General features: G+C 41.3%; 1 protein-coding gene across 1 annotated transcript; it reads right to left on the reverse strand.

Annotated features, from left to right (window-relative positions):
* Window positions 1-15,831: 15,831 nt before the first annotated feature.
* SLC1A3 (solute carrier family 1 member 3) lies at window positions 15,832-92,433 on the reverse strand. The gene is made up of 10 exons (XM_044232602.1): window positions 92,309-92,433; window positions 90,437-90,708; window positions 71,032-71,169; window positions 34,222-34,426; window positions 31,434-31,476; window positions 27,871-28,163; window positions 24,535-24,768; window positions 23,743-23,937; window positions 20,265-20,399; window positions 15,832-18,042 (listed from the first exon to the last, which is right to left on the reverse strand). The coding sequence occupies exons 2-10, from the start codon at window positions 90,615-90,617 to the stop codon at window positions 17,838-17,840; spliced, it is 1,629 nt and encodes a 542-aa protein (XP_044088537.1). The 5' UTR covers window positions 90,618-90,708; window positions 92,309-92,433; the 3' UTR covers window positions 15,832-17,837.
* Between the last annotated feature and the right edge of the window lie 51,746 nt (window positions 92,434-144,179).

Here is a 144,179-nt window from a genome sequence, read left to right on the forward strand (position 1 = left end):
GTAGACACCACCTGTTGTATATGGAGGGGGCAGCTTCATTGAAATAGCTCTCATGTCTATAGGAGAAAATGGGGGAGACATCTAAGTGGCCTGTTATTGAATTGCCCTAAAATCTCTTCAAAGGCATTGAGACACTAAATGGAAAAAAAATTCTTTTTTCCTCCTCTTCATTTCTGTCAAATTTAATTTTTTTGTTTTCTTTTCCTGGAACTCAAGTGGCTGTCAAGCATGTATTGCTGGGAGCCAAATTTGCCATTTTATCTCCGTCAGTTGAAGAACTTTGATTTTTCTTTCTAGGGGTAATGCATTTCCACTTAGAGGACAGCTAAGTGAAAATGCACTCCTGAAACAAGATTTGTTCTGCGGGCTTCTTTCAATTTGTCAAAAGGACAAAAAACTCACCAGCCTCACTCTGTAATAATGCCCTGAAATTACGTAGCATCATCTTCCACCTACTTTTCTTATCTCTATTATCTCAGATGTGTGGCAGGGAAGAAGAAAACTACCACTTTTCAAATTTAATGTTCTGCATATCCATGTTTTGCCAAAGCTAATGGTTTTAAACAAGGTATCTTATCACTGATTAAAATGATCGGTGCCTAAGAATGTAAAAGAAACAATAGTGGAGTTTCACGAGTCTTTTTCGTAACAGAATCCCATACTTAACTCTTTCATGTGCTGACACCAATTTCTTAGACACAAGTCCCGAGTTAAAGACATGATGATCCCTCAAAATATAAAGATGAAAGGCATATTCATTAATGAAATTTTTTGAGGTTCCTCTGTGTTCTATCCAGTTAAAGAGGCATTTTCCCCCAAATCCTCAATTACAGAGAAGACAACTGAGACCACGAATCAGTTAAGGATTTTTGCTTTTTCAGTCCAATTGGGTATGAGCAATGTTGAATATTCAACCTAACTTGTAAGTTTCCTAAATCCCAGCACCATCTTCAAAGCATGGAAGGCATTCCCCTTGAGGCTAGCAATTTGCTCCCAACACAGACCTGATGTCTAGTGCTTATATATTTGATGTTAACAAGGGTAATGTAAAAGCAGAAAGAGATTTTTATTGTCATTACAAGGTGGATCAAGTAGAAAAAGGATAGGTTGACCTCATTCTTGTCCTGTGACCAACATTTTCTTTTCTCTGGGTTCTTCCTCCTTGCCTCACCCTTTATCCTTACCATGGGCAGACTCATGACAGTGCTATTGCTGGGTAGCTCCGGTACACTTCCCCCAAGAGGGTCTCCTGGAGGTCCTACCATGTTCCAGGCCCTTTTCAGAGCTGATATCCAATCCTCATGTCAACCCTGAGAGCAGGTGGTGTTTCCATTTCACACACAAGGAAGCTGAAGCTTAGTGAGGTGCAATAAGTTGTCTATGATCTAGTGGATAAAAGGTGACAAAGGCCAGCTCAGAAGTCCTGTCCTTTGATCTTAAAACATTATGCCATCCTGCTTGACTATAGAGAATAAAGGTTTGTTTCATGGATATGGAGCCTGGGCTTTATGGAGCTTCCAAGTAACATTCTGTTAGAGAAGAAGAGCCTTAAGCTGGAAAACCTCTCATGGGAGGAAACCTGGTCTTGGCGTCTATGGCAGGCTGAGTCATGGTCACCCAAGGAAGTCCACGTCCAATCCCAGGACCCTACGAACATGTCACCTGATGTGGTAAGAGGAAATTTGTTAATGATCTTGAGATGACGAAATCATGCTGGATTGTCTGGGTAGACCCAGTATAATCACAGGTGTCCTTCCAAGAGGAAGGCAAGATTAGAGTGAGCAGCAGGTGATATGTCAATGGAAGTAAGAGATTGGAGAGATGCCAGGAAGGAGCACCAGCCAGGGAATGCAGATGGCATCTAGAAACTGAAAAAGGCAAGAACATAAATTGCAGAAGGAATGCAGTCCAGTTAACACCTTGATTTTAGACTTCTCATCTCTAGAACTGTAAGAGAATAAATTTGAATTGTTTTAAGCCATTAAGTTTATGGTAAATTTTTGCAGCAGCAAAAAGAAAGTAATACAGTTTATTAACAAAGAGAAAACAACTACCCAAGGACTGGGTCGTCCGATGGCTGTCCCCATGCATTGGGGCCAATGATTCCTCCCAACCCATCCTTTTTTTCTACATAACACCCTGGTGAGGGGGACCTCTTATATCAAAAGTATCCTGAAGTTCTCAATTTTTTAAAAAAGTCATTGAATTGTTTTTGTGTTGTACATGTTTATTATATATATATATATATATATATATGTAAAATTTGTATACAAATACAGACATACCGAATCAACTGCACTGCTGAAAGACCCAGAAGGCAGTACAAAATTAATGGTCTGGTTTCTGTGATTTCATGAAGGAAAATAGGATCTTCTACAAGATCATGTATCTTACAAGACAGAACACAGTGCCAGGCTGGGAGGAGATTACGATGACAGGTAACTGACAAGCAAGGGTGTTAGAGATGGGATATCAAAATTCCAAAAACATTGGGAATGCTGATTCAGGGAAATTATATTCCATCTAGAGTAAAACCACCTTTCAGCTACACTTTCTTGACCAAGGAAAGGTTCTTCTCAAGGGACATTTAGAAATGTGGGAGGGCATTTTTGATTGCCACAGCAACGGGGATGGGAGGGGGGTGGATGGGGAGGGGTGGTGGAGAAGGTCGAGGGGTGGGGGGAAAACCAATAGTTAGTGTCAGGAATCCAGGATGCCCGAAGTCCATAGGTCTCAGGGCAGTTTCTGCGGAATTGTCTCACCGAGAATGACTGTAACCCATCGAGGGAGACGCACTGGAAGAGCAAGAGGATAGTTCTCAGACGGGGGCTAACACGGGCCATTTGGAATCCATCAAGGGGAAGATGATGCCAATGAATTGGGGACTTGTTTAGTCTCAGTTCTGCTGTCACTCTGCCTTCAGACACTGGACTGGACACACCCTGACAGTCACCTGGGCTTTCTGTATTTCTCTCTCCTGTGGCTGCGCTACTCCGCAGTCAGGAAGGCTGGACCAGACTCCCATTACCCACTTGGCCATGATCACTTAACCCCATCATGACCACCTGGTGAGGGAGTATCTTCCGCAGGCGGAGACTGCTCTGCCCGGGAGCTCACAAGCAGTTTGGGAGGCTGGAAAACATGAAGCCCTAAAGGAGAAGTGTGGTTGAGACCGAAGGCTCTAGAATCGCATCATACTGGAATAACCAACTTCACCTTTGGTTAGTTTTGCGACCTCACGCGAGTTATTTGACCTAGTTTTCTCATCTGTAGAATGGGGGGTAATGATAATAATTATCTTTCAGAGTTTTAATAAGGATTAGACGAGACCATCTATATGAAGAACTCAGCGCGTAGTAAGCACTCACTAATTAGCTATTATTATAAGGGCGCCAAAGAGCCAAATTTGGCTGAAAGGTTAAGAGTATGATGCTGGACCCACACTGTTGAATTAAAAATTTTAGTTCCAGGGGGTGCCTGGGTGGCTGCTGGGTAGTCTGACTTTTGGTTTCTGCTCAGATCATGACCTCAGGGTCCTGAGATAGGGCCCTATTGGGCTCAGCAGGGAGTCTGCTCTGGGCTTCTTTCTTCCTCTCCCTCTGCTCCTCCCCCCTTTCAAACAAGCAAGCAAGCAAACAAACAAACAAACAAACATGTTAGTCCCACAGCTTCTGGCCTTGGGAAACCTACTTAAATTCACCACACCTAATTTTCCTCATCAGTAAAATGGGGAGATAATGGTTTCTCTTTCAGAGGGCTGACAGAACTTGATTTAACCACATAAATCTTAGAACAATGCCTGGCACAAGGCAAGCTCTCCATAAAACTTTGCTATTCTTTTAATGGAGTACGGAGGAAGCAGCAAGCAATGATAGAAAGGAAATAGGAATCTGGATTTTATAGGACAATTGGTGGAGTGCCTTATATAAAATGATGAAAGGGTCAAGGGAACCCATTTTTTTTTTTTGCATGTTTAATAAGTGCTGGAACTTACTACCAAAGGAGTTGTTTTGAGCATTGAATAAAATAAGACACCCCTATGTCCACTGTGGGGAGTTGTTTTCTTATCCCAATTTTGCAGATGGGGTTGAGACTTTTACCCAGGATCTTGTGATGGGTGAGGGACCGTTGGTTATGTTTGCCTCTAAGTTCCTGTTGTTTCTTCCTCCCTGCTGTGTCCAGCTACAAGAAGGGAAGTGATGCGGGTGTGTGTGTGGGGGAGTGGGGGAGATGTGGAATATGAGGAATTATTTCTGCTACAGTTAGGATTCTTACCTGGTTCCCAGGTTAACACTTTTCAGTTCAAGATACTGCGGTGCTGGCCCCTGGATGACCACCAGATGTCAGTGCTAACAACGACTTTCGTCCCTTCATTGTGTGTCTGGAGCTATTGCCAGACTGGACTTAATTTATCATTTGGGCAAGAAGCACCATCAGATATGACTCTCCAGGAGAAATTTAACCTGATTGTGGAATCCATCCTCAAATACATCCACATGTTGAGAGACTTTAGAGGGCTAGGTCAGAGGAACGTGTATTAACAGAGCCCAGAACTGAATTTGGAAACTGGGTAGTGGTAGAGCGCTTGGATCTTTAACATAAAAGTCCACATCGTCACTTCCTAAGGAAACATTTCCATATGGAAAATAAAAGTTCCTGAAGGGTGATCAGTTGTGGAAACCAAAAGGCACTTAAAACCTTGAGTTCATGAAGTAAAAAGGTATTGATTGGTTATTGATCAGTAAAGTCTTAGAAATGTACCTTTAAACTTTTAAATCATGAACTATAATTTATGCAGGATGCAAGCCTGTATCTGCACATGACTCAAATAAAACTTTCCTGAAACAACACAACGTGTAAGGCACTGATATTTTCTCTTCTATCCTTCCATTAAAAAAATGCTTGGAACACTGAAAATAGTAAAAAAAATAAAATAAAATAAAAAAGCTAGCTGGTATCCACCAAACTGATGGCCTACAGTTTGAAAAACAGTGACCTAGGAGATTATCCCCCAGTATGTTTCAGATGAAGCCCCGGTTTGCAATGCTTTACCAGAGTTAATTTCTAGGGTTAGAATACTCTAAGGGAGAAAGTCACTGCTTTGGATATGGACCTGGACTCCAGCTGCAACTTTGCTTTAAGTTACATATTTGCTGGGGCACCTGGGTGGCTCAGTCGGTTAAGCACCTGTCTCTTGATTTTAGCTCAGGTCATGATCTCAGGGTTGTGAGCTGAAGTCCCGTGATGGGCTCTGCACTGGGTGTGGAGCCTGCTTAAGATTCTTTCTCTCCCTCTCCTTCTGCCCCTCCCCTCCACCCTTCTCTTTAAACAAACAACAAAAAAAGTTGTTTATTTTCTGAAAGCTCACCTTTCTCCTATATAAAATGGTTGTAATAATGCTGTCTCACAGGACTGTTTGTGAGGTGCCTAGTACATAAGAGATTTTCAAGATATGCCTTCCCCTTCTATTCTTGAAGGGTTTTATATTCCACATGGGTAGAGAACTTTATGGTTAAACTAAATGAGGGCATTCTGCAGTGGAAGGGGGATTCATGCTAAGAACAGTGATTTACAGATAGAGTAACCCTGAGTTCAGGCATCATTGCATTCAGAGTCAGAGTGAGGGAAACCTCTTGGAGGTTCTAGGAGAGGAAGACGTGTCCACTTTACAGGGATACGTTCTTTGGAATTCCTCTGTCTGAGCCTCTCCTCGTACTGATTACACGGATATTATGACTCGTTTAATGATTTTCCTCGCTAGGAACTGTGCTTGACTGGTAAACAATAGTTGCCCCAAATATTCCTGAATTACTGCACGGTTACGGATGAGCATGGGACTAAGGGTCAGACATCCCATCAGGAGAACTCTAGCCACGATCCCCTGGACATACTGAGGGAGGAGCTGGCAAGACGGGATTTTTGATATTGTTGATGAGTATCAACAGATACTCATCACCAGGGTACTGTGATTTGTTTTTTAATGGAGTTACTTAGATAGATTTTTTTTTTTTTAAAAGTCTGTGAGAGCCTCATAGCTACGTTACCTGAGGAAGGGACCCAGAACCCCTGGCTTAAGAATCCATACTACCACTGGCATTGTTTTCTCGTGATGTATTTCTAGCTCTCCTCCCCCATGAGATCATAAATTCCTTGACTCTGTTTTATGATAATGCCTATTGTTTGGTGAGTAGCTGCTGTATGTCTGCATGATCCCCTAGCTTGCAGCCTGCACGGCAAGGTAGATGCTGGTATTTCTCCATTTTACAGATGACAGGAATGACGCCCAGAGAGGGGGCCAAACTTTCCCAAGGTCACACAGTGAGGAAATAACAGAGCCAGGATTCCAACTCTGTACGAGGGAGGTGTGGTCCATCTCCACGGCGCCCAGGGCACCTCCCTTCTTCACCACCTGGATATGCTTGTACTCAATACAAACGTATGTGCGGTCGGTTAGTCCACAGACCCAGGACTTTGTGGTCTGATTGTCTGCAGACAAGCGGGAGCCTGAATTGCCAAGTCCAGGTTGGAAGAGAACGTTCCAGGATCCCGAGCCTGGCCTGTGGGGGGCATTGCTTCCGAGCACAGAGAAAGACAGTGATTGCATGCAATCAAGGGGGAGCAGAAGATTAAAGAGAAGGAAAGCAGGGATGTGGACAAATCGTCTGAGCCTCAAGAACAGAGCCCCAGACTCCTGCGGATTCCTGCCTGGATGGGAATGAGCAGAGAACGATGCTTCTGGCTCCGATAATGGGCTTCTGTGACAACCCAATCCTGTTTGGCCCAACTGGATTCCAGCTAGAGAGCGTTTTCTCAGACTCGTTAAATTTTGGAGCTGGAAACGACTTCGGAGGTCATTTGCTGCCATCCTGTGGCAGGATCCTTCTCTCTCTCTCTCTCTCTCTCTCCAGATAAAGCCAGCCTACACACACTGCGTGAAACAAATGTAGTAGTAACATCAGTATAACAGTAGCCAAAGGTGATGGTGAAGCTCCTTTACCATCGCTAAAGCACGGATGCAAACTAATCAGAAGGGACACAGCAGCGGAAAGCGGTCGGTCTGTCCTGCTGCGCTGATTTTCAGCCCCAGAAATTGCTACAGTGTATCGAGCACATGTATGTGCTGGGCGTCAGCTAAGTATTATTACCTAATTAAATCCCCATAAAACTCTCCGATGTGGCAGGTACTTCACCAGAGGAGGAGACCTTAGGTTTAGAGAAGTGAAATTACTGTCCCAAGGATACACAGTACATAAGTGGAGGAGCGTGGTTTGAACTGGTGGTTGCTGGAAGCGCTCCCAGGTGGCTCCCTGTCTCCTAAGCGCGTAGCAGCGACGAGGCGACAAGGTTGGAGCAAGGCAATGTCTGCTTGGAGTCCGAGAGTTTGAGACAGGTGGGTAGGGGAGTCTTTTCTGTTCTGCCAGGAGTGACTCCTTGATGTCATCCAGCAAAGGCCTCTGAGGGGTCGTATGGTCATCCCAGTCTCGGATTTCCCTGAGGCAGGAAACACCTAATAAATGGTGACCTTGTTCCTATGTCAGGGTTTTCCTTGATTTGGGGGGTGGGGGGGTGAGAGGAGTTAATTTGAAAAACATTTCCCTCATTTTTACTTCAAGTCTTCTTTCCACTTCAAGAGGGCTCTTGCCTGGGGGAAATGTCTGACTCCACAGGGGCTAGAAGCCGTGAGGTGGGTTCTGGATGGTGTCTGCGTTCTAGAACTCCTGAGTCTTTTTCCAAGCACCGTACCCTAGTCTTTCCCCCGCGGGGCTTCATGGGGCCTCTAAAATGCAGTGAAGAGGTCCAGGATGACCCTGAAGTGTGACCTGGGGCAAGTCACAACCTCATGAGAGAGACAAATGGGGGAAAAAGAGGGGAAAATGGGAAAAAAACCTAGGCCAGGCATAAAGGCCCAAAGTAGTTGTAACTTCATGAATGAATAAATCTGAGAGAGAGAAATAAGGATTTCTTAAGTACAAGTTAAAAAAAAACCTAGTCTTTCAAGAGACACAGGAAAAAATCAATCAAATGATAAAGAACCCCAGTGAGGATTTCCCTGCCCTTGGGCTTAATTTTTGTAATAATAATAATAATAATAATAATTACTATCTAATATTTTGATGGGAAAAATTGATGTGATTTTTCTCACTTGATTTTCTAAATAGATTTCTATATAGATGAGGACTCAGCCAAGGGTCCTCATCTGTCTCAAGAAATTAGGGAAATTACTACAGTAAGAAATAGATAGTATTTGGGTTGTGATTTTCAAAATAGAGTCTTATTTCAAAGCAATAGAGTTGACAACAGGCATTGTGAAGAGAGATTTTCTAAGTTCCCTCATCTCCTTCCTTAGCTTATTGAGATCCAGGCCAGTGAAAAAGACCATAGGGTTTTCCTTTGTGAGGCTCATGCAGGAAGAGAAGTGGGTGGCAAAAACCCCTCTTCCATCCATAGAGGTGCTGGAAAAGAAGGGAGACCCAAGAGCAGGTGTCCTATAAGCTGAGAAGCACATGGTGGGAGAAAGCTCTGACCCCTCTCCTTCCCTGCTTTGGGTGGCTCTGCCCCAAAAGAGAATAGAGTTTGCATGGCTGAGAACCCTCTCATTTTCTGTGTGGTGTGGATATCAGGTTGAGAGCCAGCAGGTCTGACAGGGACCCTGCCTTCATGGGAATTGGTTCTGGAGTTGGGTGAAGAGTGTGGAGAGGAGGGAAGGGAATGGGAAATCCAGAGGACTGTCCGAAAGATGCCAAGCATTTAACTAGAAGGTAGCCGAGTTACCTAAAGGAGACTATTTACATGGGCAAGCGCTAGGATTGTTAATCCTGAAGGGCAAAGAGATACATTACAAATAAAATAAAGGATCTCTGGCCTCTCAAACCCCCAGTGGCATCCCATCACACCTAGAATAAAACCCACAGTCCTCACAGAGGGCTGCAAGACCCTGCCGGGGGCTCTCCGTCAACCCCTCTCTGACCCTCCCTTTTGTCCTGTCCTCCTGGCCTCCAGGTCGTTCCTTCCACACAGTTTGCTCTACACACTGAGGTCATCGGAGGACCCTGGGCTTGATCTCTCACTCCATTCAGGTCTTTGCTAAAAGAAAGCCTCCTCGGGAAGCCTTCCCTGGGCACCCCATTTAAATAGTGATCTGAGAGCTCTCTGGGCTCTTTCCAGATCTTTTGTTCTTTATAACAGTGATTGCAACTTCACCCATTGTCTTAGTTGGCCTGGGCTGCCAGAACAAGATGCCACGGACGGAGTGACTTAAAGGATAGACATCTTTTTTTTTATCACGGTTCTGGAGGTCGGACGTGCGATCTCAGGGTGCCCACGTGCTCGGGGCCTGGTGAGGGCTCTCTTCCTGGCTTGCAGATGGCAGCCTTACCCTGGGGCTCCATGGGGCCTTTCCTCGGTGTGTGTGCACGGAGAGAGGACCACTGATCCTGTCAAATTAAGGACCTACTCTCATCACCTCATTTAACCTTAATTACCTCCTAAAAGCCCCCTCTTCAAATACAGTCACATTGTAAGTTAGGGTTTCCACATATGACTTTTGGAGAGTACACGGTCTAATCCGTTACAGTGCGTGTTTATTGGAATTTATTTGTACATCCTTGGGTCTGAATTACCCCTCACTATGTTGGCTCCCTATAAATGTTAAATAAAGGAGAGAACTTCATTTTCTCTGGATAATCTAGTGTAGTGCAAACAAATTTATGACCCCATTATAATACTATCCCAAACCATTTATTGAGCATGTATATATGTCAGTGACTTTATTTATTTATTAAAGATTTTATTTATTTATTTGAGAGAGAGAAAGAGAGAGCACAAGCAGGGGGAGGGGCAGGTAGGGGGAGAGAGAGAAGCAGACTCCCTGCAGAGCAGGGAGCCCCAGGCATGGCTCAATCCCAGGACTCTGGGATCATGACCTGAGACTAAGACAGTCCCTTAACTGGCTGAGCCACCTAGGCACCCCAATATCAGTGATTTAACCTTTGTTTCTTACCTAATCTTCAATAATCCTTGAAAATAGGAATGATTATTGAACAAAATGAAGCATGGAGAGGTTAAACGAGTTGGCCAAGGTCACATGGCTCATAAGCAAAGCCAGGATTAAGACAGTCTGTCAATGTCAAAGTCCGTTTCTTTTTGGACTCTAGACGAGTCGTTCTCAACCTCTGGTGTACATCAGAGCCACCCCGATGGCTTGTTAAGGCAGGCGGCGGGACTCCAGCCTCCGAGTTTCTGATTAGGTAGATCTAGGGTGGAAATCTGAGAATTTGCATTTCTAGTAAGCTCTAGTAACTTCTGGTCTGGGGACCACACTTGGAGGATGACTCTGGAGACACAGAATGCTTCAAGTTTTTGTTTCAGACTTCTGAACTATTTACTCTTTCTATGGCCTTTGCTTGAATCAATCAGGGATGAGTTTCAGGTCCATGCCGTTTCCACACAGTCTGGTCAGGAGTAGCCACGAGGAGCTCAGAGAAAGACCTTTGCCACAGGGTGGCAGCAGCATCCCAGGTACCATGTTTGTCCCTGCCCGGCCGGGGACTGCTCATTAGCAAGCCATCCGCTGGGTTCCCACAGAGTGAGGGCCTGCCTGCCTCTCCATTTCCCCTTGGCAGGGAGGCGGAGGATGGAAGGAGGCCTGGCAGAAGGGGAGGTCACTGGCACACAGAGGGGCACTTTTGTTCTCTGGGAGACTCAGGAGGAAGCTGGGTGGTCTCCTCAGAGTGTTGAATTGTGCCCTTCACAAAACCACCATGCAGTGTGGTGCTGCTGGGAGAGCGGGGCCGAACAAAAGCCCATGGAGGAGACTGGCAGGCCTGCGGGTCCGCCCCGGCGCAGAGGCCCAGACCCCTCTGTGAGGAGGCCTGCGGGTTCCTCCTGGTGCCAGTTTCCAGGGGTGACGGTCCTCCCCACAGCTCCCCTCCCAGACGATGTAGGTCTAGGGCCTCCTGGCCTCTTGGCCTCCCGGGGGAGTTCCATCCTGCTCACAGTGGGTCCAGATGGAGCTGGGAAACACTCTCCCCTTCTCCTGCGCCACCCCCCCCCAACCCTCTTCCTCCTTCACTGAGCCAGTTTTGTCCTAACATCTTAAGAATCTAAGTGCCCGAAACCACGCTGGCGGTGTTCTATTATTATCTGTTTAATTCTCATTACATCGTCATGAAGAAGGTATCATTATATTCATTGACAACGAGGAAGCTGAAGTTTAATCTATAATTTGTCAAGCTTAACTGACCACAGAACCCCATTATGACACTTATATTATGCCAATATACAGAAACTTGAGAGCGACATTACTTTGAAGATTGTGGGTTTCATCTAACTCCCCACATGTACAGCCAAGGGCACAAGTCAAGATCAAGGTCCCACAGTTGGTTGAAAGCAAGTGAGAAATTAAAATTCCTTTCTCTTGTCTAATTCTGCTCTTCTCTCCACCTGCCCGGTGAACCTGTTCTAGAACCACCATTACCACGAAGTTAACAGATGATGTTCCCGGAGGAACGGAGATGACCTAGGGCCCCTGGTGAAAATGCTGGAGGGTTCAGCTGTAGCAAGTGTGGATTCAGCCCAGCGCTGTGTACAAGCCTGCAGGGAACCGCAGCTCTGAAGCGGAAGGCCTTCAGGTTTTAGGGCGCATGAAGCTATTTTTAGTCTAGTTGTGTTAGTTTTCTAACTTGCATGTGGACTTTCTCGAGTTTGTTTTCTACTTCTTTGGCTAATAGCTCACCATCAACTTAAATGACACAATGCTTCCCAGAGGTCCGACAGTGCCAAGGCAGTGGAATTTGGTGACACTTTTCAGACTGGCGTTGTTGACAGAGCCTGTGAGTGCTAAGTTCTCCCCAGGGCAGACCCATCATCAGTTCCTTTCATGGCTAAGTTGATCCCTGGATGGTCTTTATTTTCTCCTGCCATGTCTGCAGGCTCCTGGCTGGCTGCCTTCAGGCCTTTTATGATCCCCTGAACGTACAGAGTTGAAAAAGAAATTCACAAATTGTCATCAGACCCCATCTTCCTGGAGACTCAGTGCTATCTTTAACATGTGCCTATGCGATGACTGGGAAAGAGTTTATGGTTTTTAGGGGCATGTTTTGTCCTTCTGCAGGATCCATGGAGTACTGCTTTTCATAAGCCTCAGCCTGTGGTTTAAAGAAGGGGCTTTCGTGGGAATGATGCCTATCCTTGGAAGCTGGAGTGCCCTGAAGAAGCTTTGAAAAATGCCTCATTCCCAAATTTACAAGGACTAGAAAGCGATGGTCTTTGAATAGCTCAGTGTGAAAAAAATATGGGCACTCTCCTAAAAGGAGCACCCCAAATGAAAAAAATGTGTTCACCATTGGAAAAAAATTTTCAGCCCTGTAATGGATTACAGAAAATATTCTATGTTGGGGCAAGAGGAAGGAGTAAGAAAAAGGAAAAAAAAATAATAAAGGAATGAGAAGAAAAGAAAAACAGATGTGAATCTTAAAATATTTTAAGCATAGATATCTGAAATGGTATTTAATATATTTAAGATGGTTCTGTGAAGTCTTTTTTTTTTTTTTTTTTTTTTTTTTTAAGAGAGATTGTGGAGTGGGAGATGCAGGGGGAGAGGAAGAGAATCCCAGGCAGATTCCCTGCTGATCGGGGAGCCCAATAAGGGGCTCCATCTATGACCCTGAGTTCATGACCTGAGCTGAAATCAAGAATAGGACATTCAACTGACTGAGCCACCCAGGCGTCCCAAGACTGGTCTGTGAATTCTTAAAGGTGATTGATCAGGCTTTTTTAAGGGAGCCACAAGATTTACAAACACATAATAAGTGATAATGTCTCCAGAGCAAATAAACAATGGGAAATAAATGTCTCAGATCCAGACTGCCTTTTAAAGCAGTATTTTTGTTTGTAGAGAGAACTTTAAAGTTAAGACGATCATTTTTACTAAAATCACACAAACTTTCTCTACAGCATCACTTCTTGGAGGCAAACATAAATTGTCTTGAATTCTTCATTTCGCTTGTATGTAGGGTTGTTAGATTAACAAAAATACTGGTTGCCCCATGCAATATTTCAGGATGAACTTACACTAAAACATCATTATTTAATACTGACACTGAAACACTGTTACTTATCCGAAATTCAAATCTAACTGGATGTCTTGAATTTTATCTGACCACCCTACTTGTATGTGCAGATTCGGTAAAATGTGACTTTCCAGACTGAAGGATGAGACAAGAGTTTTGCGGTTGTGTTGAGGGAAATCCGGTGGAAAATGTTACCATCCCGCTTCCGAGGCTCTTGTATGTGCCTGGGAAAAATAAGTGTTGAAGATGAGAATTTAGAATGGGATAGCAAAAAAAGCGCTGGGAGGGGAGAGCGGCAGGTCACAAGGAGACAAAGGGAGAGAGAGTAACACCCAGAAAGGAAGGGGTTCCTGGGAGAGACTACTGGAGAAGCAGGATGACTAGAGAGAAAAGGGAAATGGGTGCACTGAAAAAAAAATTAACAGCTTGATGGCTTTGTCCTGTTTATCCTCCTTCTGCTCTGCAGACCTTGGAATTCCTTCTGTGTTTATCAAGCGAATTCTTTTCAAGAGGACGTTTAGGCCTTGCCCCCCAACCCCCGCCGCCCCGCAAAGAGCTCCGGGCTCCCCCTGCTGGCTGTCATGGGTATCGCCCCAACCAGCCCCAGCTTCCTTTCTTCGAGATTCCTCATCTCCCACTTTCCCTCTTAGAAGCTGCCCATCAGCTTCCTTCGCTCTTGCTGCCTTGCTCTTTTTCCATCGGCTTATTCATTCGGAGCCTGCTTTCGGCGTGGCACCTCCCAACTGTTCTGTCCCCCGGGAACAGGCCACACAGAGCAGGTCATTGTTGCCCCAGTTCGGGGACCACCCGGGTGAGAGCAGAGGCTGCGCGCCGCCGCGGAGGCCGGATGATTGACAGCAGCCTCGGTCAAGTGCCCAGCGGCAGCCGGAAAAGAGGGCCCCCTGCCCCCGCCCCGGCCCCTCCCCCACAGGATGCTCTTCCCTGGGCTCGCATGCAGAGGGAACGGAGCCCTTCCTCTAAGCTCCCTTCAGACCCGCGCAATTAACAGCGCTAAAATCTCTGTTTTCCGCATGGTGTGTATGAATAAAGACAACGAGAAAGGGTTTTATCTGGAGAGTGAAACTATTTAACTTGGGAAAGGGAATCCTGCTGGGGGTGAGACAGTGGTGCTGAAGGGATAAATACGAGAAAGGCAACAACACACAGACTCCCAACTTCTCCAAGTGTAGGATTTAAAAATTTCGTTAGAAATGTATTTACTCATCAGAAACATTTTTAAAAAGTTAGCCTGAAAAACGTTCAGTTGTTCCTTCCCCATCATCTTCTGCACCCCACCCACACGCACCTCAAAACAGGTCGTACATTCACACCTTGACAGAGCTGCTCTCTCCCTGAACCCTAAGGGCATCTCCACAGACCTCCCACAGGCAGATGACCAGCTTCCCAGGCTTGCACTGTGGAGGGGTTAGGCGTGGGGGGGGGCAAAATCCAGCTTCGGCCACAGAAGTGAGAAAAAGGCTGTTGACTGCTGGAAGAAGCACTTTCCGGCAGCGGGCTGATCTTTTGTGGCACTTTCCTGAATGCTTTTATGTCCAGAATGTTCTACAGGTTACAGATATGGGTCCCCTCAAGGTGGCCAGAGCTGGTTCGGTTCCCTCAGGCTGTGAGCAGTCTCCTTCCACTTCTGCAATCAACTATTTGAAGCTCACAGATGCCTTGAAAAAAGTTAGGATGTGCAGGTCAAACCGTGATTTGTAAATTTTTTGGTCGAATGATCCTTCAGACTACCCTGACATTTGTATTAACTTGCCTCTTCCTGGTTGTTTTCCCTTTGCATGTTTCTCTGGATAATATTTTTGGAGTCTGAAAAGTAAATGAGTCTAAAGATCAGTTTGGTGAGCATTAACTTCATTATGATATATGATATGAAATCTTTCTATCCAAGACTATCGCATATCTCTCCATTCACTGAGGTTTCTCACAGTCTTGGCAATAAATTTTTATATTATTTTCAGTTAAAAATAAAATGATTCAGAGAAATAGATGGAAATCAAAATGTCTACCCCGGAAAAAAGCAAATACACAAAACCTTCCCTACAATTTCAAGGGCTACGCAAACTCAACTAAAGTCTTTGCATGGATGACCTAAGGGTTTACAGACGCTACTTAAGAGTCTCTCCTCTGTTACCTATAGGAAGAGAGGGTCACAACTTCAGACACAACTTCAACGTGGGCATTCCATATTATGGTCTGCCAATTCTTTATTAAAAAGCTTGAGGGGAAAAAGTGGTAGTCCAAAAGTTGTTCTTTATGAACAGAAGGGTTTCACTAGGACAGGGACTGCTTCTGGTACATCCCTTGAGATCTCACTCCGCTCTTTTCACAAATGGCAGCATTAACCACATAGATACATCTACCTAATTTGAAGGCCAGACAGGAAATTACTTTTTTGGAAGAGCCAATGGTGGCATTACACTTTTCCAATCCCCACATGGAATGATTTAATTTATCTGAGAAATTTATGTGGACAAGTAAGTGCAGGCCTATACAGCAAAGTGCTTCCTTTACCAACTCTCCTTTCTGGCTCTGGTTCTAGGAGTTGGGCAGGGAGGGCCCTTGTCCTGTCTTATTTTCTTACGACTGGCTCCCTCAGCTGGTGCTTCCATGATGTTACCTAGTATCATCTAGAAAAACTGCATGGTAGCCTTTCCCAGCACTGTCCTGAGCTCACTACAATACTTCTGTGGAAGGAACATGGATTTTTCTTCAGGCAGAAGAATAACAACAACATACAAAATTATAATGTAAAACTAATTTTTTTCTTTATTGAAAATACATCTACAAAGTAATGCTTCTCAGTCCCCACTGGGTACACCCAGATGCGGAGCCTGTGATGGGCTGGCGAGAGGAACATCCTAGAGGACTTGCTTTCCGCAAGAAATGGTTAGTATAAAAAAAGATCACACTGTGTAACAGAATTAATTTGACATGATTAATGTTTTCCTCTACCGGTGTCACGAGATGACAACCACGGATATTAATTTTTGTAGTGTAGTTCCCAAAAAGAGCCTCGGCATTAAACGTTTACTCGACCACCGCCTAATGTTAACTTTTGTACACAGAGAACGCTCACGAGCTATACAAAAAAATCTCTCTAATTGGATGTCGGAGGGTGTCTAGGTTTTCAGTCTGTTAGCATGATTAAGTCCACTCTCTACCATTTTCGGTCAGAAACTCAAACACAGCTGGTATTGTCTGATAGCTCCTACTCCATGTCTTTGAACTCCTTAAGGGGCTAAAAAATCAATCTCCTCTAAACCTGGGAGCTGCCTCACCTGCAGCTGATGCCCGTTCTGTTTTTTTCTTAGAACGCATCGGCAGTGTCTTCATACTGATTCATCTTCTACCATTCCTCTCGGGGACACAAACAAAATAAAACCAAACCTCACTCCAGCTGAAGGTTTTGAATGATTTGATAAGTGGAATTCCAGCACAAAGAGATATCTTGTTTCTCTCATTCTAAGAACTTTTGATTATAGTCAAAAACCTTTTCAAATCAGAGACCACCCAGCGAGCTCACGGACCCTCTATTAGAGAGAGAGCTCATTCATTTGACTTCTTTAAAAAATATATGAGAAGTGACCTTCTCTGTTGATAGGCAGATTACCTTTGGGGTGATTTTGAACTGAAGAGAAAAAGTATTTCAGGTTGAAAAAAAAATGAACCTCTCTGTTTTAAATTCTTCCTTAAAGATGATCTAAAATCTCGGTGCTTTAAAATCCTCTCTATAATGTCAACCATGCTCCATTCTTTCTTACCTGGCTCTTTAGTGTTCTGTAGTAAGACCATGGGCAGCCTTGCTAGTTGCTAGTCTTACATTTTACTTTCTAAAAGTCTACAGTCAGTTGAGGAGTGGTAGGAGACGTCCCTCCCAGAGCAGTCCCTTCCGTTTGGGGAGAGTAGGAACGAAGGGACTTCTTCCCCTGTTGGGAAGAACTGAGCAGGGTTTCACGGATTAGTCCACTCCTGGAATGGCCTCCAGCCTGGTGACTTGCATAGCTGACCTTTTGGACACAGGACCTGGTAAACCGTACAGCCAACCCTCCCCTACTTAGAAAGGTTCGTTTCCAGTAAGTGTCCTTCCTGAAAGTCCCATGTTCCATGGAATGATACTTGCTACAGGATGTTCCAAGGGGGAATAGAGGGTAGGCTCTTCCATGACATCATAGGATGTTTGGGCTAAAAGAGACCATAAAGGCATCCAGGGAACTCACTCATTTTACAGATGAGAACACTGAGGCCTGGAGAAGAGATGTAACTTGCCCATGGCCACATGGAAATTTCACTTTATGTGACTCCTTACAGCTGTGCTAGCTGTGTATTCATACTGCCCTGATAGTAATAAAATCAGGACACAAATCAGAAGAGAAAGGGGGGAAAAAAAACCCCTTTCTATTCTTCTATTGATAACTGATTGTAGTTTATCAAGTTGTTTTGATACTAAAACTTAATTGTATTCTGAAGGGTTTTTAACTTTTGAAAGTTGATTTAAAAGCATGTTTTAGTCCACTATTTGTTTGACTCTTTAGCTTATAAAAAATCACATTTACAGTTTTGTGTGCCACATAAACTTTTAAGACCTGATCTGACTCGCAAGATCCTCCCTTGTTTTCCAGTCCTATCAGAGTATGCAGGAAAAGGGAGGTAAGGGGCTTCCTGGAGAGAATGAGTTGTAACAGATGGAAACATTTTACAATGGTTTGCAAACACCTGCTGCTCAAGAAAACATTTTTTTTGTGTGTTAGTCTACATCTTGGTTTCACTGTCAGTGGGTTTCTCAGTCTCGCTTTCCTGGGCAATCAGCTGATATGGTTTCTTCATTTCATTCTCCTCGATCACGGAATTACCCATTTCCATGTCTCGGTTCTTCAGTTCGTGTCGCGACAAGTGCTCCACAATGCCGGCTCCAAGGGAGTCTCCCAGCACGTTGGTGGTGGTGCGGAGGCGGTCCCTGGGGTAGAAAAAACGGGGCTCCTGTGAACATCACATGACTTCAGCTCATATTTTGAACTGGCTGCTAAATCTTTAGAGGCATCTTTTAAAATTCTGCTTGGTGTAATCCACCAACCGCGACCTTACATAACAGACACAGAATGTTTAAACAGTAGTTACTGAGTTATAAGGGCACATAGGTGACCAATGTTCATTTTACTTTTTTTTAAATTTATTTTTTCAGTGTTCCAAGATTGATTGTTTATGCACCACAGCCAGTGCTCCATGCAATACATGCCCCCTCCATAATACCCACCACCATGTCCTCCCAACCACCCACCCCCTTCCCCTCCAAAACCCTCAGTTTTTTTCTCAGAGTCCACAGTCTCTCATGCTTTGTCTCCCCCTCCACTTTACCCCAATTCATTTTTCCTTTCCTTCTCCCGATGTCCTCCATGTTATTCCTTACGCTCCACCAGTAAGTGAAACCATATGATCTCTGCTTGACTTATTTCACTCTGCATAATCTCCTCCAGTCCCGTCCATGTTGATACAAAAGTTGGGTATTCATCCTTTCTGATGGAGGCGTAATACTCCATTGTATATATGGACTACATCTTCCTTATCCATTCGATGACCAATGTTCAGTTACTATGTATAAATGTAATGTTAGAGTACCAACAGTACTCTAGGGCAAGAACCCTCCCTTACTCATTCTATTTAAAATTTCTCTTTGCCTCTCTTTCCTACAATTTACCTTCCTTTTTACCAGTCATTCTCAGAGTGTGATCCAGAGATCCCCAGGGCCCCGGAGGTCAAAACTATTTTCATAATAATGCCAAGATGGTTTTGGCCCTTTTCATTCTGATGAATACCTAGGTGGGGTTTTGCAAAGACCACAACACAGCACAAGAGATACCCCAACAAATTCAATGCAGAAGTAGTCTGCCAACTGTCTTGTATTAAGCCAGACACTAAGAAGATTTCCAAAAATGTAAAATGGTATCACTCTTTTCCCTCAATTTCTGGTTTGTAATGCTTTTTTTTCCTCCCTCAAAAATGTTATTCATGTCACGATGTAATGAATTGGTTATTGTAAACTTTAAATGAATTTAACATTTAAAGCATTTCTGTTTTCCTAATACGATAAATATTGATAGCTATAACCCACATAGATAAAAGCTTTTTGGGTCCTCGGTAATTTTTAAGTGTAAAGGGGTCCTGAGGATAAAAGCTTTGAGAACCACAGCTTTATCCTCTAACAGTCCTCATGGCAGTTAAGTGCCAACCGTGGGCTCAACCGTGGGCTGAAAGCCAGGCCTCGCGACCCGTAATCCTCAGGCATCATGGGGAGGTGGATGGCATTATCCTCTCCATGTTTCAGAAGAGGAAACTAGGATGGCTGAGAACCAGACCAGTGTTGCACAGGGGTGGGACGCAAACACAGATCCAAGTGACTGTGGCACTCATGCTCTCAACTGATTACCCTCCTCCTGCTTATCGTGCCCTGAACACACCCATTAGCTCTTCATAATCCTTCCCGTGAAGGCAACTTACAGTTGACCCCAGCACCTACTGTATCCTTCCAGGCGTTCATTTTGGGCAGACTGTGATAAAAATTTTTTGCAAGTGAAAGGGAATTTATGAGAGAAAAGATGTCAGCTAGAAGGGCACGGGGGACATGGAAGAGGGAGAGGCCCCCTGAGATTAGGGTCTGAGGGGATGGAGGGTACCTTCCTTGGGACCTTCCGCAGAGCCAAAGGTCTATTCTACTTAATGACTCTAGTGCTTTTCCCACTGCATGACCGCCCCCTGCCGGCTGGCTTCCGACGGGAACATCTGCGCTGCATCTCGCCATTGCAATGGGAAGCACAAGGAGGAGGGACCGAGCCTGCGTGTGAGGCCTGTCCCTGGGCTCTGGCCACCGCCGGGATGTGTTGTGCAATTCAGAAAATGCCTTTGCAGACAGCCAGTTTCCCAATCGCTGACTGGCTTTATGGAGTGAGAACTGTAGTTGCCACATGGGGTCCGGGGGGGCTGATAAGGGTGTGAGTGCGCTTGGCGTCTGGGACTGGTCTCTAGATAAGGGCAGGGCCCAGGGGGTGGCGACAAGTTACTCACAGGCCATGCTGCCCCTCTTGGTGGAGCCCTCCTGGCAGGTGGGCCAAGCTGCCTGGTACCCCAGAATAACGGAGGGGGTCCCTGTGACAGCCAGCCTGAAGGCAGGCCGAGCATACTCACAGGAACCAGTCCACGGCGATGATGAGCGTGATGTCATCGGTGGGCAGACCCACAGACGTCAGCACGATGACCATGGTGACCAGGCCCGCCTGAGGAATCCCAGCTGCCCCGATGCTGGCGGCTGTGGCTGTGATGCTGTTAAAAGAAGTTCCCAAACATAAGACATTTGTACGTGTCCCCCCGAACAGAGAGAATGCCCCGCAAACCACGCGCGGTGGCGGTGGCAGCGTCCGAGCTGCTGGGTTAGCAGAAAATATACTTTAGAAAAATTTAAAGGAGACGGTAAAAAAAGATCCACTGAGCTAACAATAATATTAACTAATATTTATCAAGGGCTTATTAGTGCTATCTGATATGCTAAGCATGGCTTACCTCATCTGATCCTCCCCACAACATTTAGGAAGTTGGTCTTAGTATTATACCCATTTTTAAAGGAAGACATTGGTGCTGAGAGACTTTTTCACATATAAAATATGAAAATATTTTATAAGGTCTAAAATACTGTATAGTTACAATCACGATTTGTTTTCTATAATTCCTCTATGCAACTAGAGGACTGTAAAGATACTGAACATGTATGACTAATGTGGTCAGAAAAAAAATCCAATTTATTGGGGTGCCTGGGTTGTTAAGTGGCTATCTATGGTTCAGGTCATGGTCTCAGGGTCTTGGCATCAAGCCCCGCATTGGACTCCTTGCTCGTGGGGAAGCCTGTGTCTCCCTCTCCCACACCCCCTGCTTGTGTTCCCTCTCTCACTGTCTCTTTCTCTCTCTGTCAAATAGATAAATAAAAAAACCATAAAAAATCAAATTTATTAATTCCAAAGCAAAATGATTTATGAATAAAGTTCTGTACCACTATAAATATTTTTTCAATTTATTTATTTTTAGAAAAACAGTATTCATTATTTTTTCACCACACCCAGTGCTGCATGCAATCCGTGCCCTCTATAATACCCACCACCTGGTACCCCAACCTCCTACTCCCCCAAATATTTTTTATGGAGGTAGTATAGACCTGATTTTAAGGCATACAACCTTGTCTAGAACTCCATTAAGGAACTATTTGAGATGGCTGATGTGAGAACATTTTATAAAGAGTAAAATATTACTTAGATATAAGGTGGAATTAATAAAAGCGAGTCTGTAGAAAAGACTGTTCTGGTTCTCTTATATCTTATATGGTTCCTCTTCTATGGTACTAGAATGTTTGGCTGGTCTATGATTGCCCAGAATAAAGACTGCATTTCCCAGCCTCCCTTGGAGCTCAGACTAAGTTTCTAGCCACTGAGATATGGGTGAAAGTGATCAAGTGTCTTGTGGGCTGTGCCCTCCTCTGTTGCCCACTGGCTAAGATTTGAAGGTGGTGATGAGCCATCTGGACCTTTTGGATGAAGGTAATACCACAGGGATGATGGAATCAAAGCCTGCGTCCCTTACACTGTGTAAGACACCTACTAGTCTTGAGAGTTTTGCGGAGTACAGCTCCTCCACAAGAGAAAGTCACTCTTATTATTACTATAATATTTTACTCTGTCACATACAACTGAGCCTTTTTTGGAACTCAGGACTTTTTCAACCAGTATGCCAAGATATGCCCAAGAATGGGTTATGGGGAGCTGAGATATTGCTCTCCCAGCCCCAGTGTAGCTAGACTGTGCTCAGGGGTCCCAGAAGCCTCGGGCCAGTCACATCTGGCTGTGACCAGTCTCTTTCTATCTTTCTTTTTTTTTTTTTTAATATCCTAACATATCCTACAGCTATTATTTTTCAATAGCTCAAATATATATATACAGAGTCTAACATAATTAACTTCTAGATGGACATATTATGTACACAAACAAGTTGGGGGAATTGGCAGATTAAAACTAGACTAAAGTGACATGAACACCAAACGCAAGCCATAAATCTGAATTTTACCTTGGTCTAAGGGAATAAGTTATAAAAGACATTTTTGGGGCAACTAGGGAAATCTGGATATAGGTTGGATATTCTGGAAGTATTTTAAAGAATCTTACTATTGTGGTTTTGTAAAAAATGATTCTTATTCTCAGGAGATGCATGCTGGACTATGTATATGTAAAATGTAATGAAAACAGAGTAAGAAAGAAGCAAAATGGTAAAATGCTAACAATTGTTGGATCTAGGTAGATGTTTGTTGTAATATTATTTTAACTTTCCTGTTTGTAAGATAATTTTTATAATACACACACACACACAGAGACATACATACATGAGATATGAACAAAAATCTGACTTATTTTGATATCCAAAATAAATTGCTAATAATTAAAAACACACACACACAGAAGAAAAGAGTCTGATCTGGTTTGTGAGGCTTAAAGTCTCCCTTACACTTACTTACTGGTCTGTTGTGTATAACTGACTTTCAGTAAGCAAAAAATGGGATTATAATCACATATACACATGTATATTCACGGGCTATCCTCAGAAGACTATAAAAGAAATTAGCAAGCAACAGTGGCTGCCTCATGAGAAGGAAACTAAAAAATTATGGGAGGGTATAGAAAGTAAAATTACCTTTCACTAGATACCTCAAATATAGTAGTTAAAAAAATAATCTATAGAAACAAAATTCTCAACCTGTTGTCAATGGGGTCTCTCATCTATTTTATACTGTCTAAAAATTAACCCAAGAGAAAATGTTAAACCAGTTTCTCAGTGTAATTTTTCAGTACTGGCAATAACAGCTAACATATTTTAATGCCTTTTAAAACTGAAGTATAATCTGACATTTTTAAGAAGGAATTACCCATACTATGTATTCTGTAGATTTTAAAGGAAAGTGCTAGCTGTTTTATTGATACGTTGATATTGATATTGAAATTGATTTTTTTTTTTTAGATTTTATTTTATTTATTTGAGAGAGAGACAGTGAGAGAGAGAATGAGCGAGGAGAAGGTCAGAGAGCGAAGCAGACTCCCCATGGAGCTGGGAGCCTGATGTGGGACTCGATCCCGGGACTCCAGGATCACGCCCTGAGCCGGAGGCAGTCGTCCAACCAACTGCGCCACCCAGGCGTCCCTGTATTGAAATTGATATTGATATATTGATAAATAAATTAATCCAGCGACATGCAGTATGTATGGCATGGTTCCATTAATTACTAAAAAGTGTTTGTGTCTAGGTGTAAGAAAAGGTCTTTATACCCCAAACATTAACAGAAGTGACTTGTAGAAAGATGGGGGTGGATGATGGTGGCAGGGAAGTTACATTTTTTTAACTTCTACATTTCTATATTATTAGAATTTCATTATTAATAAATGTGTACATCTGTAATTTTTTAAAAAAATGAATAAAATATCTAAATATAAAAAATAAATCTATTGCCACAAACCCCCAAGCTTTTGTTTATGTTTGATCCCCTTTCCAACCAGGTTCTTCATCCAATCCTTGATCACCACCTCAGCATTTAAAGTCATTCTTAAGAACATGTTGTATAGAACCTTCCTCATACCTGATTGTAATGATCTGTCCAAAGTTCAGCTCAAAGTTGTTAACTTGAGCAATGAAAATGGCAGCCAAAGCCTCATAGAGTGCGGTCCCATCCATGTTAATGGTGGCCCCCACTGGGAGCACGAATCTGGTGACACGTTTGTCCACGCCATTGTTCTCTTCTAAGCACTTAAAGGTGATGGGTAGGGTAGCAGAACTGAGTATGGAAAAAAAAAAAAAAAAAAAAAAGGCGTGTCAGCTGACCCTCCAGATCTGTTAGACCATGACTATGTGTTTGATATTTTGGACCTAGTTCCTTCCTCTCCTAAGTCCTAATTTAAAGGGAACTTAAGTCAGCACTTGTATAAATAGGGGAACAGGGCTAGAAGAGCATGGGTTGCCTCCTTGGGTTATTTGGCAGCTCTCTTGCTCCTGGGTTCTTCTGGGAAGAAGTGTGATTATTCCCCTCTCCCCACACCTGTGCTGAGTGACTCTGCCATCTTTTCCTCGGGCACAGGCCAACTGGAAGAGAGAGATGACAGTGGGCAGGAAAGGAATAGCTGATTTCCATCTGTCTCCCCAAAGGGTATACCGACCATCATTCCCTGCATCCCAACTAGGTCTGATGAGCACCTGCATGAAAATGCCAAATCGAATGTCTGGAAGTTTAAAACCCAGAACCGCTGCTCAGCTCTCCCCGCACCCCCCACCCCGCCCCCACCAGCCCCTCACTACCACTACCAGGATTCTGGATCAAAGTTAAGTCTGAGACGCTTTTTCGGACGGAAGTGAGCCACACAATGGACATCCATACCTGGAGGAGGTTCCGAGAGCTGTGATGAGGGCTTGCAGCAACCCTCCGATAAAAACCCAAGGGTTTTTCCGCGTTACCAAGAAGTAGAGGAGGGGCAAGACGATGACGGCGTGAATGAGCAGGCCGACGATGACGGTCACCGTGTACATGGCAAGCTGCCCCCCAATCACTCCCATGTCTTCCATCTCAACAATTTTCCCTGCAATCAGGAAGAGGATGCCCAGAGGGGCGTACCTATGTAGAAGCAACACACGCACGGTTGGAAGTCTGATTTCCAACGAGCTATTCCACAGAAACTACCAAGGGGCAAGAAAATATGACAGAGCTGATTGCCCAGACTTTTGTGCCCAGGATACTATTAGAACTTGCAGAAACTGTGAAGTTCTTTTTTTTTTTTTCTTTTAAAAATATAAATGGTGGGGCGCCTGGGTGGCTCAGTGGGTTCAAGCCTCTGCCTTCTGCTCAGGTCATGATCCCAGGGTCCTGGGATCAAGTCCCACATCACGCTCTCTGCTCAGCAGGGAGCCTGCTTCCTCCTCTCTCTCTGCCTACCTCTCTGCCTACTTGTGATCTCTGTCTGCAAATAAGTAAATAAAATCTTTAAAATATATATATATGTATATATATAAAATATATATTTATGTATATATATATACACATACATACATACATACATACACACACAAATGGTACATAAAAAGGCTTTCCTCTCACTCAGAATTTCTCTAGGTCACAATTTTTTTTCTCCTGAGGCTATGAAAAAGGGCCAGTACAGAGGTTTTTAAACTCACCCCTTTTTCTAGATCACTCCCCTTTCACCCCACCTGGATCACTTCTGTGGTCCTCGGATGCCACCCAACTCCTCCTGCCTTTTGTTCTCTTTCTAAGTACTCTGAAGAGCCAGAATCCACTGAACCAATATCCAGACTTTTGGGAGCATTTCCCACAGCAGAACCTGATTTCCAAGTTAAAGCAAGATGTGAACAATGCCATTTCAGTGTTTTAGATTTGCAGTCATCTCTCTTCATCAAAGTCTGTTCTTATTATTTTCCTCCCGCATTATACACCACTTACAATATTACTTAGTATTGGTCTTCAAATTAACTTTTTTTTAAAGATTTTTTTAAAAAAATTATTTATTTGTCAGAGAGAGAGAGAGCACAAGCAGGCAGAGTGCCAGGCAAAGGCAGAGGGAGAAGCAGGCTTCCCACTGAGCAAGAAGCCCGACGCGGGACCCCATCCCAGGACTCTGGGATCATGACCTGAGCCAAATGCAGCCGCTTAACCGACTGAGCCACCCAGGTGTCCCTTCAAATCAACTCTTAAATAAATTTATTCTAAGAATAAATTTTATGGTGCCTGGGTGGCTCAGTCGGTTAAGCATCTGCCTTTGGCTCAGGTCACCATTCCTGAGTCCTGGGATCAGATGGAGCCCGCATCTCAGCGGGGAGTCTGCCTCTCCCCATGCTCCTTCTCCATCACTCTCCCTCACTCATTTAAGAAATGAAAAAAAAAAAAAAGAATACATCTTATGTTTTATTGCAAACGGAAGAATAGTACCATTTGCCACAGATGAACGGCAATTGTATAATAAATTCAAAGCTACTAAAATTAATAATGCGCATGAACGTACTACCATGATCAGGTTATAGGTGTTCTAATTAAGTAATTATCACCCATAGGCTGCCACTGGCATTTGAGATCTTCCCCCCACACATTTTAAGAAAGAACAAGTGAGACACAAAATAACTTGTACGTCTAACAACCTTTGTCACATAAATGTCCCTCTGGCCCTCTTTCAGCTCCTTTGTCTGATGTGCGTGGTAAGACGCAACCAAACTCACGGTTACCAAACACAGAGGGGCCAATCACCCCTAAGGAGAAGAGTCTGCTGAGAACTGTGGAGGTCTTATTTCAAGTTGAAAATACAATGCTTCTTTTTAAAACTCCTTTCAAAACCCAGGCCAGGAAATTATAAGAGTACCTGTTTTCAGAAAAGTAATAACTCAATGTTGAATGTGCGGGTGAATGTACAGCTTGAAAAGCTACATGTGAGGTTCATTCAGCAGCCTTGAATGGGTTTCTTTCATAAAAGAGGTGAAAGGTGGAGGCATTTTAATAATATGAAGATAAATGTCCACTTTCAGCTCTGCCAGGATTTGAAAGGAGGGGCTCCACGATTTCAACCAAGGGCTCCTGTGGAGATCACATTCTGATCAGCCTTCATGCCCAAGTTCATATCCACCTCGTACAAGCTCCTGAGAAATGGATTTCTCTGGGCTTTCATGGCCATAAAGACAAAGGGTATTTTTAATCATGTTGGTGAGTGTTTTTCTTAGAAATGGATGCCTTCCTCCTTCCAGTGCCAAGAAGGAGTCTGGATTAGAAGTAAAGGATAAAGGGAAAGCAACCCCCACATGAGGCCTAAACCAAAGTGCTCTCTCCCACCTGGAAAGAATTTACTTTCCAAGGTCAATGTTCCTCCGCGGATTTAGTTGTTTCCTTTGTGTTCTACTCTCAACTTTTCTTGAAGATGTTTTGTTATGAACAGTGGACTGGCATTCTATAACCCTCCCCATGAGTCCCTTGGGCAGGCAGCTGGATTGCCATGACTTTACATTTCTTTCTTAGGGATAAAAACGGAGGAGAGGAGATCTCACTTTTTCTGATGGTCAAGGGTGTTCTATGTTTGCTTTGCCCTCTACTGTGAATGCTCTTCTCTTGGCACTTTGTGTGGCTACTTTCTCCTAGTTATTCAGATCTCAGCGAAAGTCACCTCCTCAGAGGCTAAAATCCAGGATAAATTTTGTGATTCCTCCCCAGACACTTTTTTTCACATCGCATAAAATAAAATCTGGTGTTTTATTTATTTTTTTTCACAGCATTTGTTACTAAAGCATTTGGTTGATTTGTTTATTTTTCTATATCCCTTAAAAGAATAGAAGTTCCGGGACATCCTTGTCTGTTTTCTTCATTTCTATGTCCAGAGTGTGTGGCATTGTATGCTTGGTATATAGTAGACACTCAATAAATATATATTGAAATATATAACTGAATACCAAATAGATAAAAAATGAAGGAATGAGGAATGGGATCCCACCAGCCAGAAAAGCAGTAGACACCTTTCAAAAACAAGGAAGCAAACTTATTAAGAGAGGTTTGCAGATGGGCTCCAAGGCAACTACAGGCCCCCAAAATTGTTGATTTTCATGTGCTTACCCAAGTGAGATTGTTGCCATTGGCCATCCCACCTGGTGGCACCTTCCTTGGTATGGAACCCATGCTGATGGCAATAAACATCTGTATATGGCATATACAGTAAGTGGAAATACGTACCACATTATCACCGCTACCAATCTCATGATGGCTTCATTAAGAGAATCAAAGAACTCTTTCAGGGCTTGACCCTGCTCTTTCATGTTGCCAATCACAAATCCAAAGCACATGGAGAAGACAACTAGTCCCAGAGCATTGACCCCATTCACAGACCCTGGGACTGGGACCAACTCCTCTGTGATCCTTGTAAGAGTCTCCATGGCCTCTGACACATTGTTTATCACGGCGCCAACGAGCGTTTCATTGGACTGAACAGGCACTTTAAAGCTTCTCTTCTCATAGCTGGTTTTAAACTTAAAAAAGAAAAGGCACAACAGGGATTAGAGGTGGTTTTTGTTTTCTTCTTTTTACTTGCCTGTTGTCCCAATTTTCTCTAATGACATACATTAACCTCGCATTCAGAGAATACTGTTACAGAAGGTAACTAGCTAGCATTTGTCTAATCTGTGACAAACCTCTACTACTTCTCCAGCACAGATACACACACACTCAAACACAAGACAAATCATAACAGGAAAGATATATCTGGCTGAAGAGTCTGAAATATACATGTGCTTTTGCTTTCTTCTGAAACCCTACCAAAATCGCTAAAAGTGGGCTTTTAAAAAACTGTAAATCTAAATATTCATATAGTCCCTTTACTATCTGTCATGCTATGGGATCATAGACAAATCAACCAGACATCATTTTGGTCTTTTTGACATCTGTGAAACAGAAATAACCACAGTGGTTGTACCTCACGGGGTTGTTGTGATCAAATTAAGCAGAATATATGAGAATGCATTGTAAATTTTAAAACCAGCTAATGTTGGCTAATGGTGCTCAGTAACAAAGCCCTTTGGGGATTAGACTTAGTGAGGTAGATTTCAGCTAATATTAAAAATCTAAAAATCCCCTATGCACCCCTATGTTTATAGCAGCATTATACAAGAGCCAAATTATGGAAGCAACCCAAGTGTCCATCAATAGATGAATGGTTAAAGAAGATGTAGATATATATATATACATACATACACACACATATATATGAATATATATATATATACATATCAACAAAGAAGATAAATATATACACAATGGGATAGTATTCAGCCATAAAAAGAATGAAATCTTGCCATTTGCAATGACATGGAAGGATCTAGAGAGTATAACGCTAAGCAAAATGAGTTGGTCAGAGGCAGACAGATACCTTGTGATTTCACTCATATGTGGAATTTAAGAAACAAAACAAAGGAAAAAAAAAGAGAGAGACAAACCAAGAAACAGATTCTTAACTATAGATAACAAATAGATGGTTATCAGAGGAGGGGGTTGGGGGGATAGGAGATGGGGACAATAGGTGATGGGAATTAGAGTACACTTATCATGATGAGCGCTGAATAATGTATAGAACTGTCAAATCAATATATGGTATACCCCAAACTAATATAATACTGTATGTTAACTATACTAGAATTAAAAAAGCCTTAGTGAAATTAAAAAAAATTAAAAAATCCTCAAACAATGATCTTCAAGGCATTTCTGATAATATCAATTCTTAAAAATAGATACTTGATTAATAGTTGAGTAGGACAACCCAGTTCTCAAGTTTATAAAGGAATTTCTCTTCTTATTCAAATTAGTCTTTTCCCAACAGCTTCTACATAGATGTCCCAGACAGAAGACTCAGAGTATTTGACTACGACCACATAAAAAAATTAAGCCCACCCATCTGTGGTTTTAATGAGAGTAGAATGCCTGGCCTTTATGTTGATGGTAGTAAAGGATCAGAGAGTAATTATGAATGGGTGTTGCCTGGATCTACATTCTAGGGGAAGAACGCTTAGTTGTACATGAAGTGTTGGGCCATTTTGCTACCAAGAGTGAAGGGGAGACTTTTGTGTCTAGTGGGAAACCACTACTCTCAAACAAGGGCATAACCAGCTGTTAATACTATGGACACATCTCTGACCAATCATTGATACTGCTGGTAATCCTAAGTAACAAGGAAACTGGCCCATTTAAGTCTCCTGTTCCAATCAATGTTCAAATCTCTACTTCACTGGGATGCTTCTGCATTTTATGGATTGTCTAGGATAGATTTCCAATCCTGATTAGCCTTTCAGATGGCTCCGACTCTTTCCCCTTAGACACAGTTTGTAGCCTACAGAAATTGCAACCTCATTTGCATTCTGGTCTAAGACAAATAGATTGGGAAGATACATTTGCTTCCCTTTGAAATCCTGGAAATGCAATCCAAAACCAAATATAATAAATCTGCTCGAGTCAGCACTTTTCCCAGTGCTACTAGAAATCAGCATTTTTGATGTTGCCCAGTACCAGCTGACTAACTAGAATAGTCAGCCCCATGGTGCTGGGGTGGGCTGGTTAGATTGAAAAGGGGTTATTATTTATGATTATTGCAGGTTTTGAATAAAGTTTGATTTTGACTTCTTAGACTTTCTTTTAAAAGAAAGGATTGTTTGAATTTTGCAGTGTGTGCATGCATTACCCATTAAAAATAGTCAGTAAGAATTTTAAAAAAAAGGAAGGGGAACCAAAGAATGGCTTGAATGTGTACAAGTTAGTCCTCCATTGGGTTGGAGTTTTATTTTGTTTGCTTTAGAGATCCTAAGCAGAAGGGTTAGGGAATTACAACTAGGGTGAAGTGACACCATCTGGAGAAATGTTCAGGAACTATTATTCAACCCAGAATGTCTAATTGTATTCCTTTTAATATTTTGGGTAACAAATTTTTTATTCAGGCGAAGTTAGAATAAACTTCACCCCCAAACAGTAAAATGTATTTGTATCCATAACACAGAGAGCCAAGCATTTTGTGTATCCGGGCTAAAAGGAGCTGGACTTCACAGAATGTAGGAGCAGAAAGAGGATAGAATTTGGAGTCAATGCAATGGATCTGAATTCTGGATCTACCATTTATAACTTGTGAGATCTTGTGACTATTAAATAATCCTTCTGAATTATCATAGATGAGTTGTCTCATCACTGAAAATGAAGACAATGATAGCCATCCCATTGTATTGGTGAGGACCAAATACAACACAGCAGGCATTTAAGACATGATGATGCCATTTCTGATATGACTCCTCCCACAGAATCCATAAGGCCCTTAGTAGACTTTCAAAAGCCAACCCACTGATTTTTTTAATTAAACCAGAAACTTGAATAATCTCCCTAATCTTTAAAGCTGAGTTGTAAATATGTCTTATACTGTTTGTTTGCTTGGTGGGCTTTTGTGTGTGGAATGTTGGGGGGTGGTGGGCAGAGAGAAGAAGGGAGTGTCCTGATTGGCCTTCTTAATAATTAACAGAGACTCAATGAGGTACTTGTATGCAAGACTTAGAGTATCTGGCAACTACTAAGCCTTCAAAACAAAGTAAGACCTCCCCATCCCCTGCAAATTCCTCAGAAAACCCTAGTGCTTTCCAGCTGGTTGGCAAAAAAGTGTTTCTTATTGCAGAGAAGTGGAAAAAGTAAAATAAAATAAACAAGAGGGTCCCGCTCTGTGTGGTATGCCAAGAGGAATTTCAAAAGTGAATTAGTGGCTATAGAGTGTTTACCTGTTTAAAGCAGGCTTCCACCAGATTTGGAGGGAACATATTCCTGCAAAGAAAATAATGGTCATTTGAAAAATTTCTCAAATAATAAGTTTGCTTCTTAAATATTTTTTCATTGTGTCTAAGTTAAAGACTGTATTAAACCAAGCAGCAAATGGATAAGAAGAAAGGTTTTGGTGAATTTTATGACTTGATGTGGGACATATGGTCATCCCTGTGTGGGGCCCACGTAGTTCATATTTTTCAGGGAAGTCTCAAATTCAACTCATCTGTCCTTTCATCAGACAATGGGATTTTTAAAATTTGGTCATTATATCATCAAATATTGCTCCTGGGAAGAACCAAAGTGAGCATGGAAACACCTTTGGTTACAAACACTCTGGTTAACTGAGTTCTTATTTAATAATACCCATTTTGATACTATGCCATGTGTCCATGGACCAACTGTTCTGAATCAAATGTCATGGTCAGACTGGAATTTTATCTTCCACAAAGTCCACCCAAAGGCCAGCTGGGGGATGGGCTCTTGATTCTGAATTGCTGGAACTTTTGAGGCTCTTTGGTGACCAATGGGGAGATGGCTCACAAAATTTAAACTTGTGGTCCATGTGGCAAGGTTTGGCACTTTCTCAGAACAGGTCTGGGTTCATGGTGGAGTTCAAGGGGCCACCATCTAGCTGGGGAGTCCCTAACCAGCTGGGTGAACTTGGCCAAGGCACTACACCCATGTAGTTCTCTGCTGATTCATCTGTTGAAGAGGATATTGGAATAAACTATCATTAGGGCCCCAAGGTTTAAGACTGTGGGACAAGGAGGTAGAGGAGGTATTTGGCGTGGGGATAGGGACATTTGCAACCTTGGAGGCCGGAGAAGTCAGAGTGGGAAAAGTTGGTATCTAAACAGAAACCATTTCTTCCTGTTGTTTCCAGAGGAGGGAGAGTGGGGTAGACTGGTACTTTTATTTAAAGAATTTTAGTTGGAGAACTTGGGACTCTTAAAAGAGGAAGACCGTTCTGCATTACCCCTAGGTGATATTCGCACTCGAAAATTGTTCGAGTCCCTTTCTGCCTCTTTTTCTGCCTGCATTTGGCCATGAGAGCCGTTCCTTATTTCCCGTGTATGTAAGGAGTACAATGGTGGGTGTGTGGGGGAGGGTCTGGGCCTGGTGAAGCCTTTACTGGGCCAAAAAAATGTAGACTGGAAAAGAGGAATATGGAAATGAACATAGTGCTGGGTTTCTTGTGGAAATCTGCAAGTGTTTATTGATTGTGTACCCCACTCGAAAGCTTCATTTGCACCAGTTACTTGTGACTTTTTTAAACAGGTATTCCATGGAAAAAAATGAAAAATGCTTATTTTTAAAGTCAATGAAATTCTATTTAGCATGGAAATATAAACTGGAATCTTTAATAATCTGGTACTCCTAGTAGTAGAAGATGTATTGTGTGATAGAGAAGATATGATTTACATTGAAACATTTTCAGTATTAAAATTGATAGAGTTCGTTAAAAAAAAAAAAAAGAAAGAGAGAGACTATGGGAGAAGGAGACATGGCCCAGGAAGTTGCAGAGCCTGACATTCCAGCAGTTGTAGGTTATCAAAGTCATGTTTTAAGGTCATCAGCTCTTGTCCCTTTCTTCTTACCGCCTAGACCATCCTGTTTCCTTCTCCTTCCTATCTATGTTCAGTGGGTCTATCTATATAAATCTTGATAGAAATGTGAGTTCAGGAGATTTCAGGAAAAATGCTTGAGCCAAGTGACTGGTGGGGATGGGCTACTCATACACCTACCGCTGGGGCAAGGAGAGGCAGAAACACACAGTACTCTGATGAATCAACCAGACTTGGAACGACAAGCTCCCAATTCTTCAAACAAGGAGTAGAAATCCTATAGAAAGAGAATATAATACAATACTCCTAACCTAACCTACCCAATGGTAAATGTCATGGAAAAAATGGTGAAAAGCCTTAAAGCTTCCTATTGCTGGTGGTGCCTCACCATGCCTTGTAGGTTCCCTTAACCCTGCCTGTACTTTTCCAAAGCCCTTTCACTGACCCTTTTGAAGATGCAATATGCTTCCTGCCAGGATCTGACTGACACAAAGGCTGGTGTGTAGAGAGAGCAATGAGGAAGGTGCCAGGATCAAACTCGGGTTTATTTCATAGTTCTGTGTGAGATGACTCTACCATCAAATCTGTTTCAAGTACTAGATAAGACTCATTGCAATCAGTGTGTAGTTTGTACACAAAACAATGTTAAAGAAGCCATCTTTTAATCTTTCATTGCTGGTCTGCCAAACCCTTTCTTCGGGAATAGTATAAAAGGAAGATGTTAGAACAGGTATAACCAGATGATCCTGAAAGGCCTTTCTGGACAGAAATTGTTGTGCCTAATGGATGATAATACCGGTGACAAGTTCCACATTAGAAGAGTCCAATCAACAGGCTACAGTTGAATAAAAATTAGCCTTAAACAGCAAGACAATAAGGTAAGACTTACTCATATTCCAAGGTAAGCTGCACAGCTGAGAAGAGAAGTGAGTGATCAGATCCTGAATCCTAAAAGCAATGGACTCAAAATCTTTATCCCCTCTTTGCTCTTCTCATCTCTTTCCCATTAGATCAGAAACAAAAGCTGTAACTTCTGTTAGAAAGAAATGAAGATGTGACCTTCACTTCAAGCCAGCAAGGCTGGTTCAGTTAGACACCTGACCTGCAGTTTGACTAGCTCCCCCAAAAGAGGGGTTGGGCAGTCAGAATATACCCAAAGGGTGGGCTTGCAAGGACGTACCTGATCAAGTCCAGGAAGGCGTCTGCAGCTGTCACTTGAACAATTTTGCCTTCTCTGTGCATGTTTTCCTTTGTGCCCTTCCCAGGATGGATGATGATGACAATGACTATGCCAATTACCACGGCAATGATGGTTGTAGTCATGTAATAGACTACCGCTCGCATTCCCATCTTCCCTGACGCCTTACTATCTAGGGCCGCCATTCCTGGTGAAGGCAAACAGAAGGAGATTTTCAGGAAGTCAGTCCAAAGAATTTTCCAGAGGAAGGTAGGGGACAGTCATTCCTTCAACACCCCCCTTACCCTAATTCCAACCCGGCAATGGGATTTTATACAAGTTATGAGAACTTGGCATCAAATTCCATCAGGGCATCATAAGAGGTGAAAGAAAAAAGCCAAAGAATGGCCAGTCATCAGCTGTGGCAGCAAACACCTGATCACCCATTTCCTGCCTCAAGAGTTGATTTCATGTGGCTCTCTAATGATTTAAAAGGGCAATCAAATTCTTTCCTAGGTTATTACTGGTTGGGGAAGCTATGAGTATAAATAGTGAGTAGTGTGTGTGTATGAAGAGCTACTCAAAAAAAATTTCTGGCAGGATAACCTGAGCCTATCTCAAGTCACTGTGGTGGCTCACACCGGTAAACTAGCATTAACAATTTTGAAAAGACTTATTATTTTATATACACACTTGGGAGTCTTTTTCCCATGTTTTTATGCAAAATAGAAGCCATTATTCTGATCACCTAACAACTTATCATCAATTTGCATTTAAATTAGACATTGGGTTATAAAGCCAAAGTTCTCAAATAGTTTCTCTGGGGTTTCATTTCATCTCATCTCATTAAAGTTAAAAAAAAAAATTCTCTGTTTGGTGGGGTTCTTCTCATGTTTCTACCTTCTCCCCTGGGCATGGAGTACCTTATCTCATGTTAAACATCTTCGCCCCCTCGTTTTCAGGACATCTTCAAAGTCTACCTCAGGCGAGGTGTTATCCTAGGTAAAAAAGGAGGTGTGACTTTCAAGATTTCCCTTCCTGCTCTAGCAAACGGAACATATCTTAATGTCTCTTGGGATAGTAAAAAACTGGACATGACACAAACCCCTCAAAGGATCAGATGATAATAATATGGGCTGTTCTGTTTCATTAGCTATTTCTTCACTTTTCTTCTTTCTTTCCCCTCCTAATCTCATGAAAACACTAAAATCCAATTATAGTATAATCCAATCATAACATGGTTTTCTTTACTAATTAAAATTTTATTTTCTTTACTACTTAAAAATTGCCTTTTTATAAATGTATTAAAAGGTTATACTGTACTCCAATGACCAGTATCAGATTCTACCAGTGATTTAATTTTTAGGTAGTAATTTTGTTCATACCAACATATTTAGAGTAAGGTAAAGTATTGAAAAAAACAGTATCCATGATTGGGCTGGGTTTGCCCCCAAAATGTGATATAATGGTAATTCCCATGAGAATTGACACCAGGGCTTTCAATTTATAATTTCATTTGTATTTGAATAACATCATTCATAATTTTCAAAATAAGCACTTACTTAGTACCTGTTATGTTACTTTTAACAACAACCCATAATGCAGATTAAAAAATACTTAAATGACTAAGGTCTTAGTCAACACCAAGTAAAATGGAGTGGGAACTTGAACTTTGTTCTTATGACGCTAATTTTCATATACTTTCTGCCACTGAGGAGACCAACTGGAGCTCTCACAAACAAGGCGGCCAACTTTGGCTTTAATGCATGAACTTAGCTTCTCCTACTCTTGCCCTGGGTTTCAAGAAACCCAGGGCTAACTATCCAATACTGGGATGGTGCCATTTATTTGCCAACCTTAAAAATGGGCTGATCTGTTTTCAGTCAAATGTCCCATCCCCTCATTTTCATCCTCAAGTCTGAATCACATCTCGAATATCTTGGCTTTCTGTGCTTGCAGTAATTTCTCTCAGAAGGGGCTCACTCTCTTTCCCATTATTGCCTGAGCTTGTCACCACTGAAGCCTGAAATTCTTCAGCAGCAAATGGTGTGGGCACAATAGGCCGGATATCTCTGCTAGGGGGTACCAGGCAGCAGTATTTTCTTTCTCCAAGATGCTTTCTTTCCCTCTTGCCTTCTATTCTGTGGTGCTGTTCCGTTCTCACGCCAACTCTTCTCTGACGTTCCTGCCCACTACTCCCGACCTATAGCTATTCAGAGAGAGCCCTAAGTGGTCAAGGCAGAGTACTGGAAACCAAAGTGGCAAACAAAGGAGGAGGCTTAAATCTCCATCCCTCCCACCACGGGGCTAGGGATGGGGGGAGATCTCCTAGGGTCCACAGCTACAAGGCTATAAACTTGAAGGAAAAAGGATTCTTATTTATAGGATTTTTTAAATTTAAAAAATGAAAACCAATATGAAAGTATTTTCTCCATACTTTTAAAATTCTGAAATAGCTGAAGACAACCACCAAGGCATGTTTTTAGCAGTGAGCCTAGAAGGAGAACTGATCGTCAAAGGAGAGGCTCACCAACCTCTATATGTTGACCCTTTTCCTTTGCAAGAGAATAAAGCAACAGCTGCTATTATTTCAGCCAAGGAAGGAGGAGTGTGTGGGGGTAGAGCAGAGGATCTTCATGAACCAGTTCCCCATGTAGGTCCTCTTGTGAGAGGGGGCCCGGTGTCCCACACAGGTTGCTTGCCTACCTCCGCTCCTGGTTCTCCATCCCCTCCTACCACCTGCCAACTCTGACCACTCCCCTTTTCTCTGACACAGGCTCTTAAAACTAAAGGGACCACCATGAACAAGGTCACACACTATTGTGAGGGCAAGGCAGGATGGATGAAGACAATCTGCCAGACACAGGGCCTGAAAGAGAACGGTCCTGATACTGGTAATACCAGGAAAAGATTAGGATGAGCTCTAGAAGACAAAATGTCACATGAGCAGTGTCTCTCTTCCTCTCCCTTACTCAAACCCAGTGATCATCTCTGTTCCTTAGTCTCATGAAATTTGAGACATAGCTCTATACCAGAGACTACACACAAACATCAGAGTGTCTGGGGGCAAGGGTAAAGTACTAAATCACTTTGTGGAAAAGGGAACTTAGGGCAGAAAGTGCCCTAAATGTTTGGGAAGGGAAAATTTTAATTGAGCCTTGTCACTTCAAAATACGTGGAAGAAAAGGACACCGGGGCAAGGGAGACAGGAGGTCACTTGGGTGTGTAGGTACTAATGGGAGTGTGTTACAACAACTATGTGTTTGTCTAAACATACATTTGAGAAACACATTCCAGAGCAAGTAGTAAAGATAATAATCTCGGCTGGTCTCTTTTTCATCATTTGAAATGGGTTTAGCTAAACCAGATTCATTCAAGACATCTTGACATCTTTATTATGAAAACAATCTGCCATCAGAATTAAGACTCTCTTGAAACCCAAGGAATACTATATTGCACAGTTGCCACAAGTACCATGACTAGTTTTCCAATTATAATGACGTGCTTGTTGTGCTTACATATTTTACATATTTTGAGTTAACTTTTGTGCCAGTTCCCTAATTCACTCACAAAATCCCACCCCCAACCAATGTCATATATTCATCTAATTTCATCACAACTGTAGGTTGTTGGTGTCACTGATATAATTTCAAAGGTGAACATACAGAAGATCACAGAAGTTAAGTAATTTGTCCAGTGTTGCACAGCTAGCAAATGGCAGTGGCAGAGTTTGAACCTGCACTCTCAAGGAATCACTCTTTCCCCTATACCTCGCTTTTAATGGATAAGCTGGAGGAAAATTCCATGGCGGTAGCTAACTGGAAAAACTCTAGCACATTATTCAACATTCCCTACCTTGAGAGGAAGTGTATTACGCTGGTCACCAGAAGGACTAGCTAGAGAACTCATCGATTAGTACAAATTTCTCATCATTTCTAGAAAAACAGCCAAGAGCATGTTCTAATGGAGCATGGAGGATCATTGATGCTTGTTGGCTGTGAGTATATGAATCATATTCTCTTTTCTAAAAACCAACCCTTCAAGAAGAACCAGTCATCAAGAAAGCAATCCATCCGTCATTTCTGCAAACCTATGAGTTAAGCATCTAAGAGGGATTAAACAGACATTTTTCGAATGTAAAAGATTAAGACTTAGTTTCAGAAACCTGGGTATTTTAGGCAGCAGTCACTTTGAAGAGAGAGGAAGGAAGAAAAGAGAGTTTCTTAATGCAAATAGGTAAATACACATTTACTTCTTTATTTATAGAAACAGTCTTTTGGTCATCAGTTTGGCATTAACAAATACGGACCACATTCATGTTTATTGCAGGGATGGAGTAGGGAGGGAGGGTCTCGTAAATATGTATGTGGAACTCTGTAAGTCTGTATTGTCAATTAGATTTCTTTTGGTATAATATTTGATATAAGAATTTGGTAAATCATTGGATAAATGAAATATGCATTCAGCCAAGTATAAAAGGATAACATATAAATAATGTCAAGTTCTCAAGTTTCTACTATTTGCATGGATTTTACTCTCCCCTCTGCTAAAAATCTATGTCTTATCCATTCATGTGGCTTACTCTACTTCCCCCAACAATTCCTGTCTCTGATTTTGAAAATCAAAATTTAAGGAAGAAGCCTTCTCTGATGAATTGTCTTTCTACTCATTCTTGTGGCATTTCATTGTTCTTCCAGGGACTAGATCAGGCCCAGAAAGAAGAGAAAAGGGGGGATGGCAACTCCTGATTCAAGAATATTGTCTGTTTCAGGTTTTGTTTTATTTTAGAGGCACTCCTTCTCCTCAACAGGCTACTCAGATACTCATGTAATGAAAGCCACCTGTTCTCCATCCTAGAATTTCAAGATGGCCCAACTGACAACAAGGAAGTCAAGGATGGGCTCCAGCATGCGCCATATTCATTTGATTATAAGGTGATTTTCTTTTTTTTTTTTTTGTTAAGGAAAGTTAACTTCTAAAAATATAGCATACTTCCTATTTAGCATACTTCCTATTTACAGCATAAGCCATATTCATTTGACTATAAGGTGATTTTTTTTTTTTTTTTTTGTTAAGGAAAGTTAACTTCTAAAAATATAGCATACTTCCTATTTACAGTATTTAGGATACTCTTGTATCCTAAAACAACTGCCCACTGCCGGAGCATGGGCACATGGGACCCCTCAGGGAGGAGAGTGAGCAAGAGGGTCAAAAAGCTCAGAGGAGAGGGAAGGAGGGGAGAGGCAGAGGGAAAGAGCATAAAATATCGTTTTAAATCTGTCTTAACTATATTATGCTCTTCTTCACTAAAACAGTTTCTTCTGGCCCCTTTAGAGACTCCATTATAAAAAAGTCAAATTCTAAGATTCTCTGGGTTCTGGAACAGAAGAATCTTTAAGAGGTCAGAAATGATAGCTATGGATTGTATCACAGTTCTGAGTCACAATTAATGCGCAAGATATAGCCTCAGAGCTTAATCCAAAAGACAATATTTCAAACTAAGGCCAACCTCAGGCATTTTTTCTTTCTTTCAGTCTTTTTTTTTTTCTTAAGTTAGAGTTCATTAATGAAGAGCTTAGGCTCTGAGATAAGAATACCTGGATTCCGCTTCTGGCTCTGGGACCTTCTGACCTCTGTCAGCTCTGTCAGCCTCTGTCTCCTCATCTGCAGTATGGGAACACTGACCGCTCTCTCACTGGCTTTTCACGGGCATTAAAGGGACTACTTTCAGTGAGAAAGCACTTAACATAGTGCTTGGCACATAGTAAGGATTCAACAAATGTTAGCTGTTACTATTAAGTAAGCAGAAAAATAACAAACAAGCTATTTACTAAGTAGTATTTGCCTTCTCTAAGCCTCCTTTTCGTCTACACAAGAAGCTAATAATATTTATACTGCAAGCTTAGGGGAAACTTACATTTGTCTAGACAAAGCAGATTCTTGATAAATGCTAGTTACGATCATTCTGTCTCTCTCTCTAAGAATTTTAGTGCCCAAAGAATCGAACCATTAGTTTTATTCACTGATGCAGCCTCAGTGGCTAGAACTGCGCCGGCGCAGGAAGGCCCCCCCATCAACGTATGTTGAATAGTCATTCTTATCACCGTTGTTGTTATGCCGGGGAGAGGACACACACACACACACACACTTTTTTTTTTTTTTTTAAACATTTAGATTAGGTTACTGTGAATTACTATCTTGGAGAATGAGAGACAGCTCTGGTGGGTCAGAGTGACTCGGCATCACCTGGAGCTTCATTTCCAGAGCTGGGGGTGGGGGGAGGGGAGAGGAGTAGACACTGGGGAGGGGGGTGGGGGGAGGAGGTGTCACTCACAGCAAGGTGTCCCCGGGATGGTTAGGAAGGCAGAGGCTGGCACACCTTTACCCCTCACCACCAGGAGCACCCTCCGTCTTTCCCTTCCTTCTGTCTCTCCCACTTCTGTTATTATTTTCCCTCATTTACTACCATGACGCACTCTCGAAGATGAACCCATAGAAGTAACTGCTGAAGTCCTCTCTGTCCCTACATTAACAGAACACTGAGTGAAGAAGTGAAAAAATAAACACACAGAAGGCAATGGAAGAGACGGATGGGGTCTAACACGTGCTTACGATGCAAGTCATGAAATCTGTCCAGTGAGTTACGATTAGTATTGTTTTCCATTAATGGAAGAGTGCAGAATAGAAAATACCAAAGGGTATCTATCTCCTATGGGTAAAGGTAAGTATTAGTTTGTGAAACTTTTTTCAGTTGTGTTTATGTATTGTGTGTGGCTGGGTCACAGTGTAAAATACCTTTGTGTCCCCTGCCTTTTTATTTTTTTTTTCTTTTTTCCTTTTTTTGGAGGGGACACCCAGCTATTAATACATTTATATTTTATTTGTAGGTTCTAGTAAAAAAAGAAAGTAGTTTGCAAACACCAGTAGATACCCACATTCAGTTAACAGTAGAGGCTTTAAAAAGGATGCATGAGCTGTGGTCTCTCCTTCTTGTTATTCTTGCTTCCTACAACTTGGGCTGCCCACAGCACCCAAGAATTTATTTCACCTGGCTAGTGGAGACCAAGGAAATAAGCGTGCTGATGTCTAATATCTGGTCAGTTGAGCTGCACAGAAATTCTGTAGACATTGTAACAAGGGGAAAAGTCTGAGAATAGATTAATCTTATGCAATTTTGAGCAAAGAGGCATTTACTTTAATCGGTAATTCTTAGTGAAGAAGAGTTAAACCATCTCCATAAGCTTAGAACAATTTTGTGGAATTCACGGTCAATTAAATCACAAGGACCTTCACAGGGGTTTTCCCCCTGGCCAAAATTTCCTTCCCATATAGCTGTGTATAATGTCACAAAACTTGATATTTCGTTCGCCTATAATATCACTTAGTTTTATGAGGTTATACTGCGTGAGAATGACAAGGAAGCTTCTCTGCAAATTTATTGCTTGTGATAGCATATAATTTGTCAGGCAAATTGATTTTTTAATTTGACCCTTAAAACTGTCAACAAAAGTCTTTCTTCGAGTTCCCACTGTTCACTAGTAAAATGAAGTGTGGAAAGGCAAAAGGGAAACACTCTGTTTTGAAAGATTGTTAAATAGAAAAAAATCCCAGGGGAGATGACAATATTATTAGTGGCATAAAAATTCAAATAAATCACCCTTTATCCACAGCAGACAATCCCTTTTCTCTCGCTATTATTGTCCTCTGAAAAATGAGTTACTGCTTTCATACCAGAAAGCAGTGACGGGAAACTGAGGTCCAACTTTAACTGCTGCTACCTTCAATTTCAAAGAGCACCAGTGGCTTCCTTGACCTTTGGCATGGAGGATGATTCTCCTGGGTTACCAGCTTGATGAAGTTCTCTGAGTGGTCAAGTTTGCTTTTCTCTACACTAGTCTTACCCATTGAACAGACTCTCATTACAGCCTAGCAGAGCCCTGCCAGGGAACCCACCATGGGGACTCCCTCTCTCTCTCAGCAAGGTCTCAAGAAAACCTCGGAAGGGCCAGCTCTGAGATCCACTTCTCACAGGCACACAGCTGCCGGCACAAGACCCACTGAGAGGTGATTTAGATACCCATTCACCCTTCACATTAGCCCATCCTTCGCTCACGGTATTGGAATGTGCTGCACAATATGCTTTTCTGAAGAGCAACCAGGGAGTAATTCATCTTCTTTATGTGTGCTAAGCAGAGCAAGAGGGAGAGGCGAGCTGGACCCATGATGAGCTGGGGAGTAGTGATTAGTAACAGCTGACAGCCTCAGACCAAGACCCTTTCTTTGGTTACCTCATTGGAACAGCCGAGCACAAAGGAATGACTGTCCTCTGGCCAAGATTTAGAAACCCAGGACTGCAGAAAATAGCGGCTAAAAGAAAAAGCATGGGTTGGGCCATAGAGACAAGGGGCTGATCAGACCAACTCTTGATTAACCTGTGAAGCCTGGCTTTGAGAAGAGGCCTCCGTCATGTGCAAAGATGTGGCAACAACCGGCCATCAACCGGCCATCAACCAGCCCCCACCAGGACCACTGATGTGACTGGGGAAAGTAGGTGACTTCACTTACAGCAGAAAGAGTGTGTGGAGAGCAGCAAATTGCTTTCGTTTAATGAGAGGAAGTTCTTTGAGGGCCAGAGCTCCAGCCCCCCTCTCTCCCTTTCCCCAAAGATCATGATTTACAACCAACCACTGTTTGAGCGGTTTGTGGTTTCCAAAGCAGCCCTCTTTACTTTGGGTTGAATTACTTGCTGTGGAAAAGGCCTGTACGTTCTGGGTCCCACACGACTTTCTTAGGAAGATGATGGTCAAGACAGCACGTTTCCTGGCTGGCAGAATGCTGAGCGGGACTGAATTCCACAACAGGGCCAGACTTGTCCAAAGTTAATCAAAAGGCATCTCAAGCTGACTGCAGAACATGTCAGACTCAAGGGGTTCCCTTTCTTCCCAAGGAAGGCCTGTCCCTCACAGGAGAAAAGGAACTGAAAGCCTCAGAGAAACTGAAATCAACACATGGACATTAAAAACCAATTCGACCCGGCCCTGATTCCCAGAAGAACGGTTGAGACAGGAGTGTGTCTGCATGCCCTAAAATGAGGCTGGGAAGCAGCAGAGATTCCTGGGGCCAAAGGAGCCATGCCCGCCGTTCCAACCCAACATCCACCCCATTCTTTGCCATCAAAAGATTCTGGAACCATAAGCCAATCTGAGAACCTGGAAAGGGACCGAGGTTAAATCTGTGGCTTGAAACTGAAATTAACATATTTTAAAAAGATATATTTCATAAAAAAAAGAGAAATGATTGAGGAAAAATGCATTCCCTTCGGCTATTCTCTAAATTAAATCCAGGACATAGGATCTCAGATACAATACACTAAAAGAATTTTTTAAAAAATTTGACTCCACGTTCTGGCCAGTTAAGAGAGCGTGCCAATGAAGTCTCTGGGGACAGAGCTGGGGTTGAGAGAATGACAGAAGGAGGGAGAGGAGGGAAAGACAAGGGAGGGAGACTACCCAGCACAGAAGCATGGAATGGAGAAAAAGTTCAGTGGGTGCTTTTATCTCAGTCAGCATATTTCTTGGGCTGTGGCCAACACACCCCTTTTTAGTTCTGATTAATTTTCTCAGCATTTAAAACTTCATCAGTTGTTCTTATCTAATCTATAAAGGAATAGTCGCACCCAGGGAGTGGGAGATTATGGTCCCAGCTACCTGACCCAAACAATAAAGCAGTATCACTCCGCCGAGTGAAAAAGACTGTGGCAAATTCTAGACTTGGTTGGCTTTCCTTACCCCTGCCTGAAGTGTAGTAAGAGAACATTCTCTCCTTGAAACAGGAAAAGCTGCATTTTTGCCCCCTGCGCCAAGGGCGACAATGGAACGGAGTTATTCCCAACACAGTCCATCAGGAGTGGTGCAGGACTGTTCCAGTTTTCCCCTCCCCCCGCCCAGCCTAGGGAGCTGCTTCTGCCTACTCTACCTCAGTTTTGTTAACACCTATGTATGGAGTTTCTATGCACTTCTCAGTTTCATATTTTGATGCTTTTTTCAAAGTGTATTTAGAAATTCCTGTAAATTCTCCAAAGAAAACAATGGGAAGCCCCTTTTATCCAACTCCACTTCTCCTGAATAGACTTCAGAGATCCAGGAAGGTGGCAGAGACAGGAAGTGGAAATGGTGTTCGGCTGAATCGAGACTGATGTTGCTTGGATTGAATTGTGAAAAAAAATTCTTAATAAAAATTCTTTAACTTGAAAAATGGGGATAGGGTGGATAACAATGCAATCACCAGGACATGGAAAAAACACTCCTGGATGGGTCTTGAGTAAAATCTGGTAACATTAGATGGCAAAAACACAAGACAAAAAATCCCCGAAAGACAAAGAGAGAGAAAAAGAGAGAGAGGGGAGTGAACTGTGGACATTGTTGTTAAAAAGATATGAGATAAAAGATTTATAAATGAGGAAATGAAAGTGGGGTGCAAAATTGAATTCAAATGCATGATCTTAAAAAAAAAAAAAAAGATTTGTTTGATAGAGAGAGAGCACAAGCAGGGGGACCGAGAAAGGGAGAAGCAGGCTCCTCACTGAGCCGGGAGCACAACGCAGGGCTTGATTCCAGGACTTCGGGATCATGACCTGAGCCAAAGGTAGATGTTCAACCGACTGAGCCACCCAGGCGCCCCTCAATTGAATGATTTCAAATGAATGGTTCGAACAGCCACCACAGCCCCAGTGCAAATCACGGGAAGAGGGAGTAAGGTAGCAAAGGTATATTAAGGGTAGCTAGCTTCTTTTAAAAGTGGCTATAGTCCAGCTTCTACAATTAAAATGGTTTCACTGATTCATGCATTCACTCAGCTTTTATGAAGGAACTTCTCAACGGTCCCGCCAAAGACATGATTGATGGAGCCGCCCTCATGTATTTAGTATAATAAGTAAGATTTCAAAATATGCTTTTTTGAAACAGCCCTGAACAAATACAATGCATGAAATTATCCAGCAGAGTGATTTGGAATGGAATTGGAGGAAAACGGGGAAATCTGTGGGTCCATACTGGAAGGAAATAGTTGTAATACTCTAGGGTTTGCTTGGTTTGAGTCCTGGCTCTCTCACTTACTAGCTTGTGACAAGTCAAGATACATCGCCGCTCAGTGTCTCAGTAAATGAAGGATAATAAAGGTTTAATTCATGGGGTTGTTCTGAGGATTAAATGTGAGGCCTTAGTATAATATTTGGTACAGATAAGTTAGCCCCTATATGATGATATGTTTGTTTTTGTTTTATAAAAATATTTTTAACTCTGAAGGGGTCCTTGGAACACATTTATAAAATGTGAGAACTCAGTTCCTAAACTCAGACTCCACCCTGCTAGGCACAGGCCAAGGGCTTTATCTCATTAAATCCTCCCAGACAACCTGCGAGGTTGGGATAACAATGGTCAATCCCCATTGACAGATTAGGAAACAGGGAGGTTAAATCACTTGCTCAGGATCACACGAAGCATTGATGATGAGTGGCAGCCATCAAAGCACTGGGCAGCCTGTGCTAGAATTAGTCTGACATCTTACTGAACTGGGGGGAGGGGTTCTAACATTCAGACTTTATTCAGAAGTTGATATACTACTGGAGATCTTAAACCAAAGAAAGAATGAACACTCAACCATGGATAATTACACACTTCAAAAGCCTTGGGTAATTCCTAGAACTCCCATGTCTCTTGGTGAAGCTGCAGCATTTCTCCCCACCCCCACCCCCACTTCCTTTAGAGTATCTGTTATTAAACTTTCTCTGAGCCTAACCACAGTGGCGCCCACCATCTCCTTGGCCAGCTCTTCATTGTTGGGTAGCTTTGAATTTTAAAACAGAAAGAAGCTCAGAAAGAAGCAAAATCTGGTTCCTTATAACCTTTTCCTCCCGAGATAAAATTTTCCTTCTGGAAGAACACAAAGTGAGTCTGGTTCACATTGACCAGAGGGACCTTGGATTTCTTTTCTCCAGACTGAAGACTCAACATTTCTCCAATGGATCCTCATGTATCATGACTTCCAGATGTTCACCAACCTGTAATCCCTCCCACTGTCTACCAGTCAGTGCCCTCATGCTCTGGTACAAACCTTGTTTGCCCAGCTTTTTTGCCTGCTAAGACTTATCCCATTCTTCTAGGCAACTTAATATACTCAGGATTCCCTAGCTGAGCCTTGAGTTTTCCTGTCTCTACATCTTTGCTTTTAAGGCTTCCTCTGCCCTCAGCCTTCTTTCCTGTGGAAATCTTACCCTTGGTCCAGCCCCTGAATTCCCACAGCCCTTTTTTTGTGCTTCCTGACTTCTTACTCTGCTTTGTTTTATAGTCATGTGTGTACCTGTCTCGCTCTCCTTTACTTTTTCAACTCCTTGAGGCTATAGATTGGCAACGTCTCTTCATATCTTTATTTCCCACATCAGTTAGCATGTTGCCTGCCCCAAACAGGAGCCCAATAAATGTGTCTTGGATTGGTTTTGACACCCTCTTAGCAGCTACTTTGCTTTGTCAAAGTCACTCTTGAATGTGCTCAGAAAGAACAAATAACTCCCAATGTAATGTGACCAGTGCAGAGTACGTGAACTATTAATAATTATAACTGACTAGATTCATTCTTTTTTAGCCACCACATCCCACTGCTGGTTCATATTAAGCTTTCAGTCACATGAACTGGTGCCAAGCTCAGTCTTTCCCCATCCTGTAATTGCACAAATGCCTTCTGAATCTAAAAGCAGAAATATACATTTATTCCCTGCTCAGCTTCATTTGGTTGGTTTCCATCCAGCACTGCAGCCAATTGAAGTGATTTTGAATCGCAATCTTAGGCATATGTGGTAGAAGCCATTCTTTCGGGGCTTATGTCATCTGAAAACCCAGTGTAGGTGCCTCGCAGGTCTTCAAATTTTTGATAAAAAAATGAACAGGACAGAGCTTTTAAAAAAGTGTAACACAAGAGCCTCACTAGGTGTCTTTCTGGCTTGATATGGGGCCTTAATCACTCTAGGTATAATCATTCAGCTAATTTAAAATCAACCCTGCTATTTTATTAGGTCTTATTTTATTGTCAAATCTATCACAGAAGACTCAAAACTTTTGAGAATGACCAAAACCAATAGTAACAGGAATTTGACAGCTAAATGTTATAGGAAGGGAGTATTTTCACAATATAAAGATTCCTTGTAGTACCTGAGACAAGCTGTTTTGTGGGAATACAGTAAGCCTCGCTTTGTAACTTTAGGAAACAACTCTCTTTTCCTAAAAGAATCAGTGGTATCAATCTAGAAAGGTATACACCGATAAGTATCTTTTTCTACTAAGTGGGAATGTAGTAGCATTTGAGTAAAGATATAAACACATCAAGAATTAATATAAACGTAAGTCATTCATATGAGAAAGAAATAACAATAATTATTTTAAGCTTCAGGAAAGTTTATTGGATAGTTCACTGGAAAGAAATTCTGAATGTGCTCTACTGGTCATCAGAAAGTTCCTTACTGGATGTATGCTTTTAATTCCTCTTTGTTTTTACTCCTTCCATGATAACACACCAGCTTGTGATTTTCCAGGTTATAGTCCTTCAGTTATAAATATACACGAAGACCCATATAGATGATTATATGCCCAGTGGCTATCAGAGTATGGATTGAACAGATATTGGTTGAATGAATGATGACTGACATAGCCTGCAAATTCAGCAGGTCAGACTAAGCAAATGTTGTCAGCCCACAGATCAATGAGTTATTTACATAACATCTACTCCAACACAAGCTCATGGCTGCAACCAGTGATGGGATGCAGATGGCCAAACAGTGGTTCCTACTCCCACGGAGATCTCTTGTGGAGCAGGCAAGTCATAGCTTCACCAAATAAATGTTCAATCACACATGATGGAAGAAGTTAAGTGCACAGGAATGGGAAAATTGTGGAAAATATTTGGTTCACATGGAGAGAAGTCATTACCACAAGCAGTAACATTAAGGCAACAACAGACGCACTTCAGCATTATAAATTGACCCAGTACGATCTAGAAGCCACATTACATCCGGGGCTGCGTGGCACTACAGGGAGGGAGCCTGGATAACAAATGGATGTGAGTTTGAACACATCCATGAGTTTCAGCTCCTTGCCAGCAAGGTAACCTTGGGGACATTTCCTTATCCGTATAATGGAGATGGTAATACCACGATTTTGCAGAAGGGATAACAAGTATGTGTGTTCAATGGCTGGCATGTCTTTTATACTCAATAACTGCTAGCTATTATTATGGCGGGCAAAATAAAAAAAAGTCACTGACCTATCAAAGAATAAATCTGCAATCCAGATGATCAGTTTATCACTTCAAGGTGAGAGTAAACATGATTTGAATGACGATGCCGATGGCCTCATAGATTTGCTGCTTCAGATGTAAACCACAAATTATTTAGCTAATTACTGACTAGTTACCACGTGCCAGGCTCTGTCCTAGGCTAAGTAAACCATGAAGCATTGCCTCTAATTTGCACACATCTTAGTGCTCTGGAAACTTGATTGTAGAGAACACAACCCCACAGGGAGTCTGCGAACCACCTTGGAAACCAAGTCTGTTATCAAAAAGCCAAAATTAAATGGCCGAAACCAGGGCTAAGTCATGGCTGAGAACCTCCAGGTTTGGAGAGTGAGGCCAAGAAACCAAGATTTGTCCATGTGATTTACAAAATGACACCACGGGCTAATGGAGAGGCTAAAGCGGAACGAAAGCTTCACCAGACCTCCTCTTAATGCAACATAGCTTAAAAGCTTCGCTATAGCACCCTGACATGAAACTAAGTTTCTAACAAGTCACATTTTCCCCATCTTGGAAGGTTGGGAACTTCTTGCCAGGTGGGTTTTTCATTCTAACGTAGAAAATGCACTGACTTCAGTTGCTTACTCAGATTCATGCACAAGCAGTCTCCTCGTTCAGAAACGCGCAGAAGCCTCAGTGGGCATGAGGTAGGAAGCAGCAAGCCCGCTGAAAGGAGGTGAGGCTACATACGTGCTAAGTGGCTACCACTCGGTGACAAAGGCGAGGCGGGGTCGTTGAGGATGCCTCGGATGGCCCGGGCCAACACCGAGGAAACGATCCTTTCTGGACAGCCGCTAGCTACATGCACAAGCAAGGAAGGGCCTTGACCTTGACCCTCACCGGCAAGGAAGCCGAAGGGGCCTCCCGAGCCGACGTTCACGGCGCTGAAGCGGAATCCGAGCAGCGGTATTCGCTAACGTCGGCCGCGCGCCTACCGTCCCCGCGAAGCACGCTCACAGCCACCGCCTCGGCTGAGCTCTGCTCGCGGTCCCCCGAGGGGCACGGACAGCCAGTACTTCGATTACTATCGCCACTACTATTTCCGCTCCGTAAATGAGCCCCGAAGGCCAGAGCGGCGCCCCCTGCAGCAGCTTCGTCGGTCCCAGCACCGCGCGTAGAAACTAGTCCGGTCGCCCCGAAGCTTGTGCCGCTAAGAACCAAACGGGCATCGGCACAAATAGAGCCCGACGGAGCCTCCTCTTCTTCAGAGGCTCTGCACTCCTCAGTGGGCTCCTCTTCAACTTTTCAGGGTAAACACTGCAACCTCGCGGAGGGGATCCAGGCTCTGGTGGCCGCGTGGGACGGCTCGGTGGCTTCCTTCCTCGGCACCTACCACGGCCCACGGAGGGAGCTCGGTCCTGAGCGAATGATCAGCCTCAACCGCACAAGAGCCGCTGTGCACGACGCAGACCCCAGACGCCATCAGGACCCGCGAGGGAATGAAGCGTGAGAACAGACTGCAGATGCCGTCAGGACTACTTTGTGTTTGCGCTCAACGAGGCTTGACCTTGACCGCGGGAATGAAGGACACAGGGCAGGGGCAGTCTGTGCCTGTTCCCACCCACCCCGCCCAAGGTATATGGGAGCCCGCCGCACAGGTGCATGCTTCCTGGATACTCCAATGAGTAGAAACGTAAAGTATTTCAAGAAGGGAGATAAACTCTGCAAAGACGCGAGGCACACAGGATAAACCGCCCCTGGGGGAATCAGTCCCCAAGATACAGACACGTGCCCTCTTCCACCACTGGGGTTTTGAAGCCTGAGGACATTTCCACTGGCTCCTCCGACCCACTGTGGTTTTCCCGTATGCACAGTTTTCTGCATGCTCCCTAGCGGTCCCTGCAGGGGCATCCGAACCCCCTCAGAAGTGGAAGCTGACCTTGAAGCAGGCTGGTAAGAAAATAAGAACATTTTCCTTTCCTTTGGCTTGCCTGAGATAAATTTATTGAACGCTTATTGTATGCCAGGCCCGGAACTACAAATGGAAATACAACCTCGTGCTTGTTCTCAGGGCTCACAGGGCAGGCGGGGGTTGGGGGGGCGAGGGTATGGGTGGGGGGAGAAGGTGGAGCCTTCGACAGGGGAGGAGGGTGCTGAAAGAAGGGATGGGTGTGTGGCAGAAGAAGAGAGGGGCCCTGGGGAAGGGGATTTGAGGAGTGGTAAGAACCCATCAGCCAGACTTCTGGCAACACTTAACTTTGCTGTCAGGGAGAACTTGAAAAGCACATTTAGAGAGAAGGAGCAACTTAGTGCCAAATCAGATCTGCCCGCGCACGTTTACCAGATTGGACTCTGAGAGCCAAGGATTTAGTAGTGATGCTGTCAGAACCAATAAACGGGTTAGGAGAACTGGTGAGGGGTAAACGTGGAGTCAGAGGTTAGGTATTTATGTGAACACTGGAACACATCGAAGGCCTCCAGGCTGTTGAAATTCTAATTATGAGACATGAAATAACCCGAATTTTGGAAAACTAGTACCCCTCGCAATGCTGCCAAACACCTAGCATCTGTTCAAATCTATTAGGAACCATTTCCTTAGGGAGGGAACGTGAAAGAATTGTAAGCAGCTGCCAAGACATGTTGCCTGCTGGGGTTGCCACGTTCATGCCTTAAATTTATGTGTGACCTTATTCATTAATACCACTGACCACGGACATAGCGCAAAACGGACAACGCATTTGCCCCAAAGCACATGTGAGGTCAATGCTTCCAAGTGGTCATAAAACAATTTAAGAAGTACCTCTTAAAAAATGCACTAAAAAGCAAACTAGCACACCAGTCTGACTCATCATTTGGCTTAGGAAGCTGACCCTATGCTCTGCGGCAGACCCGTTGCAATTTTCAGGACCCTCACCCTGTCCATTTTGAAGCCTGCAATTTACAGTAGCTGCGTCAGTTTCTCTAATTCAGTTTTTAGCAGGTTTAAGTATTTTGTTGGCAGGTTCCTAAAATTGTTTTTGGTGACATTTTCTTCTATCGTGCGTTTCCTCATGGACCCACTATGGGAGGTGAATAATCAAGCCATGTGACACAGCAGTGTTAGTAACACTCAGCTATATTGGGTTACTTTCCTTTTACTGATCATTTTAGGCGCAGTTCTGCTCCCTGGGTAACTCTGGGAATTCTCCAGAGGCGTGCAGCAGCCGTGAATCTAGCTCTTTGTGTTTGTAACTGTACACCTGTTATTGAGGCCGAGGACGAAAAGAAAACACCAAACACACATTGTTCTATTTTTAAGCCGTTGTACTCAGTTCCAGGGGTGGGAAAGGTGCCCTTTCTCCTCTTGAAAGTTACCAAGAGCCAGTATTCTGTTGTAGTGAAACTTAATTTCCCAACTTTGAAGACAGATGATCTTAAGTACCGAGGGAGAGAATATGTGTGTGTGTGTGTGTGTGTGTGTGTATGTGTGTGTAAGCATGTGGGTGCATACCAGTAGGAGCTGGTGGTGCCAAAATACATCTTTCCTCACCTCCGGAAATGCCTATCAGGGAAGCGAGCGAGCTGGCAACCAGAAAGCTCTCATGTTATGCTCACTGTTTTAACCAGGACACACGCTCGTGTCCTGGGGCAGAAATGCTTGCATGTCATGCCTTTAGCAGGATTCTGCTAAATGAGAACTGAAAGATTGAATCAGTGAATCTTTCCAGGAATAGCATGGCGAAGCACTGTGCCTGTTTCAAAAGCAAACAAGCAAGAAAAAAGCCAACCGCATAAATTGGCAGTAGGGTGCAATATTTCTCTGTCAAGAGCCCAAATGTTGGCTCTTCTGTTCCGACACTGCTCAAGGAAGCCGTGTAGTAAGTTTCAGGAACAGCGATGTCACCTTGGAATTCTGACCTTTCGTCCCTCCTGTGTGCACATCTCCAAAAAATGTTATGTAGTGTATAACCCTGTTTTACATGAAAATAGAGGCTTCCCTGAGACCTTCTAAAATAACTGAAAACACTCTGGGATCTCACAAAATGATTGTTGCTGTCACGTGGGGTTGGAGTACCAAACAAAATGATGCCTTGCTTTCATCAAACTGACAGCTGGGCGGAGGAAGTGGGGAATGACAATGCGGCCACCTGGTTGACACTGCAAGAGTAGGAAAGGGTTCCTGGAGGAAGTGACATTCCAGGAAGGACCTGAGGGTAAGGGGTGGGGGAAATGTGAAGAGGCTGGAGAAGAGTCAAGGCAGGTGCAGGCCTTGCAAAATGGGATGGAAATGGTAAGCAGGAGTCATACAAGACATGCTCACAAGTCTGACCTTTATCCCCAAAGCAATGCAAGGTATAAACGCAGAGTTGACTTTTAGTTAGACTCTATAGTCTTCATGTGAAAAAAGGAGACAGGGGAACTAAGCAGGGAAATTGTTAGAAATTAGGATCAAGACTGTTTGACCAGATTGGGGTCGGAGGTATTGGTCAGAAGTCAGAGTTAAGGAAGTAGAATCAACAGGACGGGGTTGGGGAGGAGCCAGAGGAGGAGACTCAGCTTCTGGTCTCTACATTTCGTTTTGATAAAACAACAACACCCCTTTTTAATAGTCTTGCTACTCTTTCTAAATTGAAAATTGCTTAAGTCCCCCTCCATATTTATATTCTTTCACCAGGGATACATTTATTCTATATGAGCTCACTATCTTCGTAATAATGAACCAGCTCTTCAAAATCTTAGTAACTGGGATGCTTGGGTGGCTCAGTCAGTTGAACATCTGACTCTTGATTTCCGCTTAGGTCATGACTTTGGGGTTGTGGGATCAAGCCCTGAGTTCCATGCCATGTGGGGCACGGAATCTGCTTGGGAGTCTCTCTCTCCCTCTCCCTTTGCCCCCCACCCCCATGCTCACTCTCTCTTTCTCTCTCACACAAAAAACAAAAAACCAAAAAACTAGTAACTTGGAAGGGACCAGTGGGCCCTTTTATAGCCAGAAGGAGAGCTTAGAATTATGAAATCTTTCCTGGGCCTTTAAGCTTATTTTGCATACAGTTCTAGTTATGCTTATATCTGGTGACTCATTCTGTAGCTAACTTGATACTCTTCCAGCCAATTGAGTTTTTTTTTTTTTAAAAGATTTTATTTATTTATTTGACAGAGAGAGATCACAAGTAGGCAGAGAGGCAGGCAGAAAGAGAGGAGGAAGCAGGCTCCCTGCTGAGCAGAGAGCCCGATGCGGGACTCGATCCCAGGACCCTGAGATCATGACCTGAGCCGAAGGCAGCGGCTTAACCCACTGAGCCACCAAGCGCCCCAGCCAATTGAGTTTTATCAGCTCCTAAAAGCTGTAGTTACTAAGGCCCTTCAAGGCCTTTTTCTCCTACAGACTTTGAGTGCTGGTATCTGTGAATCTCTGGACCTGAAACCATGGTCAGAGGGAAGGCGAAAGATGTCACACAACACTAGAGAGATATCAGCAAAATTCACATTGTGGAAAGCTAATTTTATATGATAAGCAATCTAGTCTCTTCAACAAACAAACTGCCAAAGAAAAGGTTGGGGGGTGGAGAGAGAGAGAGAGAGAGAGAGAACCTATAGATTAAGAGATTAAAAAATACAAAACAAATCCCACCTAAGATGTAGCTTGGTTCAAATGAACAAACTACAAAAAGAGGGAGAAAAGAAGTGGGGATATTTGAAAACCAACTCGATGCTATTATTAAGAGATTACTGTTAATTTTTAATTAACATACTGTTAATTTTTAAACAAACAATAATGGGCATTATGGCTATGTTTAGGGAAAAGAATTCTGTTTTTAGACATAAATGACTTCAACAGAAACCAGACTTGCTCTCACACCACAGAAAGTCCTGATCCTGTATCAAGAAGAGAAGGCTTTCACTCTCAGCCCAGAGCTCGAGGTCAAGGTAGAAAAAGCGAACAAGTTCACCTCACATTTAATCATATTTCCCCACCTGCCTCTACCCTAAGAGTTGCGTTGCCCCAGACAAAAACAGAAAGGTACACTGATACTCCCAGCCTCGAATTCATGTTTGCCCAGCAGTGTATTCCTGAAAAGAAACTGAAAGCGAAATCAATGATTCTAAATATTTGAGTTAAATTTTAAATGCACTAAAGCAATCCATGGTGAAGCATTTTCCAATTCATTAGTTCTGGAAAATGCCCAGTTATTCTTAATTGGGAAGGCACATCTTTCTCAAGGGTTGGGATTGGGGAGATATGAGTATCAGAGTATCAGAAAAATCTTTATGGTCCTTTTAAACTACACAAGTTTACATGGCTCCTTCCACTCTCTCCATACCAAAAACGGCCAAAAACCAAAAAACACCCCCCCCCAAACCAAACACAGAGATTATATTAGCTACTATTAGTTACTAAAAAGAGTGTTTTTTAATCCCTCAAGTATGTTGGGACTGGAAAAGTTTTGAGAACTTTTGATCTGACACATTCCTTTAGGCTATCTTCTCCAGATGAACTATACCTTCAACTATACTGCTGATCTTTCAACAGTCAGAAAGTGTTTTAGAACAGATCTGTTGGAATGAAGTTCCTGAAAGAGATAGGAGTATATCTTTCTTTTTAACAAATAACAAGCTACATTAAGGCCAGAGCCTTGCTCTTTATGACACTTTTCAATCTTGATCTTATGAACCAAGAGAAGAGATAGGATTTTTTTTTCTTTGCATATCCCTCAAATAGGAATTTAAGCCAGTTGTCCATTTTTCCATGATAGAGATAAAATACAGAGTATCCTTTACCCACGAGTGAATCGGATAAACTCATTCAGTCAGGATTGACTTGGTGACTTTTATAATTAAACATACATAAAGACTATAATAACTGAACTGTACAATTAGGGCTGTTCATTATACATGGCATAAAAGTGTATACTTATGGTGTTTCTTTCGAATGGTTTTTTGTTTTCATATTTTTTCTTCTACTGAAATCTTAGTAACCTTTGAACCACAGGTCATTTATGCAATTGGAGTCATGAGAGATCAAATCCTGCACTTCTGACATTGAGTCTTTCGAAGATGTATGGGATTGAAAGGAGCAAGAGAGAGAATCACCATCTGTAAAGACCAGTAACATTCTGGGCCTGCTCATGCTTCACGAAGTTCTCTTCAAGCCCCTCTCCTGATGAGGCTGCCATTCTTGAGTGTGGATTTCAACTATCTGTACGTGTAGGAAGCTGGTCTCCGTAGCTCCGTGTCACAAGAAGGACAAAGGGTTTAGCCTACAAGAACACCGTGATTGTGAACAAAGCCCATAGAAACCATGAATACCTTACAAGGGTAACCAAAGGTTGTAAAAGCCAATCTCTCAGACTGCCCTGGGTGGGGGGGAGGGGAGGGAGAGACAGTATGAAATATGGTTCAGAGTACATTTGGAGAGTGTTCAAAGATCTGATTAATTATGGGGACACAAATGGTAGATTCTGTAGGCTCAAATTAATTTAAGAGCTGTGTTCTAAATTATATTAGAAAACATCTTATTGACATAAACCTCAAATCCCTTGAAAAGTTTCTAAGTTAAATTTTTGAAACTTAAATTTGTTGCTCAGAGTGTCATAGTCTTACATGTAGATAAAAAAAAACATGCAGATCTCTTAAATTTTCATCTCAACATGGAGACAGTGCAAAAATTTTTAAGAGCTTAATAATGGGAAGGTATTTAGAAGAATAAAGTACTATTTCTTGCACATCTGTGTTTAGTCCTTGAAATAAAAAGGATAAATACAAACCAAATGGTAAGTCAGAAGTTGATTAATGCCTAATTAAAAGAAAATTCTAGGGGTGCCTGGGTGGCTCAGTGGGTTAAAGCCTCTGCCTTTGGCTCAGGTCACGATCCCAGGGTCCTGGGATGGAGCAGCCTTGCATCAGGCTCTCTGCTTTGCAGGGAACCTGCTTCCCTTCCTCTCTCTCTGCCTGCCTCTCTGCCTGCTTGTGATTTCTGTCTGTCAAATGGATAAATAAAATCTTAAAAAAAAAAAAAAAGAAAATTCTAAGTGATCACACAGAAATGGAGAATAGTTTACATTAATCCTAATTCTATAATGCTATAGAAAATAATAGTGATTCAGATAACAGTACTCTAAACACTCTCTACAAACCCATAGTTCTCAGAGCCCAGTTTAGCCTCCTCCATGTAGGGGTTGGGATAAATTAAAAACAAGAAAGAAAAAAAGCCATGAAATTACTGATAAATTGTGATAAAAAAGAAATTCCTCTCTTTTAAAACACAGTAGTGGTTGTCACTGCTGCCTTTTCTCAAAAATGAAAAATGATTTCATTTGTAAAAATAAAATGAAATGGATTATTGGAGTCTGGATATTTGTTAAGAAAATAGCCTCTCAGTCAAAATTTGACACCATCTGCCTCTTCTCATGCTGACAAAAATCTCCTTCCATGAAAGAATCATTGATTTAATCTTAACTTTTATATGTACTCTTTTGTGCTAAGTAGACCAATGAGTAGATTGGCAGGAATAATGTACCAAGGTAAAATTGATTAAATTTGCTCTAATATATTTGATCTCTGTTCCTCTCTCTCACTCTTTTCTGTGCGAAGTTGGGAGTTGTGAATGCCAAAGAAAATGTTTACTTAACAAAGATACATTTGAATTTGAGTGTATTGTGATTGAATGTCGAAAATGAAAACATTTATTTGGAAGGATCGAGTATGCTTTGCTCCAGAGAAATTCATGGCAGCTAATTTTGCCTTTTGTACATTAAAAATAATTACATTATTTCATTCAAGTCCTCTTAATAAGTTGTATCATGACTGGCATGTGGCTGAAAATAGAAATTGGTTAACAGTGAGTGTTTGTTGAGTACTCACAGGACTCCTAAAATATTTTAAGAGGAAAATGATCAAATTAGATTCTACTTGAAACGACCAAGGAAGAGCTACCCATTTCCAACAGGGTAACTGAAGACAACGAATGCGAATTAAAGCTTAGCCATGCAGAATCGTGAAGCTTTCTTTGCATCTCCTTTGTGAGTCTGATGTAGGCACAGTCTAATCTATGACAACTATCACAAACATGTATTCTATAACGTGGTGTCATGTGGGATGTATATTTCATTAGAATAGATACACTTTGGGCTTTGGACAGAGATGATTTCAATGAGAAACATCCCATGGGATCAATTCTATCCCTAACACTTATATCCCAATAGCACAATAAACATGGGGTCTCTGCTTCCCCCTTAGACACTATTTGTACTGCACTGAGGAAGGAATTATTTGGACCTGCAAGGTTTCAAGGAGTCTTTCTTTTCTTCCTCGAAAATTCCTCTTAGAGCATTATTTGTGAATAATATAATTTTTGATTTCTCGTAATAAGAAATAAGGAAATAAGAAGTTTTCAAAGACTTAGGAACCATGCAGTGGTATTTTCTCCTTAAACAGATATGATGCCACAAATATGATGCCACAAATAGTTTTCCTTCTAACATCCAACTCCCCTGTCCCAGTAGGGAGGTTAAATGGTCTTTGTCAATGTGGGCAAACTGCTACACAGCCTGACTTGGGGGGCACCTCCTGAGAAGCCTGGGTGCCAAGCTTAATCAGAGCACGCGGTCTGCCTTCAGGCAGCTTGCGTTTGGACAGGACACTCTGGCCCTGAGCCACCAACAGCAAATCACTGGGCTGGAGAATAGAGTCGACACATACCAGAGTGTGGTTCTGTCCGACCACGGGGACAGACATTACTGAACAATGTCTAACATTTGTTTGTTTGTTTATTTATTGAGGATTTTAATCTTATGCCCCTTTTGTGGATTTCAACACAGAAAGGATAATCTGAAACAGCAAAATAAACAGAGGAAACCAACTGCTAGTGAAAAAAAAAATCCAGTCCTTGTTACCAAGGATAGTTCATGTAATACTCTGTGTTCTTCATAATTCCTGAGTTCCTTGGTCAGAACAAAATCTATCCTGTGTCTGGCAGCATCCCTAAGGCTGCCTTCTTTGATAGTAACTTCGAAAGGCCTACCAGCTTTAGTTTTCCCTTAATAATAAAGATTTTTTTTTTTAAAGACATGTTCAGTGGCTTCAATTCAGCTTATACCAAAGAGTCTTTGGAGGTTTTCTTTAATGAACACAAAGGAATGACTTATAATTAGTCTGTATGTTACATCTACATATACTGCTGGTGGGGATATAAAATAGCGCAACTACTTTGGGAAATAGTCTGGTAGCTCTTCAAAAGATTAAGCCAAGTTACCATATGATTCAGCAATTCTGCTTCAAGGCATATACCCTTGAAAGAAATAAAAACACATGCCCATAAATGTTCATGCAAAATTATTCATTATAGCAAAAAAAAAAAAAAGAAAAGTGAACAACCCAAATGTCCACCAACTGATAAGTGTACACATACCACATGGTACGTCCACACAATGAAATATCATGTGGCCATAAAACGGTATGAAATACTAAGACGTGTGACAGCATGGATGAACCCTGAAAACATGCCAAGTGAGAGAAGCCCGTCACAAAGGACCATATCCTGTAAAATTACAGGCATATGAAATGTCTTGAATAGACAGATCTATAGAGAAAGAAAATATATTGGTGTTTCCTGGGGCTGGGGAAATGGGGTAATTAGGGAGTGTGTGCATTGCGGTGATGGATGCCCAACTCTGAATGTACTAAAAGCCATTGAATTATGCACGTAATTTGGGTAGATTGCATGCATGTGAATTATATCTCAATTAAGTGCCTTCTTAAAGGGTGGCTCAGTTGGTAGAGCCTGCAACTCTTGATCTTGGAGTCATGAGTTCAAGCCCCACATTGGGTATAAAATTTACTTAAAAACAAAAACAAAAACAAACCAGTAAATCCAAACAAACCATATTTATGGGGCACCTGGCTGGCTCAGTCAGTAAAGCACGCAACTGTTCATCTTGGGACTATGAGTTTGAGCCTCATGCTGGGAGTACAAACTACTTAAAAGTAAAATCTTAAAAAAAAAATGTTATCTTGAACTAGGGAAACCTAAATCTATCAATACCAGTGAATAATTTTAGAGGCTTCATAGAAATAAAAGAACTTCCCTCTCTATGGTAAAAGGGCTCCTATCATTTTATCTATCTATCCATCCATTCATCCATCCATGAATTGCTACACCCAATGTGGGGCTCAAACTCATGACCCCAAGATCAAGAGTCTTACACTCCTCCAACTGAGCCAGCCAGGCGCCCTGGCTTCTATAATTCTCAGCCATAAGGGGAGATTAGCAGAGGATGGCAAAGTGCTGCAGCAAGAGTTTCTAGCAGTTTAAAGTCTGATACATGCTGTTCTGTAACACTCCTTCACATAAGGGAAGCATGCTTATGTGATGTATGCAGCACTTTTCAAGCACTTGACCTCACTTGGTAGTTGTTAAGTTACTGTTCAGATGTTTATTTAATAGGAAGTTATATAGAGACTTTCAAGCTATGTTCCCATTGAACATCTGTGCTCTGTTAAGCTAAACCCAAATGTTTTCTACTAAAAGCAAGTGACACTGAGTGCTCAATTCAGAGGGAAAAGCAATGAATAAAGTCAATGGATTGAATTCTCTCAATTTAAAAATTTTCCACGGCAAACTTTTCTTTTCCTTCCTTTCTTCCTCTCTCCCTCCCTTCCTTCCTTTTCTTTTCATTTCTTTCTTTTTTTTTTTAAAGAGAGTCATCCAGGGTTGGGTAGGGTCAGAGGGACAGGGAGAGAGAATCTTAGGCAGGCTCCATGCCCAGCATGGAGTCCCATGGGTTCTATCTCATGACCCTGAAATCATCACCCAAGACAAAATCAAGAGTTGGACGCGTAACTAAGGAACCCAGGTGCCCCCACCATAAATTTTTCTTAAGGCTTTCTTGACTTCTACTGATCTGAATGGTAGCAGATAAAAGGGTTTGAAAACTATGTAATACTATACCTAAATGGTATTAGAGAACTTAAAATTGCCAATCATGCTTAGGTTAACAGCTTATACATGGAAATATGTTTATAGTTTTGCCTTTATACTGCATGAGAGCCATATTGTCTTATAGCAAATGTGCTCCTATATCATACAGAATTTAATATATAAACATTTTTTAATGGACCCATAGAAGTGTTAAGAATTTTCATTTTGTTATTTCTAAATATGATTAAAAACTACTACACTGCTTGGCTCTAAAACTGTGTTTGGGATCCTTGTCACAAAGGGATGCTTGCAGACATGTCATTAAGCCTACGTCCCAAGATAAGACTCCCAAACTCAATTCTAAAATTAAAGAAGACATGACAAGACTCCAGTAGAGAAGCACTAATGTTTCCATTTTTTCTTAAATACTTAGTGTATAGGTTAGGTGTCCTGATATTAAGGAATTTTTTTTCTTCTGTGTATCCCTATATTATAATTTGGGAAACGTTTGTGACGTACTTTTTGGTAGACAGCCTTAAAATAATGAAACTTCACCTCTTAGCACAAACACCCTTGAGAACATTGCATTTCTATTACAGCTTAACTAGAAATAATCTAGTACAGAAACAAATTCTAGAAAAGTTGTACATTGAAAGAGTTATCAAATGTACAAAAAAGAGTACATTAAAAGAGACTCTTTGTACAAAAAAGAGTCAGATGAGGCACTGACAGACTTTGAGTTAGAAGGACCTTGGGAAAACAGAACAAACATACAAAGCTCTGTGTGCACATTCACACACTCATATTATGCTGTAATGAAAACTGTGCCCCAAAATTTCATAACGAAAACATCTACGAGATCATCCCCTACTAAAGACATTCATGCTCTGTTTGCAGAAGAGTTTTGGTAGTTAATGTAAAGCACTGGTAGAAAGATTGTACCCAAATGGAAAGAAAGTAAAATGCTTGCTTGGCAAAATCTTCTTCACTGACAGCTCTTAGGGTATGCGTGTATGTGTTGGCAGGTGGCAATGGTCATTAAAGAAACATAAAATATGTTAAAATCATCTTAAAATATTATACCCATCTTATGTGTCCTCTGCTTTTAGAAGTGTAATGAAATACCTGGGATTTGCTTCAAAATAATCCAGTAGTGGGACCGAGTGTAGGTCAGGGAGGCGGCCCAGGGATACTACAGATGAAATATGTGTGTATACGTACAGATATTTTTGCTGGAAAGTACTGATAAGTTCTGGTAATGTGGATGTTGTTTTAGCAGGCTGGATCTAGGAGACTTATAGTCATCTTGATCTTATGGAATACTTTCTAAAACATTAGCCAACAGTTCCTTCCGACTTGTCGTTTGTCTCCAGAATCATAGAACTCAGACACCGGCCACCTTTCCTCCAACACCCTGTGAAAGGAAACCCCCTCAGTAATTCAGGGGAATTTTCTTTCCTCTGAAGAAAACTCGGGTAGAAACCCAAGCAATTGTTGAAAATAAATAAATACACAGATGGCAAAACATCTTTCCCCACAGGAGGAAGTTCAGGAAGCGGACATTTGAAAACAGTGTTACACTGGTATTGTAGAAATTGATGGGTTCCTAAAGCAAGTGATCGTGGGTCATGCACTGGCTTGCAGCCTGGGGATCTGACATAATGAGGCAAAGATCGTCTTCATGAGGACACTAAAAAGAAGTTTAAAACCTAAAAACCTAGATTCTACCCAGATTCAAAACTGGCTGGATTATTCCAGCAGATCAATCCTCCAGCAGAAAGTAATACCACCCCAAAACTTTCTTTCTGCTTTTCATGAGATGCTCTCTAAACACGGAACAGAGGGATGATGGGGGTACTTAGCATTCCCGCATTCATACAATCCATGACACTGTCACAGAAAGCCTTGTCTGGCTATAGAAACTCTCTATCTCTGTGTATATGCACGTATATGTCTTTCTGTTGGTATTCACTCTGGCATCTTTTTTCTTGGCTTTCTGGGACACAGACAAGTCTTCTATTTGTTTGTTTGTTTGTTTGTTTTAAAATTTTATTTCTTTATTGACGGGGGGGGGGAGCAGAGGGAGAGGGATAAGCAGACTCCATGCCCAGTGCAGAGCCCCACACAGGGCTTGACTTCCCAACCCTGAAATCATGACCTGAGCCAAAATCAAGAGTCTGACGCTTAACCAGCAGAGTCACTAAGGCATCCCCAGACAATTCTGATTCAAATCAGAATCAACAGACTGGGTGTCTCTGTGTTTGGGAGTACTTTCATGTTTTGCTCTATGTATTTCTATATTGTTTTGCTCATGCAAATGATAAACATTCATTTTACATAAATGATTTTTAACTAAAATCATGTGGGGAAAATAATGCTGTCTTTGGGAGCATGCATTAGTAGGGGCAAGGGAAAAGCCAGAGAATGCTTCCTGGAAGAGGGAGTATCTGAACATATAAGGACCTGACCTAAGTGATCATAGCCCCAAAGAATGATTCTAGAAAAACTGTGAAGTGGTGGTTCTTAACCCTGGTGCACCATAAAATCACCTGGAGAGCTATAGAGACACATCAACTCCCATGTCCTATTTCAGATCAATTAACTGAAGAATTTGGGGGGTTGGGGGTTGGGGGAGGGGAGGCGATGTCTGGGCACCATATGGTGTAATTATCCTGAATGGGACAGTACAGACTCTCAGAACATGGCCTCCAGAAGTGAGTGGTGCATAAGGTTGTAGAAGCTCACTGTAGAAGCAGCCCCTGCCCCCAGGCCCCACCCACCCCTTCCAGTCCTTGAGCATAATCTCCAGTCAGAATTCATCAGGTAACTTATTCTCCCGGAAGCCATGATGGCACCAACAGAACAAAACCATCTATTCCCAGCACCCTCCACAGACCTACAGTTCCATAGTGCTTTGAAGGAAATTATCAAATTGGTAATATGAGGGGGAAACATTTAATTTTCTTAAAAAGTGATTTAATTTTACAGGAAGCTTTTAAAATTTCTTTTTAATTTTTTTGAGGAAGCTTTCAAGAAATTTCCTACAAAGCAGAACTTATGGAAAGCACAGGCTAATTTGAAGCTTCTGCAATTTACAGATAAGAGTTCCCGACTCATGCCCAAGCCTTCTGGAAAGTTGCATCTGACAGAGAGTCTTGAGCCTGTGGCCTCTGATCTTTCAACTCAAGAACTGTTCCATTTTAACTACAAACATGTTTCCAGAAACATTCAGTTCTGAGGGGTTAGGTGACCACAGGCTGAACTCCTTTGGGCCAGTGGTTTATTGCTGCTGCTACAACAGCTTGTCCAAACCCAGCCAGTGTGAGCAGAGGGTTGGGTCCAGGAAGGTGTCCTACCCCATCATGTGACATCTGGAGCCCTGGGTTCAGTTTTGGGAATGGGGTACAAGGGGTGGCAATTAGGGTCGTGAAGGGCCCAGAAGACCGGGGACACTTAGCTTATGTTTAGGTGTCCTTTGGATCATTGGAAAAACTGTCATTCTCCACTGCTCCATATGGCACAAATAGGAACACTGGGAGGAACTTATAGGAGACAGACTTCTCAACAGTTCCGACCGTCTGAGAGTGGAATATTCAGGGGGCAGATGACAGCTGCCTTCCAGGGGTGTGTGTGGGGGGTTCCCGCTGTGGGTGCCAGGCTGCACCCTATCACCTCTGTGTGACTTCCAGCTAGGAGAGCCTCAAGTCTCCTCCTGGCTCCCCATCCTGAAAGCGACAGCTTCTATGGTTGAAACCCTGTCAGGAGGCTCTTCTCTCAGAATTCACATCCAAAAGGCCACATTTCCAAGGCGGGGGAGGGGAGGTGATTTTTGCTGGGAAACTCAGGGCCCATCCCTGGCTCTTACTGCATTGAATGGGGAGAGTCAGGTGTGAGGAAAATGAGGAGGAACACCACAGCACATGCTCCATCTCCTGCTGACAGAGCTGTTTCCTGCTAGGGAGTAGGAATTTCCTGAACGCTGGAGAATCCGGAAGAGGATGGTCACATTGCTCCTTGTGCCCTTTGTTTCCCACTGGGCTCACCCTACCTGGGTCACCACTACCCTGTCATAGTGCAGTCCCAGGCCTATCTCCCAACCAGACTTGGAACTCCTTGAGGTGGGGCCTTGTCTTCCTCACTGTGGTATCCTCAGGTCCTAGAAAAGTAGCTGGTATGTGAAAAGTCTCTACAAATGTTTACCGAATGAAGTTGTCTGTAATAGAAAGGTAGACTTTTTCTGCGATAGCTAGACTTACATGATTCTGTCTACATATCAACAAAACCCCAAATCCACTAAAAATTTTTAAAATAAAATTTAAAAAATAATTATCCAAATTCCTTTCAACATGATGCAAAAAAGGAAAAAAAAAAAAAAAAAAAGCCAGGTGATCTCTACCCCACAGATAGTCTTCCCATTTTATACCAGCCCCTCCTTCTCTAGAAGGACATTCCTTGCCTCCCTTCTCATGTTTTTGAGCAGCTCTAGAGAGAAAATAAGGCAGGGCTTGTTTCCAGGCCACCACGAAGATCAGACGCATGTTGAGACAGAGACTCAGTTTGTCTCGAGTTTTGGTTTGCGGGGAAGGCTCTGCTCACAGTGTGTGGAACCCGGGGTCCTATGGATTCTGGGGTGACACACACTGGGCCTGAGTTTCTCAGGAAAAACTGTGGAGTTGTATAACCAATGAAAATATTTAGAATTTTGCAGCTGGGATAAGTCAATCACATCTCACGCTGGAGGGCAGAAACCAATCCCCTCCAGTGGTGAGGAAGGAATTCTCTCTGGCTCCCATGTTATTACTTGATTAACTTCACGGTTTCTTAAATTTACCTTTAATAGGAAAGTGATCGCAGGGAGGATCACACACAGGAGACATGCCGTGATTCTGAATGGAAACTGTGTCCTCTTGCTCTAGAACTTGCATTTACACAAAGCGGACCACCAGGACGGCTCTTACTGATGTTACTGTGACGGCCAAAATCTCCCGCTAACTGAGCACATGCTATGTGCCAGTCATAAATCCTCACACCATAGGATGTACCCATGACAAAGGTGCTGTTATCCCTCCATTTTACAGAGAATGAAAGGGAGGCCCAAAGCATCTCCTCCCCACCTAAGACAGACACTTTCGTTCCTTCTATAAAATGTATGCGTGGGGAGAAGTGGAGACATCTACAGTCTCTTTTCTCATAAGTAAACACCCGGAGTATTTCAAATAGGCCTTAGCTATACCCCAGGGCCATGACAATCAATAGTTTAAAATATTACATTTTTCTTACGTGATTTTGGCTTTCATTTTTGAAGCCCTTCACAAACCCTTCCCATGTCCAAGTAATAGATTAGGAATTGTCTAGCTCATTTTTTGCCCCCTCATGTTCAAAGAAATGATAAACCTTTAGATTATTCTTATTGTAACTGCTATTCTTCCAAAGCCAGAGGGATATACTTTGAGGTACAACACTTACTATTCTTTTATTTTAAAGGCAAAAGGGCCCTTGTCAGTGATGGCAGCTTGTTGGCCTTAACGATGGTTAAGTTGGTTCTATGTTTCACCAAACTACATTGGTCAATAGGTTGGGGAGGACGCTGCCTAAGGAATAAGTGACACGCCACAGAGCCTGTCACACGAAGGAGGAAGTACAGGCAGGCAGGTAATGTTCTGTTTTTCTGAACTTAAAAATACTTGTTTGATTTTGGATATAAATAGAGTTATTAGTTTTCCAAGGACAAAAGGGCTCCAAAGTTCTTTTGCCCTTGGGAATGTTTAGGCAGAAGCTGGACAATGACTTGGAGGAGATACTACATGCTGGTTGGATCGCATAGTGTTTCCAAAGTGGAGTAAATACAGTGGTATTCATTTATTCTGGTGGGACAGAAACCCCTCTTTAATGAACAGTAAATCACATAGTAAGAAAGTCATTCTTTTCAATTCTCTTTCAGTTCCTGTGTTATAGGAGCGACTAGTCTTATTGTGGTACTAAATGCATTTAACACCTCATCAACACCAGGCCCTCTCCCCACCAGGCACCTTTTTAAACAATTAGCGCACAGGTGTCAGGTTCTCAAAACCTTTGGCAGGCAATAGTAGCAATCCAGAATTTTATTACATTGTAATTTATTATCTCCCTCACAAGACAAGTAACAGGGAATTTCTGTAATGATTTAAAGCACTGGAAGAAAAGTATGTTGATTTCAAGAACATTTTAAGGAAATGAGAATAGGGGCATTAGCCATATAATTTGGGATGGAGATGCCATGACTCAGAAGGTCAGATCTGGGATCATGTTCCTAAAATCAAATGTCTTTCTTGTTGCCCTGGTTGCCCTCCCTTGTACCCCACTCCCAGAATTGAACCCGGTACTCCAGATGTCACATGATGGGGTAGGGACACCGACCTGGACCCAATACTCTGCTCACACTGGCTGGGTCTGGGCCAACTGTTGTATCAACTGCAACAAACCAGTAGCTCAGAGGAGTTCAGCCTGTGGTCACCTAACAGAGGTCCCCTAACAGAGAGCCAGCCTTACTCCCTCACGGCTGGAATTCAGATTTGCTTAAAATATCATGTGATTTCTGGGCAGCTCTCCCCGTCTAACCAACACACTTCCTCTTGGGGATTGTATCTTTGTGTTCATGTCTCTCTTGTGCCTAGCTTAGTGTCTGACATTGCAAGAGCTCAGAAAATAGCTGTTAATGAATGAATGAATGAATGTTGAAAGATAACCTCTGTCCATTTTATAACCTCAAGTACAGAGTGCCCTGCCATGGGCCACAGACACTGGTCCCACTCTACTGCTGTTGGCCTTCCCCCACCGTCCCCTTTTACTTTCATTATACCCAACTTTACAGAGATCATTGGCCACGTGATGCTCCCCACTTCCTGAAGGCCAGAGACACAGGCTGAGGTAAGTAATTGAGGAGGAATGCACATTTAGATGAGGAAAGAAGACAGTACTAGGTTTTCTAAAAAGATGAAGGGGGAGGTGGTAGTTATGTCTACACGGCACAAACTGAAATGGAGTTTAATTATTATCTAGTAAATTCAATCAGGCTAAGCCAGCCAAACCAACTCATATTTCTGGCATGAAATACCTAGTTTGGCTGCCTGTGCTGACCAAATCAATAGAAATCGGCGCCAAACCTCTATTTTATTGAGTGGTGTGTTGGCACCGACTTACTCTTCTTGTTTAAAAACACAGGTACTTGAGTACAAATCCAGCCATCGGCTTGCTCCCAGCTTCTCTGGCAGCTCTGGAATGTTAATACACACTGGGGATATTTGGAAAGACTGGAATTTCAAATTTGGGAAGAGGAGAACATGGCTTATTGGAGCTTTAGAGCTCCAATTCACAAATGTGGATGTTTCAAGTATGAAAATCTAACTTAGATTTCTGAGTTTAAATAGGACTTTAATATGATGAAATGTGCAGAATCTTTCAAAACAAAATGCCTAATCCAACAAATGCAATAAGGGCTTTGTGCATTTCAACTTCCGTCTGCAGAAACTCTGGGACTTTTGACTTGAAAGCATTGAGTCTGTCAAATATTTTCCTCCTGGGAAATATTTCTAGGGGAGCATGAGCCCTGAGTTCTGATTCTGGTGTTCCTGCCAAGTGTGGGAAAGATCAGCACAGCTCTGACACAACATGGTTATACCCAGAAGATGGAGAGGAGGCATTTTCTAATCACTATTTGCTTAGGTGGCAATAAATGTGGTGTTTAGTAATATGTTGAGTGGAGCTTTGCATGGAACCGTCAACAGTTGAAGAGGGCCATAAGGGAAACCCAGTGATCTATGGGTGCATCCAGTTAGCAGGCACCCATTACAATGAATAGCACTGACATTCAAGCCCGAGTGCCTATACTGGTAGCACAAGAGTTGGTTTGGGCCAACTCTTTGTTAATGAGCTTTGTTTGGCTTGCAGTGTTTTGTTCTGTTAATTGTATCAAGGTTGGAAAATCTGGAGATTCTTAACAATTTTTAGGCTTCTGGACTCTCTTGAAAAGTCAGCAGATTTGGGCCGCGTTGACACGTGGCAAAAATGTTGTCTCTTGTCTATACTATTCTGTGGCTGGATCCCTTTCCACTTATCATCATGCTTGTGCTTGTTACTTCTCCTGTCAAAGCAAACTATTTCTCTGTATCCATGCCTCTATCACAGTAAGAACACAAAAAGTAGCCTTAAAGGGCAGCTTCATAGTTAATCATCCCCTGCTTGGCCATGGGAAGCATTTGAGTTTGCTTTTCCATTCTAAAATAACAGTTCTGACTTGGTTCCCTCCCTAGGCAACACATTCTCCGACACTTTCTCCACATTCTCTAGCATCTCCTAGCATACATGGGAGTCCTCCAGGGGTGCATGCAATTTTCAGAAGTTCCCCCTCCTCGTTCCCATTGGGTCATATCCCTCAACCTCTTTTTGGTTTGGAATCACTGTATTTAAAACCCTGAAGGAAAGTCTTATTGAATCAATTGTTCATTGTAATTGATCACAAGTATTCAAAATACTATGTAGCTTGGAAATTACTGCTTTGAGGTTAACATGTTAAAAAGATCTTTGGCAAACTAAATTATGTCCCTTGTCTTAACACAGTCCCAGAAAAGGGCTGAGAATCTTTTCATGGTCCCAAGTGGCAGCTTCCCCAACTTGCAATTAGGTCACATTTTAAAAGTTGATTTAATATTGGTTGCTTGCAGTTTATAATTTCTTTCAGTATTATAAATGTTGTTAGTTTTTCCACGGTTTCCCCAGAAATTTCTTTTTCACCATGCAAAGGGATTGCATCATAGTGGGGTTTTTTCCTGACAAATTATTCAATGAAAGCTTGTATTCCTTCAATACAGTTGGTATACTAAGTATTAGGAAATATCAGGAAAATCCACTTTGAGGTAACTGTCAAGTAAGATTGCTACTAAGGGGAAGTAGTATTTTCTCTAATTGTACCAAACGAGGGCTTTCCTCTTAGAGTGACACAGTGGGTTTTTAGCACAATTACCAGAAAGCAGAAACCTCTGAACCCTGGTCCCACCCTTGAAGAGACAGTAGAAAGGAATTCAGAACCCCTCAAGCTTGTGTCCAGGAAGATCACAGTGACTCAAGTCAGATGCCAGCCAGGAGGGATGGGGAAGAGGGACAGCCTGATCCACTAAATAAAATGGTGCATGTGAGTACATTCTGTCCTCAGTGCTGTTGCAAGAACTTGCTTCCCAGAAAAATGTCACTATGTGGATAATAAAATGAGAATGTGAGCTCACATTAACATCAATCTAGCCTCTGTGATAAAAGCTGGGGCTGCTGTGGTTATCCCTGGTCAGCAATGGGCCAGGGCACTTTGGTAACAGCACCCCCCCATCATCTTGCCTCCATGATTGTTTTATGGGCACTTCCTCCATGGGAGACTCGTGGACAGGCAATCACTTGTTTAAAGACCTGAACAAGTGGAAGCCAGTAGAGATCCATGAGGCATTGAGGGAAAGGTTGACATAGCTTCTGTCCAAGGAAGGCCAGCCCTCCCAGGCATGTAGTAGTCAGAATCTTGCCCCATGACTTTTTAGTTGTGCTATGAAGTTCTTACTACACAGAGATCTTAAAAAGAGATTATAAATATCCTTGAGAACTCCCTGGGAGGGGAAGGGAAAAGATGCTCAGAGCCAGCTCATATAGAGGGGGAGTAACATGGCCAAGGGTGACAGTGAGCCAAGGGTGGAAAATAGACCAGGGTCAGTAGTACCTGAGTTTTGGGCTTTAGCTACAAACCCAGAAACCATCCTGCTGGGACAGTGTCTATAGACATTCTTTCTTCATGTCAGAGATGTGCTGTGGGGAAAGAGAAGAGTGGGCAGGAAGGAATGTATAGTAACTTTTTTTTGCAACTTCTTGGCTCTGTTGGCATTCACCAGTCACAAGACACAAATGACTCAAGCATTTCCCATGCAGGAGTCAATTGCTAACTTACTGCCACAGAAAATAGCTCTTACCCCACAGATCTTCCATTCGTTGAAAATCCAAGTGTCAATGGACAAAATATCTAGATGGGGAAATCTCCCTCCCCCTCCCTGTTCTCCCACCAGCGTAAAAGGTAACAGGGGTGGGGGACAACCAGAGAAGGAAATGATATCATGCGGGTTCACCAGGAAAAGATAAAAGTGTTGGTGGCAGCAGAGTTGGTGAGTGTGGTGTGGGCATTACCTCTTGATGAGGCTTCCAAGAAGGCTCCCGCTCAAGTCCTGGTGGCTCTGAGAACAAGCATTCTTGCATCAATAGCTAATAGGCTGTCCAACCAGATGTTATCTGGGTGGGATAAGAGGGTGAGAAAACAGACCTGTTGTACGCTGTTGTCAACTAGATCGCTGTGGTCAGAGAAGGCTGGCTGTGTCGTGTTTAGCAGGGTGCCTCTTTGGTAGAGAGGCAGACCAGATTACGTGGTTGTTTAAATCTGTTTCCTCTTGTGATTGGTAAAATACGAGAGCTATAATCATTCATGCATTACTAAGGCCTCTTTTCCATCATTCTGAAGGGACTTTTTTTTTTTTCTAGAACAGAGCATGCATCCAGCAGAAACCTAAAGCGCTTGCTTTTCTAAGCGATCTTTTGCAATAAGCACACTTAAAAAAGAACCACACTGCACATGGTACCTGTGACAAGACTAGAGATGATAAGCGGTAACACCAGCATCTGTAACATTCGCATCAGAAGTTCCCCAGGAAAAGAGAAGTACTTGACTTCCCGGTAGCTCATTTTGTAGGGTCGGAGGGTAAATCCAAGGATGGTACCTGAAGTAGGGGGAAAACGGAGAAAAATTGAGTTTTTTTAAAAACTGAAGTTTAGTCATATTCCTAGGGAGATGAGGAACGATCTGGGGAAATGAGGGACGATTTGGCTGGTGGTCACTCCTGTCTGACGGGAGTACATGTATTTAAGCAGCAAATATTTGTGCTGCTTTAAGCAAGGGGTATGCCTGTCTCTTGGGTTGTAGTCTAGAAGGGTCTGGCTGAAACCAGGGCTGTCAGCAGGACTTGGAGAAAAAATGTTACTGGCTTCAGCAAATGAAAAATTTCTTTGTCTAACTTGAATGCAGCGGAATCCACTTTGACATGGCTCAGGACAGAGTTACAAAGATAGGGGCATAACTAGGAGACAAATCATGTATCCACAAACTAAGCAATATAGAAAAAAAAAACCCTCATAATGAATTTCCTTTGTAACAACAGATGTTAGGACTGCTAGTATAATCACTTATAAAGGGTGGTGTAATTTAATTTTTTTTCCAAGTAAAGAAAGTCCTCTTGTTCACATTGTTAATCCATTTTCATCATCTCCCTGTCTGCGCACCATGCTTTCTGTCTACATGGTCTTGGTATTACCTTGGCAACTGTATTGTACAGACTCGTTAGTTGCTGGCAAAAGAAGACTCCAGAATGAGCAGAGCATTTTTTCCAAAAAATTGCCCTGAAAACTTTAGGGGGAGTAAGAGAAGGAGAATGCAACTTTCCCCTTAATTTTCCTTCTGCTCCTGGAACTTTAAAATATATTTAAAAAATAACTTTATCTGTAAATTAAATGATGCACCATAGCTTTTGAACTGTTTGGAAATCAACAAATACATTGAGGAAATTTACTCTCTTCCCCACCTTTCCCTAATTTACTTTCCTTGCCCAAGAAAAATGTATTTATTCCAATATTGTAAATATTTTAAAAACTTCTGTCCGGCCATTACTAAAACATGTGAGTTATAGAGAAATACTGATTTATCTAGAAGTTAGAGTCTGGGGAAGGGGGAGAGAATACTGAGCAGACATGTTTTTCCAAGGGAAGCAAGCAGTTCTTTAAAGGAAACTGAATCACCCTAACTTCTTATGAAATGGGCTTTTTTTTTAAGGAAATGCACAAAGTTCATTTCAGTTGTCACAGCAATTCCAGTTTCATTTCTTGGGCGTCAGCAACCATGAAATATCTATCCATTCTTTGATTATGTGCTGTTATGATATTCCAAGTAAGGGTCTGAATCTATGTGACTAGGAAATCTGGCTGATCCGGTTTTCAGGGCATTTAGGAAAAATATTTATAGTGTTTTCCCAATGCAACAATAATATGTTCAAGAGAGAAAAGGTGATCTGGAAAACACAGAAAAGAGAGGCAAAAGCCTGTCCCTATTGGTTCTACCACTTAAACAGCAAATAGTTAATGCTCACTGAGCTCTTGCCATACGCCAAGTATTGTCAATGCGCTACTTGTGTTGGTATAAATTAACCATCACAAAACTCCTCAGGGGTTGGAACTATCTTACCACCATTGCACTGATGGAGAAACTGAATCACTGTGAACTTCGAACTTGCCAGATTCCAATAGCTATTCGATACCAAAGTCAAAAAGTGACTCAAGTGACAGAGCTTGGATTTAAACCCAGGTATTTGGACTCAAAGCTCACATTCTTGACCACCTCACAGACTTCCAACCTCTCCAGTATAGCCAAACAACCACTGTTAGTGCTTCTGTGAGTTTCTTCCTAGAATGTTCTCAGAGCTAAATGAACGGAAATCACACAGAATATACTTTTCCATATACAGTCGTCATAAGCATTGCTTGTAGCCTCCTAGTATAAGATCCAATGATTGTACCAAATTTACTCAATACTTCCTTTGCTGTTGAATAGTTAGGTTGGTTAGCATTTTTTCACTTTTATGAAGAACACCATGATGAATGTATGAAGGCTGTTTTATAACTAGGAACATTGCTTTAGTGCAGTTTAGAGAAAGGAAACCAGCATATTAAAGACTATGATGACCTTGATCAATGTTATCAAATTGTTTTCCCAGTGGGTTGGCCCCTCAGTTTAATGCTTTGTTAGTGAATGAAAGGCTTTAGTATTATCTACCTCTAGGAGCTTAGAGATTTATCATAAAAAACAGACAAAATTTGCAAATTTGATGAGTAAATAGTATGCATCTTTTATTTCTTTTCAATTTACTTAACATCTAATGAGGTCAACAATTTCTCATAATTGTATATTCTCCAAGCATTTACTAAATCTTAATAGTTGAAGACTTTACGTGTGTGTGTGTGTGTGTGTGCGCGCGTGCCTGCGTATTTGGTTATAAATTTTTTGCATAATAAAGATAATTACTCTTTGTCTATATGTAAGATATTTGCTCTACTTTTCTAATTTGCTGGCCATATATTACTCTAAAATATCCAGGTGTTTTACATTTTTATTAAATACGGTTTGCACACCTTTTATATTAGGTGATTTCTTCAAGAGTTATAAACTTTAATTTTCCTCCTCCTCCCAATTTAGATGAATCTTTTAATTCATTTTTCCTTCTTTGATTGTTTGCTAGCTTTGTTTTAAAATACTGAAACTTTAATCTTCCTTGAACTTGGTTTGGGGTAAGACATTTAATTCTAATCTTCAGTGTGCATTATTCCACACAGTACTATCAACAGCACATAGGTATTACAAAAGGTGCTGGTAGTATCTAGTTCTTTCCCGCCTGTTCAAACAAAGACCAAGTCACACTGAAATAGCTGCTTCATCTTATAACAAGTAGTTAAACAAATATTTACGAACCTTACTTTATTTCCAATTAAATGTAATTTCACTGGAATTGACTGTTTTCTGATCTTTATTTAAATGCACTTAAACACTTGTCATTCAATGATAATAATGTAAAATGTGCACAATAAATACAAGAAACTCATTTTGCTCATCTGGAATTTGACCATATCAAGATACTAGGAATTTTAGATATCTTCCAAATAACAATTTAAGACCAGGCTTGGTTTTACAAGTTCATTTCTAAGTTGGCTATTTGTTATTAGAAATGTACTTACTCAAATACAACACTGTTTCCAAGGATGGGTAGGATCCTGACTAGTCCAGAAGTTGTTTATTAATTAAATTATTTAAGTTATCATTTAGAAAAAGAAAATGGTAGAATAGCTGCTCACCCAATGATACAGGTTTTAGGAGCAAGGGACAAACCAATGTTGATGAAGGAAGGGGATTAAATTTCTAAATACTAGGTGCATTAGATCCCATTTCCCAAAGTCTAACGTTGTATTCTGCTCTCTACACCCATATCCAGACTCTCTCTCCCTGGGAGCTCTGTGTACGATCTCTCCTCTCCGCCCATCCAATCCCACATTCATTCAGTGCCGCCAATTTTCATCTAGGTGCTAGGAGGGAAAGCAGGCCCACTCAGTGAATGAGTCCTGGGTAGTGGTGAATGATGTCTCTCAACTCCAGTCCACCAGGTAGATGTCTAACCAAGCAGCAGGAAAACAGCCAGGGTGGGGGGCAAAGTCTCAAGAGGTGATGATATTTTTCTTCTGTTTTTCCAGTCAATAATCTTCTTGTTTGGAAGTGTAGTCCTGGCATCACCTACTCTAGAATGTCGCAGTTTCTTTACATTCTCCAGTATGGAACACCCGTTTTCTTAAAGCTCTTCTTTACAGTAGGGACAGCAGATAGGAGTCCCCATTTATTTCTTCATAAGGGATAGTTTCAGGTCAAAAGCTTGGAAGAGAAGAGTTATTTAGAGTGACAGCACATTACAAATACTCCTTGAATCAGGTTTGCCCCTGACTAAGCTTTGCTCTGTTTGCTATCTCTGGGTTTACTGAGTGAGCCATTTCTACTCCTAAGAAAGAGGAGATTATATTGGGAAGGGGAATATTTATTGAGCCCTTAATGGGCTCCATGGTGGCCTGATTCTCATCACGACTTTATGAGGTAGCTATTATCATGTCTATTTTTAAAAAATGAATATACCGATTGATGCTCAGAAGCTTGTTAACCTGCTCAAGGCTAACAGAATTAGTAAGGACTTGACTTGGGAATTTTAAAGAAAAGCCAGAGCACTTTCTACTATACTCTAATGCCTCTTGAACACAGACATATTCTTGTAGCCTGGGCCCGAGAACAGTCTGCTCCTGGGTCTTCAGCATTTCCAACCCCTGACATCTGGAAGCCCTTTAGTAATGATTTTGGATCTGCTAGAGATGTCCCAGAGACACCCAGCACATGCTGAAACCCATCACAGGTCCTTTTACTTGTTGAGGATCTCACAATTCGGCTATCATAGCACTAAGTCACTGTTGAAAATGGTTCCACTGAATCCCTTTTGATGGAATAATTGAACTCAATTTGCATAAAGTTTATTAATTAAAATAGCTTGCCACTTCAGCCCACTTCGCACATCGTAATCCTTGGAAACCATCAGTAACAAAGCCAGAAAGGACATTAAGTGAAAACATGCTTCAGGGTCCCATGTTTAAGGACAATCGCTAGCCGTCATCGACTACATGCAGGATACCCAGCCCTCACAAAAACACTACCTCTCAGAATCCTTGAGGCTAGGACGAGTATTACCCACGCCTCACAGACAAAGAACCGGAGTCACTGAGAGGGTCAACTGCCAACCTCACCGCTGGTACAGGGTGGGGCCTCGATCAATGCAGAGCGCGGCCCAGCTGCCTCCCCACTGCCAGGTGAATGGCTGAGGTGGGCTTCACGCCCAGGCTGTCCAGCTCCAGAGCCCGGACTCTCACCCGCTATGCTGTACTCCTCGCCTCTCAACAGCCATGGTATTAACTTAAAGCACCTAAGTTTAGGACACACTATCGTGCCTCCCTTTTTGTTCCATTTCGAATTAGTTTAACTAATAACAGGGCCTGAGGTGAGCAAAGGTTTTGTTGGTGTTACTTAATGAAGTCAACATCCAGCTTTTTTCACTTCATTTGTTGAATGAATAAACAAAAGACATTTTTGTTTTCTGGCTTTTGCTCTACCAGACATGAGAGGTGAAGCCCTGGTGGTAAGGTCAGCCGGCCGTCCGCGTCCTATCAAGAGGAGCAACCGCTTTGAAGGCGAAGACTGGTTTTGGGGCGGGTAAGCAGTTCAGGTTCCTGATGACACAGCCCAGCGATGAAACAAGTCTTCCAGAAACATCCTCACATCCTGGTGCTCAGACTTCTCAAAGCCCTCTACTCTCTGCCCTTCCCACGAACTAAAGGTCCCAGGGCGGGCGGGAGTGGCCTTCCTCACTGTGGTGAAGCTGCTCTCAAGGCCTCTGCAGAGCAGAGGACTCTGCACGTCCTTGAAGTGCATTGATTGAGGTTCCCAGAGCTAATAAAAACCTTGATGGCCCGATCTTTAATGCAAAAGAACAGATCCTTTAGTATTGATTACTCTGCAAAAGTGATGAGAAAAATCAGAATAGCCTCCCCACGGGCTTAGTTAGAGCTGAAGTCAACTTTGCAGTTTGCATCTTGTGGCATTATGTAACACACCGATGTCACGATTCCACGTGGACTGCTCATTCTCAGTCCACAGTCTTCTATCATTCCTGCTTTGGTATTTTATCATATTTTTGGAATCTAGGAAATATCGTAACTGGAACATCGAGGGTGATCAAAATGAACCGTGCTGGTTGACTGCGATAAACAAAGATGCATTTTTGTTTAAAGACGTTCTCCTAATACAAAAAAAAAAAAAACTCAAGAAGGGAGTCCTTCAGGGGTTTGAAGTTTTCCCTAGAGAGTCTGCACAACAAACACTTCTTTGGAAGATTAAATATCACTTCGCTTTTCTAAACTAAGACACCAAGTACACACTAGAGCCTCAGAAAGAACATACCACCGCAGGCTTCCTTTTGAAAGCCAGACACAAAACAGCAAGTCAAAAGCTAAAGACGTCTTTAAAGAATTTGGCCCACATTTAATCTGATAAAATGAATGAAAATATGAAGAAGCCAGAAAATATGTAAGAGCAGAAAAATGAGACATAATTTGAAATAAAATTTGGACCAATTCAACTTTTAACTTTTGATAAATGTTGGAGTTCAAAATAGTAAAATTTTACTCAAGTTCCCCTACCGTATTTCCAAACGGTCACGAACAGATTGGCAAGAAATCGAAACAATTCCTTCTAGAATTACTGCTCACCATGCAAAATTCTCCAGAAGAAGACAAGTTGCCCCCCAAAACCTCAAATCCAAAGGGAATCTAAAAGTAACAGTGGCACTGATCTTGAGAGGAAGACTTTGCATTTTGGGGCCGCCCTATGAAAACTACCAAATGTCCACCTGGGGTGAGCCAACTCGCGCTTCTAACATTGACTCTGCAAACCAGTCAGCGGACATTCAGGCTCTGACCCAGAATAAGCTCAGCTTGCCAATCTTTAGCCACAAAGGGTACCATGCTGTCCACTCGTATGCAAGATGGCTCAAGGAAAACAATGATTTCAACATTTCTGTTGATAGTGCACACTGGTTTCATGCGACAAAATACTACTATTTCCCGGGTAGGATCTTTTCATTTATGTAGCAACAATAATAACAACAAAAGCACAGGACTGAATCTGCCACCCTCACCAGGTTCTATTGGTTAGAAGCAAGTCACGGGTCCCACCCACGTGCAACAGGTGGGCTGCCCTGGGTGGTTGGGGGCTGTCCAACAGGCAGAGATCTTTCAGTCTCTTTGTCAAGCTGCTTCTGGTGTGGTGTAGACACATGTATAGAGAAGATGCTCTGTGGTTGTCTGGCGAATGAATGATGTTGGGATTGTAGTCCTAACCCTGCCTTTAACTCTTCATGTGATCTTTCCTAGGCTTCATTTCTGACCCCCCCCACCCAATTTATAAAGGAAGAATGCTCCAAGATTCAAACATCATACTCCTTCTTGTCCCGGCCTATTACATAGCCTTCCAACTCGTTTCCCTGCTTCCACTGCCCTCCTAGAGCAAATATCCCCACCCCCACCCCCATACAAAACCCAAGTATTTCAAAACCCAAGTCAGAGCATTGTTTCTCTCTGTCCGCTCATGGCTCCCCACATCACATGCGGTAAAAGCCCAAAGCCATGTGATGGCTGCCCCCGGCCTGCTTCCCCAGCTTTACCATATTCAGAACACTCTCCCTCCCCGCCCTGTTTCAACCTTTGCCTCCTCATGGTTGCTCCCCCATCCATCCCCTCATGATGCTCCCCCATCAGACACGATCCTGCTTTATGAGCCTGGTACTGGCTCTGCTTCCTGCCGGGGACACTCTTTGAAGAAGTTCCCAGGTTTACTTCCGGACGTCGTTCCAGTGTCCTCTTCCTGCCACTCACCCCGAACTTTCTTCTCGCTCTGGTGACTTTGTTTGAGGAGGTCTTATCACCCTCCAAAACACAATATAATTTTCTAATTTTGTGTGCTTGCTTTCTCTTGTCTCAGCCTCCTCAAAGGTAAGTTCCAAGAGATCCAGGTTTTTCTTTCCTGAGGTATTTGTTTTTGTTCACCGACATAGTTTAAGCCCCTGAAAAAGTGCCCGACACATAGTAGGTGCTCAGTATACTGCTGATGAGCAGACAGCGTGGCTCCGTTCTCTTTCAGATGACGGAGCCCACAGTGCTGGCCCCATCCAACACCAGCCCCCCCACCCTGCCCCTGCCTCGCAGCTGCGCGCATTTACCGAACACGGAGGAGTTTGGAGAAACCCTGTAGCTCCTGCTTCACAGTAAATCCCGTTCCCCACTGTGTTCTGTGAGCCCAGTAGCCCACCCGCAGGAACCCCCCTTTCTCCAATCCGGGATTTCTTTCTCATGATTTGTGAAACTGGGTCTCAATCCAGTGTTTAGGAGAACCACGGTTTCTCCATTGCATAGGTTTTTAGATTGACAAAGGAGGACTGAAAGCTCCTGATTCCTGCTTCTCCCACAAGTCTTGTTTTTGTTTTGAATATGAAGGAGAGCAGCTGTGAGGCTATAGAAAGATCATGGACTGAGATTTCAGAGATGAGGCTCTGGGTCTGACGCTGCCAGCAAATGATGCTGGTAGGTACCTGCCTTTAAGGACTGAATCGTCATATCAAACCTGCAGGATTTGATATGACAGAGGAGGAGGCTGAACGCTCGAAAGAGGAAGCCACTTGGTCTGGACAACAGGGCCAGTGCCTGATGTTGGCAGAATGGGGTTGCAAACCGAGGTCTGTCCATTTCCATAGTCCACCTCTTCAAATCACGTCATCTCCTTGGAGCTCTTTTTTTTTTTTTTTGTCCACAAAATGGGAAGCATAGATCAGAATAGGCAGTATCTAAAAATCCTCTTGAACTTTAATATTCTTGGTGAAAGCTTTTGAGTTTAAAAGAACCACATATATATATATATACATCTATCTATCTACCTATATATATACATACATAAAAGAAATCTTAGCTGTTTTATTATGAATCTTGTTTCTTCTCGTGAATTCTAAGTCCTTGATAAGGCATAGAAAGGCATTGTTTAAAACGTCAAAAAATGCTTTGTCAACTTGGCCATCACAGTTAGCATGGCAGGTAGGCAATAATGATTCGAGGGATCAAATAGAAGTTTCTATTTTAGATCTTGGCTAGCTTGTAGCCCAAGCTGCAGCGGTCATGAGTCCGTCTCATGCGAGCCTCTTGAAGCCGGTGGCATAACGTTCCTTTACTTTATTTTTACAAGAAGGGCAAGGGCATAACAGTGAATTTACCTGCCCAAGGGGTCTGCTGCTCCTGGTCTTTGGTTTCACTCCAAACTTCCAGGCATTTCCTTGAGAGAAGCTACTCTGTGGGAGGCAACCTTTCAACCCTCCCCCACTCCCCTGTTCCCACATCCTTCAGCGATTTGGGCCCGGGCTTGGCTCATTCTTTTGTGCTTTGGTATTTCCTGTTGCTGGAGGTGGGAAATACCTGCTCCAGCCTTGTTCTACCAGTGGTGCCCAGAGGAACCAGCCCTGGGTCACTGATGCAGACACGTCCACATGGCAAGCAACTCGGAGAAGACAACGCTATCAGAAGAACCCCAGGAGTTCTGAAAGACTGTAGCTTTCTCCCTAAAATTGCACTAACACAGGCACTTAAATTTGCAAATAATCTTGCAGGTCTTTCAAATGTCCAATCCATTGTCATTTAAAAATTATTCTATTAAGATCATTAGCATCTGTTGCATTCCTTTCTGGTAAAAAATAAAATGGTGTTATGAGTGAGTAGAAAGTGTAAATGCGGTTACAATTCTGGGGACATATCCCACAGATATACTTACCTGGGGAAAATAACTTTTGTACAGGATTACTCATTGTACCATTTAACAAATATAGCTAAGGTTGGAAACAATCTAAGTGCCTGTCAATTGGGAATTGCTTAAAGAGATGATGGTACACCCATCTAACACACCCCCAGGAGAGAGAGATGAGGCTCTTTATGTGCAAATAAGGCACCATGTCCAAGGTATATTGTATAGGTATATTATATATATTACATATATATGTTATATATATATATATAATAGGTATATTATATATAAAGTTAAATTATATATAAAAAAGGAAGGTGTAGGGGCGCCTGGATGGCTCAGTGGGTTAAGCCTCTGCCTTCGGCTCAGGTCATGATCTCAGGGTCCTGAGACTGAGCCCTGCATCTGGGCTCTCTGCTCGGCAGGGAGCCTGCTTCCCCCTTTCTCTCTCTGCCTGCCTCTCTGCCTTCTTGTGAACAATCTGTCCAAAAAAAAAAAAAAAAAAAAAACTTTAAAAAAGCAAGGTGTAAAGCAGGCTATATACATTATGCCAGCATTTGTATACTAAAGGCAAAAAAGGGACAGATACGTACTCATTTTTATACTCATAAAATAATTCTAAAGGCACACGAAAAACTGATAACAAGGTATTTATATCCTTTTGAAGTTTTTATTTTGGTCAATGTAAATATATATCATAAATAAAATGACAAAATAAATAAGCAAAAAAAATTGGCTCGCTTAAAAAAAAAAATCTGACTAAATTCAGGCTGTTTGCCTGGCTCCATCTGAGGACCATGTGACTCTTGATCTCTGGGTCATGAGTTTGAGCCCCACGTTGGGTGTAGAGATTAGTTAAATAAATGAAAACGAAACTTGGCCGAAAAAAAAATCTGAATTCCAATCTACATTATTTCTGCTAGATGGTTGGATCTTTCTAAAAAAGTCCCTTTGGGTCTGGGTCAGTTTCTCCTCAACCTTGCTTTGATTTGCTTTAACAATGAGTTTACTTAATTTGGGCCACGGAGAGGAAAGTCACTAGCTGTGCTCAGATTTCTAGTGAGTGGATCACTTTCTGACCAAACAGTTCTCTTTTTTTCTGGAGACAAGGAAGCGAATCTGAAAAAACTTTGCACTCAATCATCATACGATTACGTCGGCTTCCACGCATTAGCCGTTGCAGTAACAACGCACCAAAGCTGCAAATTCACCTTGTAAACCACTAGGCAAAGGTAACATGCTCTTTCATCATCCATCCTACTGTACAAAGCACTGCAATGGCAAAACTGACAAAAGCCCTGGGAAGTCTATGGAAGCTCAGCTTTTTTTTTTTTTTTTTTTTTAGATTTTATTTACTTATTGTCAGAAAGAGAGAAAGTAAAAGAAAGAGACTGTACAAGCAGGGGGAGTACAAGCAGGTAGAGGCAGAAGCAGACCCCTGTGGAGCAGGAAGCCAGATGTGGGACTCGATCCCAGGACCCTAGGATCATGACCTGAGTTGAAGGCGGATCCTTAACCGACTGAGCCACCCAAGTGTCCCCAAAATCTCAGCTATTTTATATGGCTATTTCATTTGCCTTAAAAAAAGCAAATGCAAGAGGACAAAAAGAAAGTAAGAAGACAGCTGTGGTTATAGGCAGTCTGTTAAAAGACTCACAAGTTCCTTCTCGATCCATCTTTCACCATTCACATTCAACAACAAGTTGAAGGCAGCGGCAAGCACATGGATCCCTGGGGTTTGGCCTTACTTGCTTTAAAGATGAAATTTCCAGGGATGCATTTGTCTAAAAGGACGAGAAGGGCAGCAATTGTCCGTCTCTCATTAGGGACAAATGAGCTTCATCTTACAAGATTGTGAATGGAAAGTCTCTCACTAATAGCCCATTGTTTTCTCTCTGGGAAGCAGAAGCGGGCTGTGGCCTGGAATCATTGTTGGAGAACTGGAGAAGTCTCTTTGGGGTACAAGAAGAATGGAGGTGCCCTTTCTGGAGTCGGGGGACTCAGTCTTGAAATTCAAAACTTACGGGTGCCTTTTAACTTGCTGCTCCTCCATTTACTTTTGAATCTTTGATAGGATAGGATCTTTGATAGTGAAAAAGGAGTACTTTCCCACTCTTGTCTTAATTCATCCAGGGAATATCTTCCTTTATCCGGTTTTGGGGATTTTATTCTCCTCTTTTTGGCTTCAAAACCACTTGAGGACCTCTCTCGCCTGGGATTAGTGATGGGCATATTCTTGGGTTAGGGAGTAAGCGCTGGGCAACTTTGTTAGCACGGGAGCTGGACCCAAACTCTTCATTTTTATACTGGGCGAACACAATGTCTACACTTCTGTGCCCTCGGTGTTGTGTTTCCTCATCTCACAGCAATGAGCCATCTCTCACCTGCCAACCAAACAGCTGAAGAATGGCAGCACCCAGTGTTCCATAAATAGCAAGTGTTCCAACACCTGGAATGCAAGGCTAGGAGAGGCTGGGGCTTCAATTTCAGTTGCCTTTTCCAGGAAGCATAGGCTCTTTCCTGCCTTGTTGGCTCTATAGCAAAAACAGAGGCTCGCAGCTTTTCTCCTCTGATTTAGAGGGATGGGCAGGAGACTGCCGGGGAGAGGTGCCTTCGGCAGGGGCACGCCTCATCTGTGGGCTCCCACACTGGTCACCCCACCCACAGTGCAGGAACATGACGGTCCTCAAGAATTTAACGGGAGAGAAGGTGGCTGCTTGTGCATGGGACAGACTGACTAGACGAGTCAGGAGACCAAGGTTTAGGATAAAGTTCCCTGCAATCGTACAGCGTCAAGGAGTGGAAAGAAAACATGGGTGTGCTGGACTCCATACGTTCTGCTTTAGAGGAAGGCAAATCAGACTTTAAATGATAGAATTTTGGAGTTGGAAGCAGACATTAGTCGAAATGTGAGTTGCTGACGAGGAAGTCTGTGGCCCGCAGGTTTGTCCGGAATCATAAAGTGAGTTGATGGCAGAGATGGGTCGATAATCAGGACCTTCGGACTCTTGGTGCTTTCTCGCGGGCATTCCGGACAACAGCGGCCACTGCTCGGGAGGACTGACTGGCCCTGGACTTGCTCTGCTAGACAGTGCCTGGGGCAAACTGTAAACTGGAGCACCTCAACGATGCAAGGTTTTATTACTGCAGGTAAGTGTTCCAAACACACCTGCTTATTGGATAACCTACTTAAAAGAGAAACAAACTTGAAGTTCCCTGTTTGGTTTGCTCCTCATCTGAACAAACAGGAAGAAAACAGCAAAGTAAAATCCAGAGATAATCTTTGAGTGACATCAAGTCCTCTACCCCTGGACCAATTCTCTTAGGAACGAGCAACACCCCTCCCAGATTTCCAGAACCTCTCAACTAGCCCGTCCTGACTCGGATAGGGGTGGCCGGTAATGGGCAGTAGACCCCAAAACACTGGAGAAAAGGGAGAAACCAGGGAGGTGGGGAACTATCAGATTGGTCCCAAGTGGTAGGAACCAAAATTGTGTACTTTAAAAAAAAAAAAAATTATTGAAAACATTTTCTCAGCAGCTCTCCTAGCCGGAGGGAAGGGTCTACTGTCCCACACGCCCTCCACTGAGCAGCCAGTATTGTGAAGAGCGATGTCTCTGGGGGATTACTTTCTGCTTGGCTCAGGAGGCCAGGTGGGTGAGGGACAGATAATGACAGTATCACTTACTACAGCCTTTCATCTCAGCCTTTCAAAGCCCTTTACAACCACTAAATCTCTTCCTACAAGTCTTCTTGGCCCTCTTCTCTAGCCAAGGAAATAGAAGCCACTTCTCCTAGACCTCAACCAGGGGGCCATCTTCTCCCCTTGCTGGCCTGTCTTCCCCACCCCGTTGGCTCTCAGGTCTCCAGCAGACCGTATCATCAAATCAGTGTGTATTTTCACCTGGTGTCCCAGCGAAGATGCAAGCAAAAGATGAGGGGTCTATAGTTTCTATGGATATTCCACCTGCCAAGCCCTCAAGGAAATTATTAAAGGTTACATGGTTGTAAGTGGTGGGACTGGAATATAAATCTTGGCAGAGAGGTGTTACAGTTATTCTATTTTACATGGAAGGAGGCTCAGTTCCACAACTGAGGACATAAACCTAAACTGTCAGACTCCAGATCCCACAGCTCTGATCCACTCCCGGACACCGTCCTGGACGACACCCCCACGACAGGAGGCAGCTCCCTGAAACGCTATTCGAGAGTGAAATTGAGGGCCAGGATCCAAGTGGGCCGTGAGCACATGTCAGGTAGTTATTATTGCTGTCCCTGACCATATTTTTTCTGTATTTCTGCTCCCTGGAGGAGAAAACAACGCAGAAGAAGATCACTAGTCCCTACACTCTACCTTGGTGTCCCTTCTCCAGAGCAGGGCATGGTGGATCCATGGCTTCTGAGTTCATGAGGCCTAACCCCTTCCCTCCCAGCCGTCTGGCCCCAGGAGCTGAGCTCTACAGCACCAGGGGACGGCCTACCCCAGAAGCTCCCTCTCTCTCTTCTCATTTCCAGGGAGTGTTGAAGAAACCACAAATCCCAGCCTGGAAATCTTTCACCATTCCTTGGATTGTTCAACTGTGTGGAGATGCCTGTCTCTTGGTAAGCAGAGAGGCTACCCACATGGGGGCCACATGGGGCCCACACCCCTAACTCTGGCCATCGGCCCCTTTGGTCCCATTTCGCATCATTTCAGGGCGGCAGCTGATGGCTAACCACATCACTAAAGCTGTCTGACTGAACTAACGGACTCGGCGAGATAACGTGTATGTGTGCAAGGCACACAATACCATTATGGCATTTCTGGGAGATTCACAGAGAAGGGCCCTGGAGTTAACAGTGTTCTGAGAAGAGTCTCATTTACAGAGTAGCTTCAGCAGGAGCACAACCTGCTTCACGATCATCATTCGTTTAAAACTCAACGACAGAACCTACTAGAAGACAGACCCTGGTTCAGTCTCCGTATCAAAATACCTCCAAAATTTCCCTGCAGAGCGAGCCTGTTGAACTCTACCTCTGTTGGGGCATTCGCATCGTAAAATCAACACGCCACCCTTCCCATTCTTGCCGCAGTCTTCTTCCTGTGTTCTACCCCCTCCGGTAGCACGGGCACCCGCAGTCACCAAGTCAGACATGCGAGCAGTGGCCTGCCCTCCCGCTCTTCCGCTACTGCTCGGGAGCAAGCCGCCGCCGAACGCAGGGCTGCCTCGGGCACTGCGGTCCCAATGTCACCCCTCCTTTCCCTCACTCTTGTCCTTGGGTCAGAACACACCCTTAGCTAACTGATGTCATAGGAAGGGACATGTCCCGAGGGCAGGGACCAGCTCTGGGAAGAGTGGATAAGAGTCTAAACGGAGGACCACAATTGGTCGATTTGAGTCCCAGTCAATATGCATCAGTAGGAGAAGTTTCTGAGCCGCTTCCTTATCTGGGACAGGAGAATAGGAATACCTCCCTCCCTGGCTTGTTCTGAGAATTAAACCGAGCTCCTGTGTGAACAATACTTAAAACAGTGCTTGGCACATGGTGTAAGGGTCTGCGATGCCTATAATAGGTGTAATGGTAGATGAGGAGACCGAGGCTCAGAGCAGCTCAACGGCTGCTCTAGGATCATACGGCTATTAAATCGTACAGCTGGCATATCTTTCATCAAAAGCCACACCCACACTCTTTCCCACCACAGGATACATCTAGGACCCACGTGTTTCTTTATTTTTTTTTTAAGATTTTATTCATTTATTTGAAATAGAGAGTGAGAGAGAGTGCATGAGTTGGAGGGCAGATGGAGAGGAGAGAGAGAAGCAGGCTCCCTGCTGAGCAACGATCTCAGGACCTTGGGACCAGGACCCGAGCCAAAGGCATACGCTTAACTGGTTGAGCCACCCAGCTGCCCAGCCCCCGACACGGGTGTGAATAAGAAAGCAGAACCTTTAAAGCATCAACACAAAAACCATATATTACATGGAACAATATGGATAATATGATCTCACTTAAAAAATGTTTAGAGATTTAAAAATTTAAATTTTTAAATTTAAATTTTAAAACTCCCTGTTACTACCTCTGAACCTTGTCCATTCCTTTGTCATCTCATTTTATCCATCTCTCCTACTAAAAGACCTAAGGGCAGAGACTCCCCAAGGCATAGCATAGGCCAGATACCCAATATTCAGTATTTGTTAAACTGCTGAATAGCCCTGAATCTTTCAACAAAACCACACATTTATTTAGCAGACAAAAGATAAGAGTATACAATACACGAATGTGGCAAAAGCATTCAAATCATACAAGCACTTATTTAGAGGAAAGTAATATTCCTTCTATTCCATTACCAAACACCCAGTTCCCACATCCCAGAGGCAGCCACATGGCCGGTTTCTTGTATATCCTTCAGCGATATCACTGACGTCACTGAATTAGAGTGCAACTGACATTCATTGCTGAAGAATATTAGGGAATGTTGGGAAATGCTTTATGCACATTTAGTATGTTTTCGTTTCTGAAAAATCACCAATTTTTCTCCAACCCATATAAAGGACAACCCAAACGAAAAAGGTGTGTGTGTGTGTGAGAGAGAGAGAGAGAGAGAGAGAGAAACAAACCACAGCGAAAGGTGCTAGTTTCTGTGCTCGGGAATTCCCTCAAGTAAAACCACCCTCCAAGTCTATGCGATGCTGTTTAATTTCCTTCCCCTTGCAGCTGGTCTTATGACCCATTTCTGCAAAAATTTTTAGCCTGAGATTTCATTTTTTACTGTGCTATTCGTTCCCTGGACATGGAAAGATGGGCATTCTGTGTGACTTGAGCACAACAAAGGACTTTCCCTTTTTTGTAGTGAGGTGTCCGAAGCCACTCTCATCCCACTTACCACAGTATGAAATGAGAAAGTGCTTCCTGGAGAGAGAAAGATAGTAACCACTCTCGTCAGTGTGGTTTTTGTCAGACAGATGTCTGCAACAGCCCTAGGAGACACTTTATCTAATGCTTTAATAATGAACCCTCTTAAAGGGACTTAGCACTTGGCAATGCCTTCTCTTAGGTTGCTAATTTGTGCCCTGTTACGTCGCTCTGTAAGAGCATGGCACATTCAGACTTTGACGTCACTTAGAAATGACATTAGACAGTAGGTTTTTTTTTTTTTTTTTTTTTTTTAATTAAAAGTGATTCAAACCTAAGAATTTGGTTCTTCTCATCTCCTCTTTGGGGAAAATAACTTTTCTTCTTCCTTGTTAGAATCTACCCAGTTTTTTTCCTATTGCTGCAGCAAACAGATTACAGAGTTGAAGTCCAGACATGTTCTTTTTATTCTTTTAGGGCTGATGTAGACATGGTACCCAGTGACAAGCTAAATGGTGCCTTTGTTTCCACTGGGCCCTCAATGGAAGACACACCAAGAGATAACCGAAGGAGTCTTCCTTCTTTCCTTAGCCTGTTTGCTACTAAATTGTCTATTTGCCTTTCCAAGTCTTTGGTGTAGACTCAGTGGTCTCTCTGACTGTCAATGAGCTCTTTTTATGTGCTTCTTTGTTTGTGCCTTCTTGTTACTTCTACCTCTTCAGTTTCCATTAGTAAAGCCAACCATGAGGACATCCTGCCAAGTTATCTACCCTGGCCCAGCCAACTCATGGCGGTTCTCACAAATGTTAGGTCCTCACTGGGCTAGGAAAGGATCCCAGAACTCGTAGAGAAAATGGACTATTAAATCCTGGCATTATCTTCCTACTATTAGAGATTTGTCTTTGTAATCACTTAGGAAATTGCTTCTCCACCAATCTGCCTCCCATGTGCGGGTTTTATTACTTTCCCTTCCTCTATTCTTTAACTGAAACATTCCTGTTCTAGAAATCGAACTCTTGTGTTTAGAACGTCGTTTTGAACAAGTGTTTCTGCATCTTTTCTGAACATGAGCTCTGTTATTAAGGGTGTAGGATTGCAGGATAAATGAGTATTTGTTCAATGAACGAGAGGGATGCGGCTTAATCATGTATAGGAGAATTATAAGTTTACTGCGGATTTAACTGGGTAAATCATATAGTAAATGACAATGGTATGGGAATGCATCTAGCATTGTTTCCTAATTGGCATCTACGAAGACTTCGCAACGTTTCTCTTCCGGCATCTCTCGCAAAACACCAACTAGTTCACAGAGCAGGAAGGCAGGATGGCTGGCCTGGATAGCCTGAGTCTGACTTTCTGCTCTAGCATTTACTATCTGCATGACTATGGGCAAGTTGCTTGATCTCTCCATGCTCACTATTCTCATCTATAAAACAAAGACCATACTAATCATACCCACTCACTCACAGACTTGTTTGAGGATTAAGTAAGCTAATACAGGCAAAACACCTAGAAAGTGGTTGGAATAATAGAAAAACATTTGCTATTATTATTTGGCAGCTACTGTTTGGCTTGATGACTATCATTCAACCATTTAACATTTATCATTCAACCATTAACCATCTAACTTCCAAGACAATGACATGGGCTGAAATACTTTCCCCAGGAATGTGCTTAAGTCTGGGAATCTGGGGCGCCTGGATGGCTCAGTCGGTTAAACATCTGCCTTTGGCTTAGGTCATGATCCCAGGGTCCTGGGATAGGGCCGTGAGTCTGGGCTTTCTGCTCAGTGGGGAGCCTGCTTCTCCTTCTGCTCCTCTCCCCGCTTGTGCTCTCTCTCTCTCAAATAAATATATAAAATCTTAAAATAAAACAATACAAAACAAAACCCACAACAAACCTGGGAACGTACTAAAGCAAGCCATTGCTTCCCTGAGTCAATCAGGACCTTTTTTTTCTCTTTGAACATCTCCAAAATTAGTTGAACGGTCATTAATCGCCAACAATTACTAAAAGGAGCCAAAGAAGCTGAAATGGAATATATCTAAAGTCTTGTGACAAAGTATTCTTCTGTTGTCTTCCTGTTTGTCTACAATTTAAGAATCCTAATTTTGGGGATAGAGTTCTACTTATTTTTACATGCTACGAAACTTTCTTAGTTTTTATTGTCATTACCTCTTTATATTTGATGGAGATCTTGGCAAACTCCAAGGTAGAGATTAAAACTGTACACAATCTCCCTTTCCCCTTTTGGGCCACATATTAGAAATTTATGTTAGATAGTTTTTACAACAATGGCATTGGTTTATGTATTTACCAGCCTAGGGATTTCTATATTGGTTCAGTCAAAGAGTCCAAGTAAGTTGTTTCTTCAGCTCTATCTTAGGATAGATGCCACCATAAGCAATAAGTGATAATTTCAGATATCAATAAGTCAAACAGAACAATGTTTTATTAGTACAGACTGCTGTCAACAATGCTACATTTGTGAGAGGCTGAAAAGTTTCAGAAAAGGGATGGCTATTTATGGCAAGATACGAATGAAAACGATCTGGGTCAAGATTTTTCTCAATTTACTCTTTCCAGTCACTGGATGGGGGAGTGCAAACACGGAAAAGACTCAGCCTCTACCTCTAGGCACAATACTCAGCTTCAAGTCAGCACCAGTTAGAAGAGAATTACTATTAGGAACCCGTACCTCATTTTGGGTGTACTAATTGTATAAATTAGTTTGAAACTAATTTTGAACTAATGAAACTAATGTGAAACTAAACTAAACTAAACTAATGTGAAAGTGACATCATAGAATAATTACATTGTGGCCAAATCTATCATGCCTGCTTGTTTTGTTATTTAACTGCTTAGGCCTAATGATTAAATTATCACTCTTTCATCCTTACACGAGATGGGAAAACATTTGTTTCCCTTCTCCACACAATCGATTGATTTGCATAATGCCTAATGATGCTTCTTTCAGATTCCCATGTGTTTACCATACATTGCTCCAAACATGCCAACAGACTGTCATTTAATGGGAGAAAAAAAAAAGTCTTCTAGTTCAGACGCAAGCCTGGACTATTATTTTGAATACCTACAATCAGTCCATCTGATAATATACTCAGGTAGCCAGATGCCCCAGAGAAACGAGATCCTTTTCTTTTTTTTTTCTTGGTTGTTATCAAATAACTTACCCACAATGACTGCAGTGACAGTGAGCAGCACAAAAGCATTCCGAAATAGGTAACTTTTAACATCCTCCTTTGTGATGTTCTGCACTTTCCTTTTGGCCAAGAGTGTGCGCTTACGAACCCCTCGCTGGAAGCTCTCCATTCTGCCTCCCAGCCTGGGCTCTTCTCCATTGCTTTTAGTCATATTTTACTTCTCTAGGAGAGTCTCTTCTTTGCACTTCAGTGTTTCGGAATCACGCCCGGAAAGCCAGACCTCTTTGGTGTTAAGAACACAACTAGAACCAGAAGAGAAGAGACAAGAGTTACAGCCTGCAGGGTGAGAAATCAGTGCGGCCCCACACAGGGCAAGCTGTTGGTATACTGCATCATCTAAGAGGAATCAAAGGCTAGAGAGAGCCACAATGCCAGGTTGCAGGGCTGGGATATGCATATTTCACTGGACCACGTGTGAGAAATGTGTGTAAGTTCAGAATATACAAGCAATTAAACAAACAAACAAAAAGAAGATAGGAGAATTGTGTGTTCTATTAAAAAAAAAAAATCTGCCCTTTTCATTCCAAGGAGGCTATAAAAGGGTTCTTCAGATCCCTGAGTGTGACTGAGCAGTCCCCATCCCCTCCTCTCCCCCCAAACTAGTTAAGTGCTTTTTGCACAATGTTCACCCTCAATAAATGTCTAATTGAATTGAATGCACAGGAAGCACTCGATAATTACTTGATGGCTTGTGTCCTGTACATGGTGAAGGCATAACCAGGTCAATAAAATGAATTAAAATATTGATTTTTCACCGTCAGAGCTTTCTGTTATATATAATAAAGTAACGCTTTTCCTCATTAAGGAAAAAACAGAATATATGCACAGGACTTCAGAAATATATTTGACAATTTTACAGGGTCATTTTTAAAATTTTTTTCCCTGAAATAAGCAAAGATCACGGAGCCCGTCTATGCACGATCTGAAATCGTCATTCATTTTCTTTTTTATTACAAGCAGAAAGTAGTATCTGTCTTTGTGGCAATCATATCTGCAGTCTCCTGAGGAAACCATCAGCGACTTCTGGGTATTTCAAAATTTAGGGTTTCTACAACAGAGGAGATGAATCCAATTTTCATTCCAAACATTACAGCATGTGGTTTCTAGTTTCTTTAAAGTGCTCCTAGGTTATTCAAATATATCTAAGTCCATCTCTCCTGGGTGGAAATCAGTTGTTTTGAAGAAATCAAAGGGTTCCTCCTGTTTCCTAAGATTTGTGATCCATAATCTTTCCCGTGATCAATCCGAGTAAAGATCAATGGTGCCTGTGGACGTGTGTTTAAGTCAACGCCAGCAGCCAGCGTGTGGGGCTGTGGGGGAGGTCACTGGGAAGCTCTAGCAGACTCCTCCAAAGCCTTTGGCAAATCCAAGTGTGGAAAAAAAGACTCGCCTGAACAGTTCTGACATTTTAATAAAATTGCAGGTTGGGGTCACTGATCATACGACCCGCAGCTTGCTTGAGATTTCACAGCAGATTAGAAGTTTAGGGAGAAGAGAAGGAGGGGTGGCCAGATTTTTTTTTCCCCTCTTTTCACTCATCTCTGTTTCCCTTTCCAGTCATTTTTGAAGCAGACCAGCTCAGCCTTGACTTTTTTTTTTTTTTTTTTTCCTAGCTCTGGAACCACAATCTACCCGCAATCCGGCCCGAATGACTCAACCTCAAATTCGGAGGGGACACGGCACAGACATCGCGCGCTCCTTACATTAAAGGACCAACGTGGACTTTACCTACCAAAATGGCTAGTTGCTGACTCTCGCTACTCCGCCTGCGAAAGGAAATGCACTGGCGGGGAAGGGCAGCGAGGAGCGAAGCCCGGCAGGAACGCGGGACGTCAGACTTACCTTTCCTGGTTTTGTAGCGCGGAAGGGACCGCGGGCGGCAGTGACACGGCGGATCCCGCAGCGGGTCCGGCGGAGCAGCGAGCGCCGGGAGCAGGGCAGACACGCGCTCTGGGGCTGCGAGTTACTCTCAGCGCAACTTAAGAAAAGGGGAGGAGTCTGCGCCCGGGAGAGGGGGAGTGGGGAGAAATGAAAACACCGCCGCGAAGGAGGGGAGCAAACCCGAGGCTTCTGGAATATTGATTAATTTTGGCTCACCAGAGGCGTGCTTGCTGGCTTTGTTTTGCTACTTAGACCACTTCACGCTTTGTCAGTTCACTTTCATTAGGAATGCAAAACCGGGAAGAATGGCAAAATAAAGCTCACACACTCTCAGAAAGCTGGAAGTCTTGATTAGAACGTTCCAAAGGAGACTTTGCTAAGACCAAATGTAATTATCTCACATTAGTGCAGGTTCCCTCCCCTGAAGGAAGCACGGGAGTGTGTGCTCTTTTGCCTGGTTGTACAGCTATTATAAAGAGCCCTTCTTTTTAGAATTGGGGGAAATAAATGACGTTTCTTGGGAAGACCCAGAGCTTGACAAGCATGGAGAGAGAGAAATGCTTACTACAACTCTGCAAACTTGCCTAAAGTTACTCAAAACACAAGATGAGGCATGTCCCTATGTTAGCAGTTTAAACTCTTCTTATAACAAATCTAATTTAGCTCCAGCTGCCTGAATTACAAAGTCTAGAAAGGTAAGAAACGCACAGAGACCAGGATCTTTGCTGAGCTATAAAGTAAAAAGCATTTTAAGACCAGGAGCGTAAATGCACACTGGAAGGTTTGTGATTTCAAAAGATAAGTTGCTTTACAGATAGATGCTTCAGTATTAAAGGATGCTCAGTGTCTCCTCCCCACAAAGCACCCTCCCCACTGGTTCTAGGAATTAGAAAATTCTCATTGCACTTTTAGCCCACTTTTCTAGAAAGGAAAACAGGTAGTAGAAATAGATTTTTTTAAATGAAAAAAAAAAAAAAAGTCTTTTAAACCCTCACTCAGCTCCAAAACTTAGAACTTGTTTAGCATGAAGCACAAAGTTTGAAACAAAAACCCATACCAAAAATTACAGCCAGTGTTCTGTATTCCTCATCGTTAAATCTCGTATTCTCCATGCAAAATCTGCTTAGTTCTTGTGTCTGTCATCCGACAGGAAGGTGTGTTTTTCCCCTCATTAGCAAACCCAGGGAGAGTCTAATGATAATGTCTCCTGTCAGCTTCAACCGTTTTGTGTATGCCCTTCCGAACTGGTTGGAAAGCACTGGCCAATTGCGTAAATGATTTAAAATTACAAATGAGCATCATTTGTTTAACAAATCATAATGACTTTTAAACTTGGCATAATTTTAAGAGTTTATTGAAAATATATAGTCTGGACAGTCCCAGCCCTCAGGGATCTTCCGCTTCCTGTGATCTCCTAGGTCACTTAGCATCTGGGCCACTTTGTTTAACACTTAATTACACCCTGTCTTTTGCTAATCCTGTCTTTTTAAAACCATGTTAAGCTTTGGCTTCTCAACTGAATTATAAGTTCTTTGAGGGCAAGAACCAGTCCTATGCCTGATATGTAGGAAACATTAAATAACTCTTATAAATGGATGGCATAGTGTAACAGTATGAAACAAAATGCTTTTCAACCCTCTGTGTTAAAACAAAATTATTGGTTTTTATGGTGTGCTTCTGGCCTAGGTGCATGGAGCAGATGTCGTTTCTTAACACCATGAATACATTCAAAAGCACTTATTTACTGCCCTAAGTCCTATCTGAGCCATGGGTTTAAGACTAATTTGTCCATATTTCTTGTGGAAGTGACACGTATTTTAAGAGAGCTTAAAAGAGAAATCTTTAAATGATTTTAAATGGAGCTCCAAGCCAAGTGGCATTTCCGTTTTTAAATTCTGGTTTTTTTTCATAGACAAGAAAAAGGACTAGAAAAAACACACTTTGGTTTGCGTAGAGATGAGAAAGCCCTACTGCCCTTTCTTTTTTCCTTTTTTCTAATCCCTAAGGCTTGGTTAAAAACCATTTCATTATTTTAGTTTGCGCAGACATTATTGGAGTCTGGTGTCCCCTTGAGAAGGGAAGTAATTCACCACTGAAAGTTTTGTTGGCTGTAATAAAAACCTAATGACTAAATGAGATGCAAAGAGTTCATCTGAATTACAAGGTTTTAGTCTGGGGGGAAATATTGGGAATTACTTCTTTTAAGCACCACTTTCTCTTTAGGAAAGCTGTTAACTGAAATGCCCTTGGGGCAGCCTAGGTTTACTCAACACACATTTCTACTTACCTTTTCCCTTACTTCATAAATAAGACCCTTAAGTGTCAAAACATTTTTTCTTTCCTAGAAATATGAAACAAGTGAAAGATCAAGAAATTATGAACAAACCTCTATAGGCCAGATTTCATTTAAAGCTACTCTGGGTAGGAGTCACCGAGCCAGGGAATCATATCAATTCTGGTATTCCAGAGTGGAAAAAAAAAATCTCATGGGACAAAACACTGCTTCTTTTGAAAAATCTTCCAAGAATCTTCTGTGAACATTCTATGCCATACGTACATTCTTTTTTATTTTTTTGAGGGAAAAAAATGTCACTGTAACAACCACCAAGTCTAATGTATTTTAAATGGACTGTTTCCATTCATTGGTCTGAAGTATGAAGGTTCATGATTAACGAGTAAGTGCTGTTAACATAGTACAGAACAACCAAATTTCAGCACTCAAGATAAGGGCATTCTGGAATGAGAAGAAGAAAATGGATTAGAAAATATTTTTAACCTTTACCAAATGTTTTCTACTTTTATTTTTAATTTCATGTTTCACGAGAGAGTTTGTCATTCTTGATTCAAATAGCTTACTTTTTAGGATCTCCTATAATTGGGAATTACAGAATGTGAAGACATGAGCGGGAACTGATTTAACCTGGGCAGAAATGCTAGAGCTGTAGTTAGAGTAGAAGAACTTGTGATAGGTGGTCTTTCATTTTATCTTGAATTTTTTCTTTCTAAGACTTGAAGGTAAAAAGCAAAACAACAACAACAAAAATCTGTGGTGAATTCTGGTTAGTGGGAATTTTTAACTCGATTGGACTTATTTTAAACCTAGACGAAGCCTGAAAAATCCAGCTCTAGGAATGGATTATAATTAATCTTTTCCATAATCATTCATTCATTCATTCATTCACTCAACAAACCTTGAGAAATTGTTGTGCTGCAAATGCAGTCCCTTTCCTCAAGGAGCCCACGAACACATAACCGTAACTATTATGCAGTGGGCAAGGGGAAAACCCCAAGGGAGTTATGGGAACTCTGTGTTAGGGCCTGTTTACCAGGACTCTGATGGAGCTGTGCCTGACTTCACATTGACAGAGGATCTGAAACACCAAATTAAAGAACTTGAACTCTACTCCCAGGTAAGACAGAGGCACAAGATTTAAGTGCAGGAGTGATTTTAAATTTGGGGTTGATGCAAATCCTTGAAGTGAAGAAGACTTGAGTTAGGAAGTAGAGGGGAAGAGAAGCATTTACCAATTTGGGAGAGTTCACACCCACTTTAAAAATACAGACCATCGCACAATATTGAGGCTCTTCAAGGGAGAGACTGGCATTGAGTGAGACCTCCTGCATTAGATGAAGTCTGTACTCCCCACACTCCTGGCCTGCCCACTTTAGTTTTAGTTTCCTTTTATATACTCTCGCGTTTTGACCTTTGGAAGTGGTTTGAGCAACGGCAGAAGGCTAGAGAATCCCAACGTAAGGGGGAAGAAGAAAAAAGGGGAGTCCTCTAAGAGACTCACTCATCATGAGAAATCGTACCAACCATTTGATCATAGGTTAGCTAAGAATTGGGTATAATGGTGGTTTAAAGAAATTGAACACATCTTCTTCATACTAAAACTAAAGATGATCCACTTTTTAGTGATGATTTCACAACTGCTGTTGCTATTAATGGTGACATATTGTGAAATGGCTTTTTTCCCAGTTGCTCCCAGTTGCCAAACCTCTAAAGGACTAGAATCTTGTTTTAGTTGAGAAAAATCATGTAAGTTAATTGGAATTAAAGCCTTCGGCTGAGTGCTAACAGTAATAGCGAACGTTTATATAGTGCTTCTTAGTTGTATATAAGGACTTTTACGTGTGTTATCTAATTTAATCTTTGTGACAATGCTTTAAGGTACATTCTATTATTATTAGTCCTGTATATCCAGATGTTGATATGGAGTTTCCTAGGGATTAAGCAGTATGCCCAGGATTACAGTCAGTGAGTGACAAGAGTTCATAACAATTCCGAGAACTTCAGTCTCTTGGGGTGCCCAGCTGGCTTAGTTGGTAGAACATGCAACTCTTGACCTTGCAGTTGTGAGTTTGAGCCCATGTTGGGTGTGAAGCCTACTTTAAAAATATAAGTAAAATATTTTAAAAAAGGAAAAAAAAAGAACTTTAGTTTCTCATTTTTTTTTTTCTTTTTCCCAAAAGAAGTCCCTGGTAGCTTGTATGAGAGATAGATAGAAAAGAAAGTAAAGGACATTAAACGGAAGGTCTACCACCTGTTATTTCTTCTGGAAAGTTAATCCTAAAAGCCTCCTCCTCCTCAATGTCCTCTTCACCTTCCTTCTCATCCTCCAATCCCTGACAGGGATTGATTGCACCTCTGATCTGCTCCCAGGGCTCCCTGGGCTTACCTCTCTAGAGTGATTACCATTCTGTTCTGCAGCTTTCCTTTTCGAGACTGTGGGCTCTTTGAGAGCAGAGTCTATGTATACCGCATACTCAGTAACCAGCACAGAAGGTCTTCAGTGAAGAGTTGCTGCATGAAGAAATGGACAACACGGCCACACATTTAAGAGATTACATTGATCCTTCTATAATCCTAAGACTTGGAGAAAGGACATTAATAAACATCAAACTTTAAAAATGGTGTGGGGGGGAGCCAATCAATTTCTTTTTCAGTCCTGACAATATGAAATAGACCCAAGTGGGGCTGCTCTGACTAGATGGATGGGAGGTGGATGTCATGGTCTATTTCAGTGTTTCCCTTTTTCTTCCTCAGGTAGGCCCTGAGGCATCTCATCCATCCAAGGATTCCATCCATCGTCCTTGAAAACAAGGATGAATGATGAAGTCAGGTTGGCCTCTGCCGTTGCTCCTTGGGGCTAGGTCCAGGTTTAGAACTTGGGTCCCCCGTTCCTGCTCCCATGCGTTTTCAGTCACTAAACCACATGTTTTTCCCTTCCCAGTTTTGAATGTCATCTGCAGGATGAGGTTGGCCTACACTATTTTTCTCAAGTTGCTTCCCCTATTAACATTCTATGATTCTAGATCGTGTCATGCCAATAATGGGCTTGGCTTATCCACTTCTGCCTATTCAGTTAAAGACACAAATTTTTATATGCTCTCAATGATTAATGGCTTCTCATTAGATTTCTCTGCCACAAATTAAACACAAACACATAAACAGTCCCCCAAGGAAACTCATTGAAGGGCATGGATTTTATGAAGCACAGAGATGACATGAATCTTTTATAACTGTTTGCTGGTATAGAATCATAATTACAGCAATCAAGAGAGATACACATCTTTTGTAGGGAAAAAAAAGTAATTATAATTTAAAAGCACACAGCTTAAAGTTGCCATCACAAAAACGACTATTATAGCAACTATTTCGCATTTGGACATTTTTTTGGCAGGAGGTCTGGGCATTGTTTATTGTGAGTCAGAAACAGGCACTGAGAAAATATGCAAATTTTTTAAGCAAGAGAAAATGCAGCTTTGAGTTGAGAAAACAGGGTGAATGGTGGAAACTGTCTGGGCCTTGAACACAAATCAACCTTAGCTGCTGAAATCATTTTTGGTCATTGGATGCTGTTATAGCAATCTGGGGAAGGTCAGAGTAAAGTTGTTTTATGCTTTAAAACATACATTCAAGATTAGTGCTGTGTGCCTGGGTCAACGTCTATCTTCTGCTAATGTTGTGTCAATGAATTGATTCTGAGTAGAAAGACCAGGGAAAAAAGCCACCAGAATGCTCATGGATCCTGTGTTCCATGGCCGGGCAGGGGAACTGCTGTCGCCTGGTGAGGGGTTCACCTGTGGGTCGCAGAAGAGGCAAAGGCAAGTCTCCTTCTTCCCCCAGCTGCTTCCCCACACAAGATCACACATGCTGAAGTGAAATGAACTGAGGGTGACCAGTTTGTTCTTGTCATCAGGTCTCAGTTGTGGAAAGGTGTTTCTATTAGAACTGCATTAAGTCCGGTCAATTCTTAAAAAAAACAAAAACAAAAAAACAAAACCCCAAAAACAAAAAACCAAACCAAAACAAAACCCTTAATATCAATAGGTGAAATGAAGGGAGATAATATGGCATTGGAGAAAAATATACTAAAACTGGGGTGGGAGTGTGTGAACCTTGGCAAATATTGTGGCCCTCCCCTCCAAATGAAAGGTCAGATAAGGGCTGGGTTTCAATTTTTTTAACCCTTTTTTTGAATAAAATCTCAGTGACGAAACCAACAGCAGTGAAGCACATCAAGGATAAGCCACTAGGTTTGCCCTTCCTCTGGCTTCCCCTTTGCCTTTCCCTTTCATTGTCTTCACTGCCAGTATCTGGACCCCGAGTGGGTCCCCAGGGTCAGATAGGAAAACAACCGAATCAGGTAACTCAAAGTACTCAAATTCTAAGCATAACACTCTCCTAAGCTGGCATAACCTCTGAGGAAAAGACAAAATGCATAAAGTAAACTCTAAGAACCCAAGTTTTAGTGATGCCTCGATTAATAAATCTTACAGAGGCTGACTCATTCTAGTAAATTCCATGATAGGTAAGATGTGTGGGCATACGTGTTTCAGGTCTCAGGCTTAGGTCTAGGGAGTTTGGTGGTGATGAGATAGACTGGACTGAGGGACTGGTCATATTTTTTATGGCCTTGTGACCTAGCTAAGCCCTGAGACAGATGTGAGAAATGAAGCACAGCAAAACCAATGGTTTGTCCCATACCAACCAAATGAATATCAGAGCCAAGACCAGAACCCAGTGTTCACTGGGTTCTAATTATTTTCAGAGAAACAAGTTGTCCTATAATCCCAATTACATTCAGTGAAAGCTTTGTGTGATTTGATTCATTCATGAGGCCAATGTTTTAAAATCTAATATTATAAGTCTGTGTTTTCCAATATGGTAGCCACCAGAGATATATAGCTGTTGAGGACTTGAATGCAGCTGGAGCAAATTGAGATGTGCTACGAGGATAAACGATACACTGAGTTTTGAAAACTTGATCCAAACAATAGTAAAGTATCTCATTAATAATTATATTGATTACACACTATAATGATACTATTTTAGGTATTCAGCTAAATAAATTATATTAAACATTAAAATCAATTTTTCTGTTTTTTTCCTCTTAATGTGACTAATATGAAATTTTAAATTACATATGTAACTCACATTCTATGTCTATTAGGCAGCATTGTTGTAAAATGGTTATTCTTTTTTTTTTTTAAGATTTTATTTATTTATTGACAGACAAAGATCACAAGTAGGCAGAGAGGCAGGCAGAGAGAGAGAGAGGGAAGCAGGCTCCCTGCCGAGCAGAGAGCCTGATGCGGGGCTCAATCCTAAGACCCCCGGATCATAACCTGAGCCGAAGGCAGAGAGAGGCTTTAACCCACTGAGCCATGCGGGCGCCCCTAAAATGGTTATTCTTTATAGCAGAGTTCTTGTTCTTTGTAGAGGAGTCCTTGGAATTGGCAGAGCTGGCAGAATCTCTTCGCTAGCCCATTCTCTCCCAGTTTATTTAAATAGATTAGTGTAAGGTGAGAATATTTGGTCTCTGCTAGTGGTAATACTACTACTAATAAAAACAGCTACCATTAGTTGAGTCTTTTCTATGTGCCATGCGCTGTGCCAAATGCTTTACATTTGCTTTATTTAATTGTCACAACAACCCTAGTGTTGCTAAGTTTTATTATTCCCACTTTACCAATGAAGAAATTGAGGTTCAGAGAGAATTAGCAAGCAACCAAGGTCACAGGCTAGTTAAGAGGTTGGACTGGGATTCCACCCCAGGCCACTCACGTTCGAAGTTCAGGCACTTGAAGGCCACACAACTCCTTTTTGCAGGAACTAACGCTCCCAATGAAAATAATGCCCTCAGAATTCTACAAATTCCCACCAGGTTTAAAGGCACTGGAGGGAAGGTGGAACACACAGAGAGGGCCAAAATGGTTGCAGTCCTCAAGGATATTACAATACAGTAGGAGAAAACAAATGCGTGATGAAATACATGACAAAATAAAACCTGATGAGAGATTTAAAATGATATTCTTTAGACAGAAGAGGGATTAATTCCAGTTGTGGGGAAAAAGAGTTTCATGGAAGAGACAGCATTTCAGAAGAAACTGTGAAGACGAGGAAGTTTCTCCCACAGGCAGGAATAGTTCGGGAGAGTCATTCCAGGTGGAGGAATGGGCAGGAACAAAGACGCACAGTGGTGTGAGGGGGCCAGCAACGACTCCAGATGGGCTCTTAATACATGGTTAAAGGACAAAGAAAAGGCCAAAAGATAGGGATTACCATGTTTTGGAGAAGCAGAAAGGTGGGTTGAAAGTAGAGACAACTTGCATACTGGGTGTCCTTGACGGATACAGTCAGAGCATTTCTTGGGTTGAAAAGAAGTCTTAGGTGTGACTTTTGCAAAATCAAAGATAGTTCTGCACTAATACACTTTATAGAATGCTAAGTCTTTTTTTTCTAGAATCTGGAGTAACAAGCAATACCAATACGACTAATAAAATCGGTCCCTAAGACCTTCCAAGAACTACCCAATCTTCACGGGCCAAAAAGAATATAACTATATGTAACGAAGATACCATGTGAGTGACCCCCTGGTGGTCAACATTCTTCCGTATTCCAGGATCTCCATCAGCAGAAACAGAATGCCTTCTAATCCCCCACTCTCCCCACAGTCTGCATCTGGTCAAAATCTTTGTTTTCTATTCCATTAGGGGAAGATGTGTCTTGGTAGCAGTAGATTCACCCGGGAATAACCATTGCTAACATTTACGTGGCAGACAGAAAAGATTAGAAAAAAGCATCTTTCACCAGATGTAGAAGAGAACGAATAATTTTATCAGGTAATCTTTTGGAGTCCCTTTTTAGATGTCTGCTATGTTTTTCAAATGTAATATTTAAGATAGCATTCACTCCTCATGCCCTTGACAGGGTGGCTGGCATTTCCCCTTCCTCTAGGGCTGCGTATACTTGCATCTTTCCTCCATTAAATCCAACAGGACTCAGAATTTTTACTGTTGGTTCTGTGTTCAAATTATTCTAGAACACTGGAGCCACCAGGTGAAGCCTGTTGTTCTGGAGTAGTTTAGTGACTAAAATGTGGTCCTAATCTAATTCCAGCCTCATGATTAAAATATATGGGGATGGGATTAGGGGAAGGAGGCGTGTTGAGGGGTAAATTTACCCCGGGATAACAACTGTTTTCACTTTTTACTTCAGGTTCCTCACCCTAGCCCAGCACTAGTAAATCCCACTCCTGGGTCTAGCCCTACTCCATGAGGCATTTATTGTCAATCCTGGCGCTACCCTTCTGGCATTCCTGTTACCCACCAGGAGCATCTGGTTTTCCCAATTTCTTATCATAGAGAATTCATTGCTTCCTTGCTGGCCTTTTAGAACTGTTTTCTTGGGTCTTCCTGATGAGATCGCAGTCTTTGAGATATTGGGCTTTATGGAAGAAGGTCCTTCCTATAGGCTTGTCTTGAGCTGCTGAGAGCTGTCTAGAGATTTAAAAATGCACATTGACTGCATGATGTGATTTGTGTGATTAGGGTGAGAAAGAGGAAAAGAACAAATGAGAGAGTGGACAAGGGCACAGATAATCTTCAAGAGGATAGAGACAGGCTACCGCCAAAGCTGAGATTTTGTTTCTCATTTTAAAGGCAGTATGGACCAGAGGAAGGCTCCTTTGCGATCTTTCTCTTGAGGTTGACTTAACATTTTCAGATTCCTCAGCTCCACCAGCATGGGCCCTACAGATTTTCCTCTTATTCTAGTGCCCCTTCAGTCTTCTATTTAGCTTGATCTTTTTGACACATTTAAATAAATTTTTTTCTCCTTGAAATGTTTCAAGACTTGGGTCTTCAAAATAGCTTCTCTTCACAAAAGAGTAAAATATACAGAGTTCTTAGGGTTGCTTCTCTATACTGCCTCACGCTCTCATCCTTCACTCCCATTCAGAAGCGTGTTCACTCTTCATGCAACAGACATTAATTGAGTCCCTACTTGGTGCCCAGCACTATAAAGTTGTAAAAAAGAGGAGAGGAGTTTTGACCTCATGAGCTTACGTTCTGGTTGGGAGGAGACAGACCCTGTGCAAATAAGTGCTCATTGCTTATGGAAAGGGCTTTGGACCTCACGCCAAGTGGGACAGGAAGCCATTGTATGGCGTAGCTCCATGAGGAGGAGTCTAATGGCCTTTAAAAAGGCTGAATCTGGCTGCTGCATGAAGAGTGGTTAGCAGTGTGGAGACTAGTTAGAAAGCTATTGGAATAGCCCAATGAGAGATGATCGTGGCTTAGATTAAGGTCACTGACCAGAGAGGTGGTAAGATGCATTTTTGACAGAAGAACTGTCAGGATTTAATGACAAATTGGACAAAGGGTATGAAAGAAAGAGAGTAGTGAAGGATGGAACTAAGGTTTTAGGCTTGAGGAAGCAGGTAATTAGAGTTTAACTAAAATGGGGTGGAGAGCCCAAGATTCAGGACAGGTGTAAGTGACTGAAGAGTCCTGTTTTGGATCCTCTCAGATCTCCAAGTGGAGCTGTCCAGGTGGCAGTGGCATCTAAGAGAGAGAGAAAGTTGGAACTCCACATTTCAAACTTGTCACACACATGGAATTAAGAGCTTCAGCTCTGTATAAACATGCCAAGGGAGTGCGTGAGAGCACATGAAGACAGAGAAGTTTCATAACTGAAATGTAATGGAATAACTAGAAATTGAATAGTTGAGGTTATTTTGTTTAGCATTTTATGTGCTAGTACACCAAACACTATTGCAAAGGCTAGAATTATATCTAACGGAATCTCTATTATTCTGCCTCATAATTGTTAGCCAAAATTTTATAAGCATTTATTCCTTCAAAAAGGATGACACTGAGGTTTTTGTCCTGAGAAGCTGGAAGACTGTAGTTGTAATTTACTGATTTGGGGAAGTTCCGGAATAGATTTGTGTGGGGTGTGGTCAGGGCAAGTAATCAAAACTTGAGATAATCAAATGGAGATGTTGAAGAGGCTGTTAGATATAAAAGAAGGAATTCAGGGAAAAGGTCTGGTTTGAGATTAAATTTGGTATTATCAACATCTAGCTATGGTATAAAGCTATTGTACATTTCAACAGTAAAGGAATGGATATCAGCTCCAAGGGATGACTGTAACTAGAGAAAAAATAATCAAGGACTGGCCCTGAGGTCTCTCCAATGTCTAGAGATAGAAAATAAATGGAGGAATTGGAAGAGAGGCAGCAAGGTAAGAGAGGAAAAAGCAGAAGTGTTGTCAAATATACTAAATATTACATATATATAAAATATACTAAACATTACATATACTTACAGTATCACATAGTCACAAATTCTTTTAAAACTTAACACAAGTAGGGGTGCCTAGGTGGCTCAGTCGTTAGCATCAGCCTTTGGCTCAAGTCATGATCCTAGCATCCTGGAATTGAGTCCTGAATGGGGCTCCCTGCTCAGTAGGGAGCCTGCTTCTCTCTCTGCCTGCTCTGCCTGCCGCTCCCCCCTGGGTTGTGCTCTCTCTCTGACAAATAGATAAAACCTTAAAAAAAAAAACACCAAAAAACCCAACAACTTAACACGGGTGTATCAGGGCACTTAAATGGCTCAGTCTGTAAGTGTGTGACTCTTGATTTCAGCCCAGGTCATGATCTCAGGGTGGTGAGATAGAGCCCTGTGTCTAGCCTCTGTGCTGGGCATGGAGTCTGCTTGAGAGTCTGTCCTCTTCTCCTCCCTGCCCCTGCCCCCAAAACAACAACAACAACAACAAACCAACTTAACACAAGTATGGAATCCAAATAATTTGTCCTCCAAATAATTTCATGGCTGCTTTCCCAAAGGAATATTTTGGAATTATGTTTGCCGCTATACATTTCCAGCTAATCACTGTTGCACGTTGACCAGAAATTTTGGCCAGGTATGATATTCAATTTTGGCCAGGCAGACATCACAGCGTGGCTTCTCAACCCTTGACTGCCATTCCAAGGCAGAGAGACTCTTTAGAGTCTCTCCCTCATGAATTTATAAGGTAGAGCGTAGGGTGATCACATAACTCAATTCCCAGGGACTGAGTTTCTTTATCTAATATTCAAGTCAAGCTGGAGTCTTTCAGTGACCACAGGGGAGCTAGACCACTTGACCGAGACTTTGCATTTCTTTATCTTTTGCAGTTATGTCTAGGTCTTTCGCTGGAATTCTGAACCTAGGGTTTGAAGAGCCTTCTAAAGGGTCTTCTGGGGATAGAAACAAGGGATCTGAGAACTTGGATGGGAAAAAAAAATAATACATCTTTATTTTCATTAACTTTGAATTGAAATTCAGCAGTTTCTTCAATTATGAATGTAGGCAAAAAAATCCAATTCTACCCTGTATCCTATTTGATACCAATAGTAATCACAGATATTATCACATTGCCCTACAATGATTTCAGACATCTTAAAATGTTATCTATGCTTCTCGCGATTTCAAAATTATATAGTTATTAGTCCTGACACTATGTCTTTTTTATTGTTGGTAAAGAAGCACAAATACATATAATTGTATTTCAATGTAATTGGTTCCCTTTGTAATCTTTTGCATTTTATACTCTTTACTTTATTTTGAGGAGGGACATTATTAGACTCCAAAGGGGACAATGGCACAGAAAGGTGGAGGACCTCTGATGTCTCTGAATCTGTGTCTTAGCATTCTTTCCATACACCTCTCACTTCTTAGCACCACATGACTTAAGAGAAAGAGTAATCATCTTCTACTGGATGCCTTGGGGATTTTGTCAATGACATTATTTTTCTTCACAACATCTTGTCTCCTCTGAGGTTTTAAATTTTAGATAGTACAGTCTGCTATTGTTACTTTTTTTTTGTCATGGCTTCCAGTTTCTGAGTATTTCTTGGAAAGACCTCCCCCATTCGAAAGTTTTATAAAAGTACTGTACTTCACTCTCCAATGTTTTCTTCTAACATTTTTATACGGTTTTTGTTTTGCTTTTTTTATCTAGCACTTTTATCAATTGGAATTTGTTTTTATGTCTGGTATGATGTGTGAAATGGAATAAAGGAAACCTCATTTAAAGTTGGGAGGCCCAGAAAGGGAGCTCTCATACTCTATCACTTGCTGTCAGTTGCAGACCCCAACAAGAAGAGGCCTACTTTCCTTCCTACTCCAGCAGGAGTAAAAACAAACAAACAAACAAAAATCCCCCAGCAACAAGCTCAGCCAATAAGAAAATACCACAGTTCAGAATCTCCACACTGTTCTCCAAAGAGGCTGCACCAACTTGCATTCCCACCAACAGTGTAAGAGGGTTCCCCTTTCTCCATATCCCCTCCAGCACATGTTGTTTCCTGTCGTGCTAATTTTGGCCATTCTAACTGGTGTAAGGTGATATCTCAATGTGGTTTTAATTTGAATCTCCCTGATGGCTAGTGATGATGAGCATTTTTTTCATGTGTCTGATAGCCATTTGTATGTCTTCATTGGAGAAGTGTCTGTTCATATCTTCTGCCCATTTTTTAATATGATTGTCTGTTTTGTGTGTGTTGAGTTTGAGGAGTTCTTTATAGATCCTGGATATCAACCTTTTGTCTGTACTGTCATTTGCAAATATCTTCTCCCATTCCGTGGGTTGCCTCTTTGCTTTCTTGACTGTTTCCTTTGCTGTGCAGAAGCTTTTGATTTTGATGAAGTCCCAAAAGTTTATTTTGGCTTTTGTTTCCTTTGCCTTTGGAGACATATCTTGAAAGAAGTTGCTGTGGCTGATATCGAAAAGATTACTGCCTATGTTCTCCTCCAGGATTCTGATGGATTCCTGTCTCATGTTGAGGTCTTTTATCCATTTTGAGTTTATCTTTGAGTACAGTGTAAGAGAATGGTCGAGTTTCATTCTTCTACATATAGCTGTCCAGTTTTCCCAACACCATTTTTTGAAGAGACTGTCTTTTTTCCACTGTATATTTTTTCCCGTTTTGTCGAAGATTATTTGCCCATAGAGTTGAGGGTCCATATCTGGGCTCTCTACTCTGTTCCACTGGTCTGTGTGTCTGTTTTTATGCCAGTACCATGCTGTCTTGGTGATCACAGTGGGAATGCAAGTTGGTGCAGCCTCTTTGGAGAACAGGGTGGAGATTCCTCAAGAAATTAAAAATAGAACTTCCCTATGACCCTGCCATTGCACTACTGGGTATTTACCCCAAAGATACAGATGTAGTGAAAAGAAGGGCCATCTGTACCCCAATGTTTATAGCAGCAATGGCCACGGTCGCCAAACTGTGGAAAGAACAAAGATGCCCTTCAACAGATGAATGGATAAGGAAGATGTGGTCCATATACATTATGGAGTATTATGCCTCCATCAGAAAGGATGAATACCCAACTTTTGTAGCAACATGGATGGGACTGGAAGAGATTATGCTGAGTGAAATAAGTTAAGCAGAGACAGTCAATTATCATATGGTTTCACTTATTTGTGGAGCATAACAAATAGCATGGAGGACATGGGGAGTTAAAGAGGAGAAGGGAGTTGGGGGGAAATTGGAAGGGGAGGTGAACCATGAGAGACTATGGACTCTGAAAAGCAATTTGAGGGTTTTGAAGGGGCATGGGGTGGGAGGTTGGGGTACCAGGTGGTGGGTATTATAGAGGGCACGGATTGCATGGAGCACTGGGTGTGGTGAAAAAATAATGAATACTGTTATGCTGAAATAAATTAAAGTTAAAAAAAAAAAAAAGAAAATACCACAGTTCGGCCAATGAGAAACTGTCACCACCCTAGATTTGGCTTTCCTCTAATGGGCTTCCATTCAACACGTCCCCTCCCTGTCTTTGCCTTTTCTCTGTAAAGTAACTTTCTTCTGGACTTGCCTATGGTTTGCCATTGCTTATAGGTCTTGGATTGTAATTCCTCTGCTCTTCCCAAATAAATCCATTTTGCTGGTAAAATAACTGGCTATTTTACCTTTAAGGTCAATAGATATAAGGACCTAACTTTTTAATCTGTTTTCCTAAAATGGTAGCCAAATATTCCAAAACCATTTACTGAAGAGTCAATCTTTTCTTCATGTACCATTTTTAGAAGGTTTTCTGAGTTAGCAATTGATACAAAATAAACTCTACATATTAAGAATGTACAGTTGGCGGGCGCCTGGGTGGCTCAGTGGGGTAAGCCGCTGCCTTCCGCTCAGGTCATGATCTCAGGGTCCTGGGATCGAGTCCTGCATCGGGCTCTCTGCTCAGCAGGGAGCCTGCTTCCTCCTCTCTCTCTCTCTCTGCTTGCCTCTCTGCCTACTTGTGATCTCTCTCTGTCAAATAAATAAATAAAATCTTAAAAAAAAAAAAAAAGAATGTACAGTTGGATACATTTTGACATATGTATTCACCCATGAAACCATTACCACAACCAAGATAGTGAACTACCCCTTATGTCTTCATATCTTCAATTTTACTTAATCTTTTGAATAGTCAACACATTCATATGGTTGAAAATGTAAAGACATAAAACTTTTTATTTTAAAAAGTTTTATTACTCATACCCAATCTTGGTTGTTCATTTCCCTCTCCAGAGGCATTCAACGTCATTAGTTTCCTTTGTATCCTTATAGAGATGTTTATTTGTACACATATTTATTTTTTAAATTTAATTTAGTTTTTGAGTAAACCCTACCCCTACCCCCACCGTACCCCAAACATGGGGCTTGAACTCACCACCCTGAGATCAAGACTGACATGTTCTGATGACTGAGCCACCCCAACAGCCCCACATATTTATTATTATATAGCAATTATATCTCAGTAAAGTTGCTGAAACCATGGTAAATGAGGAAAAGATCGACTACGCCAAAATAGAAATATTTGTGCACATATAAACAAATGCATGTACTATACACACACAAAATAGTATATAATACACATTGCTTCCCCCCTTCCTATTTTTCTCTTACTATTTATTTTGGGCATCATTCCATATCTACATTTAAAAAAATTCTTCATTCTCCTTTACTTCTTAGAATTCTATTGTATGTATATACTCAACAAATATTTATTGAAAACATATGTGAAGCACTTTTCTAGACTCTGATATATTAATGAACAAAACAAGTTCTTTCCCTCACAGAGGTTATATTATAATGAGATCTATCATAATTTATATAATCTGTTCTTCAATAGTGGATAATTAGATGGTTTTTGATTTTTTGCTCCCATAAACAGTGTTGCAGTGACTACCTTGCATATGTCATTTTACACATATGCAATATATTGAAAGAATACAATTCTAGAAGAGGAATTTCTTGGTAAAAGTGTATATACATTTGTAACTGATATGATCAAATTATTCTTGGTAAGAGGTAGTTCTTAACTCCTACCAACAATGTATTGATGCATTGTTCTATGCAGACTTTTAATTTTGCCAAGTTAATGGGTAAAACAATGATAAGTCATTGTAGAATTATTATATTTTTCTTTTAATTAATGATACTGGGAATTTTTTCATATATTTAAGAATCATTAGATTTGTTAGTCTTTTCTTGTTGATTTATAAAAGGCATGTGTTAGGAAATTTTGGCTTTTCTTCTGTGACTTAAATTTCTAATATTTTTGACTAGTTTGTCACTTATCTCTTGATTATGGTTATTATGGATTTTGTTATACATAAATTCTGGTTTTTATAAAATTGTAATGATCAGTCTTTCTTTTTGTGGCTTACAGGAGGTTTTTATGGTACTTAGAAAATTTTTCCCCACTGCAGGATTATAAAAGACTGTAATGATTTCTTCTTATATTTTTATTATTTCATTCTTTGAATTTAAATATTTAATCTACCTGAAATTATCTTCCATAAAGGATCCAGCTTAATTTTTTTTCCATATGGCTACCCCAACACAACTTATTAAATGATCTTTTTCTTCATTGATTTAAAATGTCATCTTTATAACTACTAAATTTCCACATGTATTTCTTGCCTTTCTGGTCTGATCCATTGATCTGTCTGCATAGTCAATGTGCCAACACCACAGTTTTAATTATGGTAGCTTTATAATATAAAACCCTTTTCATTTTTACTATGTTTGTTTTTCATAATTGTCTGTTATTTTTGTTTCTTTCCAAGCCCACTTTAAAATTAACTTAAATATTCTAATATCTAATTATTTTGTTGGGATTTCCCAGGAGCTCATTATGTAGCATTACTCTTCACTATCCACGTTTTGAACAAATTGAGAAAAGAGATAAAGAGTTAGGCAGATGAGAAATAAAGAGACCAAGGCTGAGTTGGATAGCTAAGTATACTTCCAAATACGCTTGTGAGTTGAACCTCAGAGCTAGGCAGATAGCTTGCGTCAGAGGTAACCTTTTGAGGTGGGAGCCGTCCAGGCAAGATTTTGGAACCAATGCCCCTTTATAGTCTGCTTACTTCCAAAAAAAAAAAAAAAAAAGGGAAAAAAGGAAGGAATGAATCAAAAAAGTCAATTTTATTATTCCCCAATTTGTCAGAGGACAAGAAGGAATCATTAAGGGGTTAGAAAGAGGCCTTAAAAGTTACCCCCACTCCCATAGGAAAGGAAACTGAAGATTTTCCTTCTAATAATTTGATGCTGGTAGGAGTAAATTATTATCCCCCTTTTTAAGATGAGAGAGATGTTAAGAAGTGATACAGACACCTTCATCTTCTAGCTTGGCTGATGACATAGGCAAAGCCTCTCTTGCCTTTGACAGATCCCCTACATTATTTATTTTGGAATATTCTCTAACTCCTACATAAACATGAGAGAAATGATAACGATAAATTTTTCCATTGATTTATTTTTTTTCCTTCATTGAAATGATTTAGAAATGATCTTTAATATCATCTCACAGACAAATAATCCTCTATTCAAACTTCAACAGCTTCCTGCTGCCATTTTACACCGAGCTCAATTTTCTCCACTGGGACTTGTTCTAGGTCAGCATCATCTACCTTTCTTGGCACCCAGTTTGGCTCTGTCTGACTCTCTTACCTCTAATTAAGTAACCCCAAAGTGATGCCAACCTGCGCACCTAGTTCCCTTTACATGGGGTGTTTTCCAGACCTTGACAGTGTCTGTGGGATTATTGGTATAGATCCTAAAACTGGGGGAGGAAGACCCAGCAACTTTTCTGATTTGCTAAACTTGAAGTTAGAATGATCTAGGGCTAATTATTTACCCTATACCTGTTCTACTACCCCATGAGATCTGGCTGTGCTTAAATGGACCCGTCTCTTGGAGGAACCTATCTCTTCAAGGACACGGAGCGCCTCCTAATCCACATGTTCCTCTATGGTAGATTCCCCTTAGCCCTCCAGCTTGTGCGCTCCTCCCTGGCGCACACGACTCTGTGGAATTACAGGTCAGGGGCTTTATTCCCAAACATATGCTCTGAAACAAAATAATACTTACTTTTGTATTGCTATCTTAATATGGCAGCTGCCCCCAGGAAGAGAAAGAAGAATCGTTAAGTGTAGGTTATTACTGGAATCAGAAGAGAAGAGTGAATTTATTTTTGAATGTGCTGATGAAAAGGAATTCAGCTTTATTGCATAACCTCCTAAAGAACTAATGCAAGTCATGATTACAACAGGCTTTTATGGTCTTTGTGTGTGTGTGTGATTTTCTTTCCATGTCTTTCTTTCCTTCTTTTTAGTTTTAAAAATCATTCTCTATCTTTGTGCTACCAAGTTCAAACACACTCCGCTTAAGAGCTTGTTAATGTTGTTCAGAGCATCTGTGTTGTCTTTTGGGAGGTCCATGGAACTTAATTAGAAAGAAAGTTGGCTCTGATTTCGTCTTTTAGTACCCCCACTTGAAAAAATAAAGACTGGCTGTTTGAAGATCCTTTAAAAAATTATTCTTCAGTTTCCTCTTGATTTGTGTTCATCGCTCAAAGTCCTCCCAGGGGAGGGCTGGAGGCAACTCTAGGACAGTTCAGGCATTCTGTTCTATTCCTTTTCTACCGAAGAGCTCCAGATAAGAGCCCTGAGGAAGGGGACACATTCAGGCCTCACAGCAGGATGTCAGTACTTTCTAATAACCTCTCCCACAGCCTGAAGCTCCCAGCACTATTCACTTTGTACTAGTACCCTTAACCCAGCACAAAGGAAGACTTTGAAAGTCCCTGGACCCCAGATCCCTGCTGAGAGCCTACGATGCAGGATACTGCACAGCAGTCTTCAAAACCCCCCTAATTTTATTTCCATCTCTGATTTCTGGGCCAGAGTCTTCAGCTCGAAGGAGGGGAGAACAGCTGTGTAAATAAATACAGAGGACTGCCACAAGCCGAACGCTGCCCCAGCTGCCTGTTATACTCTTACAGGCTCTGCCCTGACTGCATAGGACGGGTAAAGGCATGGACCCAAAGTGCCTCGATATACGGTATTCTTCAGGGAGGAAATTCTCTGGTGTTAAGCATCTGGGAGAGTGTTCTGTATGAAAAAGGGATATGCTGGGCTGCCCGGTAACCAGAAACAGTTAACTGAATCCTATTATTGTAGTTAGGAACTTTTCAAAAAGCCGGTTTTCCTAAAACCAATCCATCATTCATCCAGCAAACATTTGTTGAGTACCTATTACACGCAAAGCATGTTGCTAAGTACTTATGGGGACACTTGGAAAACCTCAGTGGGGTCTGTCTGTGCCCTTAAGCCTGTGGATCAGAGCCAAGGGATAAGTAGTGATTAAAAGTATCGTTTCTGAAGTCAACTGACTGAAGCTTGAGTTCTAACTCCATCACCTACTCACCAGGTGGCCTTGGGCAACTGGTAAACCCTTTCTGAGCTTTAATTTCCTTATCTCTAATATTATTTCCCACATATTATCATTGTGAGGATTAAATGATGTAGTGCACTGTGCCTACCCCACAATAAACCTTCAATCTAAAGATTAGCTATCCTATAGATAGGGCGTAGATTAAGCTGATGTTAGAACAACAACAACAACAAACACAACAAACACAACGAACACAACCGCAAATATTCAACAGCATAGCAAAATAGAGGTTTATTTCTCTATCTAGAGCCTGGAGGTCTGGGGCTGCAGGGGTATCTCTGTCATTTTCAACATGTGACTTCATCTCTAAGGCCAAGACATGGCTCCTGCTCTTACCACATCCCTGCCAGCAAGAGAAAGAGGGGGCCTGAGGAGTGTATTCATATTCCTTTTGAAGGTATAACCCAGACGTGGCACATGCTGTTTCTTGTTACATTCCATTTGCCAGTACTTAGTCATGGGGTTGGGTCAAGCTGCATTAGAAGGCTGGGAACCGTAGTGTTTGGCTAGCCTTGTGTTCAGTTATAACTCCTCACTGCGGTTGTGTGAAATGGTGGGCTGCAAACCATCCTAGATACCGCTGTCATGGTTAGATGGCCATAGGACTAGTGACAATCCCTGCTGTAGGAGCCTGGGAAGATCATAGGAGGTAGACTCTGGACATACGGGTTAGGGAAAAAAAAAAAAACCCAAAAAACAAAACAAAACAAAAAAACAAATCCAGTGGAGGGATAGAAAGCTCAGTGACATCAAAGAGGGAATTTGGTGGGAGTATATTGAGAAGTCTAGATTATCTGGAGTGTAGTGTGCTGTAACAGAACTGTGTGGGGAGCCAAGCCAGAGCAAAGGATAGATATAGCAGCAGCTCATGAAGGGCCCGAGACATTTGTACTGTATTTTTCCAGCAGTGAAGAGATAGTAGAGATTTCTCTATGGAGAAAAACAGGGGATGCACTTTAAGAACAGATGGGACAGCAGTGACTAGGTAGGAGGTGAATGAGGAACTGGAGAAGTCATGTTAGTAAACCAGGGATAAGATTGCGAGGGCCTGCCCTGGGCCCTGGCGGTGGGGAGATTGCAAAGACAGAGCCAGCAAGGAGGCATTTTTGGAAATAGAATCAACAGGATAGGAGACCTGACTGAGTTTGGGTGTGAAGAAAATGGGTCAGGACTGCCCCCCAGATTTTCAGCCTTGGTTTTCGTCGGGACAGTAATGCCATTCAGAAGGGCAGGGAAGCCAGGAAGAGCGGAGAGAAGAGCTAGGGGAAGGTAAGGTTTTCGTGAGCCAGTGAAAGAGTTTCATGGTACCCTTATAATTAAATTTTACTTATTTTTTGATAATTGTTTAATATCTGCTCATTCCTTCACTAGTCTGTAAACTCATCTATGGCTGGAAAACAAACCGTCTCAACCTCTGTGGCGTGAGACAAACAAGGAAGGTCTTTTGTTGTTTTTATCTTTCGTGGTTCTGAGGGTTGACTAGACTCAGCTGGGTGGTTATCACCGAGTCTCTCATTCAGTTGTAGGCAGACAAGGACGGGAGTTGGAATCATCTCAAAAACCCCGGTGTCTGGTGGTTGATAGCGGCTGTCAGTCTCAGCTGGGGCTGTCGGCCGGAACAGCTATATGAGATTCTCCCTGTGGCCTGGGCTTCCTCACAGCACGGGGACTGGGCTCTGAGAACACGGGCCCCAGAGCCAGCCATGGTGGAGCTGTATGGCTGTTTTTCACTGCCTTGTTCGGGGGGCATTTTGACAGCATTCTGTTCATTAGAAGTGACTTACTAAGGCCACTCATATTCTAGGGCTGGATGGGAGAAAGGTGAACAATTTGGGGACATGTTTTAAGCTCCCACAGTCTGTGAGGACACGGCCCGGACCCTGCCGGTTTTTAAACCACTATATTATCAATGCTTAGGAAAAAGTAGTGTTTGGTGTGGTCCGTGAAAATTTGTGGAACAAGTGAATGAAGAGAAGGATCCATGTGCTTCAGTGCCACAGATTGTGCACGATGAAGACTAGGGAACGCTGGCTCTTAGTGTTCGTTATCAGCGGGCCGGCCGAATGGCCACCATGTCTACACGGGGGACTCGATTTTCAGCAGCAGCCACTAACACCACTGGGGGAGCCAGAACGGTACGGCACAAGTGCCTCTGAAAGGTGGTTAACAGATAAACTGAGGCATATTAAAAATGTTAAGAGTAGATTTGAGCAAAAATCTGCTCGAATGGGCAGCAGCCCATCTAGCAGACAGAAAGGAGCTCCAAGGAGCTGTACAAAACCAAAGCCTTATAGAGGCAGAAGGGAGCAGGAACAAAGAAGTTGTATGAAGCCAGAAAGCGGGTTGGTTATTACAAAGCGACTTTCCTGTCGGGAGTGGCAGGGTTCTGTCAGGCGATGACCCAACTAGCCCTCATCAGGGGATTCCTGACTGAGTTAAGATTCCGCTTGTCGGAGAGCACAAACTAGAATTCTCAGTTCGGAGGCATGGGGCTTAGCCTAAGCTTCTCAGTCTGGTTTCTTTCTTTCTTTCTTTTTTTAATTTATTTGACGGAGAGAGAGAGATCACAAGTAGGCAGAGAGGCAGGCAGAGAGAGAGAGAGGGGAGGAAGCAGGCTCCCTGCGGAGCAGACAGCCCGACGTAGGGCTCGATCCCAGGACGCTGGGATCACAACCCGAGCCGAAGGCAGAGGCTTAAACCCACTGAGCCACCCAGGCGCCCCCTCAGTCTGGTTTCTAAGTCAGACCCGGTTTCACCCCAAACCCAGTCTGGATCCCAAGTTGGACCCAGCTTGACCTGGACCAGTTTCTAAGTCGGACCCAGTCTGACTCTGGCCGGGGTCCCAGCCAGCCCACCTCCGGACGCAGGGAGGAAGCAAGGGCTCCCACAGGTAATGTGTGTTTGGTCGCTCGGTGGCTCCCGGGGACCCTTGGGGTCTACTCTGTTCCCTCTTCTGATACTAAAACTGTTGAAAGATAAACTGAGGCATATTAAACATTTTAAGAGTTTGAACAAAAACAGATTTAAATTGGGCAGCCTCCCGTCCAGGAGATAGAAAAGAGTTTTGGGGAACAGTACAAAAGGAAAGACTTTTAGGGGCACAAAGGAGCAGGAAAAAAGAAGTTACATGAAGCCAGAAAGCAGGCTGGTTATTGCAAAGTTACTTTCCTTTAAGAAGCAGCAGGATTCCGCCAGGTGGATTACCTAACGAGGGTTTCTCAGGTGATCCCTGACTGACTGAGTTAGACGGCATTTCTAGGAGAACCCAAACTATAATAAAGTGAAGTCTCAGTTGGGTGACCTGAGGTTTAGCACAAGTTATTTCATTTTGGCCTTTTGTCTTGTTTTTTGAAAAAACCTTAACCAAATGCCTACATTTATCAACGTAGAAGTTTTTTTTTTTTTCCTGATGCATAACAAATAATCACAAATTTGTTATGCATTAAAAATGACCACAAACAACACTCATTTATTAGCTCATATTTCTGTAAGTGAGAAGCCTTGAGTTCTCTGCTTTGGGTCTTCTTAAACTCAAATCAAGGTGTTGGTCAGACTTCATTCTCATCTAAAGCTTAGGATCCTCCTCTAAACTCATGAGGTTGTAGAAAAATCTAGTTCCTTGTGGTTGTAGTACCAAGGTCTCTGTTTCCTTGCTGTCAGCTAAGGGTCACTCTCAGGGATACGAGACTATCTGCATTCCTTGTCCTATGACCCTTCCCACATCTTCAAAGCCCGCAATGGAGAATTTCTCTCTCATTGAATCTCTCTTTTTTTTAAGAATTTATTTATTTATTTGACAGAGAGAGATCACAAGTAGACAGAAAGGCAGGCAGAGAGTGAGAGAGAGGGGAGCAGTCTCCCTGCTGAGCAGAGAGCCCGACGCGGGACTCAATCCCAGGACCCCGAGATCATGACCCGAGCCGAAGGCAGCGGCTTAACCCACTGAGCCACCCAGGCGCCCCTCCCTCTTTTATGTTTCAAATCTCTCTGACATTCTGTCTCTGATCTCCAGACCCAGATTTAAAGGGCTGGTGTAATTAGGTCAGGCTCACCTGGATAATCTCATTATTTTAAGGTCAGCTGATTTGGGGACTTAATTACATCTGAAATCAGTGTTCAAATAACTAGGAGTTTGCAGTATTAGTATCTGAAAAACTGGGAGGTATGTGTACACCAGGGGCTAGGAATATTGAAGGCTATTTTAGAAGTCTGTTACCACAATGGGAAATTCCCCAAACATAGGAAGGTGTATGGATGTTCCAATATTAGAAACAAAAAAAAAACTTTACAAATGTCTACCATGGACAAATGAAGACATAGGAAAACTAAAACGTAAGTCTCTGAGATTGAAGTTATGAATCCTACCAAGGAATTACGCATATGAACAAAGGAGTGAGGAGCCATGCCGGAAGCCAGGCTAAGGTTGGATGCAGAAAATGGCACTAGAGGCCCTTGATGTTCTTAATGAATTTAAGAACAATTAAATTGCTGCAATTAGTTGCAGCAATGAGTGAAAAAAGATGAAGCTGGAGAAATTGAATGCAGGTGTTCACATAGTATGAAGCTCGATGAGGCAAACAGCATCAGTCATGGAAATAGAAGATCATGGTAAGAGGACTATTGTAGGAAAATAAGTCGGAGGTCTGAATTCTCCTTCTGTATAAGGGTTTTGCTCAATAACCCAGCAATTGCACTAATTTATCCAAAGGGTACAAAATAGTGATTTGAAGGGGCACCTGCACCCCAATGTTTATACAGCAATGTCCATAATAGCCAAACTGTGGAAAGAGCCCTGATGTCCTTTGAGAGGTGAATGGATAAGGAAGATGTGTTATATATAGATATAGATAAAAGATGCATAGATATATAAATTTATATAGATAAACATCTACATATAGATACATAGATATAGACATATATAGATACCTATAGATATATATACATATCTGTAGATATCTATAGATATAAACACAATGGAATATTATTATGGCATCAAAAAGAATGAAATCTTGCCATTTGCAGCAACGTGGATGGAACTAGAGGGTCTTATGGTAAGGAAAATAAGTCAATCAGAGAAAGACAAATACCATATAATTTCACTCATATGTAGAGTTTAAAAGACAAAAGAGACGATCATAGGGGAAGGGAAAGAAAAAATAAAATAAGATAAAAACAGAGAAGGAGGGAAACCACAAGAGACTCTTAAATCTAGGAAACAAACTGAGGGTTGCTGGAGGGAAGTAGGTGGGGGGAATGGAGTAACTGTGATGGGCATTAAGGAGGGCACTTGATGCAAGGAGCACTGGTGTTATATGCAACTGATGAATCACTCAGTTCTACGTCTGAAACTAATAATACACTATATGTTAACTAAACTGAATTTAAATTTAAAAAGTACAAGTAATTCAACTAGAAAAAAAAAAAGAAAAAGAAAGAGATGAAGGTTTTGTAGGGGATAATGTTCTACCCCTGGCACTGTAGCATCTGTGGTTCTATGACGTGGCCACAGGGTCCTACTGAGTGGGAAAGAAAGGAAATAATGCTAGTACAGATAAAGAATAGGGATTGGAAGTCATGATGAGGACAAAGATTAAGGTTGTTGGGATTTAATAGAATAAGAAAGTTTAAGGGTAAGATAGGGAGGTATAAAGTTGATTTTATGCAACTTCCCATAAAATTTTAAAAATTTATGGCAATATATGTCCTTTCCCTGAAACTTTCTTTGATTTATTATTGTGATAGATTTCACTTCTCTGTATAGTATAATATTCACAGTACTTTTTCTGTTTGTGTATTTATTTTATTAAAAAAATTTTTTTTCTATTAACATATAATGTATTATTAGCCCCAGAGGTACAGGTCTGTGAATCTTCAGCCTTACACACTTCACAGCAATCACCATAGCACATACCCTCCCCAATGTCCATAACCTAACTACCCTGTCCCAGCAACCTTCAGTTTGTTTTGTGAGATTAAGAGTCTCTTATGGTTTGTCTCCCTCCTGATCCCATCTTGTTTCATTTTTTCCTTCCCTAGCCCCAAACCCCCCGCTTTGCCTCTCAAATTCCTCATATCAGGGAGATCATATGATAATTTTCTTTCTCTGATTGACTTATTTCGCTAAGCATAATACCCTCTAGTTCCATCCATGTCATTGCAAATGGCAAGATTTCATTTCTTTTGATGGCTGTACTATATATATATATATGCATGCCACATCTTCTTTATCCATTCATTGGTTGATGGGCATCTAGGTTCTTTCAATAGTTTGGCTATTGTGGACATTGCTGCTATATACATTCTGGTGCATGTTCCCCTTTGGGTTACTACATTTGTAATTTTAGGGTAAATGCCCAGTAGTGTGATTGCTGGGTCGTAGGGTAGCTCTATTTGCAACTTTTGGAGGAACCTCCATGCTGTTTTCCAGAGTGGCTGCACCAGCTTGCATTTCCACCAACAGTGCAGGAGGGTTACCCTTTCTCCGCATCCTCACCAGCATCTGTCATTTTCTGACTTGTTGGTTTTAGCCATTCTGAGTGGTGTGAGGTGGTATCTCATTGTGGTTTTGATTTGTTTTTCCCTGGTATTGAGTGATGTGGAGCACTTTTTTATATGTCTGTTGTCCAACTGGATGTCTTCTTTGCAAAAATGTCTGTTCAAGTCCTCTGCCCATTTCTTGATTGGATTATTTGTTCATTGCGTTTTGAGTTTGATAAGTTCTTTATAGATTTTGGATGGTAGTCCTTTATCTGATATGTCATTTGCAAATATCTTCTCCCATTCTGTAAGTTGTCTTTTGGTTTTGTTAACTGTTTCCTATGCTGTGCAAAAGCTTTTGATCTTGATGAAGTCCCAATAGTTCATTTTTGCCCTTGCTTCCCTTGCCTTCTGCAATGTTTCTAGGAAGAAGTTACTGCCACTGAGGTTGAAGAGGTTGCTGCCTGTGTTCTTCTCAAGGATTTTGATGGATTCCTTTCTCACATTGAAGTCTTTCATCCATTTTGAGTCTATTTTTGTGTGTGGTATAAAGAAATGGTCCAGTTTCATTTTTCTGCATATGGCTGTCCAATTTTCCCAACACCATTTGTTGAAGAGACTGTCTTGTTTCCACTGGACATTCTTTCCTGCTTTGTCAAAGATTAGTTGACCATAGAGTTGAGGGTCTATTTCTGGGCTCTCTATTCTGTTCCATTGATCTATGTGTTTGTTTTTGTGCCAGTACCATATTATCTTGGTGATGACAGTTTGAAACAGAGCTTGAAGTCTGGAATTGTGATGTCACCAGCTTTGGCTTTCTTTTTCAACATTCCTCTGGCCATTCGAGGTCTTTTCTGGTTCCATATAAATTTTAGGATTATTTGTTCCATTTCTTTGAAAAAAATGGATGGTATTTTGATAGGGATTGCATTAAACGTGTACATTGCTTTAGGTAGCATAGACATTTTCATAGTATTTGTTCTTCTAATCCATGAGCATGGGACATTTTTTCCATTTCTTTGTGTCTTCCTCAATTTCTTTCATGAGTACTTTATAGTTTTCTGAGTATAGATTCTTAGCCTCTTTGGTTAGGTTTATTGCTAGATATCTTATAGTTTTGGTGCAATTGTAAGTGGGATTGACTCCTTAATTTCTCTTTCTTCTGTCCTGTTGTTGGTGTATAGAAATGCAACTGATTTCTGTGCATTGATTTTATATCCTGACACTTTGTTGAATTCCTATATGAGTTCCAGCAATTTTGGAGTGGAGTCTTTACTTTTCCACAAAAAGTATCATATCATCTACAAAGAGTGATAGTTTAACTTCTTCTTTGTTGATTTGGATGCCTTTAATTTCTTTTTGTTGTCTGATTGCTGAGGCTAGGACTTCTAGTACTATGTTGAATAGCAGTGGTGATAATGGACATCCCTGCTGTGTTCCTGACCTTAGTGGAAAAGCTCTAAGTTTTTCTCCATTGAGAATGATATTTGCTGGGGTTTTTCATAGATGGCTTTGATGATATTGAGATATGTGCACTCTATCCCTAAACTGTGAAGAGTTTAGATCAAGAAAGGATGCTGTACTTTGTCAAATGCTTTTTCAGCATCTATTGAGAGTATCATACGGTTCTTGTCCTTTCTTTTATTAATGTATTATATCACATTGATTGATTTGTGGATATTGAACCAACCTTGCAGCCCTGGAATAAGTCCCACTTGGTCGTGATGGATAATCCTTTTAATGTAGTATTGGATATTTTGACTAGTATTTTGGTGAGAATTTTCACATCTCTGGTCATCAAGGATATTGGTCTGTAATTCTCTTTTTTGATGAGGTCTTTGTCTGGTTTTGGGATCAAGGTAATGCTGGCCTCATAAAATGAGTTTGGAAGTTCTCGTCCCATTTCTATTTTTTGGAACAGTTTCAGGAGAACAGGAATTAATTCTTCTTTAAATGTTTGGTAGAATTACCCCAGGAAGCCATCTGACCCTGAGCTCTTGTTTGTTGGATATTTTTGAGGACTGCGTCAATCTCCTTACTGAATATGGATCTGTTCAGGTTTTCTATTTCTTCCTGGTTCAGTTTTGGTAGTTTATATATCTCTAGGAATGTATACATTTTTTCCAGATTGCACATTTGCTGGCATATAGTTGCTCATAATATGTTCTTATAATTGTTTGTATTTTGTTGGTGTTGGTTGTTATCTCTCCTCTTTCATTCATGATTTTATTTATTTGGGTCCTTTCTTTCTTTTTGATAAGTCTGGCCAGGGGTTTAGTGATCTTATTAATTCTTTCAAAGAACCAGGTCCTAGTTGCATTGGTTTGTTCTACTGTTTTTTTGGTTTCTATTTTATTGATTTCTGCTCTGATCTTTATTATTTCCTCTTCTGCTGAGTTTAGGCTTTCTTTGCCTTTCTCCAGCTCCTTTAGGTGTAGGATTGGATTGTGTATTTGAGACCTTTCTTGTTTCTTGAGAAAGGCTTTATTGCTATATATTTTCCTCTCAGGACTGCCTTTGCTGTGTCCCATAGATTTTGAACAGTTGTGTTTTCATTATCATTTGTTTCCATTAATTTTTTCAATTCTTCTTTAATTTCCTGGTTGACCCATTCATTCTTCAGTAGGATGCTCTTTAGCCTCCATGTATTTGGATTCTTCCCAACTTTCCTCTTGTGATTGAGTTCTAGCTTCAGAGCATTGTGGTCTGACAATATGGAATAGGGAATGACCCCAATATTTTGGTACTGGTTGAGACCTGATTTGTGACCTGGGATGTGATATATTCTGGAGAATGTTCCATGTGCACTAGAGAAGAATGTGTATTCTGTTGCTTTAGGATGGAATGTTCTGAATATATCTGTGATGTCCATCTGGTACAGTGTGTCATTTAAGGCCTTTATTTCCTTGCTGATCTTTTGCTTGGATGATCTGTCCATTTCAGAGGGGGGTGTTAAAGTCCCCTACTATTATTGTATTATTGTCAATGTGTTTCTTTGATTTTGTTATTAATTGGTTTGTATAGTTGGCTGTTCCCATGTTAGGGGCACAGATATTTAAAATTGTTAGATCTTCTTGTTGGACAGACCCTTTGAGTATGATACAGTGTCCTTTATCTCTTATTATAGTCTTTGGTTTAAAATCTACTTTATCTAATATAAGGATTGCCATCCCAGCTTTCTTTTGATGTCCATTAGCATGTTAAATTGTTTTCCACCCCCTTACTTTAAATCTGGAAATGTCTTTGGGTCTAAAATGAGTTTCTTGTAGACAGCATATTGATGGGTTTTGTTCTTTTATCCATTCTGATACCCTGTGTCTTTTGATTGGGGCATTAGCCCATTCACATTCAGGGTAACTATTGAAAGATATGACTTTAGTGCCATTGTATTGCTTGTAAGGTGACTGTTACTGTATATTGTCTCTGTTCCTTTCTGCCTACTACTTTTAGGCTCTCTCTTTGCTTAGAGGACCTTTTTTAATATTTCCTGTAGGGCTGGTTTGGTGTTTACAGATTCTTTTAGTTTTTGTTTGTCCTGGAAGCTTTTTATCTCTCCTATTTTCAAAGATAGCCTAACCGGATATAGTATTCTTGGCTGCATGTTTTTCTCATTTAGTTCTCTGAATATATCATGCCAGTTCTTTCTGGCCTGCCAGGTCTCTGTGAATAAGCCTGCTGCCAATCTAATACTTTTACCATTTTATGTTACAGACTTCTTGTACCAAGCTGCTTTTAGGATTTTCTCTTTGTCACCAAGACTTGTAAGTTTTATTATTAGATGACGGGGTGTGGATCTATTTTTATTGATTTTGAGGGGGATTCTCTCTGCCTTCTGGATTTTGATGCTTGTTCCCTTTGCCATTAGGGAAATTCTCTACAATAATTCTCTCCAATATACCTTCTGCCCCCCTTTCTCTTTCTTCTTCTTCTGGAACCCCAACTATTCTAATATTGTTTCATATTATGGTATCACTTATCTCTTGAATTCTCCCCTTGTGGTCCAGTAGTTGTTTATCTCTCTTTTGCTCAGCTTCTTTATTCTCCATCATTTGGTCTTCTATATCACTAATTCTCTCTTCTGCCTCACTTATCCTAGCAGTAAAAGCCTCCATTTAAAAAAAAATTTATTTGTTTATTTGACAGAGAGCTAGAGAGAGAGCACAAGTAAGCAGAGCGGCAGGGAGAGGGGGAGAGAGAGAAGCAGACTCTCTGCTGAGCAGGGAGCCTGATGTGGGGCTTGATCCCAGGACTCTGGAATCATGACCTGAGCTGAAGGCAGCTGCTTAACCAAGTGAGCCACCTGGGTGCCCCAGAGCCTCCATTTTTTATTGCACCTCATTAATAGCTTTTTTTGCTTTCAGCTTGGCTTAATTTTAGTTCTTTTATTTCTCCAGAAAGGACTTTTATTTCTCCAGACAGGGTTTCTCTAATATCTTCCATGCCTTTCTCAAACCCAGCTAGCACCTTGAGAATCACCATTCTGAACTCTAGATCTGACATATTACCAATGTCCATATTGATTAGGTCCCTAGCTTTTGATACTGCCTCTTGTTTTTTGTTGTTGTTGTTGTTTGTTTGTTTGTTTTGTTTTTTTGTGGTGAGTTTTTCTGCTTTGTCATTTTATCCAGATAAGAATATATGAATTAGAGAATAAAATATGAAAAGTGTGGCAAAGACCCCAGAAAAATGTATGCTAACCAAATTAGAAAAGACCCCAAATCAGGGGGAGAAGAAAGGGGGCAAAAAGAAGATTAAAAAAAATTTTTTTAAAGATATATATATATATATATATATATATATATATATATATATATTAGACTGGTGAATGGAGCAGAGCCACCCACTTGATTTTTGGTGTATTTCAGTGTCTTAGAGGAAACTATCTCCCAAATTTTAAAAGAAAGAAAAACTTATATATATATATATACAAAAATAAGGGTAAACACAAGGGATGGAATATGACTATAAACATGAAAATTAAAAAGAAAAATTCTAAAAAAGTAATTGATCTATTGGTTGGAAAAGGAAAGAAAAAGAAAGTGGAGAGAATTTGTTCAGGCCAGAAACTAGAACAAAGCCTGGTGCTAGATTTAGGGTATATTTTGATCTATTAGAAGAAATTGTATCCCAAAATATTTTAGAAGAAAAAAATCTATATGTGTACAAAAAATAAAGTTAGATATGATGGAGGATAACATATGACTATAATAATGAAGGTTTAAAAGATTTTTTTAAAAGAAATTATTGTTAAGATAAACTAGTTAAAAAACATAAAAAGAAGAAAGAGGAAAAGTTTTAAAAAATTAGAATAAGAAAAAAATAAAATTAAGAAAATTTAGTTAACTTTGTAAGACTAAAGAATCATGGGGAGAAAGCCATGAATTCCATGCTTTGCTTTCCCCTCCTCTGGAATTGTGCTGTTTTCTTTGATCAGTGAGATTGGTCTTGGTTGGATGTTCTTGCTGATCTTCTTGGGGAGGAGGCTGTTTTAGTGATTCTCAAATGTCTTTGCCTGAGGCAAATTGGGCTGCCCTTGCCAGGGGCTGGGCTAAGTAATCTGCTTGGGTTCACTCAGGAGCTTTGTTTCCCTGAATGCTTTCCATAGAGCTCTGGAGGATGGGAATGAAAATGGTGGCCTCACAGTCTCTGGCCTGGAGGAGCAGGGAGCTCCGGGCCCCACTCCTCAGTGTGCCCTTGAAGAAAAGCGCTCAGTCACTCCCATCTCCCTGGTCTCCGGCCATGCTCTGATCTCGCCCTGCCTTTGACCAAGTGTTTCTGTCTCTAGCACACAGCCCCATTTGGAGTCTCCAAACCCAGCAGATTCCTGCCTCCAGAGAAGGAAGGTGGGTCTCCCCAGATCTGCCACTTTTGGGGTCCCTGCTCAAAGAGCAGTGGCCTGAATGTGCCACGGATCACAGTTTAAGGTAACCCCAAGCTGAGATCTCACTCCTCAGCTCCATCTCAGTAGCTGGCTTCCCTGCTCTGATACCTGTGAGCTCTGCTACACTCAGACACCCCCGGTCTTTCTGTGACCCCGCGGGACCTGAGATCACTCTCCCTGTGAGGGCTCCATCTCTGTTTAGCCTCTGGAGCAATGCCCTTTAGTGGAACAGACTTTAAATTTTGGATTTTATGCTTTGTTGCTCCACTGCTTGCTGGGAGCTGGCCCCTTCCTCTGCAGTCTATCTTCCTGTTGCTTTGGATTCACTTCTCTGCACATCCTACCTTTCAGAAAGTGGTCCATTTTCTGTTTCTAGAATTGCTACTTTTCTTCTCTTCAATTTTCTGTTGGGTTTGTAGGTGTTTGGAATGGTTTGATAACTCTAGCTGAACTCCTGTGACCTGATGTCATCTCAATCTGCTACTCCTCCACCATCTCAACCTATGTCACTTATGTATTTATTTTAAAGGTCAATTAACATTTAAAGACATTAGCAAATGAAAAATAAATGTCTTTTATATTTATCTGTATATTTACCACTTACGGCATTACTCATTATTTTGTAAAGGTATAAGTTCCCATCTGACATTATTGTCCTTCAGCCTGAAGCACTTTTATATTTATTTATTTTTATTATTATTTTTAAGATTTTATTTTTATTTATTTGACAGAGAGAGAGAGAGATCACAGGTAGGCAGAGAGAAAGGCAGAGAGAGAGGGAGAAGAAGGCTCCCTGCTGAGCAGAGAGCCTGATGTGGGGCTCGATCCCAGGACCCTGAGATCATGATCTGAGCCAAAGGCAGAGGCTTGAACCCACTGAGCCACCCAGGCACCCCCAGCCTGAAGCACTTTTAAACACTTCTTGAAATGTATCTCTTCTGGCAATGAACTCTCTTAGCTTTTGTTGTTTCTCTGAAGATCTGAAGATATATTCATTTCAACTTCATTTTTAAAGGTTTTTTTTTTTTTTTTTTTTTTTTGGTTAGTTGCCCCCACCCACCCCCTGGCCCACTTTAAACCTTTGAAGATGTTGGTCCATTGTGTTCTGGCTTGCTTTGTTCATGATGAGACATAAGTGCTAATTTTTATTTTCTTGCGTTTAATGGACATTTTCTCTTCTTTTGCTGCTTTTATAATCTTTTCCTTCATCATTGGCTTTTAGCAATTCTGTTATGATGTGCCTTGGCATGGTTTTCTTTTTGTTTATTCTGTTGGGATTTGTTGGGTTTCTTGGAGTTTCATCAAAATTTGAAACATCTTGATCATTATTTCTTTAAATAGTGCTTCTATACTCTCTCCAGGGCTCCAATTACACATATATTAGACCACTTGATATTGTTCCATATATCACTGATGCTCCAATAATTTTTTTAAGCCCCTTTTAATTTGTGCTTTATTTTGGGTAGTTTCTATTACTCTTTTAAAAAGGTTTACTGGCCCTTTCTTCTGTAGTGTTCACCAGCTATTAATCTCATTCAGTAAATTTTTCATTTTGGATATTGCAGTTTTGTATTTTTAATCTCTAGAAGTTCCATTTGGTTCTTATATATTCTGTTTCTCTAATCATTATGTTTATGCTTTTCTCTAGATCCTTGAGCATATTTGTACTATTTTAAACAGTTGTTTTAAATCTATCATCCACTAATTCCATAATTTATGTCATTTTTTGGGGGGAGTGTTTTTCTATGATTAACTTTTCTCCTGATTATGGGTCATATTTCCTTGTTTCTCTGAATATTTAGTGTTTTTTGATTCAATGCTGGACAGTGCATTTAAGTTTGTGGATCTCTTTATCTTCCTTAAACAGAAGAGTGGATGGATTTGTTCTGTCATGTAATTAATTTACTTGTGGATCAGCTTCATCATTTTGAGGATTGTTTTTAAGCTTTTGTTAGGGCAAATACAGAATATCATTGCTCTAGGATTAGTCTGGCCCTAACTCTATGACCTGCCTTTTATGGGATCTTCAGTGGGAAAAAAAAAAATCTTGGGTATTCAGTGAAGTTTCTATTTTTCTTTGATTGGTCTCATGCAGTATTGCCCTAAAAGAATGCACAAGGTTAGTACCTGGTGCATGTGCATAGTTGGTATTTAGTCAAATACTCAAAGAGGTCTGTGTGCAGAGTTCTAAAGCTATATCTCCACATAGTTATGTCTTCACTGGCCTGCAAATTTCAGTCACCTCATCTTACGTAAACTTCACTGAAGATCTCTTTCACTAAGTGAGACCACTGTGCTCTGCTTGTTTTCCACTTCCATGACCTGGAGTCTGGTAAATGCCTTCAGGGAAAAATATCATAGAGGTCATCATCAGAATCATTTCATTTCTTTCCCTTCTCATGGGGGTTACAGTTATCTGATGCGGGTTGTCCACTGTCTAAAAACAGTTGTTTCACACATATTTCCCAGAGAAGAAAACAGGAAAGGGACTCTTGTGTTTACCTCTGACCTTCCTGGCCTCTTCCATAATACCTCTTGTGCAATATGTGAAATTCTGAGTACTGGCATTGAATGAGTTCTTGGAGTTAAGAGATCTGAGGTGGGTGCTGGGTTCTTACTCTCTGGTTAAAAATGCAGCATAGAACAAGAGACTCCAGCATTTCTCATTCAGAGTGCTTCTGGGGAAATTATGAGCTGGATAACGTAGGTGTTTGGGTGGTTGGTAACATGAGGCAAGCAGCAACTATCTCCCTCCTCTAGGTCTTTCCTGAATTGGGAAGACTATCACTGATAAAGGCAGGACCTGAGCTAGAGCTTGGGGAGTGAGCTTGGAGTAGGTGGGAGCAGGGTGTAGGCAGCAAGGGGGCTCAACCTCTCTGACTTTCCCCCTTGCTCTTTTAAAGGGATCTCCCTTCTTCTTTTTTCTCTCCTCTCTCTCCTGCCCCTCCACCAAATTCTGATTATGTATTACCATTTCCCTGAGAGCAATACTTAAAACAAAAACAAAAACTTTTATTGTGTCTTAAAATAAGTGAAGAAGACAAATAAGAGAAATATTTATTCCTTGTAGAACACGTGAAAAATACTGAGCATCCTTAGAAAACTCCCTTAGATGGTGTTTCCTCTTAATAAAATAGATGGAATAATATAATGCATGAAGTTGTACATCTGATCTTTAAAACCTGTCATTCTAATCATTTTTCTAAAATTTCTAGCTCTGCTTTTGCTTGTTGTATTAGCTTGGGTGAGTTACTTACCCTTTGTGAACCTCAGTTCCCTCATTTGTAGAATGGATATGACAATTGTACTTCCTTCAGAGATTGCTGGCAGAACTAAATATGATAGTATATGTCAAACGCTTAGCTAGTACCTGATTTATGCAAAGCACTCATTAACTGTTAACTAATACTTTTTCATGACATGCATGAATTCATTATATTATCAAGGCATGCCTTTTCAGTGAGTTTGTATTATGTCATTGCATAACAGTATCATGACTTATTTAACTGTTGCCCTATTTGGGGCATTTATTTTGGGTAAAACTTTGCCTTTTCAATAATTTTGTGATGAAAGCCCCTTGAATATAAAACTGTCTACATTTCATGTGACGGTAAATCCCTGGAAGTGGAAGGAATAGTTGGGGGAAAGGAACCAGAACATCAGTGCTGGTAGAGTTTCCTTCATCCGTCTCAGCTCAGACTCCTCAATAAAGCATCTGAAAAGGATAGCAACTTAAGGATGGTTTCTAGAGGAGCCTGGGCTGAAGGAGAAAGGAAGGTCTTTTGGAAGATTTCTGTCTTCCCTTTTTTTTTGTTTCAAATTCTCAGAGGGTTGGGACTTAACTGAACTGCAAACACCTGTAGTCTATATCCAGCTCACTGGCCAAGTATGTGATTTTGGGCAAGTCACTCTATTTTCCTGGGCTGCTTCTTAGGTAAAATGGAGAAAGTGGGCTTCACTTCTAAAGTTCCTTTAAGGGACACCTGAGTGGCTCAGTCGTTAAGCGTCTGCTTTGGCTCAGGTCATGATCCCGGGGTCCTGGGATGGAGGCCTACATCAAGCCCTGCATTGGGCTCCCTGCTTGGTGGGAAGCTTGCTTCTCCCTCTCTCACTCCCCCTGCTTGTATCCCTCTCTCACTATGTCTCTCTCTGTCAAATAAATAAAATCTAAAAAAAGAAAAAAAAAGTCCCTTAAATGCTAGTATCCTCAAATCTAGACTATGACAACCTCATATCCAATATTAATTTACCCCACTTCCTATTTCAAGTGGAGAATTTAGTTTGTGCAATCTTCATTCATTTTTCTTTTTTTCAGGAAGCGTTTTATCCAACACCTACCATTCATCCATCACAGAGGTGAATTACATGGTCTCCAGTCCTTGAGAAACTCCCAGTGTAGTACGGAACTAGGACAAGGAAAAAATTATAGTGACGCACTGTGATAACTTCTTTAATTGGGGCTATTACCGAATCGCATGGAAGGACAAAAGCTGTTTCTAATCCCTTTTGTGTATGAACATGATTCTGAGTATTAATGAAAGCTTTCCTGATATGAGACAATTCTCTGTCTTAAAACATCTCCATAAGGCAAATATTGTTGAGAAACTCCAAGATGAGAGAAAGGAAGTTGACTATAGAGATGAGCAAGACATTGTGTTTATTTCCTAAATAGTGATGAGAAAAAGCAGCTATGGAAGTAATCAGTATGGAAAGTAAGTGTGGAAGTAATAAAAATCAGATTTTATTCCTGAGAGAGCTGGGGTAAGTGTTCTTTCTGGTTTGGTGGAAAGAATGTGGGCTTTGGGGTTGGAGTGGCCAGGTAGCTCCAGGGTCTAGGACAAGTTGACTGATAGCAGTGAGCATCAGTAGAGAGACCTAGGAACACTTACCTGGAGATAAGGCATGTAGATCTGGGGCATATATCAGACACTGAAGAAGATGGTCCTTTCTTCCTGCCTCCAATTACTAATCTTTTAGAGTCTCTGTTTACACATCCTAAAGGTGTGAGTAGTATTTTTCCCCGAAGGAGTATAGATGAAGTAATGAGTACAGGGGCATTTGGCACATGCCCAACAATCACTGTGGTTCTGGAAGAAGGATATGAGCTGGAATCTGGAGGAACAGACTTCTCCAGTAGACTTTTTAAGGAAGACTTTGGCATTCATGAGGGAGTTGTGCTCACTGGCAGAAGGCAGTGTCCAGGAGCAGTCGGAACAGGGCCTGATGCTGCACGGTGGTGGCGAAAGCACTGACAGAAAGGAAAATGGAACAAAGGGGAAGGGGAACGGGGCCAGCTGACTAAATCTCAGTCCCACTTGGCCCAGGTGCCAGTAGGGAAGGGGCATTCAGGCAGCGTGGCGTCTCAGGGTGGGTGACTCCTCATGAAGTGCTGGTCATCTAGCCCTGTGGAGCATGTGACAAATGGTGCTTGTCACTCCTCCGCCTCTGTCCCTCCTTGTTATATTCCAAAGGAAAAGCTGTGATGAAATGGTTTTAAAAAAAAAAAATAGGGCAAGGGGAAGATAAGCCAAGCAGGGGTTGCCAGGACAATAGTGAACAGACAGCTGGATTGAGTGTTTGTGGCTTACAGGGAGGGAGAAATGTCCTGAGAAGTGCTGTGTTTTGTTCAGAATTCAGACGTAATGTGCAAGGTCCAATGGAACCCTCCCCATGAACTTCCATCCTGCCACTCCCCAAAGTCCACCCAGACAGAGGGGGAGGGAGGGGGGCAGATTTATTTTGGTATAGGACGCTTTGAAAGCACAGAAGAGAGAGAAAGTGAGCTCAGAGGGAGGAAAAATGCAGGATATCCTAGGGCATCTTCCCAAGGCACCAGGACAGGAGAGCACATCTACAAACAAAGCCATGCGCCAACCATTACCTCCCCATGTGGGGAATGCCCACTCTATGTGCGCAGTTGAAATAGGCAGTTTTTTTGATCAGAAGAGCATTTGGTTGACTTGAAGCCTTCGGGATGTATTATCTTAGAATGTGTTTCCTATGCACACTCTTCGTGACGGCAGATTTCTCTCCCAGTAGGCTCCTTCCAGGAAGTGCCTGGGTAGATCACTGCTTAAGTCATGTAGTATCTCATGCAAGCAGAGCTACAGCATAGCTGGTGGTTAAAAACACGGACTGTGGTGCCACACATTCTGGTTCTACCACTTGGACAAGAACTTAGCCTTCCTGGGATTCAGTTTTTGCATTTGTAAAATGGGATAATAGTAGTATCAGCTATTAATAGGATAGGATGGGCTTCTGCATGTGAGACATTGAGGACTTGCCTGGCACATGTAAGAACAAGGAAGTGTTGGCTATTGTTATTATTAAGAATCTGGTTCTTAAAAGGTATTTAATAAATGTGAACTGCTGTCAGAAAAATCATCATAACTAATACTTCCTGAACCCCCATGTGTCCATGATGCTCTATGCTTCTTTATGGTCCTCAACTGAACATGTTTTCTGTCTGGTAACTTAGTTTCTGGGGTGGAGATGCTGATTTGGATATACACAAAGAATTGAAGAATAAGATGGGAATAAGGCACAAAAAATAATGCATCAAAAAACAAAGATGTGAGCATAAAAAACCAGCCCAAATTTGTGTTTACTGTATTAACAAAGTGATCGCATTTCTTACTGTAGGGATTTAAAATTGGTTGTTGATAGGTCAATTCACAGCTGTTAAATAGTCATTTGCCTACATAGAAAGAGGTCTCTACTGGGCTATCACAGAGATCATTCTTATCCTGGTGAATTGTTTTTCTTAAGAATAATTTATTATTATAATAAATGATAAATAAAAATATTAGTGTTAATGTCATAATAACCCAATATTATAGCAGTATTTTATTTCTATAGTAAACTATTGAGAGATATACCAGCTATTATGTTATAAAGTCATCTCAAGGATCCTGAGATACCAAATATTTATTATTATCCCCGTTTGACAGATGAGAAAGTGGAGACTTAGGTTGAAATTGCCCAAGTCCACATAATTAATGAAGGGTAGAGCTGGTATTTAAACCTAGAACTACTTGAGTCCTAACTTATATAAATGACAAAGAATCCAAAGCTAATAATTTAGAAAATCAGAAAGATCTCAAGCTAACAAGACTAGATAAAATGGTGCTAGATGGGAATTTCTGAATGTACTTTATAAAACCAGCTGTTTGAGTTTAAAATGGAGAAACTATCACCTAATAACAGTTTGTGTGAAGTGCATGTGGGTTTGTTCGTTCGTTCGTTCTTTCTTCTTTCCTTTCTTCCTCCCTCCCTTCCTCCTTTCCTTCCTTCCGTCCATCCGTCCGTCCTTTCTATTCTTTCTATCCTTTCTCTTCCTTCCCTTCCCTTTCCTTCCTTCCTCTTCCTTCCTTCCTTTCTATTTTTAGATTTTTTTTTTTTAAAAGATTTTATTTATTTATTTGACAGAGCGAGATCACAAGCAGTCAGAGAGGCAGGCAGAGAGAGAGGAGGAAGCAGGCTCCCTGCTGAGCAGAGAGCCTGATGCAGGCCTCGATCCCAGGATCCTGAGATCATGACCTGAGCCAAAGGCAGCAGCTTAACCCACTGAGCCACCCAGGCGCCCTCTATTTTTAGATTTAAATTTAACATGAACCAACAAATATATAACACGGCTGCCCATATAAGCCAACTGCAGTGTGGTTGCGGCCATAAATGCACTATCTACAGAAACACAACCATAACAGGGAGGAACTGGCAAATAGAGCACTAAGAGAGCATTCATGTCAGTGAAGGATCTGGAAAATACTAACAATTTATTAATTGTTTCTAACAATTTCAACAACAAGGAATTACTGAAGGAATCATAGTGGTGGTGTTTTGTTTTGTTTTCTAGAAAGTGGTAGTAATTATAATAATAACACTTAATTCTGATAAAAGAGTTTCCTTACCCCAGGCATATTTATATGTATTAATTCTTTTATATCTTACAACAACTTCATGAGTAGATTTGTTATTGATTTTGTTTTATGGATGAGGAAAGTTTTTTCATGCATCATAGAAAACTAATGGAGTAGCTTTCCACCGTGTGCTTCCCTCTCCCTGCCCAACTTCATGCTTTTGGTCTCTGCCATGGTCAACATAATATGCAAGAGCAGTGAACAGAGTTTTTGCTTTAACATGTGGTTAATCTGAAAGAGAACTCATGAAAGCTCATATCTCTTTTTCCCGACTCTTTCCAGATGTAATGTAAGTAACCCCTCCTTTTCAGAAATAGCATGCAAGAGAGTAGCTGTTAAAGGGAAATGCTTTCACACATGAGCTAACTTCTTTTACTCTTTGACAAGGGACTGCCTCTGCTGGTCAGCGACTACCAGCCAGTATGCTCAGGTATGTGTCATGGCCAGGGAGATTCACAAAGCCCTGAGACTGTCCATCAGTGGGAAACACAGGAAACTGTAAGTTAGGTATATGCAAGGTATGTGCTGGGTATAAAGACTGAACAGTCCTGACACAGACAGATATCCAGAAAATAGTGTAAACTCTCTTGCTATTAACAATTTGACATAGTTACTTGGTAACTCTATTTAAAAGTCTTGCAATAAGTTCATTCAGCAGCAGTAAGCTAAAAAACAAAAGCAACAACAAAACAAACAAAACCCAAGAGGCTGAAAGAGTATATTTAGTGAAAAAGAAGGTTGTGAACGTTCATTTCTCAAGATTGTTGATGATGAATATAAAACTTGCACAGAATGTTTGTTGACATCAGGGGTTCAGTGACATCATTAAACACGTGAAAAGCAGAGACACACATCTGCTTAAGAAGCAACAGTACTTACTTCAAACTTAGAACTTGTTTTAAGAGGATTGTGTCCAAAGAAAATAATTTAACATGTGCAGTTGCGGAAAGGTGTGTTTACATATCAGTCTTTGAAGTGTGACTTTTCATTTAGATCAACTATCTGTTCTTCTAAATTAATTTCAATCATTTTCAGTTTCAGGATTTCTTGTGTATTTACAGAGCAATGTTAAAGTGTTGGCTCTATTAGCAATAGAATTAATTTTTTTAACAGTTAGATAATGTCGATTTTTTGTCAGGATCATCAGATTTATTTATTTAGTAAAAAATTTAACACTGAAGGGGCGCCTGGGTGGCTGAGTCATTAAGCGTCTGCCTTTGGCTCAAGTCATGATCCCAGGGTCCTGGGATGGAGCCCCGCATTGGGCTCCCTGCTTAGTGGGAAGCCTGGTTCTCCCTCTCCCACTCCCCCTGCTTGTATTCCCTCTCTCACTGTCTTTCTCTCTCTCTTTGTCAAATAAATAAATAACAAATCTTTAAAAAAAAAAAAAAGAAAAATTTAACATTGAAGGTAAAATTATCTGTTGCTGTGGTGAAATTGTGAATATATATTGTGGCAGAGCAGAGCACCATGATAAAAATTATGTTCTAATTATGACATCTGTGGAGCAGAAATGTAATGGGAATTGATTTTGGTGCAACTCCTAATTGCATTCAAACAAATTTCAATATTTTACCAATTGAAGTAGAAACTGATAGTGGTTACCTTTTACAAATACTTATGTATATACACAGAGGGACTGAATTAAAGTTTTGTATGTGCAGTGAAGCTGGCATTAAAAAATAGAACCTTCAGCTTAGAAGTAGGTATTTTCTCTCAGTCATGCATCATCAGTGAGTCTTATAAATGTTTCAACTTTTCAAAGAATTACTTGGAAAATCAACTTAAGTGTCAGTCATGGGGAAGAATTTCCCTAATTTCTGATTGTATTTTATCCAAAATCAGTTGGAAATATTTAATCAAAGTATTCAATAAGGGAACAATCAAGACCTTTAGCTTTTTAAGTTTATAGCAAACTGCAATAATTAAAATCAAAGCTTGCAAACAGGGACATTGATACTTACACACTCGAAAGCAAGGAAAGAAGCAAACACCTTAATTAACGAGAACTCCAATAGTGGAATAGCTCAATATGTGAATAGAAAATATTTGATTTTTATTGGGTAAGTGTATGTTCTATTCTGGAATGGATTGAAATTGAGAAGACCTGTGATTTTTACATAATCTCAGATTGATGAACTATTTAGAAAAATCATTTAAAAAAACACCTTTTTTTAAAAATTTTTATTTTTTATAAACATATAATATATTTTTATCCACAGAGTACAGGTCTGTGAATCGCCAGGTTTACACACTTCACAGCACTCACCATAGCACATACCCTCCCCAAAGTCCATAACCCCACCCAACCCCCTTCCCCCCAGCAAACAAACAAACAAACAAACAAACCTTCAGTTTGTTTTGTGAGATTAAGAGTCACTTATGGTTTGTCTCCCTCCCAATCCCATCTTGTTTCATTTATTCTTCTCTTACCCCCTTAACCCCCCATGTTGCATATCCACTTCCTCATATCAGGGAGATCATATGATAGTTGTCTTTCTCCGATTGACTTATTTTGCTAAGTATGATACCCTCTAGTTCCATCCACATTGGTGCAAATGGCAAGATCTCATTTATTTTGATGGCTGCATAGTATTCCATTGTGTATATATACCACATCACCTTGATCCATTCATCTGTTGATGGACATCTAGGTTCTTTCCATAGTTTGGCTATTGTAGACATTGCTGCTATAAACATTCGGGTGCACGTGCCCCTTCGGATCACTACGTTTTTATCTTTAGGGTAAATACCCAGTAGTGCAATTGCTGGGTTGTAGGGTAGTTCTATTTTCAATATTTTGAGGAACCTCCATTCTGTTTTCCAGAGTGATTGCACCAGCTTGCATTCCCACCAACAGTGTAGGAGGTTTCCCCTTTCTCCGCATCCTCGCCAGCATCTGTCGTTTCCTGACTTGTTAATTTTAGCCATTCTGACTGGTGTGAAGTGATATCTCATTGTGGTTTTGATTTGTATTTCCCTGATGCCGAGTGATGTGGAGCACTTTTTCATGTGCTGTTGGCCATCTGCATGTCTTCTTTGCAGAAATGTCTGTTCATGTCCTCTGCCCATTTCTTGATTGGATTATTTGTTCTTTGGGTGTTGAGTTTGCTAAGTTCTTTATAAATTTTGGACACTAGTCCTTTATCTGATATGTCGTTTGCAAATATCTTCTCCCATTCTGTCAGTTGTCTTTTGGTTTTGTTAACTGTTTCCTTTGCTGTGCAAAAGCTTTTGATCTTGATAAAATCCCAATAGCTCATTTTTGCCCTTGCTTCCCTTGCCTTTGGCGATGTTCCTAGGAAGATGTTGCTGTGGCTGAGGTCGAAGAGGTTGCTGCCTGTGTTCTCCTCAAGGATTTTGATGGATTCCTTTCTCACATTGAGGTCCTTCATTCATTTTGAGTCTATTTTTGTGTGTGGTGTAAGGAAATGGTCCAATTTCATTTTTCTGCACGTGGCTGTCCAATTTTCCCAATACCATTTATTGAAGAGGCTGTCCTTTTTCCATTGGACATTCTTTCCTGCTTTGTCAAAGATTAGTTGACCATAGAGTTGAGGGTCTAGTTCTGGGCTCTCTATTCTGTTCCATTGATCTATGTGTCTGTTTTTGTGCCAGTACCATGCTGTCTTGATGATGACAGCTTTGTAATAGAGCTTGAAGTCCGGAATTGTGATGCCACCAACTTTGGCTTTCTTTTTCAATATTCCTTTGGCTATTTGAGATCTTTTCTGATTCCATTTAAATTTTAGGATTATTGGTTACTTTTCTTTGAAAAAAAAAATGGATGGTACTTTGATAGGAATTGCATTGTGTAGATTGCTTTAGGTAGCATAGACATTTTCACAATATTTATTCTTCCAATCCAGGAGCATGGAATATTTTTCCATTTCTTTGTGTCTTCCTCAATTTCTTTCATGAGTGTTTTATAGTTTTCTGAGTATAGGTTCTTAGCCTCTTTGGTTAGGTTTATTCCTAGGTATCTTATAGTTTTGGGTGAATTGTAAATGGGATTGACTCCTTGATTTCTCTTTTTTCTGTATTGTTGTTGGAAAAAAAAAAACACCTTTTAAAATGAAATTTATCTTATAAAAAATGTTTGCTGAGGGAGGTTCTCTGGGGTAAAAAAGACAAAAGTACCTCTAAAAATATGTGGGTTGACTATGAACAGATCTTAATTTAAAAATTAAAATCTGAGAATAGGGGGCACCTGGGTGGCTCAGTGGGTTAAGCCACTGCCTTCAGCTCAGGTCATGATCTCAGGGTCCTGGGATCGAGTCCCGCATTGGGCTCTCTGCTCAGCAGGGATCCTGCTTCCTCCTCTCTCTCTGCCTGCCTCTCTGCCTACTTGTGATCTCTCTCTGTCAAATAAATAAATAAAACCTTTAAAAAAAATTTTTTTTTAAAAGAATAGGCTCTGTTTAGCAGACTTTTCTCAGAGCTGCCTATAGAGTGTGCAGCACCGGTAGATAGAAGAATTTTTTCAATAAAAACATGGTTAGGAGAAAAGGGTCAGTGGAAGCTGTCACAAAATTCAAATCTATTAATCATAAAATTCAACTATGAATATCACTGAAGGCAAATCTATGAGAAAAATAAAAATAATTATTGCATATTTGAAAAAACTCTTCATAAAAATACCAGTGACAGAGTCTTACAGGCAGATAAAGCTAAAAATTGATTAAAAACATGTATGTGTACCAAGGGTAATTATTTCACTTTTATTATTTTTAATGTCCAGATAATTGACCTAAAGACTTAGCTTGTCCTAATATACTCAAATGCATTAATTTTTACTTTTTTAGAAAAAAATTTATTTTATTTTTTAAAAAAATGTATTCATATTTCTGAGAAAGTGTGTGTGTGCTCATGCAAGCAAGAGGGGAGGGGTAGAAGGAAAGGGAAAGGGAGGTAAAATCCTCAAGCAGACTCCCTTCTGAGTGTGGAGCCTACCTGGGATTCCATCCCAGGACCCTGAGATCATGACCTGAGCTGAAACCAAGGGCCAGCCACTCAACCGACTGAGCTACCCTGTAGTACTGAAAGAATTTTATTTTTGAAAATAATTTTTAATAAGACAATTTACAAGTTCTCCAATAAAAGAACACCAGTTTGTTGGTCACTTAGTATTTAAAAATAGTTACATGATCTTAATAATTTTTCTTAGGTTTTTATTTGAATGCAATTTTAAACTTAGAGAAAAGTTACAGGAATATTATAAGGAGCTCTAATATTCCTTCACATTTCCATTTTGCTCTACTGACTTTAACATTTTCCCTTTTCTTTCTCTCCCCTATCAATGTATTTATGTACATAAAATCTTTATTTTTTTTTCCTGAAACATTTGAATGTATGTTTAAGATACCATGCCTGTTTTCTACAAAATCATTTCTTGTGGTTTTTCTGAAAGTAAGGCTTTTGAATTCAGGAAACCTAATATAAATACAATACTATAAGCTGTAATTGATATCTGAAGTTCATCTCTTATCTCAATAATGTCCTTTGTTGCTATTTTCTTCCCATCCAGGATTCAATCCAGTTATCACATTTAGTAGTAGTAGTCAAGACTCTTTGGTATCCTTCAGTCTGAAATAGTTCCTCAGTTTTTCTTTGTCTTACTTAACCTTGACATTTTTTTCAGAGAAGAAGCTAGCTGTTTTGTAGGATGTCCCTCAGTTCAGGTATGCTTAATTTCAGGCCATGCATTTTTGGGCAGGGATAACATGATAAGTCCTTCTCAGTGTATCACACCCGAAGGCACATGGTGTCAGTTTGTCCCAATATCAGTGAAACTGACTTAGATCATTTGGATAAGTTGGTATCCACAAGATCTCTCCCCTGAAGGCATAGATATATTTCATAGATATATTTTATAAGAATTGGAGGTCATACAAATAAAATTTTTATTCACCGTAAAAGAGTATTTCTATCTTTCCAGTGAGTTTCTTCTTGCTCCTTCATGGCATGTAAGTCCCTTTTACTAAACATGTACTCAAAGGTGGCTTTTCTTTTTTCCAATTAAAAAAAAAGATCTTAATTAAGTTTACCTGCTTTAGAACCTCTCTTAGATCTTCCTAGAAGCTTTATAGTTTTAGTTTTTATTGTTGGGTCTATGATCTATATCAAATTAACTTTTGTGAATGATAATAGGGGTTAAGGGTCATTTCTCATTCATAGATATACCTAGCTGTTTTAGTACATGTATTGAAAAGTCTTTCCTTTTGTTTTCATTGCATTACTTTATTGTCCATGTTGAAAGTCAATTAATTGTAAGTATAGTTCTGGACTCATTGAATTTATTTACCTTTATACTATTATCATATTGTATTGATTACTGTAGCTTTATAGTAGGTCTTAAAATGAAGTAGTGAAAGTCCTTCAACTTCGTGGGTTTTTTTTTTTTAAGATTATTTTGGTTGTACTAGTTTTTTTTTCTCATTTCTGTATACATTTAGAATTATCCTGTCAATGTCTATAAAAAATACCTGCAGGGATTATAACTGGGATTGCTGTGAATCTATAGACCAATTTGTGGAGAATTGATAATTTAACAATACTGAGTCTTCCAATCTATGAACATATTTCTCCATTTATTAGGTCTTTAATTTTTATCTCAGTGTATAAAGAGGTTTTGCACATTTTTGCTAAAGGTATTCCTAAATATTTTATAGTTTTTGATGCTATTGTAAATTGAATTTTCTTAAATTTTATTTTTCAATTGTTTGCTGCTAGTAATAGAAATCCTGTACAATAGATTTTTAATGTTGACTTTTTATCCTGTGATTTGGATTAAATCACTTATTAGTTGTTTTTTTTTTAATTTTTAAAAAAAAATTTTTTTTTTTTTAAAGATTTTATTTACTTATTTGACAGGCAGAGATCACAAGTAGGCAGAGAGGCAGGCAGAGAGAGAGAGAGAGGAGGAAGCAGGCTCCCCGCTGAGCAGAGAGCCTGATGCGGGGCTGGATCCCAGGACCCTGAGACCATGACCTGAGCCGAAAGCAGAGGCTTTAACCCACTGAGCCACCCAGGCGCCCCCCAAATCACTTATTAGTTTTATAGTTTGTAGCTTCCCAACAACTTCCAATTTAACATTTCTGACATCTGTGATTGGATATAGTTTCATTTCTTCTTTTTTAATCTTTTTTGACCCCCCCCCCTTTACTGGCCTTATTGCAGTGGCCAGATGATTACATAGCTTTTTTTATTGAATTTGTGGAAGATTGATATTATTACCTCCATTGTTTCTGGTGCGTAGTCTACCATCATTCATACCATTGTTCTCCTTTTAGTAATATGTTTCTTTTCTCTTAATGTTTTCAAGGTTTTCTTCTTATCTTTGGTTTTCGTTTGTTTGGTTAGAATATGCCTAAGTATTTATCCTTGGGAGTTTGCTGAACTTTTTGGATCTGTATGCTGTTTTTCACAAAAATTTGGGAATCTTTTTTTCTTCAGATAGTTTTTCTTCCTTATTTATTTTTCCTTCTGGGAGCCCTATTTACAATTATATTAGTCTTGTTAACATTGTCTTCTAGGTCTCTGAAGTTTTGTCTTCTTTCAATCTTCTTTTGCTCTTTTTATATTGGATAATTTCTATTGATCTTTTATTCAATTCATTAACCCTTTCTTCAAAGTCCATACTCTAATTCTTCCAACCAGTAAGACCGTGGCTTTTTGCTTACACAGTGGTTGCTTTAAGCTTACACAGTGGTTGCTTTAAGCTTGTGTGGACTGGGGAGTACTCGCAGGTAAAACCTATATAAACACAAATTTTATTAAATTCAGTTCTCTTTCAAAGATTGACTACCATCCAGTTTCTCCTGCTTTTGACTGCTCTCCAGAGCTTTCAAAGGGTTGTTTTTAATTAATTTTTTTCTGAATTATCTGCAGAAAACACAAGCAACCTTTCCAATATCAGATTTGGAAGCAGTAACACAAATATTATTCCCTAATTTACCTAATAAAAGAAAGAATATAAGTATATATAATTAACTATTGAAATAGAACAATAAATTATAAAAATAAAAAATTTAAAAGATTTTAAAAGACTCGTATGATGAGTTGGGTTACACTTGGCAAGCTTAACCTTAAAATATCTAATGTGTCAACCTGAGCCTATTTCATCACTAGAATGCAGCTCATGCCACATGCAGTTCACCCAAATTAACAGCTCCTGAACTGCTCCATTTGCTGTTTAATGAGCTGAGTCTAAAATTAGGTACTTGAGTGTTATTGCTGCATCAAATTGCTTTCGAAGTTTCTAAATGCATACTCCAGTGTGTACTTGTCTCGTGGTAGTTCAGCCACAAACATTTCCCAGATTGGCACAAATCTGCAAAATGCATGATGAGGAGTGCTGATAGACATGACATTCTCCTTGGTCTGTGAACAAACCTCTGAAAAAAAAAAGCTATGTATGATCATTTAGTATAAGCCAGGTAACTAATAAGTGTACCCTTACTCTGTAGTGAGTATGCTTCTTTTTTTTCTTTCTTTCTTCCTTTTCTTTTTTTTTGGTTTTAAGATTTTATTTATTTATTTGAGAGAGAGAGAGTATGAGAGGGGGAAGGTCAGAGGGAGAAGCAGACCCCCTGCTGAGCAGGGAGCCTGATGCAGGACTCCATCCTGGGACTCCAGGATCATGACCTGAGCTGAAGGCAGTCGCTCAACCAACTGAGCCACCCAGGCTCCCCAGTACTGCTGTTCTTAATCCATCTTTCTACTTTTCTATAGTCCACCTTGACAGAACTCTTGCCAGACTCAGGGCATAGCTATTCATTGGTATCAAGGTCTCTTTCTTTGGAGGATTGGTGGCCAACATAGCTATCATAAGTCATCACAGTCGCAGCAATAACGGAGTATTGTATCTCACAATCAAACCACCTGCTTTCTGCAGACCCTCCGTTAGCAACAACTGCTGCAGATCTTGGCACCCATCGATGAAAGGACTATTCATGGTTTCCAGTTTTCTTCCATCATGAAGACAGTAATGACTCCTTCGGTTTTTTTTCCATGGCACAGGAGGTAAGACACCATGAAGAGGTAGGCATGCTTTTTCACAGTACAGGAGTGGGACGCACCAATATTCCACATTGGTAAAGAGGGATGTATCAGTCACAAAAATAGATATATATCTAAACTACAAGCAGGAGAGTCAACAGTACGCTAGAACTATAGTTTGTGTTATGATCTTTATGAATATTAGTGCTTTTAGGGCAGAAAGTTTGATTGAGAATGCATTTTCTAAGGGGGTAAAATCCTCATTTCATTTGTATAAGTCTCTTTCCTAAAGAAGTAGAATTTTAGAATGTCCTATTTTTTATGGTATAAACTTGGGCTTGGTTAGATGTTGAGACCAATGATGAGGATGTTTGTGTGGAGAGAGGAACATAGAGACCTAGATTTAACTGGTTTGATTTACCAAGCATTATTGTTTTTGTGATCTGTTTTTACTCTGTTTGGGCCAGTGTGTTGATTTTGAAATGTTTATCTGCCCTTGGAGATTTCAGTGATGAGAACATTTTAAGAACTCTTAAAAAAATGCTGTAGTTCTTTAAATGCAATCACCTGTTGGCATGCGGTCAAGACATAATTAACAGTAAAACATTTGTGTTGTGGGATTAGTCCATTTCCATCAGGCAAAAGCTTGTCTGGTCAGTTGCCTTTCACAGAGGTCCTGATGGGGAGACTTGTTGTCTGTTTTGTTTTAAGATGACTCATATGAAGGGTTAAATTCCTTGATCCTTGCTGGAGTCATGTGGTCAAGTTTATGCTGGGTATGGTATTTTACTTTCTTCATCCAGCAACAGAGGCTACAAGGCTCTCTTCTTTCTCCCTCCAAAGTCAGGTCTAACCTCTTCTTCATTCCTCCATTCCCATTCCTGTTCTCTTCTACTTCTTAACCCTCCATTCATGGGCTCCCTGCCTGAAGGAGAAGGCAATTAGATTTCCACTTAATATCTTCATGTAAAAATTTTAGGTGACAAGCAGAGTATACAGTCTGACAGGAAAGATACCTAATGAAAGATGATATGTAATGAGTAAGACAGATGCTCTAAAGTGAGCACATGCTGTTATGGTTACATATAGGACAAAGCTCAACTTGAGAAGGTCCAAGAAGTTTTTTTCTCTTTTAGAAGATATGTAAAGGAGCACAGAAGTATAGCTTGAAAGAGAAATAGGGGCTAAATCATTAAAAAAATTGAATGGTATCTTAGGGAATTCAATCTTTAATCTTAATTATGAGAAGCCATAGAATATTTTCAAGTGGCAGGTAAGATTAATATCTTTGCAAGGTCTCTCTAGTAGCATTATGGAGGCTAAATTGTAGACAGAAGATCTAATGGGACAATTGAAGCAGAGCAGGTGACAAATTGTAAGGACCCGAAACCAAGGGCAATGAATTTGTATAAGAGGAGAGAAAGAACACAAACTATTTTGGGACAGACTGCATAGGACTTGGATTGGCTTAGATGAAGGGTGGGCAGACAAAATAGGGCTGGGGAGGAGTTAGGATGAGGTGTGAGAGGCTGATGGAGAGTAGTGATACTGGCCAAGAGGAGGAATATAAAAATAGAAACCAGTTAGTTTGAGGGTGTTTGGCAAAGAGATTCTGAGTTCACTTTTGAACACCATAGATTTGAGGTATCTATGGGGAGATAATAATAGGAGTCTAAGCATGGAATAAAGGAGAAAAGTTTTTGTTTTTTCTTCTGACAATTGGTAACATTCAGTAACTTTTCAGTCCAGTGAATTTTTCCATCATACTTGGATTGTCACAATTCTCTTGATCTATTTGGTCACTCATAGATATATTCTTTGAATTCATATTCTGTGAATTATTTTTGTATCATGACTATTTTTTATTAGAAATACATTTTACTATAAAATATGCACTTAGAGTTTCTTTTGTTTGCATTATTGTTTGATGGTACAGTTCCAAACACTTTTTACATTACATTTTCTTTTCCTCCATGCAGCAGTGCTATAAGTAGGTTTATCAGATAAAGAAACTGAGACTCAGAGGTGGCAGGCAAGCCCCTGGCTGGTGCAGAGGGAGTTCACAGAAATAATGCCGGAGAAGTGGGCCTGCTGTAGGTCTGCAGAGGAAGCATAACCAAGAGTGAGTGTTAGAGTTGTGATAAGAAGAAATAGTTTGCTGATATTGTAGAGCTGGAGGGGTCATTAGCCAGCATCAGAAGTAGCAGAATATGGCCCTGGGCTGGGCTTCTCCCCATGGGGGACAGTGTAGTACCCGAGTCCATTTCAAGAGCCTCTGGGCACTCCCATTTAATCCCACATATTAATGGAACATTGACTATGTGATTGGCAGAAGGTTAGGAACTGGGGATATAACAAAGAAGACAGTTCTTCCCCTCCAGGGACTGGGATTGATATCTGTATAAATAGTTGAAAACATACAACTGTTAAGTTCTAAAATAAAGACTCGTATACCTTGGGAATAAGGGAAGAGAGTGTGATTTGTA

Source organism: Neovison vison, chromosome 1 (assembly GCF_020171115.1).
Source record: "Neovison vison isolate M4711 chromosome 1, ASM_NN_V1, whole genome shotgun sequence".
Taxonomy (NCBI): domain Eukaryota; kingdom Metazoa; phylum Chordata; class Mammalia; order Carnivora; family Mustelidae; genus Neogale; species Neogale vison.

What these genes read in the sequence shown, in the direction of transcription:
- SLC1A3 (XM_044232602.1), bottom strand. Translation starts at nt 90,617, where the DNA reads ATGACTAAAAGCAATGGAGAAGAGCCCAGGCTGGGAGGCAGAATGGAG. An exon ending in GCCTTCCTGGACTTGATCAG is followed by an intron (nt 31,477 to 34,221) that starts GTACGTCCTTGC and finishes TTTTCTTTGCAG; the next exon opens with GAATATGTTCCCTCCAAATC. An exon ending in ATCGCCGTGGACTGGTTCCT is followed by an intron (nt 18,043 to 20,264) that starts GTGAGTATGCTC and finishes TTTCTACCCCAG; the next exon opens with GGACCGCCTCCGCACCACCA.